General features: G+C 33.6%; 1 protein-coding gene and 1 long non-coding RNA gene across 6 annotated transcripts; one reads left to right on the forward strand and one right to left on the reverse strand.

The window, feature by feature from the left end:
* Positions 1-28,568: 28,568 nt before the first annotated feature.
* On the forward strand, positions 28,569-90,992 carry LOC143238829 (homeobox protein abdominal-B-like). 5 transcript variants are annotated; one of them, XM_076479406.1, is made up of 5 exons: positions 28,569-28,777; positions 30,951-31,269; positions 85,517-85,761; positions 87,036-87,718; positions 89,206-90,992. In XM_076479406.1, the coding sequence occupies exons 4-5, from the start codon at positions 87,082-87,084 to the stop codon at positions 89,532-89,534; spliced, it is 966 nt and encodes a 321-aa protein (XP_076335521.1). In that variant the 5' UTR covers positions 28,569-28,777; positions 30,951-31,269; positions 85,517-85,761; positions 87,036-87,081; the 3' UTR covers positions 89,535-90,992. The 5 variants fall into 5 exon arrangements, with proteins under 5 accessions (XP_076335521.1, XP_076335529.1, XP_076335535.1 ...); XM_076479414.1 differs by lacking the exons at positions 28,569-28,777; positions 30,951-31,269 and adding an exon at positions 53,583-53,666; XM_076479420.1 differs by lacking the exons at positions 28,569-28,777; positions 30,951-31,269; positions 85,517-85,761 and adding an exon at positions 86,283-86,802.
* Positions 90,993-110,258: 19,266 nt separating this feature from the next.
* On the reverse strand, positions 110,259-120,477 carry LOC143244368 (uncharacterized). The gene is made up of 3 exons (XR_013025043.1): positions 120,471-120,477; positions 117,019-117,070; positions 110,259-111,445 (listed from the first exon to the last, which is right to left on the reverse strand). It is a non-coding gene; the product is annotated as an uncharacterized LOC143244368 (long non-coding RNA).
* Positions 120,478-121,896: the final 1,419 nt, after the last annotated feature.

The following is a 121,896-nucleotide window of genomic DNA, read 5'->3' on the forward strand; positions in this document are numbered from 1 at the left end:
CTTTATTTCCATGGCAACGCCTATATCTCACACCAATTTCAGTCAGCTCAAAAATATCAGTGCCTCCTGATAGAGTGTAGAAGTTCACCGTATCTTATTTAAGGAGGAGCCACTTATCTTATTCCATGCTAACAATACGTACCAAACGAAGGCTTTTGAAGTATGTTTAATCCAATGAAGACTTGTGCGAGGAGGAGCCACTTGTAAGCTGGACGTAAACAGCTCGCGTTCATTCAAGTACTAATTAATTTGCCAAAGTGTGTCTTTTCAAAACGAGAAAAACAACAACGAAACACACTAATGCAAAACTGTAAAAAGTAGGGACTACATTTCAATGTACAGTTTATGAGCTCCTATTCCAATAGGCATCAGTGGCTTCAGTGTTTACCTACAATGCATGTCAGAGAAACAAGTTAACAGACGCAGTACAGAAACTCGACGGTTCTCTTTGTGTGATTCTGCTCTGAATACAGATCGAAGATAAAGCTGATGGGTGGTGTAAAGTGATACACCTTGCTGCTTATATATCAGCGATACTCTAACTCAATACGTCGAGCCTTTTGATTACATCAAGCAATACATTAATTAGATTTTAGAATGATCGTTAGCGATCCAAAATAAGAAAATATTTCAAGCGTCTTTACCTTTTTCCAGAACTCTCTTTGAGTACTGTTTGTTGTCCGTCCGTCACATTTCGAAATGATTTTGTTCTTTTCACGAATAAATAAGGTTATGCAAGAACGTGATTAACAAGGATAAAAATGGTTCAAGTTTTGATTTTTACCGGTTTACTTTTTTGGTATTGTTGTTTTTGTTCATTGTTAAGCACGATGGACTACTACCTGTGCTTTGCCTACCATGCCTGTCGAAACCCGATTTTAGCGTCGTAAGCTGGCAGAGTTACTTTTGACCCACTGGAGACACTTTTTTGCTGGAGAAAATTTAAACACACTTTATTTGTAGTACACAGGTATATGTGTGTATTGAAATTATAATAGTCTCGTGTATGTACACTCATAGGTTTGTGTAGATGCTGAAAATATAATAAATGTTCTTATATGCGTTCATAACTTCACACGTGTGTGTATATTGATACTATAACTTGCTATCTTATTTGCATCCATAGGCACACGTGTCTTGAATCTAACATTTTTTAAGCATTAGTGAAACTGTATTGCTATTTATAAGTACCGATAAAATATCCAGGTCAGTGTTTTTCATCTAATCACCATATATACTCGAATTAAACGTTATCTAGCGAAACTCTCACTTTAGTCCTGAAGAAGAAAGGTCCACCTTTTGAAGGTGCTGGATTATAGGGTTTCGTTTTCATTTCTAGCTACAAATAACATTTATCTTCTATAGTTAGCCTAAGTGTACTACAAACCAAACTGTCAGAGCATCCACACATAGCATCTGAGCACATGTACCAAGTTTCATACATTTAGTTGAAATATAACCAACTTCAAACAGGAACACAACATTCGGTGCCAGATTAGGGTTTAGCTATCCTGAGAAACTGCTCCTGAGCCCCATCACATTGGAGTGACCTTGGCACTCACTCCCTCGGTAGATGGAATTATTCAATACAACTAAGGACATCCCTGCTGGACCACTCTGAGTTCATTGTGAAGTTTGGGTCCAAATTATGAGTGGAGCTTAGATATAAACAAGTTCACAATCAGTGTAAGTTAACATAGAACAAAACTAGTGATAAATAGTTAATCGTATAAATACAGGAAAGCAAGGCTCATGTATATTCATCACTATTACGTACATATACAAAATATATAAAGATACATTCTACTATTATATACACCAGACGAAGTGAATATCTGAAAATAACTTTGCTGTAAAAATCATTCTAAGCTGTGGGACGAAACTTCTACCTGTTCACACCCGTACAACTTCGTTGACACTTGTTCAAAACGGTAATACCTTTACCTGTACTTGTTCACTCCAGTAAAATTTCTCCTTTCATAACAATCTAACTTCACTATTTTTTATGTTATGATGTTAACCCTAACTAGTGCGAGAGAAGGTGTCGGTTAATATTTTTGAAACCCAAGAAACATTTAACATGTTGGTGGCTGGACCAGTTGGTAACGATAAAGATAAGAGTATATTCGGCGACGGAGATACGAACTCTCAACCCCAAAGCTGGTAATTATAATTCGCGTGTCCTACCCACCAAGTCATGTTAGGCCTAGCAATACTTGTTTTTGGTGGTACAGCCTCACTGATGCTTAAATATATTGATGTTGTTTACTTCATCTTTACATTTTAAATTAACTATTATTACTTTTTAAAATGTTATAATATCGTACATGGCTTTCTAGTCGATGGAATTAAAATAATTTGAGATTAGGTAATGTATAACAAGACAAAACTGTATTACATACTTTGATTTTCAATATTGCCCAACACTTACGATAAGTTTTTACAGAGGTCATAACATCTAACGACATCTAGTGTCCGAATGTTTTCTTTCAATATTACAATTTATTATGGTTGTTTGCACGAGTACATCAGATCCTTCTTTCTGTATGTTCCCTTTGCAGTCTTTAGATAGGTAGAGTTAAAAAAGTTGAAGTAGGTGACTGTAGATTTCAATTAGGTTGTACTTACTGAAAGAAAAATATTTATTTTTTTCTTTTATTTGATTTTGTAACACAAAACATAATTCAAAACTTTCGTTCTTAATCTAGAATAAACAGTAAGTAAATAGCTGATACGTTTTTACAAAATGGTAGCTATATAAACTGCTATAAATATGTATTTATTGAGCATTTTATGCTTTACATTATATGCAATTAGTACTTTCTATAGAAGTGATTCATGTTAGCTTATGTACAAAACTAATTAGAACTGGTGCTTCGTTTTGGGTACAAAAATAAAAGAAGTATTTTTAACATGATGAAAATAACAAAATGAAATACAGACTTTATTTATAGAAACAATATTTCGATCATTATTCTGGGGCTGTCTTACATTTCTTTTTTAATATAAAGATCTGTTATAGTTAGTGCTTACATCTGCGGTAGATTAGCGTCACTTGACACACGAATTCTTCCAATACCAATTGTAGCTTTCTAACCCTAACATTCACATGACATTGAAATCAGTTGTCTCTCTATTATTTCTGGGAAAAATATAATAAGCGTATTAAACTTTCTTCTATTTCAGTTGTCAAATAGAATGAACAAAAATACTGAAACAGACTTCCTTAGATTAAAAAAACAAACAAACTACAAACCATGACGATAAGATATAATAATAAAACGTGTACATCAGTTACAGAAATGTTCCGATTTACGTTTTGTTTTCTTAATAGGGAAAGATTGCTCCCCTTCATAAACATTCATATCAGTATATATATGCTTCTAGATTTGTGAAGGTATAAAACATAAGTTCAAGCTATACTAAACAGGCTTTTAACATGAGGATATACTCCTTACAGGAGATCTCGTACCAACACACCTACCATCTAGTGTAGTTTTCGTATTGTAAATAAATATATATTTTTTAAAAAAACTCATTAATTGTTTGATCAGAGACATCATACTATAATTGATCTCTTGCTTACATGATACTAGAAAAACGTTTTTATTACGCGTTGTGCAACCTCAACTTCGCGAAATTTTTATTCTGTGTGCATGTAGATTTGCAATAGGGGGCACAAATTTCCCGATTCTCTTTTGTTTTCCGTCAAGGAGAGTTTTATTTTTCCTCATTATCAAGGTGCAGATATGACATCATGAATAAATCACACGCGGATCTAATGCACTGGCGCCACGGGTAATTAAAAATAATATTTCTACTTACAAAATAGTAGATCTGATTTTCCAAAAAAAGTAACTTTTATTAGACTAAATAGATAAACCTAGAAACATAATTACGATTACTTTAAACTCGACGTAACAAAGAATATGAAGGTTTTGAGCCCGAAACAAACGTTAGTAACTTTCACTACGTAAGTAGAAACACGTGACCTTTCATGTGTTGCATAAAATCTGAGAGGTATGAGTTAAGTTACATTACCTGATGTCTTAGCAACGTGAAATTCGCAAGGTATCATGTACCCTGAAGATATAAAGTGCAAGTAAAACAAAACGAAATTAAAACCGCTTTAACCGCAGTACTAATATTACATCCTTTCCAGATGTCGACGAGTGAATCGGCGGTATGACTGGGGCTTATTACACGACTAAACATAGGCTCTCAATACCCGTGCTGGGCACAGTGCAGATGGCGTATTCTGAAACTTAAACACAAACAAACATATTCCGGATGTTAAGAATCTCAAAACGTTAACTTCTGAAACGAATTATCATTAAACTTACAATAAGTGAAAAAAGTACACTTGGAATATATATATTATGTGTTAGTGTTACTAACAATAACTACGTGAAAGGAGGAACAAAGCACTTAAGCATTCCTGGATATTTTTGTAAAAACGAGCGGAGACCATATTCACTGGCTCTCTGAAACCCTTCTGGACATGAGGCATCTTCATGTCTTCCGTGTCAATACAATCTTCTTTAAAAATTTCAAGTACAGTCAACAGCACCATCATGAGATGGACTCAGGGAAGCTAAAACTTCTGAGTGCCCCCTGTAATCGAAATTTCTGGCAATCTCACACCGATACTACTGCCATCTATCGTAGCTTTTGTAGTATAAATAAATATTAAAACAAAAACTTATTTCATTATTTTGTTTATTTCTTTTTTTTTTTAATTTCCCCTAAAGCTGCACGAGGACTATCTGCGCTAGCTGTCCCTAATTTTGCAGTGTAAGACTAGATGGAAGGCAGCTACTCAACATCACCCACCGCCAACTCTTGGGCTATTCTTTTATCAACGAATAGTGAGATTGACCGTCACGTTGTAACGCCCCCATGGCTGAAAGGGCGAGTATGTTTGGTGTGACGGAGATTTGAACCCGCGAATTACGAATCGAGTGCCTATCCACCTGGCCATACCCGGCCTATCTATAAAGAAGATGGCCCAGCATGGCCAAGCGCGTTAAGGCGTGCGACTCGTAATCCGAGGTTCGCGGGTTCGCATCTCCGTCGCGCCAAACATGCTCGCCCTTTCAGCAGTGGGGGCATTATAATGTGACGGTCAATCCCACTATTCGTTGGTAAAAGAGCAGCCCAAGAGTTGGCGGTGGGTGGTGATGACTAGCTGCCTTCCCTCTAGTCTTACACTGCAAAATTAGGGACGGCAAGCACAGATAGCCCTCGAGTAGCTTTGTGCGAAATTCCAAAACAAACAAACAAACTCTAAAGAACTAGCTCTACTGAATACATTTCCGCAAGATTTGAGAATAAAAAATAGTTCTTGTATTTGTAAAGGTATTCCTCCCTACTTAAGAAGCCAGGGTTAACCATCAGATTCCGACTAAAGTCAAACATTACTGTACTGCTTATCAATCATGTGTAAAGGTCACTCGCAAAAACATAAGGTTAACAATTTTACGAAAATAAAGCTGATATATAACGACAATAATAATTTTCCTCAGGCTGAGTATTAGTACTGTAATGAAAATTATAATAATGTAATTTCATTTACACCAACCATTACGAAACAAAGAATAATTTTATTTTCTTAGATATAACTAGGTTAGCATGCAATATACCACCCATTTGAATTGTTTCATTTTTGTTTCCTCTGTTGGTCACAAGATAGCAGCATTGTATAGTTTAAATGTATTCTCAAGATGATCTAAAAAGGTAGAAACGTTGTCTGGACTTTATTTCACGTCGGGTATGGCCAGGGGAGTTAAAGCGTTCGACGACTCGTCATCTCAGAGTCGCGGGTTCGAATCCCCGTCGCACCAAACATGTTCGCCCTTTCAGCCGTGGGGGCGTTATAATGTGAAGTCAATCCCACTATTCGTTGGTAAAAGAGTAGCCCAAGAGTTAACGGTGGGTGGTGATGACTAGCTGCCTTCCCTCTAATCTTACACTGCTAAATTAGGGACGGCTAGCGCAGATAGCCCTCGTGTAGCTTTGAGCGAAATTAAAAACACTTTATTTTAATAGAATTTTCAATACCCATACAGACTGTCTTGAGAATACATTTTTATTTTAGGTGAGTATCTCGTCATAACGAAACGTAAAGTTTATCGTCAGCTCAAATGTAAAACTGACCACTAAACAAAACACATCGCGATTCAGAAATGCTTTACACCTTATGTAGCTGTTTGAAAAAAAATAAATAAAGAAAGCAGTTACTTCAGTCCTAACTTCACGTTTGATATAATATATTACATCATTTGCATTTAACATTTTATTCAAAATCATTGTAATAAACATGAATTAAAGTACAAAGAAGTCTTATCAAGGATATGAAGGTTTCTTTCATCAAAATAGAACATATTACAAAGCGATTTCCCAAATTATTTTGTCTCGCTGTTAATTTTTCTAGTGTCAAGAAACATAAACAATATTAATTTATACCACTTTACTTTACTGTGGGTCATGAGTATGCTTACTGATTAACAATGGATTTCAGCCCAGGTGAAAACACAGCACAAAACGTCCGTTGTGTAGCTCTACGTTGAAAAACAACAATAATAAAAACATTCATGTCTCTAAACAATGAGAGTGTCAAATTCGAATCCCATTCGCACCAAACATGCTCGCTATTTCAGCCGAGGGGTCTTTATAAAGGGTACGATCAATCCCACTATTCGTCGTAGCCCTTGTGTAGCTTTGTGTGAAATTCAAACCAATATTTGTAGATTATTTATTCCTTAAAAGTGGAGAAAAACAAAACTTAAACAATTATAAATCTTGTGTAAGAACAACAACTATAGGAAGAAGAAAAGAAAGTTTATGATGGTTTTGTATTCTGGCCTGTATAGAAAGAAGAGAAGAAGGTCTATGGTGGTTTTGTATTCAGGCCTGAACAGGGAGAAGAGAAGAAGGTCCATGATGGTTTTGTATTCTGGCCTGTATAGGGAGAAGAAAAGAAGTTCCATGATGATTTTGTATTCTGGCCTGTACAGGTAGAAGAGAAGATCTAAGATGGTTTATTATTCTGGCCTGTATAGGTTCAAGAGAAGAAAGTCTATAATGGTTTTGTATTTTCGTCTGAAGAGGGAGAAGAGAAGAAGGTCCATGATAGTTGTTTTTATTTTGGCCTGTATAGATAGAAGAAAAGAAAGTCTATAATGGTTTTGTATTCTTGTCTCCAGAGGGAAAAGACAAGAACATCTATGATAGTTTATAATTCTGACCTGTATAGGTAGAAGGGAAGAATGTCTCTAATGGTTTTGTATTCTGGTCTCTAGAGAGAGAAAAGAAGAAGGTATACGATGGTTTTGTATTCCGGCCTGTATAGATAGCAGAGAAGAAGGTCTATAATGGTTTTGTATTCTGGCCTGTATAGATAGAAGAGAAAAAGGTCTATAATGGTTTTGTATTCTGGTCTCTAGAGGGAAAAGAAAAGAAGATCTATGATAGTTTATTATTCTGGCCTGTATAGGTAGAAGAGAAGAAGGTCCAAAATGGTTTTGTATCTTGGCCGGTATAGGGAGAAGAAAACAAGATTTTTGATTGGTTTGTATTCTGGTCTGTATAAAGAAAAGAGAAGAAGATCTATGATGGTTCTTTATTTTGGTTTGTAAAGGTAGAAGAATAGAAGGTCTATAATGATTTTGTATTCTTGTCTGTAGAGGGAGAAGAGAAAAAGGTCCAGGATGGTTTTCTACTCTGGCCTGTATTGGGATAAGAGAAGTAGGTTCATGATGGTTTTGTATTCCGGTCTGAAAAGTGAGAAGAGAAGAATACTGATGATGGTTTTTTATTCTGGTTTATATAGGAAGAAGAGAAGTAAGAAAATCTATGATAGTTTCGTATTCTGGCGTGTGTAGGAAGAAGAGAAGAAGGTCTATGATGGTTTTATATTCTGGCGTGTGTAGGAAGAAGAGAAGAAGGTCTATGATGGTTTTATATTCTGGCCTGTATACGGAGAAGAGAAAAAGGTCTATGATGATTTTGTTTTCTGGCGTGCATAGGGAGAAGAGAAGAAGGTCCATGATGGTTTTGTGTTCTGGCCTGTACAAGGAGAAGAAAACAAGGTCTATGATGGTTTTGTTTTGTGGCTTGTATAAGGACAAGAAAAGATGGTCTATGATGTTTTTGCATTCTGGCCTGTATAGGTAGAAGAGAAGAAGGTCCAAAATGGTTTTGTATTTGGCCTGTACAAAGAGAAGAAAAAAGTTCTATGATGCTTTTTATTCTCGCCTGTACAGGAAAAGTAAAAGAAGGTTTATGATGGTTTTGAATTTGGCCTGTATGGGAAGAAGAGAAGAAAACTTATAATGGTTTTGTATTGTGGCCTGTATAGGGAAAAGAGAAGAAGGTCTATGATGGTTTTGTATTCTGGCCTGTATAGGGAGAAGAGAAGAAGGTCTATGACGGTTTTATACTCTGGTCTGTATCGGGAGAAGTGAAGAAGGTCTATAATAGTTTTGTATTCTGGACTATAGAGAAAGATGAGAAAAAGATCCATGATGGTTTTATATTCTGGTCTGTATAGGTAGAAGAGAGGAAGGTCTATGATGGTTTTGTATTGTGGCTTGTATAGGGAGAAGAGAAAAAAGCCTATTATGGTTTTGTGTTCTGGCCTGTATACGGACAAGAGAAAAAGGTCCAAAATGGTTTTCTATTCTGGCCTGTATAGGGAGAAGAGAAGAAGATCCATGATGGTTTTTTATTCTGACATGTATGAGAAGAAGAAAAGAAGGTCCTTGATAGTTTCTTATTTTGGCCTGTATAGGTAGAAGAGAAGAAGATTTATGATGGATTTGTATTCTGGCTTGTATAGGGAGATGATAAGAAGGTCCATGATGGATTTTTTTTGGCCTGTGTAGGGAGAAAAGAAGAAGGTCCATCATGATTTTGTATTCCGGCCTGAAAAGAGAGAAGAGAAGAATATCCATGATTGTTTTGTATTCTGGCATGTATAGGAAGAAGAGAAGAAGGTCTATGATGGTTTTGTATTTCTGTTTTGTATAGGAAAAAGAGAAGAAGGTCTATAATGGTTTTATATCCTGGTCTGTATCGGGAGAAGAGAAGAAGGTCCAAAACGATTTTCTATTCTGGCCTGTATAGGGAGAAGAGAAGAAGATCCATAATGGTTTTTTATTCTGACCTGTATAGGAAGAAGAGAGGAAAGTCCCTGATAGTTTCTTATTTTGGCCTGTATAGGTAGAAGAGAAGAAGTTCTATGATGGTTTTGTATTCCGGCTTGTATAGGGAGATGAGAAGAAAGTCTATGATGGTTTTGTATTCTGTTCCATATAGGGAGAAGAAAAGAAAATTCATAATGGTTTTTTGTTCCGACCTGTATAGGAAGAAGAGAAAAAACCATGATGGTTTTGTATTTTGGCCTATATAGGGAGAAGAGAAGAAAACCTATAATGGTTTTTTATTCTGGCCTGTACAGGGAGAAGAGAAGAAGGTGCAAAATGGTTTTGTTTCTTGGCCGGTATAGGGAGAAGAAAACAAGATTATTGTTTGGTTTGTATTCTGGTCTGTATAAAGAGAAGAGAAGAAGATCTATGTTGGTTTTTTATTTTGGCCTGTAAAGTGAAAAGAGAAGAAGGACTATGATGGTTTTCTATTCTTGTCTGTAGAGTGAGAAGAGAAGAAGATCTATGATGGTTTAGTATTTTGGCTTGTAAAGTGAAAAGAGAAGAAGGACTATGATGGTTTTCTATTCTGGCCGGTATTGTGGGAAATGAAAAAGGTCCAGGATTGTTTTCTATTCTGGCATGTATAGGGAGAAGAGAAGAAGGTTCATGATGGTTTGTATACCGACTTGTATAGGAAGAAAAGAAAACGGTCCATGAGGGTTTTGTATTTTGGCCTGTACAAAGAGAAGAAAACAAGTTCTATGATGGTTTTATTCTGGCCTGTATAGGGAAAAGATCAAAAGGTCTATAATGGTTTTGTATTCTAGTCTGTAGAGGGAGAAGAGAAGAAAGCCAATGATGGTTTTGTATTCTGTATTGGAAAAAGAGAAGGAGGTCTGTAATAGTTTTGAATTCTGTTCTATAGTGAGAGAAGAGAAGAAAATTTATGATAGTTTTTTATTTAGGCTTGTATAAGTAGAAGAGAAGAAGATCTATGATGGATTTGTGTTCTGGTCTGTATAGGTAGAACAGAAGAAATTCTATGATGGTTTTGTATTCTGGCCTATACAGGGAGAAGAGAAGAAGTTCCAAAATGGTTACTATTCTGCCCTGTATAAAGAGAAGAGAAGAAGGTCTATGATGGTTTTCTATTCTGACCTGTATAGAGAGAAGAGAAGAAGGTCCATGATGGGTTTTTCATTTTCGCCTGTGTAGGGAGAAGAGAAGAAGGTTCATGATGGTTTTGTATTCGGGCTTGAAAAGAGACAAGAGAAGAATATCCATGATGGTTTTCTATTCTGGCCTATAAAGGAAGAAGAGAAGAAAGAAAGTTTATGATAGTTTCATATTCTGCACTGTATAGGAAGAAGAGAAAGAGGTTTATGATGGTTTTGTATTCTGGTCTGAATAGGGAGAAGAAAAAAATGTCTATGATGGTTTTGTATTCTAGCCTGTATACGGAGAACAGAACAAGGTCTACGATGATTTTCTTTTCTGGTTTGTACAGGGAGAAGAGAAAAAAATCCATGATGGTTTTCTATTCTGGCCTGTATAGGATGAAGAGAAGAAGGTCTTTGATAGTTTTGTATTCTGGCCTGTATAGGGAGAAGAAATGAAGGTCTATGATGGTCTTGTATTCTGGCCTGTACAGGGAGAAGAGAAGAAAGTCCATGATGGTGTTTTTTTGGCCTGTGTAGGGAATAGAGAAAGAGGTTCATGATGGTTTTGTATTTCGGCCTGAAAAGAGAAAAGAAAAGGAGGTCCATGATGGGTTTCCATTCTGGCCTGTATCGTTAGAAGAAAAGATGGTCTATAATGGTTTTGTATTCTGGTTTGTAGAGGGAGAAGAAAATAAGGTATACGATTGTTTAGTATTCTGGCCTGTATAGGAAGAAGAGAAGAAGGTCTCTAATGGTTTTGTATTCTCGTGTGTAGTGAAAAAAGATAAGAAGATCTGTGATGGTTTTTCATTCTGGATTGTATAGGTAGAAGAGAAGAAAATCTATTGTGGTTTTGGGTTCTGGCCTGTTTAGGAAGAAGAGAACAAGGTTCATAATGGTTTGATATTCCGGTTTCTAAAGGGAGAAGAGAAGAAGGTCTATGATGGTTTTGTACTCTAGCCTCTATAGGGAGAAGAGAAGAAGGTCCATTATGGTTTATTTATTTTGGCCTGTGTAGGGAGAACAGAAGAAGGTTCATGATGGTTTTGTATTCCGGCCTGAAAAGAAAGAAGAGAAGAATATCCATGATGGTTTTGTATTCTGGCCTGTATCGGAAGAAGAGATGAAATAAAGTCTATTATTGTTTCGTATTCTTCACTGCATGAAAGAAGGAGGTTTATGATGGTTTTTATTCTGGCCTGAATAGGGAAAAGACAAGAAGGTCTATGATTGTTTTGTATTCTGGTTTGTATCGGGAGAAGGGAAGAAGGTCTATGATTGTTTTGTATTCTGGTTTGTATCGGGAGAAGGCAAGAAGGTCTATGATTGTTTTATATTCTGGTTTGTATCGGGAGAAGGGAAGAAAGTCTATTATGGTTTTGTATTCTGGTCTATAGAAGGAGAAGAGCAAAAGATCTATGATAATTTTGTATTCTGGTCTGTATAGGTAGAAGAAAAGAATGTCTATGATGGTTTTGTATTCAGGCCTGTATAGGGAGAAGAGAATGAGGTTTTCGATAGTTTTCTGTTCTGGCATGTATAAAGAGAAAAGAATAAGGTCCATGATGGTTTTGTATACTGGCCTGTATAGGTATTAGAGAAAAAGGTCTATAATGATTTTTGTATTCTGGTCTTTAGAGAAAGACGAGAGGAAGATTTATGATGGTTTTATATTCTGGTTTCTATAAGGAGAAGAGAAGAAGGTCTATGAATGTGTTGTATTCTGGCCTGTATATGGAGAAGAGAAAAAGGTCCACGATGGTTTTTTATACTTGCCTGTATAGGTTGAAGATAAAAGGTCTATAATGATTTTGTGTTCTGGTCTGTAGATTGAGAAGAAAAGAAGGTGTATTATAGTTTTTTATTTTGGCCTGTATAAAAAGAACTGAAGGTTCATGATGGTTTTGTATTCTGGACTGTACTGGGAAATTAGAAGAAAGTCTATAATCGTTTTATATTCTGGTCTGTATCGAGAGAAGAAAAGGTGTATAATGGTTTTGTACTCGGATCTGTAGAGGGAGAAGAGAAAAAGGTCTTTGATAGTTTTTATATTTCCCTGTAATATTAGAAGAGAAGAAAACCTATTGTGATTTTATATTCTAGCCTGCATAGGGAGAGTAGAAGAAAGTTCATGATGGTTTTGTATTTCGGTTTCTATAGGGAGAAGAGAAAAAGATCCATGATCGTTTTGTATTCTGACCTGTATGGGAAGAGGAGAATAAGGTCCTTTATAGTTTTGTATTCTAGCCTGTATAGGATGAAAAGAAGAAGGTCCATGATGGGTTTTTTTATTTTGGCCTGTGTAGGGAAAAAGAGAAGAAGGTTTATGATAATTTTGTATTCCGGCCTGAAATGAGAGAATAGAAGAATATCCATGATGGTTTTGTATTATGGCCTATATAGGAAGAAGAGAAGAAAGAAAGTCTATGATAGATTCGTATTCTGGCCTGTATAGTGAGAAGAAAAGGAGGTTTATGATAGTTTTGTATTCTGTATTATATAGGGAGAAGAGAATTAGGTTCATGATGGTTTTGTGTTCCGACGTGTATAGGAAGAAGAAAAGAAGGTCCATGATGGTTTTGTATTTTGGCCTGTATAGGGAAAAGAGAATATGGTCTATGATTGTTTTTTATTCTGGCTTCTATAGTAGAAGAGAAGAAGGTCAATAATGGTCTTTTATTCTGGTCTATAGATAAAGAAGAAAAGAAGGTTTATGATGGTTTTGAATTCTGGCCCATACAGAAAGAAGAGAAGAAGGTCCAAAATGGTTTTCTATTCTGTTTTGTGTATGGAGAAAAGAAGAAGGTTCATGATAGTTTTGTATTCCGGCCTGAAAAAGAAGAAGAAAAAAATGTTTTTGAAGGTTTTGTATTCTTACCTGTTTAACAAGAGGTAAACAAGGTCTAATATGGTTTTGTGTTCTGGCCTGTATATGAAGAAGAGAAGAAAGAAAGTCTATGATAGTTTCTTATTCTGGCCTGTATAGGGAGAAGAGAAGGAGTTTTATCATGGTTTTGTATTCTGGCGTGTATTGGGAGAAGAGAAGGAAGCCTATGATGGTTTTGTATTCTGGCCTGTATAGGGAAAGTGAAGAAGGTCTAAGTTGTTTTGTATTCTGGACTGTATAGGGAAAGATAAGAAGGTCTATGATGGTTTTATATTCTGGTGTGTATCGGGAGCAAAGAAGAAGGTATATAATGGTTTTGTATTCTGGTCTATAGAGAAAGAAGAGAAGAAAGTTTATGATGGTTTTGAATTCTGGCGTGTATAGGTAGAAAAAAGGTCTATGATGGTTTTTTTATACTTGACTGTATAGGTTGAAGAGGAGAAGGTCTATAATGATTTTTTGTTCTGGTCTGTAGACTGAGAAGAAAAGAAGTTCTATGATACTTTTTTATTTTGGCCTGTATAGGGAGAAGAGAAGAAACTCTATTATGGTTTTGTATTCTGGCCTGTGCAGGGAGATGAGAAGAAGGTTCATGATTATTTTCTTTTCTGACCTGTATGGGAAGAGGCAAAGAAGGTCCTTGATAGTTTTGTATTCTGGCCTGTATAGGGAGAAGAGAAGAAGGTAAATGATGGTTTTGTATTTTGGCCTGTACAGGAAGAAGAGAAAAAGGTCCATGATGGTTTTTTTTTATTTTGGTCTGTGTAGAGAGAAGTGAAGAAGGTTGATGATGGTTTTGTATTCCGGCCTGAAAAAAGAGAAGAGAAGAATATCTATGAGGGTTTTTTATACTTGCCTGTATAGGTAGAAGAGAAGAAGGTCTATAATTATTTTGTGTTCTGCTGTAGATTGAGAAGAAAAGAAGGTATATGATAGTTTTTTATTTTGGCCTGTATAGGGAGAAGAGAAGAAGGTTTATAATGGTTTTATATTCTGGCCTGTGTCGAGAGAAGAAAAGGTGTATAATGGTTTTGTATTCTGGGCTGTAGAGGGAAAAGAGAAAAAGGTATATCGTAGTTTTTATATTTGCCTGTATAGGTAGAAGAGAAGAAGGCCTATGATGGTTTTTTATTGTGGCCTATAGAGAAAGAAGAGAAGAAGGTAATATATGGTAGTTTTTTATTTGGCTTGTATAAGTAGAAGAGAAAAAGTTCCATGATGGTTTTGTATTTTGGCCTGTAGAAAGAGAAGAAAACAAGTTCTATTTTGGTTTTTATTCTGGCATGTATAGAGAAAAGAGAAGAAGGTCTATGATGGTTTTGTATTCTGGACTGTATGGGGAGAAGAGAAGAAAGCGTATAAAGGTTTTGTATTTCGACCTGTAGAAAGAGAAGAAAACAAGTTCTATGTTGGTTTTTATTCTGGCATGTATAGAGAAAAGAGAAGAAAGTCTATGATGGTTTTGTATTCTGGACTGTATGGGTAGAAGAGAAGAAAGCGTATAATGGTTTTCTATTTTGTCCTATATAGGGTGAAGAGAAGAAAATCTATAATGATTTGTTTTCTGGTCTGTGGATTGAGAAGAAAAAGTGTATAATGATTTTGTATTCTGGTCTCTAGAGGGAGAAGAGAAAAAGGTCTATCATAGTTTTTATATATGCTTGTATATGTAGAAGAGAAGAAGGTCTATGATGGATTTGTATTCTGGCCTGTACAGGTAGAAGAGAAGAAGATCTATAATGGTTTTGTATTCTGATCTGTAGAGGGACAAAAGAAGAAGGTCTACGATGGTTTTGTATTCTGGCCTCTATCGAGAGAAGAAAAGTTCTATAATGGTTTTGTGTTCCAGTCTGTAGATGGAGAAGAGAAGAAGGTGTATTATAGTTTTTTTTGGACTGTACAGGTAGAAGCGAAGAAGGTCTATAATGGGTTTGTATTCTTGTCTGTAGAAAAAGAAGAGAAAAAGGTCTATGATGATCTTGTATTCTGACCTGTATATGGAGAAGAGAAGAAAGTCTATAATAGTTTTGTATTCTGGCCTGTATAAAGAGAATAGAAGAAGGTCATTAATGGTTTTTTTTTTTTGGCTTGTATAGGGAAAAGAGAAGAAGGACTATGATGGTTTTGTATTTTTGCCAGTATACGGAGAACAGAAGCGGTCTATGATGGTTTTGTTTTCTGGCTTGTATAGGGAGAAGAAAAGATTGTCTACGATGCTTTTGCCTGCTGGCTTGTATAGTAGAAGAGAAGAAGGTCCATGATACTTTTTTATTTGGCCTGTATAGGTAGAAGAAAAGGTCTATAATTGTTTTGTATGCTGGTCTGTAGAGGGAGAAATAAAGAAGATCTATGGTAGTTTAATATACTGGTCTGTATAAATTGAAGATAAGAAGGTTTATTATGTTTTTTATTCCGGCCTGTTTAGGTAGAAGAGTTGGCGTATGATGAATTTCTTTTATTCTGGTCTGTATAGGTAAAAGAGAGGAAGGTCTGTGATGGCTTTGTATTTTGTTCTATACAGGGAGAAGAGAAGAAGGTCCATAATGGTTTTGTATTATACTCTGTATAGAGAGAAGAGAAGAAGGTTTGTGATGGTTTTGTATTCTGGCCTGTATAGGGAGAAGAGAAGAATGTCGATGATGGTTTTGTATTCTGGCCTGTACAGGTAGAAGAAAAGAAAGTTTATAAAGGTTTTGTATTCTGGTCTATACAGGAAGAAGAGTAGAAGATCTATGACGGTTTAGGATTCTGGCCTGTATAGAGAAAAAAGAAGAAGTTCTATGATGGTTTTGTATTCTGGGGTGTATAAGGGAGAAGAGAAGATGTTCCGTGATGGTCTTGCATTCTGGCCTGTATAGCGAGAAGAGAAGAAGGTCTCTAATGGCTTTGTATTCTGATCTGTACAGAGAGAAGAGAAGTAGGTATACGATTGTTTTGTATTCTGGCCTATATAGGTAGAAGAGAAGAAAGTCTATGATGGTTTTGTATTTTGGCCTGTACAAAGAAAAGAAAACAAGTTCTATGATGGTTTTTATTCTGGCCTGTATAAGGAAAAGAGAAGAAGGTCTATGATGGTTTTGTATTCTGTTTTGTATGGGGAGAAGAGAAGAAGCCTATTATTTTTTTGTATTCTGGCCTGTATAGGGAAAAGAGAAGAAGTTCTATAATAGTTTTGTATTCTGGCCTGTATAGGGAGAAGAGAAGAAGGTCAATGATGGTTTTATATTCTGTTCTGTATCGGGGGAAGAGAAAAAGGTATATAATGGTTTTGTATTCTGGCTTGTATAGGAAGATGAGAAGATGGTCCAGGATGGTTTTGCATTCTGTCGTGTATAGGGAGAAGAAAAGGAGGTTTGTAATGGTTTTGTATTCTGGCCTGTATAGGGAAAGAAAAGGAGGTCTCTAATGGTTTTGTATTCTGGCCTGTATAGGGAGAAGAAAAGGAGGTCTTTAATGGTTTTGTATTCTATTCCGTAGAGGGAATAGAGAAGAATATTTATCATGGTTTTGTATTCTGGTCTGTATAGGGAGAAGAAAAGGAGGTCTCTAATGGTTTTGTATTCTGGCCTGTATAGGGAAAGAAAAGGAGGTCTCTAATGGTTTTGTATTCTGGCCTGTATAGGGAAAGAAAAGGAGGTCTCTAATGGTTTTGTATTCTATTCCGTAGAGGGAATAGAGAAGAATATTTATCATGGTTTTGTATTCTGGTCTGTATAGGTAAAAGAGAAGAAGGTCTATGATGTTTTTTTTTATCCTGTCCTGTATAAGGAAGAAAGTAAAATAAGTGTTCTGAATAGTGTCCAAGCTGAAATTATTCAGTTCTGCTATTTGACCTTTAAATTGCAGTTCAGGTTTGAATTCCATATTACATCAAAAGACAACTACATCTAACAACACCAAAATATCCTCATTCTTTACTAAGGCACCCGAAAAATGAAAATAACCTCATTTATCTTTTAGTGTAGATCAAAATGTTCATACATCTAATAACTTGTCAAGAAATATCGTCCACTACATGAATTATGATTCCTATTACAGCTTAACTTATTAAATATAAAAAGGGTTAAAACATGCTGCTTAGAAATTACAATTTTCCACCAAGACTAACTTAAAGTTTACTGATCCCATGTTTTAGTAAGTTTCGTAATAAATATTAACCCTGAAGATTAACAGTATAATAATGAATATTTTCAACCCGTTCATATTAAGCGACATATCTCGTTATTTAGAGATATAATATAAAACCCACTGGAATGCTCTAGGGTAGAGTAACACAGCGTTACTATCAAATTTCTTGTTTTTCTTTAGCTTTGTTGCGACTTGTAGACCACACAATGAATAGCCTCACGAATCACGCTGAGTTTTCAACCTACCTTCATAATGGACGTTAATGACTTGATTTTAAGCAGCTAATAATCTATTACTTTAGAGTTAGTCGTTGTAGCAAGAATAGATTGTGAACATAAATAACCGTATGATTAAAACTTAAACCAACTTGTAAGTATTAGTAACTGATAGCTTTATATAAATTATCACATTCTGTAATTAAAACATGTTATATTCATCTTATTTCCTCTATTATTACTAAATGTAGTGTGCAAAATTGTATTAAATCGTCTGGGGTCGGCTAACACTTATCTAGTTAATTTTAACTACTATAAGTTTTAGTGTTCAGAATATGTTTATATTCTATTCCTGAATCTCAGAAATTGTATTTATACTCTACACCTCAATCTGGCTTACTGTATTTATATTGTATACCTCAATCTGAGTAACTGTATGTTTATTGTATGCCTCACTCTGAGCACTGTATTTATATTTATGCCTTAATCTAAGCACTATGTTTATATTGTATATTTCAATTTGAGTAATTGTAATTATATTGCATGCCTCACTCTGAGTTATTGCATCTATAATGTATGCCTTAATCTGAGTACTGTATCATCAAAATATATACTACTAAAATTTATTTATTACTCATATGTCTAATAAAAAGATGTACGTTAGTTATATTCACACTAGCTTGTTTACGTAATTCGTACCTATTATTAAAGTTCTCAGAAAGTATAACAGATGGCGCATGAAGCAATAGATAATTTATTCATTGTTTTTATTTTGTTTTTAAAGTAAACCAACAAAATGGGATATTTTCGATATGTTCTTCACCGGGAATCGAACCTTGCATTTAATCGTTGTAAGCCCGTGAGATTACTGCTGACTCACCTTGGGAAAATTTATTTCTATAATATATATAATATTGAAGAGTGATTGATGTGTTTTATTCATTTGTGTTTATTGCAAAGCATGTATATATGTATATGTTTTCATATAGCAAAGCCACATTGGGCTATCTGCTGAGTCCACCGAGGGAAATCGAACACCTGATTTTAGCGTTGTAAGTCGGTAGACTTATCGCTGTACCAACGGGAGACTTACCGCAAAGCATAAGGATGGGTTATCTGCGCTATGTCCACTGCGGGTATCAAACCTAGTTTTTAGCGTCATAATCCGTTGAGCTTGAAATATAGACTTAAGATTATTTGAAATGTAGACTTAAGATTATTTCCATGTAATCTTGATCACCGTTTTAATACTTTTAAGAAAACGCTAAATGATATATATAACTAACGTGTGATGTATTAGCCGTTTAATTCTTGACAAAGACTGAAATATAATTTACAAGTTTCTTTCCAAATAAGTTGTTGGCTTTATTCGTCAGTTAAAGAGTAGCCCAAGAGTTGGTGTTGGGTGGTGATGACTAGCTGCCTTTCCTCTAGTCTTACACTGTTAAATTCAGGATGGATAGTGCAGATAGCCCTCGTGTAGCAAACAAACAAATTAATAGAAAATGAATTCTGATTTGCAGGTCAACACCGCTATAATTTTGATTTTAAAAGACCAAAAAGTATCGAAAAACAACAACAACAAACTAATTACATGTAAAACAAAACCATTCAACCAAACACGACTTTCAAACTTTTATTTGCATCGTTATCATAAAGTTCACTTTTTATGGTAAAAGCATTTACACGTTTAATTACCCTATGAAAATTCTGAAATTATCCATGTGAGCAAACACCATGTGAACTTGTGAGCGAAAGCCATTATGTTAATACGCTTTGAGAATGTCCTATAGTTTCTAGCTGTCTGAATTACCACCTATAAACAGAATGTTCAAACAGACCATGAGAGTTAAAGTATAGATAGAGTAGTCCATGTCCAATTTGTTGCATGATTTTTCTTCCATTGTTATCACGGATGAAACTTATTTCTCGTGCATTCCGTGGAGAAGCAAGCAGCTGCCTTGTTACAACCTGGTTATTGGGTTTCAGTTTTTTTTTCTAGTTTATTACTTTGTTATTTCTTATCTGCTACATCAGCTTTGTGACAACTTAATGAGTAAAGAAACATGATGTTTATTAGATAGTAAAGGCCCGGCATGGCCAGGTGGTTAAGATGCTCGACTCGTAATCTCAGGGTCACGGGTTCGATTCCCTTGTCACAACAGACATGCTCGTCTTTCAGCCATGGGGCATTATGTTACGGCCAATCGCATTATTCTTTAGTAAAAAAAGTAGTCAATGAGCTGGCGGAGGCTTATGATGACTAGTTGCCTACCCTCTTGTTTTACACTGCTACATTATGGACGGTTAGCGCATATAGCCCTCATGCAACCTTGCGCGAAATTCAAAACAAACGAAACCAATACACTGCTAAATTAGGGACGGCTAGCGTAAATAGCCTTCGTGCAGCTTTGTGCAAAATTAAAAAAAAACAACAACAAATAAATGGTTCATAAATTGCTTTTAATATGTAACGTTTCAAAGAACACATCACGGACAGAGGTTAATTATAAACAAAAGTCTGACTCGTAAATCAGAGGACCTACAACACTAAAATCCAAGATTCGATTCTCTGTAATAGACAGATAACCCATTCTGTCAATTTGCACTAAAAAACATGAAGGAATTTTCAATAGCCGCGGCACTTGAAATTCCTTAAGCAGAAGTAGAGACCCCTTTCTTTTTCGCTTTTATCAACTATATTTTTGTGCTCCAGCAAAAACAAGGAGCGCGCGTATACCCGATTCAATTTTATTACTCATCAGAATCTCTACCTACCTACCCTCAAACTAAAAAATATTTTAGGCAGGATTAAAGTAAATTAATCTATCAGACCTTGGGCGTGGTCAAATAAATCAATCAGAAAGATTTAACCACCGGAGTCGAAAACTGTAAATGTATCTCGAATCGGTCGAGAAATGACGGAGCTATGAGCTAAAAGTTTGTATTTGAAAAGCTCAGAGCCATTTTTTGAGCCGTTATGCCGCGGCTGAGAAACAAGAAGAGCGTAAAAGGACTGCGGACATTCGGTAATCTTGCATATACAACATGAAAATAGCTGATATTTAAAGTCATACAAAATTATTTTTAAATTAAACTCTTGCAAAGCGGCATTTGTGACATTTAGATCACGTGAAATGTACAAAAGCAAAAGCATCTGATACTGTTTCGCGTTATGGCCCATGAGCAGAAATATAATAATTCTGGAAGAGAAGAAATGGCCAGGCTGGTGCTTTAAGTTATGTATATCTGAATGTCTTTTATATAGAAGACAGTGGTAATTTGAGTATCAGTAATTAGTAGTAAAACGGGCTTAAGTCTCTTCAACGACAGTTAGCGAGAAAAATATGATTAATGCTGAATCATTTATAAAATATAAAAGGAAACTGTTTCATCAAAAGAATCCGTTTTGAAGGAATAAATTTATTTTGTTTTAATTATTTTTCTCTATAAGCAGACCTTAGATACACAATTATGTACCTTAGTGCTCAATAGTAATACACACAAAAACAAATAAGACTTTTTTTTTGTAACTAAATCTCAAATTGAAATGATTTCAGGCAGGAAATAAATGAATCGATTGATTTTTACTCAACACAAAGCTGCACAATGAGCTCTGTTCACCACGGGTATCGAAACCCGGTTTTTAGCATGCAGACTTATAGCTGATCCAGTGGAGAGGCATTTGAGTTATATCATATAAGGCATTACAAACAGCAAACTAATGCCCGTATAACAAATTCTAACTTTATAACATCTAATAGAAATTATATAGATTTCATTATATTAGGCCTAACTGTATTTCTTTCATTTTCTGAAACTGCAGTCCAAAGAAGAAGGTACGACCAATCAAAGAACGCATTAGATCTCTACGTCACAGATTCTCTTTTCAGTTTCACTTCTGGTATTTTTAAAAAAATGTATACAATACCTATATTTTGCTTTACATCCTTTAATGCACTTCGATATTGAATGATAACTTATTTTTATATAGAATGTTAAAAGAAACGTGTTTTCCATCATATTATTGAACGAACAGTAAACCCACATGAAATAAAAAGGTATCTCAAAACGACTGGTATGGGTATTAACACTTTTACTAATAAAGCAGATAACAACGTTTCGACCCTCCTGAAGATAACCTAGGAAGGTCGAAACGTTGTTATCTGCTTTATTAGTGAAAGTGTCATTTTTGTTTCTAATATTGACGTAAGGCTACACAAGAGCCATCTATCTGCGCTATTCGTTCCTAGTACTGAACTGATAAACCAAATAGAAGGTAACTAGTCAACAGCATTCAAAGCCAACATTAACAGTTGAGCAACTCTAATCGAACAGTGGGACTGACGATAGAAAGTTAATTTTTAATTTGTATATGATTAAAACAGTTTTCGTAGAGAAATCTTGTCTATTATAACCGTATTTTTTTTTTTTATGGGTACACGTCTTTGGTTCCACGTAAAGAGATATATTTTATGTAAAGATATATTTATCCGAAGGTTGATAAAGTTTTGTTATTTTGAGAAGATAAATACAAATACTGTGTATCACTATTACCATGTGAGGACAAGAACTTAGCGTGACAAGAAAGAGAAAACATAGCCATTGTTGCCTGCATTATTTCTAACAAAGGGGTAGTCAGGAACGACCGTTCCCCTTTAACCTCGCACGTGAAGCTTTTTATCAACTATGGTTGTTTTTCCTTTCGTGGATTTATTTCTTACAGTCGTGTTAGTTAGTGATAAACTGTGCAGAAGGCCAGAGAGATTGAGAATAGCTTGGAGTAGAAGGACTCCATCATCACGGCTGGTAGTTTCATTTTGCTTGAAGATGTAGTGCTACTCGTGACAGAAAACCTCAGTTCATCACTTGTTAAAACATGTTTAAAATTTAAAGATGTTCGAGTTATGTTTGTAAAGTTTAAACCATCGAGAGATTGAAGCCCTATCTACACTTATATACATGTACTTGTTTATTTGTTTGCTTTGAATTTCGCATAAAGCTACACGAGGGTTATCTGCGCTAGCCGTCCCTAATTCAATAGTGTAAGACTAGAGGGAAGGCAGCTAGTCATCACCACCCACAACCAACTCTTGGGTTACTCCCAACGAATAGTGGGACTGACCGTCACCTTATAACACCCCCACGACTGAAAGGACGAACATGTTTAGTGTGACGGGGATTCGAACCTGCCTTAACCACCTGGCCATGCTGGGCCATTTATGACTAATAAGTGGGAATAAATGTTGTTGTATTTTTTATGACACACAACCAGTCATCACTCTGAGGAGAAATGACCGACTATTTAATGATTTGCTGGTTCAGCTTTATAAGTAACTTTTATAATTTCCAATAATTTAATTTTGATTAATTAATTATAGTATATGTTATTTTGTTTCAAATTTATACACCTTTATTAATCTTTGTTTAATAAAAATTTTCAAGATGTGTGACAAAGAATTATTAGGAAAATCTGCAGTAACTTTTGTTTGAACATATAAATTAGTTCTACTGACTGAGACCCGGCATGGCCAGGTGTTTAAGAAACTCGAATCGTAATCCGAGGGTCACGGGCTCAAATCCCCCCGTCGCACCACACATGCTCGCTCTTTCACCCGTGGGGGCGTTATAATGTACGGTCAATCCCACTATTCGTTTGTAAAAAGGGTAGCCCAATAGTTGGCGGTGGGTGGTGATGGATAACTGCTATCCTTTTAGTTTTACTCTGCTTAATTAGGGATGGCTAACGCAGGTAGCCCTCGTGTAGCTTTGCGCGAAATTCGAAAACAAACAAAAAAGCCACCATCAGAGAAAATAACTCAACCTAGAAAACACTTCCGTCGCTAACCGATGGGATCAATTGAATGCAACGGCCTGATAAGTGTAATAATTATCACATCAAGTAATGGTACTTCAACCATTTTCAAACGTTCCAATTATCATAAAAATAGTGTGGCAGTCGACAACTGGTCTGAGTCACTGCTCGTCTCTGATGTAAATTAGGAAATATGTCTTCATTACTTCTTAAACTGTCGGTAATGAATAAGTGGATGGGTGGAGGTAAATACTAGAATAAATCGCACGAGTCGTTGCAAGGCGATAGATGCAGAGGATGTTAGTGTGTGACACAGAAACTGTTTGTTAATATCCTTGCAAGGGTGAATAACGTCCAGGAAGTGTCTGACTGTTGTTTCTGATTAAGTCTAGTCGATAAAACTGAATTTCAACACTGATGAATAATTAATAGTTTTCTTTTTATTAAAGTAATACTGAAGCAATCCAAAGTGCTCAAAGTGTCCAATATCCTCTGAAAGGCATAGGGCAGCACTGATGAGTAAAATGTTTTGTTGTTTCTTTCCAGGATGACATTGAGACAATTCAAATGGTCAGTATGATCAAAATATGTTGAACTTGACAGTGGAATAATTCGTCATCTTTATCCAGTATGACTGACAGATAATCATTAAACGTTCTTCACACATCAATAAATAAAGTCCAGTTGATAGACGTAACTCACGTATTTACAAAATGCAACAAAACAACAATACTTGGTACATAAATAGAATAGAAATCAAACATATGTGCGAGTCGTTGTCGAAAATAACATTATTTAAGATAATGAGGCTACATGCAATAATTTTCTATCTAACATGCAATAGTTTTCTATCTAACATTCATTAAGAGTAAATTCTTTTATTTTTTCACCCATATAATAAATATATAGATAATTATATAGAGAATGTTGTATAGCAGTCTTTGTTCAGATAATTTCGAGACATACAGCTGTGATATGTATCCTTTTGAAAAACTTTCCTGGTGCAGAAACAGTAAGGCTTAAGATTTACAATGCCAAAGTCAAGGGATCAGTTCCTCTCTATGGACATAGCAGATAACCCCATATGGTTTTGCTATAAGAAAACATTAACCTTTTATAAAAATTGCACGTGAGGATAAACTAGGGCTATTTCTTAAAGGTTATAAAAAAAAAACATCGTGGTAGAGAATTTTTCTCTTGGTGGACCTCATATTTGGTTTATTTACAAATTGTATGGTACTGAAATGGTTAATACAAACCGTAATTTCCTGTCTAAAAATGGCGGTACTTTGAAGAAACAAGTATTATTTCTCAAAGAAAACAAAAAAAGTAGGCGTTCCTCACTAGTCGACTCAATTTAGTGTCTTTCCATATAAGATCGGCAGCGATTGGACAGCATTGGCCCTCGTGCCGTAAGGGACACTTTATTTGGTTTTATGACTGCCTGTCTGGTCTCTAGATTGATGGCACAAAGAGCGTATAAACAAGGAGATAAAATTAGCTATTTCAGAAATATTTACGTCTGTTAACAGACACCAAAAACCTTTTAATCACAGAAAATGGGGCTGTATTTAAAATGAGGGTCTTGGACCCAGTTCAAGTATCATGGTCATCAGACACTTTCCGAATTGAAAGAAACTATGAGAAAGGTTTAAAGATCTCACGTTCCATCCGTGATTTTCGTGATTTTTTGCGACTTTACAATGAGCACATCAACCAACAAACTGTGAAGTTAATTCGTAAACATCGCTTATAAATTATTAGATGAACTTAGAAAAGCGCTCGAAACTGTTTGAGAGCAAAACAACTGTACGAAGATAAAGGTCCGGCATGGCCAAGCGCATTAAGACGTGCGACTCGTAATCCGAGGGTCGCGGGTTCGCATCCCCGTCGCGCCAAACATGCTCGCCCTTTCAGCCGTGAGGGCGTTACAATGTGACGGTCAATCCTACTATTCGTTGGTAAAAGAGTAGCCCAAGAGTTGGCGGTGGGTGGTGATGACTAGCTGCCTTCCCTCTATCTAGTCTTACACTGCAAAATTATGGACGGCGAGCGCAGATAGCCCTCGAGTAGCTTTGTGCGAAATTCAAAAACAAACAAACAAACGAAGATAAAGTGATTCACGTGCGACTCATAAAACTTTTTAAATACTTTGACAGAAAGTTACCACGAGATATTTTAAATTATCAATATCTGAATGCCAAATCTGTTGTTAAATGTACATTTAAAAAGTCACTGTGTTTGGTAAAAGCTAAAAGTTGAATGAACCGAGTGAGCCAACGACCCTGTTTTACATATGTTTGATGCTTTGAGAAACGTTTTCTGTATCACTGCATCTGAAACCGAATATTTCAAGGATACAAACACTAAGAGAAAATTAAAAATGATCAAAAGAAGTTAAACAACAGGATGCCTACAGCTCAAGCTAACGACTGGCCTGGACGCGACTTTATTACAAATGTTCAAGTAAAACAACGCAGTAGAAAATAGTGCATCAGTTTAGAAAGATGCAGTGTATTCATGTGATGTTTATCTACAAAGGCTCCCTTTTCAGGTATTGATTGCAACAGTATAAAGGTATAATAAAGAAATCATACTGCCACATAAAAATTGAAGTTTAGAAATATTTATAAGTATTTACACACACAAAAAAAACCAAACCCCTAAAAAATGGATTTTCTTATGACTTACAAAGCAGTTGTTTAAAACAAATCACCGTTCGGCATATAAAAACATAGAAGTACGTTATTATAATAACTACTTCATTACATTATTGATAACTTTATGAATTAAACGTAAATATATCTTATTAAACATTTGAGTATAATGCAACGCTTACGGGTTTTCACTACAATTAATCTCAGGTTACTGCATTTTTTTCTCAGGCTTATCCTGATGCTTTATCGTTGCCATAGAAACAGTGACTCTTAGGCTTAGCTTGATGCTTTATCGTTGCTATAGAAACAGTGACTCTTAGGCTTAGCTTGATGCTTTATCGTTGCTATAGAAACAGTGACTCTTAGGCTTAGCTTGATGCTTTATCGTTGCTATAGAAACAGTGACTCTTAGGCTTAGCTTGATGCTTTATCGTTGTTAAAAAGACAGTAACTTTTGTTCTGACAAGAAATCTGCGCAGTAGACGGAAATCTAAATGTAAGAAAAAGTTTACAAAGTTAAGTCATGTAAATATTCAACTTGTACTATAATTTAAAGACTAATTATAAAACCAAAAGACACGAAAAATATTATAAGTAAATCTTACAAATTCTAAAACCAATATATTTTGTTTGCAATAGTCTTAGACTTTGATGTTTCAGTTAAATATATCGATAAGTTATACTTGATGACGAGAAACCCACTTGTAAAACCCTTTCTCTCTCTCTTTCTTTGTTAACCTGAAGATGACCTGGGAAGGTCGAAACGTTGTCCTCTGTTTATCAATAAAAATGTTAATACTCGTACCAGCTGTTCTGATGTGCATACTGAGAAGTTACTTTGAAAGTTCAAAGAACAGTCAACCTCTTATCGACCCATCCACATTTGTTCCAATGAAATAACTGGCTGTAACGCCCCAAGCATGTTTGGTGTGACGAGGATTGGAACCCTTAACTACATGACCATTCCGCCCTCGCATCCTTTTCCGGTAGGACAAAGTATACAGATTTACAACGTATTGAGCCAGTAAGATAACAACGCAAAATTATAATTGATGTATTATTAGTATTACTGTGAAGCAATATTACACACACGCGTTACTTCATGTTTTCATTTAGTTCAAAACTTTATTTCAACTTTGGTCACGTCCGTTTGAGTTTTACACGTGCGTGTTATTACAATAAATAATAAGAATTTGCCATTATATTTCCACTTTCCAATAGTTTAAATATTTGAATATAAGAATAGCGCCCTCTATTTGTTTTCACACTGCACTCTGCATTTACAAGATCTTGGATTTATAAGTTGCTAATGGTCGATAATCCTAAAGTCATTCCATGACCTGTAATAAAGTTTTATGTGCCTAGTTTTGTCTATTAAGTATGAAAACAGTAAAATATTAATTCAGTAGACTTTTCGTGATAATTCTTGCAGTGTCCGAAACAGGACGATCAAATGAACAAAACCATAAACATTTTTGTGCCAGCATTTTTCCATATTAACTTCGTAATTTGTCCGTGTGTGTGTGCCTGAACGATCGTATACTTTCTTTCTATAGTTGAAACGACCATAACCATAAGACGACCAGAACGTTATCTGAGACTATTGTTACTATCTTACTTTAAAAAGAGCGGATATATCTTATGCTAGAAGTTTAGAACTGCTTCTAATTGAGCATGTAAGACTAGACAGATGACAGCTAGTCAACATCATTCACCATCAGCTCTTGGGCTACTCTTTTGTAAAGCGATACATTATAACGCCCCCACGGCTGAAAACTGGGATTCGAGACGAGAGCCCTAACCATGCCACGAGGTCTACCTGGTCTTGGACAGCACACTAAACAAACAGAAAACGGCACAAATAATTCTCTGTATATATGCTTTCCTTAGTACATCCGAACAAGTTAATGAAGAGCTTATACGGGTAACACAACATACATTTTGCTTTTCGTAATGTTCCCTTAACCTAAACTCCACCTATTGGCAATATGTGTAAAATGTTTTGATTACTGTGACCAACTTCGCAGAACGCGTTTGTGATGTAATACAAATACTAAAAGTCATAAAATAAATATAATTACCTCTCTCTGTTTTCTTTTTAAGATGCGATAAACTATCTTTGCAGGGTTTTTCTTTTTTTTTTCGTAGGTCGTTGTGGTTTATTTCGTAGGTTTGTTAGTTTTATCTATTTGTCGACTAAACGGAAAGAGGTGTATAATGTCTCCAGCATTGCTGGTGCCCCAGTACTTCACAACATAAGTTCTACATGCTATAAGTGCATAAATGCTTTCTTAGCCCATTATTAAAGTTTATGGAGGTTTATAGTTGAACGATAAGTCATCATCGCGTATGAGATGAGAGACATTTTCCTAGAACAAAGACACTTTACGACCTCTTTTCATCCGTCTGTACAAAAATTACATCTACCTTATGATTGGCCAGAAAGCTAGAAAATGAAGCGTAGACAAAATAAATTTATCATAAAAGACAAAAAGTAATGTTATGACCGTGTAGTTTTCCTTGGTCCATAAATGTGCAGATATACCTAAGGAAGATACCTGTAACGTTACAATTACTGTTACGTTTTGTATTACAAAACACGTTACGAGTCGACGGTAGTGTTATGGAAAGCAAGAAAAGAACGAATATTTCTCTTCTAGAAAATCCATTGGATGCAAATGTGTAAGTCAGATGTGCTCAGAAGTAATAATGAGGACGTTTTAACACTCTTTGCAAAATAATTCACTGGTGGAGATATGCAACTGTGTAAGTGCGTGTTTTCCATTCTTTACATAATTATTCCAAGAAAGGAATGTGTAAATGCCTAAGTGTCATCGTAGTGTTGGTAGTGGGAGGCTAAAGTACCCACCAGCCTATTTTATTTTACGTGATGAAGGTATAAAATATCTGGTTGAAGGTTATACTTTTAATGTAACAAGTTTTGACGTCAGATTGTCACTGAAGCTTTAGTTTGTGTTAAGCCTACTTTGTGTTAAGCCTACAATATATATTTTAACATAACTTATATATATATTACCGTTCGTTTGTATGCAAATATCTAATGAAACGTACTTTAAATAGTGAAAATAGTTTTGCAATAAGTATTGTGGTGCTTTTACTTGTATTTTTTCTCAACACGCTAAACCTATGCCGCCCAGTTGCACGCGCTAAAATCCGGGTTTCGATACCAGGGTAACACAGCACAGATAGCCCCTTTTGTAGGTTTGTGCTTAATTCAAAACAAAACAAACTAAACCTATATTTGTGTAAGATTTGGAGAATATTCAGAAGACGTGGGGTTATTTTAAACTGAGATAACTTAGTAAAAAGTGGTTAATCGAATGATAAACCACGCTTCATGAATAATCGAGAAAAATAAACAGTATTCAAATCCTAAATATAGTTTCTGTACGCCAGTGACAAAGCCATACGACGGCAGATGGATAATCGCCCATTTTAAAAAGTTACATTAAAATAAATTCGGAGACTAAAGATCTTAATCAAAACCAAAACTCGTTTACTTAGATCAGATGGAACCGTGCACAACTGTTGCTTAAAGAAGTTTAATTACACGGAGTTCATGTTACTTTTATTTGGAAATACTTCAAATGTTTCGCTTTCCGGAACTGTGATTAATTCAAACATAATGCATATAATATACAGTTCATCACCATAAGTTTGGTATTCATTCCGTCCTTGTCCAGTATTGTAAATAGCCAGTAGAATTACTGAAACTGTTGTAACTCAGCGATAATTGGTAAATCAGGTGATATGTTAGAATTTATAGTCTTTTCAAGTATTGTTCTGTGTTATGATGTCAACTGTGTTCTGAACGAACCTAATATTTTATGCGTAAATGTATGGATGTGTTCTCTGCTTACTCGTGCGCAGGTAAAAGGTCTGTTATAATTACAGAAAGAACGTTAATAGAAGTACATGTAAGACACTACAGTTACATTGGGAGTTCAGTAGAAGATATACGTAGCTTAATATCCCCAGTTCTGCTTTAGTTAATCAACAATCTTAAAGAATGTGCTACATAATATGTATTGTTTAGTATCCATAGTTCTGCTATAGTTAATCAACAATCTTAAAGAATGTGGTACATAATATGTATTGTTTAGTATCCATAGTTCTGCTTTAGTTAATCAACAATCTTGAAGCATGTGTTACATAATATGTATTGTTTAGTATCCATAGTTCTGCTTTAGTTAATCAACAATCTTAAAGAATGTGCTACACAATATGTATTGTTCAGTATCCATAGTTCTGCTTTAGTTAATCAACAATCTTAAAGAATGTACTACATAATATGTATTGTTCAGTATCCATAGTTCTGCTTTAGTTAATCAACAATCTTAAAGAATGTGCTACATAATATGTATTGTTTAGTATCCATAGTTCTGTTTTAGGTACACTACAGTTACAGCAAGAATCTCTAATGCAAGCACTAATTTAATTTAGAGCCATTCTGTATTAGTACTGATTATTTGTAGCTATTATATTAAAGTAACAATAATAAAAAATATTTATTATTTTATATCTTGAGCTGTTTCATAAAATTAGACGTGTATCGTTCAGTTATACCTGAAAGTTGTCTTGTTTTATTTAAAGCGTTTATACATTGCTTAACATTTGAAATGATTTAGTTTGTTTTGTTTTTTTCCAGAAAGGTTCAACACTTATAGATAGAACAGTCTGCAAATGCATCAGTTTCTTGCTGAAACTGAGCAGTGCATTAGTATACGAGAGCTGGACCGTTCTATAGCTTGCACTATATTATACCCCAATACTTAATATGCTACGTAAGAATCTCGTCGTGTTAGTTTCAAACAATACAACTAAAAACTAAAGTGATATACCTATCACTTCATTCACAGAAATGTCTTATAGCAATGATAAAATGGGTCTAAACACGAGGATTTTGTTTCCTGAACAGCTGCAAGATAAAGTGAAGAGCACGAACCGAGCAGTGTGTAAGATAAAGTGAAGAGCACGAACCGAGCAGTGTGTAAGATAAAGTGAAGAGCACGAACCGAGCAGTGTGTAAGATAAAGTGAAGAGCACGAACCGAGCAGTGTCACAGCTACAAAATTAGCTGCAGATAAGCAATATATTCGTTCTTTATATCATGAACTGCACTACAAATGGAGTTACTCATCCGTATTATGTCTTTTTATGTGTGGAATTTTGTGTGAGGTAGAAAACTATAAGTGTGCAACATGTGCATCGTTGTTAAAGCCACAAACTCACAGAAGGTTCGTATCGTTTCATATTTTATAGTGTTACTTGCTTGTAAGCTTTGAATAAAGGTATACATAACTTAGAATAGCAGGCAGTGAATGAATGTTCTCACGTTGTGATATAAACGTGTAACACACTTTGTGTAATAATTAGTTGACATGATTTTCGTCAATACTCGCTTTATATACAATGTACTTAAAGTCATAAACAGCCTTACATCTAATAATGTTATTCTTGATCTATTCATACTAATATAACTATCACTCTTAACGTTCACAGAAATATAACCACCACTTTTAACAGCATTCGCACGAGTGTAACCACTTCTCTTAAAAACATTTACACCAGTGTAACCACCACTCTTAACAACATTCACAGCAATGTAACCACCACTCTTAAGATTATTTACACTGGTGTAACCACGACTCTTAACAACATTCACACTAGTGTCACCACCACTCTTAACAACATTCACAGCAATGTAACCACCACTCTTAAGAATATTTACACTAGTGTCACCACGACTCTTAACAATATTTACACTAGTGTCACCACGACTCTTAACAACATTTACACTAGTGTCACCACGACTCTTAACAACATTCACACTAGTGTCACCACTACTCTTAGCAACATTCACACTAGTGTAACCACCACTCTTAACAACATTCACAGCAATGTAACCACCACTCTTAAGAATATTTACACTGGTGTAACCACGACTCTTAACAACATTCACACTAGTGTCACCACCACTCTTAACAACATTCACAGCAATGTAACCACCACTCTTAAGAATATTTACACTTGTGTCACCACCACTCTTAACAACATTCACACTAGTGTCACCACCACTCTTAACAACATTCACACTAGTGTCACCACCACTCTTAACAACATTCACAGCGATGTAACCACCACTCTTAGCAACATTCACACTAGTGTAACCACCACTCTTAACAACATTCACACTAGTGTCACCACCACTCTTAACAACATTCACAGCAATGTAACCACCACTCTTAAGAATATTTACACTAGTGTCACCACTACTCTTAGCAACATTCACACTAGTGTAACCACCACTCTTAACAACATTCACACTAGTGTCACCACTACTCTTAGCAACATTCACACTAGTGTAACCACCACTCTTAACAACATTCACAGCAATGTAACCACCACTCTTAAGAATATTTACACTAGTGTCACCACTACTCTTAGCAACATTCACACTAGTGTAACCACCACTCTTAACAACATTCACACTAGTGTCACCACTACTCTTAGCAACATTCACACTAGTGTAACCACCACTCTTAACAACATTCACAGCAATGTAACCACCACTCTTAAGAATATTTACACTAGTGTAACCACTACTCTTAACAACATTCACAGCGATGTAACCACCACTCTTAGCAACATTCACACTAGTGTAGCCACAACTCTTAACAACATTCACACTAGTGTCACCACAACTCTTAACAACATTCACAGCGATGTAACCACCATTCTTAGCAACATTCACACTAGTGTCACCACCACTCTTAACAACATTCACAGCGATGTAACCACCACTCTTAGCAACATTCACACTAGTGTAACCACCACTCTTAACAACATTCAACTAGTATAACCACCACTCTTAACAACATTCACAGTAATGTAACCACCACTCTTAAGAATATTTACACTAGTGTCACCACTACTCTTAGCAACATTCACACTAGTGTAACCACTACTCTTAACAACATTCACACTAGTGTCACCACTACTCTTAGCAACATTCACACTAGTGTAACCACAACTCTTAACAACATTCACAGCGATGTAACCACCACTCTTAACAACATTCACAGCGATGTAACCACCACTCTTAGCAACATTCACACTAGTGTAACCACCACTCTTAACAACATTCAACTAGTATAACCACCACTCTTAACAACATTCACAGTAATGTAACCACCACTCTTAAGAATATTTACACTAGTGTCACCACTACTCTTAGCAACATTCACACTAGTGTAACCACAACTCTTAACAACATTCACACTAGTGTCACCACTACTCTTAGCAACATTCACACTAGTGTAACCACAACTCTTAACAACATTCACAGCGATGTAACCACCACTATTAACAACATTCACACTAGTGTCACCACTCTTAAGAATATTTACACTAGTGTAACCACTACTCTTAACAACATTCACAGCGATGTAACCACCACTCTTAGCAACATTCACATTAGTGTAGTCACCACTCTTAACAACATTTACACTAGTGTAACCACTACTCTTAACAACATTCACAGCGATGTAACCACCACTCTTAAGAATATTTACACTAGTGTAACCACTACTCTTAACAACATTCACAGCGATGTAACCACCACTCTTAGCAACATTCACACTAGTGTAGCCACCACTCTTAACAACATTCACACTAGTGTCACCACAACTCTTAACAACATTCACAGCAATGTAACCACCACTCTTAGCAACATTCACACTAGTGTAACCACCATTCTTAGCAACATTCACACTAGTGTCACCACCACTCTTAACAACATTCACAGCGATGTAACCACCACTCTTAGCAACATTCACACTAGTGTAACCACCACTCTTAACAACATTCACATTAATGTAACCATCACTGTTAACAACATACATATAAACACCTTTAGAGTTTCAACGGATACACACACACACACACATATATATATAAGTACTGAACGAATAGAATGAATCCATGGAAGAATGAGACGGTTAGAGTAGCGTGATATTTAAATACAGGATGAAACCCTAATGAATTAACAAACGGAAGAATTTATCAGAATGTTTGTGAATATTATTTAAAATATATATGTAGCTTAAAACAATCTTCACAACTTACTATGTATGTGAAATCTCTCTCTCATAATGTTTAGTTCGTTTCTGCAATAAAGGTCAGAAGAAACCGTGACAACCACATTCAAACTACATTCAGCTTAATTTATATATGTTACCATAAGTTTCGACCTAAAGGTCATTGAAGAACTCTAGTGTTAATTTAAGTGTATAGAAGAAACTTGTATTTGTGTATTTTTAAAGTGTTTTTTTTTCCTCGTGGAGCTGTTAAGTGACCGCGTGCGAGCAATACAAGCCTTATGTAAGCAGCAGGGCGAAAGAAAACAGTTATGTTCGTTACAATTCTTTACTGGTGATATTCGTAGTACTTATAACAATAAAACAAACTCGAGCTGGCCAATCAACTCTTTGGCTAACGAACAGTAGGATTAACTGTCACTTAAAATGCCACCACTGCCGAAAGGATGAATATTTTCGGTGATGGAGATTCGAACGTACGACCCGTAGGCTGCGAGTCGAGTGCCTTAACCAACCAAACCACGAAGAATGTGTGTATTTTGGTATAGCAAAGCCACATTGGGCTATCTGCTGAATCTACCGAGGGGAATTGAATCCCGGATTTTAGCGTTGTGAATCCATAGACTTATCTCTGTACCAGCGGGGAACGTAAGAAGAAAGAGTTTAACTTAACACGTTAACGGTTTTAGTTAAGACGACGTAAAGAATGGACATAAATAACCATGGTTAATAATTTACAACAGAAGGAATATGTTTGCTTGTTTGTTGAATTTCACGCAAAGCTACACCAAGGGTATCTGCGCTACCCGTCTCTTATTCAACAGTGTAAGAATAGAGTGAAGGTAGCTGGTCATCACCGCCCACCGCCAACTCTTGGGCTACTCTTTTACCAACGAATATTGGAATTGACCATCATATTATAAAACCCTCACGGCTGAAAGGGCGAGCATCTTTGGTATGACGGGGATTCGAACCCGCTACACTCAGATTACAAGTGGAGTGTCATAACCACCTGGACATGTCGAGCTGACACGAAAATATAATCGGGCAACAAACAAGTGGCGAGTGCTAGACGATGCCCACAACGTCAGATGTTCTGTCAGTCGTGTACTGTTTGAAGGCGAGCATGTTTGATAGGACGGAGATTCGAGCCTGCGACTCGCCTATTGCGAGTCAAGCACGTCTGACGACGTGACCAAGCACACCCGAAGGGAAGATACTTTATATATAACATTAGAATACGTAAGCTATTCATCTAAATGTTAGATTCACGTAATGTTATGAGTACAGCACAATTCAAGTGTTTGATCTCGGATATCTTTCCAAACAATACGGGGGTGAATCTGGGTAAAACACGCCTTCGTGTGTATGTATTCATATAGTGTTCACCTGGAACGTTATGATTACTTATTACACATGCCAATTAATATTTTCTACTTATGGTAACGTATACTTTCAAGGTCTTATATTATTCAGAGTTCAACTTGGCTACAAATTTTATAATCGTGTAGTTGTGTAATATTTAAAAACTTTCCCTGATACAATGTATTATTTATCTATTGTTGTTCAACAATATCTAGACTTTCTATAATACAACACAATATCATCTAAATAGTATAGTTTAACAATATCCAGATTTTTTTTGATGCTATGTATTATTTAAATATCGTAGTTCGACAATATCTAAAATTTTCTCTGATAAAAATGTATTATTTTTATCATCGAAAACATTTCTCTGGATATTTATAATTTTTTATAGTTTCCGTTGTAAGTTTCAGTCACGCTACGTTTACTTATCTTTACAGATCGAAACGTTGTTCTGTATTTTAATAAAAGTTTTAATACCCATACCAGCTGTCTTGAGAATACAGATGTACCTATAGGTTCCATGTTCTACAAGACTAAGAAATTACACTATGTAACACATTTTGTTCCTGGATAGTATGTGCTATTTCTTAATTGCTTATGTTGTAAAGTACAGAAAATGACCATTATTCTCTTCAAACTTTGCTTTTGTAACCTGGATAAAGAAATTTAGAAATTATCCTATTTTATATGTAAAAACGGGCAAATTTGCTCATTTTCATTTGCATATGGTCTGAATAAAACAACATATAAATCATGATGTACATGTATTTATACTAAAGTTATACACAAATGTTTAGAAGTGAGTAGTTTTTCGAGATTAGCGACTGTAATGTAAATCACTTTCACGTATCAGCCCCCAAATATAGTCTCCTTTCATGTTTTCGTTATATGCTCCCAGGTCACAAAAGCAAAGTTTGAAAAGAAAAATAGGTCTTTTTTTCATTTACTTTAGGCATAAACAATTGGGAAATAACACTTTCTGTCCAGGAACAAGAAAAAGTAAAAAAATTTGTTACGTAGTGAAATCTGAGGTTACTGTTCTACGTGCTTTGATTGAATAGTCGTGTACAAAATAGTAGTATATATGTATGTATACATATAGGGATAGTAGACAGATGTTGGGATGGTAGACAGATGTTGATGTCACGGTGTTTGGTTGTTCTAGCTGTTGTTAATCTCTCTTTGCTTACAAGGACAACATATATTAACAGCAGCTTTATGAATACAAAACATGGTTCATTGCTTGAAATTTTTGTATCTTTACAAACATATTTACCTTTTACTACAAATCATAAATTATTAGTTTCTATAAAGTGAAGTTATACACTCTATAATGAGGAAGGTGCTTGATTCGCTATTTAGTGTCGTGAGTTCGAATCCTCGTCACACCAAACATGCTCGCCTTTTCAGCCGTGGGGGCGTTATAATGTGGGATCAATCTTCCTATTCGTTGGCAAAAGAGTAGCCCAAAAGTTGGCGGTGGGTAATAACGACTAGCTGCCTTCTCTCTAGTCTTACACCGCTAAATTAGAGGCGACTAGAGCAGATAGTCCTCGTGTAGTTTTGCGTAAAATTCAAAACAAACTATAACGTGGGGAAAAAATTATGAATCCAAACATGAAAATAATGTTACTTTTTGATATACACTTTCCTCGAAACATTCCAGAACGATTTGGTTTTCTTTAATTAATTAAATATTCTATAACTATTGTAACGAATTAAGATCATAAATGTAGCTTTTATGTGGCATTTAATACACAACGAAACGGTTGAAAACTAAGTAATTTCTTAATAATGTCATTGCTTAAACTAATCTCACTCCTCTCGCCCAAGGTTTAACATTTCTACACGAATTTTGTTAAAACACAATTTGTATTAACGGCGTAAAGGATACGTTTAATGGTGTATAATGCCTTAAATGGCGAAACATGATACTTAATAGCGACACGTCTGATGTAATGTATTTTATATTTTACCCACACATACGGTATAGAATTCTTCCCATTGTATTTCTTTTAAGATTCGTACGTTGTTTAAAACTGTATTCTATCAGTTCCACTAACTGTCTGGCATAGCTAAGAGGTTAGGAAGCGCTCATCTGAGGGTGGCGGGTTCGAATCCCCGTCACACCAAACATGCTCAGCCATAGAGGTATTATAATGGTATGGTTAATCACACTATTCATTGATAAATTGTTAGCCCAAGAGTTGTTGGTGTGTGGTGACGATTAGCTGCCTTTCCTCTAGTCTCACACTGCTAAATTAGGGACGGGCTAGCGCAGATAGCCCTCGTGTAGCTTTGGGGAAAAATTAAAAAGCAAACTGCTCCTTTACCTTGAACATCAAAATTTTCGTAAATGTGTTTTTGTTCTCTACTTACCTGGGACTTACCAACTACTTTTCATGAAATATTTTGTCTATTTTATTTCACTGTGTTAATTTGTCTCGTTTTTCTTTATAAATTTGTATTTAGTTTCTAGACACTAACAGCACAAAAGTTAGATTAATTACAAAATGTATTTTAAAGGTCTGACTTGGTTTTTTGTTTATAATAACAAGAAATGCATTTTTAAAAATCGATCCCATGTTAGCAATTACGGGATCAACAAATGTATTTGTTATTTGTTATTTTGAATTTTCGCGTAAAGCTACGCGAGAGTTATCTGCGCTAGCCGTCCCTAATTTAGTAGTGTAAGACTAGAGGAAAGGCAGCTAGTCATCACCACCCACCGCCAACTCTTGGGTTACTCTTTTACCAAGGAATAGTGGGATTGACCGTCACATTATAACGCCGTCACAGCTGAAAGGGAGAGCATATTTGGTGCGACCGGGATTCGAACCCGCGACCCTCGGATTACGAGTCGAACGCCTTAACCCACCTGGACATGCCGGGCCCGACAAATGTAACCAGCAGCACCCACCTACAACAAATCAGATGTAGTCGGCATGCTATGACACAATGTCTTTAGTAGATTCTTGTAATTAGTTAATAAAGAATGTTTGTTGTTAGTTTTAATTTCGTGTAAAACTACTTGCTGACTCTGCTTCAGCCGTCTCCATTACTTAAGCAATAGAGTAGAGGTAAGGCAGCCAGTCATTACCTCTCATTAGCTACTCTTGAGTTAATCTTGATTGGGATTGAACGTAACTTTATAACGCGCCCACAGCTGAAAGGGCAAGAATGTTTGTAGACAGGATTCGAATTTGAAACCCTCGAGTTGCAAGTTCTTAAAAACTCGGCCATGCTAGGCCCCAGTAAAGTTTGACTACCATTCGCTTGTTTGTAATCTTACTGTGATGTAATACCACGCATGATGTAATTCTTGATTTATTTGTTCTTTATTATTTAACTGGACACTCAAACTATCGCTTTACCGCTTCTTCTGGGGCGTTCTGCTAAAACAAACACCGTGAATGACAGTACAAAATTACGGTTATTAAGACATGAGGATCCCAGTGAATTGATAAATTTGAAGATGGGTGTCTCTGTGCATGGTTAAAGTTGATGTCGTTATTAGCTAGAAATGTGCATCTTTCAGCAATCTACACTGAGACGTTTCAGCTCATAGAAGCGTGTCACCTTGAGGCAATCTACACTGAGACGTTTCAGCTCATAGAAGCGTGTCACCTTGAGGCAATCTACACTGAGACGTTTCAGCTCATAGAAGCGTGTCACCTTGAGGCAATCTACACTGAGACGTTTCAGCTCATAGAAGCGTGTCACCTTGAGGCAATCTACACTGAGACGTTTCAGCTCATAGAAGCGTGTCACCTTGAAACAATCTACACTGAGACGTTTCAGCTCATAGAAGCGTGTCACCTTGAGGCAATCTACACTGAGACGTTTCAGCTCATAGAAGCGTGTCACCTTGAAACAATCTACACTGAGACGTTTCAGCTCATAGAAGCGTGTCACCTTGAGGCAATCTACACTGAGACGTTTCAGCTCATAGAAGCGTGTCACCTTGAGGCAATCTACACTGAGACGTTTCAGCTCATAGAAGCGTGTCACATTGAAACAATCTACACTGAGACGTTTCAGCTCATAGAAGCGTGTCACCTTGAAACAATCTACACTGAGACGTTTCAGCTCATAGAAGCGTGTCACCTTGAAACAATCTACACTGAGACGTTTCAGCTCATAGAAGCGTGTCACCTTGAGGCAATCTGCACTGAGACGTTTCAGCTCATAGAAGCGTGTCACCTTGAGGCAATCTACACTGAGACGTTTCAGCTCATAGAAGCGTGTCACCTTGAGGCAATCTACACTGAGACGTTTCAGCTCATAGAAGCGTGTCACATTGAAACAATCTACACTGAGACGTTTCAGCTCATAGAAGCGTGTCACCTTGAAACAATCTACACTGAGACGTTTCAGCTCATAGAAGCGTGTCACCTTGAAACAATCTACACTGAGACGTTTCAGCTCATAGAAGCGTGTCACCTTGAGGCAATCTACACTGAGACGTTTCAGCTCATAGAAGCGTGTCACCTTGAGGCAATCTACACTGAGACGTTTCAGCTCATAGAAGCGTGTCACATTGAAACAATCTACACTGAGACGTTTCAGCTCATAGAAGCGTGTCACCTTGAGGCAATCTACACTGAGACGTTTCAGCTCATAGAAGCGTGTCACCTTGAGGCAATCTACACTGAGATGTTTCAGCTCATAGAAGCGTGTCACCTTGAGGCAATCTACAAAACATCATAGTTTTAGTTGCTTAAAAATCACAGTATTAAACGCTTCAATAAATTGATATAATACATTATAATCGATTGTATAGTGTGCTTTTGATATTGGTAGAATGGGAGGAATTTCAGTATATATTCTGTCATTGTCCTTGGTGGTTTTGGTAAAGAATTGTACATAGATTGAAAGATTAATGACTACTTCGCTTAGTCATAAACCAATCTGCAACAGCCTTTCTCTCATGTTGTAGTTTATAAAGACAGGCGAGATGTTGTTCTATCCTTGTATGTGGAATGTTTCCAGCTTCACAAATGTAGATATGTAGATATCAATGTTAGATGTTAGTTGATAAACAACACTGGAGGTAAATTTCCTATCTTCCGAATGTGAACAAATTTTTGCGAGACAACTGTCTTTGAAATTTGGAACATTCACTTCTGAGAGCTAGTTCCGTTCCTTATAAGACAGTCTGACATGATCTGGTTATTAAAGAGGCTCCACACTCGCAATATGAGGGGCGCAGTTTCCAATTTTCGTCACCCAGCACACTCGCCATTTCAGAAGATAAAGAGTGACCCAAGAATTGGCGTTGGGTGGTGTTGACCAATTTCCTTTTCTCTAGTCTATCACTGCTAAATTATGGGCAGCAAACGCAATACGCGCTCGAGGAGCTTTGCGCGAAATTCAAAACAAACCAGATCTTTGTAGAGTAATTTTTAAGTGATGATTTTGGGAAACTGTCTTCTTTCTTATTAGTTTCTTGGTGATTTTTATTTTTCGTGTTGAAAGTGTTGCAATAAGATGTTTCGTCATAATTCTTAAAAACTGATTCGATGTGAAAAGGTGGATATCCGTGTTTAATTTCAATTATTTTTTACCTGTCAACAGAACGCAGGGTATATGTTGGTAAATTCGTGAAATATCTTACCATCAGACTCTTGTTAACGTTTGTTTGACGAGGCGAAATACAATTATCTCATTATTTACAAAGACGTCAAGTCCATTTCGCGTTTGCTGGACTATAGCATATTTCCTTGTATAATGATAAATATACAGTACTTTTTGTTTTGAATTTTCAACACTTGGTTTAATTAATTTAGCGTACCAAAATTTAAAAAAGTAACATCATTCACCAGGAATTCGAATGTTCAAACCTTTTCCTCCTGGTTTCTACGTTTCAATAGAATATCACGTTGTATTTTACATCTCCGTGTTTTCCAGTTTGTTCAGAGGACATGTTAACCTAACCGGATTTGTCATTCACTTCGGACCGGTTTGCATTCCGACTACTGGCATGTGGTTCCTAGAGGGTACATTCCTGTTGAACCCTACCTAACTCTAGAACTAATTGAAAGAGAAAAAAACAACAAAAAGCTTTGCCATAAAAAAATCATGAAACGTCAGTTTTGTTTCTAGACACAGAAGATGTAGAGAAAAATATGCATTTTCTACTATCTATATTGTTAGTGTGTATTTTTACTGTATATTGTCAGTGTGCATTTTTACTGTTTATATTGTTAGTATGCATTTTTTACTTCTATATTGTTTGTGTGCATTTTCTACTGTCTATATTGTTAGTGTGCATTTTCTACTGTTTATATTGTTAGGGTGCTTTCTTACTGTCTATATTATTAGTGTGCATTTTGTACTGTCTATATTATTAGTGTGCATATTTTGCTGTCTATATTATTAATGAGCGTGTTGTACTGTCTATATTGTTAGTGTGCATTTTCTACTGTTTATATTGTTAGGGTGCTTTCTTACTGTCTATATTATTAGTGTGCATTTTGTACTGTCTATATTATTAGTGTGCATATTTTGCTGTCTATATTATTAATGAGCGTGTTGTACTGTCTATATTATTAGTGTGCATTCTGTACTGTCTATATTGTTAGTGTGCATTTTGTACTTCTATATTGTTAGGGTGCGTTGTTCACAGTCTATATAGTTAGTGTGCATTTTTTTACGGTCTGTATTGTTAGTGTGCATATTTTACTGTCTATATTATTAATGTGCGTTTTGTACTGTCTATATTGATAGTGTGCATTCTGTACTGTCTATATTGTTAGTGTGCATTTTTTACAGTCTATATTATTAGTGTGTATATTTTACTGTCTATATTATTAATGTGCATTTTGTACTGTCTATATTGTTAGTGTGCATTCTGTACTGTCTATATTGTTAGTGTGCATTTTGTACTGTCTGTATTGTTAGGGTGCGTTTTTTAGAGTCTGTATTGTTAGTCCGCATTTTTTAGAGTCTATATTGTTAGTGTGCATTTTGTACTGTTTATGTTGTTAGTGTGCATTTTGTACTGTCTGTATTGTTAGGGTGCGTTTTTTACAGTCTGTATTGATAGTGTGCATTTTTTACAGTCTATAATGTTAGTGTGCATTTTGTACTGTGTATATTGTTAGTGTACATATTGTACTGTCTGTATTGTTAGTGTGCATATAGTACTCTCTGTATTGTTAGGGTGCGTTTTTTACAGTCTGTATTGTTAGTGTGCATTTTTACAGTCTATATTATTAGTGTGCATTTTTTACTGTCTGTATTGTTAGGGTGCGTTTTTTACAGTCTGTATTGATAGTGTTCATTTTATACTGGCTATATTGTTAGTGTGCATTTTTACAATATATTTTGTTAATGTATATTTTGTACTGTTTATATTGTTAGTGTGCATTTTCTCTATCTGTATTGTTGGTGTGCATTTTTTACAGTCTATATTATTAGTGTGCATATTTTACTGTCTATATTATTAATGTGCATTTTGTACTGTCTATATTATTAATGTGCATTTTGTACTGTCTATATTGTTAATGTGCATTCTGTACTGTCTATATTGTTAGTGTGCATTTTGTACTGTCTGTATTGTTAGGGTCCGTTTTTTACAGTCTGTATTGTTAGTGTGCATTTTATAATCTATTTTGTTAATGTGTATTTTGTACTGTTTATATTGTTAGTGTTCCTTTTTGTACTATCTATATTGTTAGTGTGCATATTTTACTGTCTATATTATTAATGTGCATTTGTACTGTCTATATTGTTAGTGTGCATTTTGTACTATCTCTATTGATAATGTGCATTTTTTACTGACTATACTGTTAGTGTGCATAACACGAAATGATTTAAAGGAAAACGAAAATGGATAATAATATAATAATAATGATAATAACCATAATAATAATAATAATAACCATAATAATAATGATAATAACCATAATAATAATAATAATAACCATAATAATAATGATAATAACCATAATAATAATAATAACCATAATAATAATGATAATAACCATAATAATAATGATAATAACCATAATAATAATAATAACCATAATAATAATGATAATAATCATAATAATAATAATAACCATAATAATAATGATAATAACCATAATAATAATAATAACCATAATCACACACTTTAGGCATCTACAATTTTCAGAACACTCTTTTGCGTCTATTTTATTCTATTTATTGTTATTATTATCTCTTCATTTGAAGTCATGCATGTTAGGCAGTTAATGTTTACGTGAAGTTGTGTATTTAATAACGTGTATTTTTTAATTGCGATAACCCTAAATACACCAAATAAAGTTATTCGTACTCGCCTTACATTACTCACTACTGCTGTTTATTTCATCTTGACAAATTACACTTAATATGTATATAAATGTGTGTGGGAGAGTATAAAATATAGATTTACTGATGAAATCTGTCTTTAGCATTTTGAATTTTAACAGAAATCATAGTTTTCGTGGCTACGTTAATTAAGCATTGGAACATATCTATTTGCTTATTGTCGAAAAACAATAATTTTATAAAGGGAGGGAATACATTTGGTGTGTTTTTTGAAATCCACGCTAGTCGTCCCTAATTTAGCAGTGTAATGCTAGAAGGAAGGCAGCTAGTCATTATCACCAACCTCAAACTCTTGAACTAATTTTTTACCAACAAATAGTAACACTGACCGACACATTGAAATACCGCCACGACTGAAAGAGCGATCAAATTTGGAGTGACGGGGATTTGATCTTGCGAACCTCAAATTAAGAATGAGCGTTTTAAACACCTGGCCATGCTTGCCTCAAGGAGAGCGTCTTAACCACCTGGCCATGTCTGCCTCAAGGAGAGCGTCTTAACCACCTGGCCATGCCTGCCTCAAGAAGAGGGTCTTAACCACCTCACCATGACTGCCTGAAGGAGAGGGTCTTAACCACCTCACCATGACTGCCTCAAGGAGAGGGTCTTAACCACCTGACCATGACTGCCTCAAGGAGAGGGTCTTAACCACCTGAACATGACTGTTCTCATTGTAATCGCTGTCAGTAAATACAACCTAAATATATATTATTTTGTGCTTATTTTCTGCAAGTTTTACTTTCTTATCTTTGTTAACGCTTTTTTATTTCCAATTTGTTGTTTGTTTGTTTGTTTTGAAATTTCACACAAAGCTACTCGAGGGCTATCTGTGCTAGCCGTCCCTAATTTAGCAGTGTAAGACTAGAGGGAAGGCAGCTAGTCATCACCACCCACCGCCAACTCTTGGGCTACTCTTTTACCAACGAATAGTGGGATTGACCGTCACATTATACGCCCCCACGGTTGAGAGGGCGAGCATGTTTAACGCGACGTGGGCGCGAACCCGCGACCCTCGGATTACGAGTCGCACGCCTTACGCGCTTAGCCATGCCGGGCCCATTGTTGTTTGTTCTACTTATAAATGTGAAATAAATTAAATGGTTAAAATCATTATAAAGGTTTCTGGTTAGTTCGGATAAACATCTTCCAGTTTTTAGTTAAAGAAGCGAACTTAAACAAATAGACAAACAATTTGTTTGTGTTTATGTTTCGTGTTCTAACAGCGAGTACTTGCTATATCCGGCGTGACGTAATTTTCTTTACTAGAAGTATTTTTATTATTACACCACGAACTTTAGGTATGATAACAAATCCGGTTAGTTTAATGTCATTTTCTTTGCCGACTATTTTTACATGTATCTGTTTAGGTTTGTTATTACACCACGAACTTTAGGTACGATAACAAATCCGGTCAGTTTATTATTATTTTATTTACCGCCTGTTTTTACTTGTTTCGGTCCACTGTAATTTCCTAAACTAGCTGTCTTTACTTGTTGCCTTTCCTTAAGCTCAGTTCTGTTGCTATGTAAAAACGTTGGGCGGACGCAGGAACTGATTGGTGTTACATTGCAATGGCTTTTGTTTTGTATTTACTTTTCTACTTATTAACCCCATTCAGTCCTTGGTGTTCTTTTTTCGTTAAGGCTTTTGTTTTCTACGGAACGTTTTCTTTTTGGAATGTACTTTTCTTGAACATCTTTCTAAGCAGCTCAATTAGCCCTCGTGTAGCTTTGCGCGAAATTAAAAATAATAACACCTTTCTTAAATTAAAAACAATAACACTTTTCTTAAATTAAAAACAATAACACCTTTCTTAAATTAAAAACAATAACACTTTTCTTAAATTAAAAACAATAACACTTTTCTTAAATTAAAAACAATAACACTTTTCTTAAATTAAAAACAATAACACCTTTCTTAAATTAAAAACAATAACACCTTTATTAAATTAAAAACAATAACACTTTTCTTAAATTAAAAACAATAACACCTTTCTTAAATTAAAAACAATAACACCTTTCTTAAATTAAAAAACAATAACGTTTTATTCTACTTTTTCTTCAGGCTAAATATTTTTTTTTTAGACCCAGACTTGATGAGAATAGACAAAGCTCAACTCCAAGGTACCTGTCACACCAAGTGTCAAGATTTTCTGGTTTTAACAATCCGGCAATGTTACACTTCTCTTTAATACTGATTACGCGCCAAACATGTCTTGAGTTCCAGATCCTACCAGAATTTTAATGTGAATTTTACAGCATATTTTAACAGTATAATTAGTCTGTTTTTTGTTGTTGTTTTGTAATGAGTAAAGAAGTTTATCATACTATAAGATATTGTCAAATACGCCATTGTGTGTATTTCTTAAGTTCGCGCTTGGTCGTCGTATGGGACTAACCAGCACTAAAACAATGAAAAGGCTTAGGTAATTCTTCATCGCAGTGTTACTATATCCTGATAGTGTGGATAACTGTATTAGCTAGAGATGTCATCTGAAAAACAGGTGGTAATCGCATACGATTCTTTCTACTCCACGTAACCAGAATGAGCGTGTGTGTTTTTCTTTTAGCAAAGCCACAACGGGCTATCTGCTGGGCCCACCGAGGGGAATCGAACCAGAATGGGACAATGTGAGAATAAACAGATGTTGTTGAATTTTTTCTATTTCTTTTCAAAATTTAAACCTGTAACTCAGACACGAAATACAAAAGGAACGATCCCACTGGTGAAACTCCACCAGGAAATATCCAAGATACGGTTGTGTTGGTAAAACTCAGCCATGAAACATGGGTGAAACGACCATATCGGAGAAACTCATGTGTGGAACAAATGTATTACTACCATGACATTGTCGTATTTCTTTAGTTTTCTTCTCACATTGTTTCATTTTACTTATATCTTTGATATAACGAGAGTATTTCGTAACGAAACCATGAAAACGTGTTGAATATCATGGAAGGAAGACATGTTGTTTAAAGACATTTCTCTTGTTGCAAAGTCCTGTAGTTTATGTCGAATCTCACATTAAACTGAAGTCACGGAGAGACGTTCTGGTTGATTTGTTTGTTTTGCAGAGCGAAGCCACAGTTGGTTATCTACTGTGTCCACAATGTGGAATCGAAGCCCTGATTATAGTGCTTAAGTCCGCAGACTTATCGCTATATGGTGAGATAGCGATAATTTTGGTTCCCAGTTGTGAGTACAATAGTTCACATGCAGAACAGCAGAGGTCGTGTTTAGAAAAACCCACTATAAAACATGAATTTATTTGGGGTTTATATTTGCGCTATCCTGCCTTGTGACTTAAGCATAAGTGTAAATAACCCACAAATAAAGAGTTGTTTACAGTATTTAAACTTAAAGATTTGTGCTTTTACTTCTAGTTTAACTGGTATTACTACAAAACAAGATATATTTTTACTCTTAGTTTAACTAGAGATACAACAAAGCAAACCGTAATTTCACTCCTAGTTTAACTAGATATACCACAAAGCAAAACGTAATTTCACTCCTAGTTTAACTAGATATACCACAAAGCAAAACGTAATTTCACTCCTAGTTTAACTAGATATACCACAAAGCAAATTAAGGCTGTTAAAATTTTATGAATGAAATTTTAATTTCCAAAATATAAAGACATTGATTTAATAAACAAAACATTATTCATCATATGTTGCGTACATACATTAATAAAAGACACATGTACCGGATAATCATAAAAAAAGAATAATATTTAGTAAGATAATATCTAAACACAAATTCTCTCCTGGGTGACACTACTTTATCAGAAACACGCTAAATGTATTACATTTGTGTTTACGTATTCTTACGTAGTTAATATATTACGAACAGCAGTGAACTACATCCAGAAGAGATTAGTTTGCAGTTGTTTCGTTCAATAATACGCTTCTTATATTCAGACTTTCATAAATAAAACATATGATTCTTTACTATGTTGTTGGTGATATCTAGTTCCCCAACAACAAATATGCTTTTGAAGATATAATAGATATATATGCGTTTGTTTAAAAATATAATCGCTTTATTTTTTGTTGTTTCCTTCGTTTCGAATTACGCACAAAAATACGCATTGGGCTATCTGTGCTTTGTCCATCACACCTACCGAAACTCGTGTAAGGTGTCTTTTAGGTTGAACATCAAGTAATGACTAAAATATCAATCATTATATGACATAATCTAAATAACTAAACAATTTTCCGCGAGAGGTTTTGTGTGTGTGTTTTTTTTAATTAAGCACAACGCTACACAATGTGCTATCTATGCTCTTCCCAGTAGGAGTATTGAACCATGATTGCGGGTGCTGTGAGTCGGCAGACATATTACTGTGCCACAAAGGAGAGGACGATAACCACTTTCTATTGTTATTATATGGGCTAAAAACTTTATAAGTCTTCAAATGTAATAATTATAACTCTTATGTTTGTTTAACACAAACTGGAGTTTATATTGAAACATTTATATAAAAGTAAATAAAACCACGACCTCTATCTCCAGACTTTGACCTTATTAGCTCAATATTTCACTATTAAAGCTTTGTCAGGAGCTATCGATATCCTACAAGTTCACTAATCCAGGTAAAACAATGTTGTGTATAATCTCTCTCTTTTGTTCAATAAGCCAGTTAAAACAATGTTATATATATAATCTCTCTCTTTTGCTCACTAATACAGGTAAAACAACGTTATATATAATCTCTCTCTTTTGTTCACTAATCCAGGTAAAACAATGTTATATATAATCTCTCTCTTTTGTTCTCTAATCCAGGTAAAACAATGTTATATATAATCTCTCTCTTTTGCTCACTAATACAGGTAAAACAACGTTATATATAATCTCTCTCTTTTGCTCACTAATACAGGTAAAACAACGTTATATATAATCTCTCTCTTTTGTTCACTAATCCAGGTAAAACAATGTTGTGTATAATCTCTCTCTTTTGTTCTCTAATCCAGGTAAAACAATGTTATATATAATCTCTCTCTTTTGCTCACTAATACAGGTAAAACAACGTTATATATAATCTCTCTCTTTTGTTCACTAATCCAGGTAAAACAATGTTGTGTATAATCTCTCTCTTTTGTTCTCTAATCCAGGTAAAACAATGTTATATATAATCTCTCTCTTTTGCTCACTAATACAGGTAAAACAATGTTATATATAATCTCTCTCTTTTGCTCACTAATACAGGTAAAACAACGTTATATATAATCTCTCTCTTTTGTTCACTAATCCAGGTAAAACAATGTTGTGTATAATCTCTCTCTTTTGTTCTCTAATCCCTCTTTTGTTCTCTAATCCAGGTAAAACAATGTTATATATAATCTCTCTCTTTTGTTCTCTAATCCAGGTAAAACAATGTTATATATAATCTCTCTCTTTTGCTCACTAATACAGGTAAAACAACGTTATATATAATCTCTCTCTTTTGTTCACAGGTAAAACAATGTGATATATAATCTCTCTCTTTTGTTCACTGATACAGGTAAAACAACGTTATATATAATCTCTCTCTTTTGTTCACAGGTAAAACAATATTATATATAATCTCTCTCTTTTGTTCACAGGTAAAACAATGTTATATAGAATATCTCTCTTTTGTTCACTAATCCAGGTGAAACAATGTTATATATAATCTCTCTCTTTTGTTCTCTAATCCAGGTAAAACAACGTTATATATAATCTCTCTCTTTTGTTCACAGGTAAAACAATGTTATATATAATCTCTCTCTTTTGTTCACTAATACAGGTAAAAACAACGTTATATATAATCTCTCTCTTTTGTTCACAGGTAAAACAATGTTATATATAATCTCTCTCTTTTGTTCTCTAATCCAGGTAAAACAATGTTATATAGAATATCTCTCTTTTGTTCTCTAATCCAGGTAAAACAATGTTATATAGAATATCTCTCTTTTGTTCACTAATCCAGGTAAAACAACGTTATATATGATCTCTCTCTTTTGTTCTCTAATCCAGGTAAAACAACGTTATATATAATCTCTCTCTTTTGTTCACTAATCCAGGTAAAACAATATTATATATAATCTCTCTTTTGTTCACTAATCCAGGTAAAACAATATTATATATAATCTCTCTTTTTTTACATTACATTTGATTATAATTTATTTTAATATATTTTCATAGAGAATTACGTTTCACTTTTGAAACCTTTCAAATCTGATTGGGTTCTATCCGTATCTCACCGATAGCGCATAAAATGTATCCTAGTTAATACAGACACCGTCTTTAGGTTGTGAACGGTTTACATGATCGATGTATTATACGGCGGATATGGAAAAATTATACGCGTGCAGATACGTAAATCGTTACGTGTTGCTTCCCGCCAGACTGTCTGTTTGATGTACAATAAAGGGTTAACCTGCTTTGTGGTACTGTAATTTGCTGGACGTTGTTTTTTATTGGTTTATGTCGTCCCTTCACTTTCGTCAGACTTTCGTCAGTAGTTTGTTTCTGATCGCATACTTCGTGCTTCAATAATTCAAGATAATAAATAGCGAACTTAATAATGTTAAGTTATAATGTCTTGTTATAATATTATATACAGATAATATAAAGAGCATAACGCATCTTATAAGTTCATCAATGTGCAAGAGAACAGGAAATAATATACTTAAACAATAAAAGTCTTGCAACAACCAAAACAAAATAAAACGACATGAGCCTCAAACTGGTCTCGCGTGTTTGTTTGTGTATTTTAATTTGTATGTTTTGAAATACCTACAGGTAACGTTTAAATTAGGGTAAATCGAGGGATGAATTTTAAAAGTGTAAAATTCTTGCACAAAGTTTCTGTAAAAGAATGAACGAACAGAGTCAAACGGAAAACAAAATTAGATTAAAACAAAACTAACTGTATTATATTATGCACTAAGTATATATAGACTGACCTTTCCAACGAACATGTTGCGTATTTCCTTAGTTATGTTCTCTTCAAGTTGCTTCTACCATTTTCTCTTGACTGAAAATAACCCAGTTAAAAACATTAAAAAAATGCTTGTAATAATTATGTATTTATCTACAATATTGTAACTATTATTTTTCGAAAAAACAAACATTTTTATCTGTAAAATTGGTATGCGATTAGAATAAGTGATATGTTTCAATTGTAAACGCGATTAATATTATGTCTGTAAATTTGGTGTAATTTACAAACAAAGAAACCTTTAATTTTCACACGAAGAAGCGACTTACCGAATTTCCTAAGTCTATCTTTAATCCGATTTTAAGCCCGGCATGGCCAAGCGTGTTAAGGCGTTCGACTCGTAATCCGAGGGTTGCGGGTTCGAATCCCGGTCGCACCAAACATGCCCGCCATTTCAGCCGTGGGGGTGTTATAATGTGATTGTCAATCCTAGTATTCGTTGGTAAAAGAGTAGCCCAAAAGTTGGCGGTGGGTGGTGATGACTAGCTGCCTTCCCTCTAGTCTTACACTGCTAAATTAGGGACGGCTAGCGCAGATAGCCCTCGAGTAGCTTTGCGTGAAATTCAAAACAAACAAACAAACAAAAAACCAAAAACAAAACTAATCCGATTTCGGTTTACCGTGCGACGTAATAACAATTAAGCCTTCAAAGGCATGACTTCCATCCAATGCTGAAGGTAAAATTGTATTACACTGTAATACTGTTATTATTAACATATCCAGTCTGTATTTTTTCTTTTGATCTGTCTTCATGGAAATCTATTAAAAACTTTAATCAAGAGTATATCCGTACTTATAGATTTCAAAGGCTACCAATTAACTTTCAAACCAACGGCTGCTAAGTACATCATATCGATTCTTCGAACTTTTGAAATACGTTACAGTAGCAAACCCATGGAATTCAAACTAGGCTATCATTATTAATGCGTATATTACCACGCGGGAGGCGTGTCAGATTTTACGTACCAGAGACGTCTATCAATTTCCTTTGGCCAATAAGGTATCCGTTTTCTGTACTGTAATGGCTGTTGTTAATATTCTGACCAATTGTTTCCTTGACTGGTTTGTATTCCAACGCCTCTTTTTTGTCATACAGGTTGAAAAAATAAATAGAGGGAGTTGCTTAGATACTAAAAGAATGGAGAAAGAAAACGTATATAAGAACAACAGGAATTCAAATTCTTAAATTTCAAGGTATAAAAAAGTTTATATCATCGAATCATTAGTCATACTTTTGTTGTTAACGACATTTTCGGCCGTAATTCCAGAAATATTTGATGTCTTTATTGCGCTATGAATGTGTAAGACATGACAGTATTATATTAGAGTAAAATGTTCAAATCTTTATTAGAAAAGGTCATTCAGCTAAAGACTCATTAAGAGTGAAAAATTGTACGCAAGTTATAAAAACCAAATAAAACATTGAATCCAAGTCAATACGTTGGTCAATGAAGAATTCGAAGTATTTTTAAAAAGAAGAGAAAAAATACAAGAACAACAAAGACGTATTATCTACGACGTTAACTTTTAAAACTGAAAATTATAATTAATTTAATAAAAAAGGCCATTGTTGTAAAGTTTGCATTTAACGGAATACACGAATATTCAAAAGCAACAATCAAGCCACTTCGTAGCTAATTGTATGAAACTTGATTTGAGTCATTAGAAATTCCTTTGAATAGATTTATTTTCTTGAAATAAATATATACTTAATTAACTGAAATACAGCTTTATGGATCATGAGTCATTTTAACGGTATATTTATTTCCGAAACAGTATTTGAAGTACTTTTTTGGACATGATAAAGTTAGGATAAACGAATTTATTTAGCTATATCTTACACAAACTACAAGATCCTTGGTTATTTTAAGCGTAAACCCGTCTCCATTACTGGAATCGAAACTCGAATTTTAGTTTACAAGACCCCAAACTTGCCTCTGATGCTATCGGTGGGAGGGCATAACTAGAAGAGTTAAACACCTTGTGTCTATTTCCCGACACGTGGCTGCACGAAAGAAAATAAATTGTTTTTGATCAGGTAATACACCTTCTCATAATAAAAGTTTAAAGGACAAACAAAGATATGACACTAATGAACAACTAGCACCGTTTTAAGTAATTATTACCATTTATAAGTAAAGTGTTTTACTTGAGATAAAAACAGCATTATACAATATTTTGTTACTATGGTGTAACCATCTTTAACAACGTAAATTAAATAATTTCTATCATGTTTATATCATTACGTGCTATCAGCCTATAATCAGATAAGGCACATTTTTTTCTCTCTCTGAATCGTACTTTTTTACCGTTTTACTTTTATCTTAGTCAGTGTAAAATTTAATACGATTCTATTGCATTCTTAAAGGCACACTTTAACGCCATGCTAAGTTTGTACCGACTCGTGCGATTGGTTGAACAACAATTGACCGTCCTTAGTTAGTCGTGAAATTCACTAATCTGAGGCATGATAATATGTCTTAAACCTTCCTTTACACGTGATAATCTCAGTGTTTTAAACCCTTAAACAAGAAGAAAACAGAGTTTGCAAAAACTTAAGTGAACAAACACAGTTCCCGATCGTCAAGGGAAAGAATGCATATGTAATAAATCAGTGTTCAGAATGTCATACAAGAACGACATAGCTCTGTTTTTCTTTGTCTAGCTGGTGGCAGACAGTTTTGTAGCGGCCAATAGGCTAGCAAGAGGTCGGGGCTTAGCAACGTTGATTTATTCTCTCCTAGCTAACAATACGGGACTCACTATCCCTGAAATTCGTACCTTAAAATTCTGTTGGAAACGGATGCTATCCTCAAACTGAGAAAACTGACGGACTGAAGTGAACGAACAATTTATCTTGCGTGGGGTGAGTTTATGCTATATTAACTATTAACTCGATATGACCCCCTTTTCTCCTTCTATTTCACCAATTTTTATTTCTAACCACATTATAAGTAATATATACATATGTATGTATGTATGCAGTATAGTGATCTATTATAATTTACGTATCTCTATTGTTTCGTCGAATAATTGAAAATATAACTCTTTTATGGGTCGCAAGAAAACAGATATTTAACATATGGAGGAGTTTTATTATCTTAACTGACGATCACATATTTGTGGGTAAGTTTCTGTAAGAACTCGGTAATACAGTAATTCAGTTCAATAACTCAGGAAGATTAGATTTGATACAAAGATAAACAAAGATCTTAGCATTTTAACACCTACAAGCTTTTCATGTAAAATAGCTAGGCATTTTAACACCTACAAGTTTTTCATGTAAAATAGCTAGGCATTTTAACACCTACAAGTTTTTCATCTAAAAAGCTGGGCATTTTAACAGTTACCACTGTTTCATTTAGAATAGTTTGGCATTTTAACAGTTGCAGCTGTTTTATTTTAAACAGTTTAACATTTTAACACTTACAAGTTTTTTCATCTAGAATAGCTTAGCATTTTAATAGTTACAACTGTTTCACTTAGAACAGTTTGACATTTTAAGAGTTAGATTTTTTTTATTAAGACTTCTTTTTCCAATAGCACTTTTTTGACGAAATTTCAAGCTTTAGGATAACTTTGCTATTGTTGTTTGTACAGCTTATAAACAAGTTTGTAAAGTTTCATTTAAATTTTGTCATATATCTGGTTCTTATCTATGTCAATGAAAGCGTTATTGATTTCAGCCTTAAGAATGATTTTTACATTCACTAAACTTAGAGTTGTTGTTTTTTTGCTTTCTGTAATCTGACAAACCAAACCCGTAAAGTATTTTAGGTTGCTAGTAGAAAGTAACATAACAAACACGTAAAGTATTTTAGGTTGCTAGTGGAAAGTAACATAACAAACACGTAAAGTGTTTTAGGTTACTAGTGGAAAGTAACATAACAAACACGTAAAGTGTTTTAGGTTACTAGTGGAAAGTAACATATCAAACACGTAAAGTGTTTAAGGTTACTAGTGGAAAATAACATAACAAACACGTAAAGTATTTTAGGTTGCTAGTAGAAAGTAACATATGAAACACGTAAAGTGTTTTAGGTTACTAGTGGAAAGTAACATATCAAACACGTAAAGTGTTTAAGGTTACTAGTGGAAAATAACATCACAAACACGTAAATTATTTTAGGTTGCTAGTAGAAAGTAACATATCAAACACGTAAAGTGTTTAAGGTTACTAGTGGAAAGTAGCATAACAAACACGTAAAGTGTTTTAGGTTGCTAGTAGAAAGTAACATATCAAACACGTAAAGTGTTTAAGGTTACTAGTGGAAAGTAACATAACAAACACGTAAAGTGTTTTAGGTTACTAGTAGAACGTAACATATCAAACACGTAAAGTGTTTTAGGTTACTAGTGGAAAGTAACATATCAAACACGTAAAGTGTTTTAGGTTGCTAGTAGAAAGTAACATATCAAACTCCGTAAAGTGTTTAAGGTTACTAGTGGAAAGTAACATATCAAACACGTAAAGTGTTTTAGGTTACTAGTGGAAAGTAACATATCAAACACGTAAAGTGTTTTAGGTTGCTAGTAGAAAGTAGCATATGAAACACGTAAAGTGTTTTAGGTTGCTAGTAGAAAGTAACATATCAAACCCGTAAAGTGTTTAAGGTTACTAGTGGAAAGTAACACATCAAACACGTAAAGTGTTTTAGGTTACTAGTGGAAAGTAACATATCAAACACGCAAAGTGTTTTAGGTTACTAGTGGAGTAGCATATCAAACACGTAAAGTGTTTTAGGTTACTAGTGGAGTAGCATATGAAACACGTAAAGTGTTTTAGGTTACTAGTGGAAAGTAACATATCAAACACGCAAAGTGTTTTAGGTTGCTAGTAGAAAGTAGCATATCAAACACGCAAAGTGTTTTAGGTTGCTAGTGGAAAGTAGCATATGAAACACGCAAAGTGTTTAAGGTCACTAGTGGAAAGTAACATATCAAACACGTAAAGTGTTTTAGGTTGCTAGCAGAAAGTAGCATATCAAACACGTAAAGTGTTTAAGGTCACTAGTAGAAAGTAACATATGAAACACGTAAAGTGTTTAGGTCACTAGCAGAAAGTAACATATGAAACACGTAAAGTGTTTTAGGTTACTAGTGGAAAGTAGCATATGAAACACGTAAAGTGTTTAGGTCACTAGTGGAGTAACATATGAAACACGTAAAGTGTTTTAGGTTGCTAGTAGAAAGTAACATATGAAACACGCAAAGTGTTTAAGGTTACTTGTAGAAAGTAACATATCAAACCCGCAAAGTGTTTAAGGTTACTAGTGGAAAGTAACATATCAAACACGTAAAGTGTTTTAGGTTACTAGGAAAGTAACATATCAAACACGCAAAGTGTTTTAGGTTACTAGTGGAAAGTAGCATATCAAACACGCAAAGTGTTTTAGGTTACTAGTGGAAAGTAGCATATGAAACACGTAAAGTGTTTAGGTCACTAGTGGAAAGTAACATATCAAACACGCAAAGTGTTTTAGGTTGCTAGTAGAAAGTAGCATATCAAACACGCAAAGTGTTTTAGGTTGCTAGTGGAAAGTAGCATACGAAACACGCAAAGTGTTTAAGGTCACTAGTGGAAAGTAACATATCAAACACGCAAAGTGTTTTAGGTCAGTTAGCAGAAAGTAGCATATCAAACACGCAAAGTGTTTAAGGTCATTAGTAGAAAGTAACATATGAAACACGTAAAGTGTTTAAGGTTGCTAGTAGAAAGTAACATATGAAACACGTAAAGTGTTTAAGGTTACTAGTGGAAAGTAGCATATGAAACACGTAAAGTGTTTAAGGTTACTAGTGGAAAGTAACATATGAAACACGTAAAGTGTTTTAGGTTGCTAGTAGAAAGTAACATATGAAACACGTAAAGTGTTTAAGGTTACTAGTAGAAAGTAACATATCAAACTCCGTAAAGTGTTTAAGGTTACTAGTGGAAAGTAACATATCAAACACGTAAAGTGTTTTAGGTTACTAGTGGAAAGTAACATATCAAACACGTAAAGTGTTTTAGGTTACTAGTGGAAAGTAACATATCAAACACGTAAAGTGTTTTAGGTTACTAGTGGAAAGTAGCATATCAAACACGTAAAGTGTTTTAGGTTACTAGTGGAAAGTAGCATATGAAACACGTAAAGTGTTTAAGGTTACTAGTGGAAAGTAACATATCAAACACGTAAAGTGTTTTAGGTTGCTAGTAGAAAGTAGCATATCAAACACGTAAAGTGTTTTAGGTTGCTAGTGGAAAGTAGCATATGAAACACGTAAAGTGTTTAAGGTTACTAGTGGAAAGTAACATATCAAACACGTAAAGTGTTTTAGGTTGCTAGTAGAAAGTAGCATATCAAACACGTAAAGTGTTTAAGGTTGCTAGTAGAAAGTAACATATGAAACACGTAAAGTGTTTAAGGTTGCTAGTAGAAAGTAACATATGAAACACGTAAAGTGTTTAAGGTTACTAGTGGAAAGTAGCATATGAAACACGTAAAGTGTTTAAGGTTACTAGTGGAAAGTAACATATGAAACACGTAAAGTGTTTAAGGTTGCTAGTAGAAAGTAACATATGAAACACGTAAAGTGTTTAAGGTTACTAGTGGAAAGTAACATATCAAACACGTAAAGTGTTTTAGGTTGCTAGTAGAAAGTAGCATATCAAACACGTAAAGTGTTTAAGGTTGCTAGTAGAAAGTAACATATGAGACACGTAAAGTGTTTAAGGTTACTAGTGGAAAGTAACATATGAAACACGTAAAGTGTTTAAGGTTACTAGTAGAAAGTAACATATCAAACACGTAAAGTGTTTAAGGTTACTAGTGGAAAGTAACATATCAAACACGTAAAGTGTTTTAGGATGTTAGCGGACAGTTATGACAATAAATAAAAATCAAACACATATGGTTCTGGTGGTTAAACACTAAAACAATTTAATTTTGTTTCCATGTTATACTTATAACCAGACCATTGTAAACTGTTGCGAGATCTAAATTACGTAACACAGATTTCTAAATCAGAGTCTTGGTAACTACCTTTTCCTTTACCAGTTTACTAGTTGTGTTACTTTTTAAAAGTTATATACACTAACTGATGTGAAAGATTACTTTTCAGTTAAAAACGTTGTAATGATACAGAATAATAAAGTGGAATACAAACGTATTGTTAAATAACCACTTTATACGTGATAGTATAACACAATAATTATTGTATAACTAATGAACTTCAAACAACAATAGGTGTTATATGCCTGTAGATGAATCAACAATTATGTTTATAATACTTCGATTTTTTCGTAAAGTAAGCTAGGGATATAAAGACATTTATAACGATTTGTTTTTGAGTGCAAAAGACCATTTAGGCCTTTTTATTCACTGATTGCCACATTTAAGTGATCATGGATTTGTTGCAGGATGAACCACGTTTATTATTAGTTAGATATACGTCTTATACTAAGGACATACCTAAACAATCTCGCAACTAGTGAGGAAAAACAATCGTGCCAGAAGGAGCTAACATTTCATTTTCACTTATAATTTTTAAAATTGAGATTATTTATTAACCCTCGACTGTTAAAAAAACTTAAATGACGCAAAAGAACACAAACCGTACAAGAGTGATAGTTTACGCAATGTATTGGATTTGACGCAAACGAAATGAACCGATGTTAATTGGATGAGATCTGAAATCGTGTACATGTTAGTGGCTGTTTGGTTAAGAACAAATACTATAAGCTAAACCATAATGTTATAAAACAGGAAACATCATATACGTATTATTTATGCACCAATCTACGAACATAAGATGTGTTATATACAAGCAAAGATCTGAATTAGCGTAACATACATGCTCCAGATGTGTCAAAAATATATAACAATTTCTTGAACTTTTGAGAGATTGTTTTACTAGAATATATTATGTTGTTACTTTGTAAGTTAAAACAAAAGCGTCACTGAATTTTGACTTGCTGTAATGGGTTTGAAAGACGTAGCAACACGTCAGAAGTAGTGGTACAAATAAATGAAGATTTTCCACCTGCTTAGTAAAGCCTTAAGCAAATTTTGTTTCAAGTCCAACATAATATTCTTATGAGATAATTAGCAGATGATTAAAAATTCAGTTCGGTTTTAAACTGAAACCGCTTTTCCTTCCCGGAACCATGCCACGTGTTTCGTGACGTAGAGTTCTCAGTTATAGAAAATAAACGTGAAGATGTATCCACGTGAGATCATAAACCTTTAACAGTAAAAACAAATTTTCCTTATGACACAGAAAATATGAATAAAACGCCCTTTATGCACGCTTTAATATGCGGGAAATTCGAACAAAATTAATAGATTTTTTAAACAGTCAGTAATTTGCTTTGAAGACATCTATTTAACTTTAGATGTGTTATTTTAACCCCAAATTTACTATTCTTAATCTCCATATAGTGTACCACAAAACCACTATAATACACCTGATATAACAAAGTATATTTTAGCTCTAGGAGGTTTGTAATATCTGTATAGTGTAAAAATGTTAAATGTTAATAGAATAATTCAATAACATAAGTTAATTACGAACTCAGGTCAAAGCAAGCGTACTAACATAGTTAAACCTTCAAAACATGAACACAAGTATCAAATAATTCAGTGAAGGAAAAATAAAAACAAAAGAAATAGAGAATGTAACATAACTTGAGGATAACGATCACAAAGATGGTGTACAAAAGTAGAGTAGATAATAACTTAAAGATCATACTACAAAGATGGTGTACAAAAGTAGAGTAGATAATAACTTAAAGATCATACTACAAAGATGGTGTACAAAAGTAGAGTAGATAATAACTTGAAGATCATATTACAAAGATGGTGTACAAAAGTAGAGTAGATAATAACTTGAAGATCATACTACAAAGATGGTGTACAAAAGTAGATAATAACTTGAAGATCATACCACAAAGATGGTGTACAAAAGTAGAGTAGATAATAACTTGAAGATCATACCACAAAGATGGTGTACAAATGTAGAGTAGATAATAACTTGAAGATCATACTACAAAGATGGTGTACAAAAGTAGAGTAGATAATAACTTGAAGATCATACCACAAAGATGGTGTACAAAAGTAGAGTAGATAATAAATTGAAGATCATACTACAAAGATGGTGTACAAAAGTAGAGTAGATAATAACTTGAAAGGCAAGGTCTTGTAGCAGTAAGAAACCACAAACCCCCACTTGTCTTGACGTGTACTCGTGAGACGTTTTTGTTATATTGCTGACGACAATTTGTATGAATTGATGTAAAAATAACGTTTGTGATGGTGTTATAGATTATGGATAACTCATTTTTCATCATTGAGGCTTGTACTAGGACAGGTGCTATCTGATGATGAAAACAGCGTTACCAAAACAAAGGAGCTGAAACAACTCATAAAGACTTTATCTTTCAATGTATCATAAAATGTCGTTTTCTGTTTACACTTAGTATACATTATTACAACGAATCTGCATGATATATATTTTGATATTTCTATATCGATTTTCAAGCAAATGGCCAGCTTAAATTCGCCCTTATAAAGATTAACTTTAATTTTGTAATAACTATAAATAGCTGTAACCGGCAGCTTAGTTTCCTCTTAGTTTAAATACGTATATACTAGGAATACATAATAAATGAAATAATTCGAGAGGAATAGCTTCTAGCTGTCGGCTGCATACCGATAACTCCAAGGCTTGAGCACGCTTTACACTTTCAGATGTGGTGATGTTATAACCTTGGTAGTCAGCTCCACTGTTTGATTAAAATCTCTATAGATATAGAATGTTGCTGACTAGCTACCTTCTCTACAATAGGGATAACCATGTGTCAACTCTGGAGTCGCAGGGCTTTTTGTTTAACCACGTGTCGCATAAGAGCTGTTCAGATTGAAAGTACCAAAATAATTAGGCTTATCTCTATCACACACATCTAACAGCTGATGCAGCTTTTCATTTTTTTTGTTAACGTCCGAGATGTCTGTTTTCAGTGAACACATTGACATATATCGTTATGAAAGATCACACATAAAGATGCATGTATATGGAACATCATGCCCATCAAGGCTACGCTCACTACTTATATTGCTTTAGCGTGACTTGAATTTGTTTTCATAATTTTTGTTCCTTTCAACCGAGACATGTTTTCCCCACGAAATGCTAGCCACGTACCGTGTGCAGTGAAGGTTTAACGTGCTCTATGTCTTGCATGACTTTAATGTTTAGATATAGGCAAAACCAGACAGGATAAAGTGTATTATACCTGACTAGTTTTTCAATAACAGTTCTCAGACTTTACGAATACATTTGCTTCGAAATAAAGGACGACAGAGAAAAAAATAGCTTCCATTCCTTTTCCATATATTTATGAATATGTAGCCGATGACAGTAATGTTTACGATGCTACCATCTATCTACCCACAGATAGATTGACTGATATAACGTGTAAAACATTGTGATAAGTTCTAGAATTGCTTAATATGTGAATTCTATTCTCAAACCATACGTTCTCTTCGCTTATAATTTGATTAATAATACACATGATAGACACGAGTGATTGTAAGATAAAAACACAATTCATAGATTTATTCGCCACGAAATTAAGAAGTGATTTCTCGCTCGATTTTTCAGTTGGAGTAATGTGTCATTTTGTTGTTTAATACATGATGTTTCTACAATTTGGTTGTTTAATACATAATGTTTCTACAATTTGGTTGTTTAATATATGATGTTTCTACTATTTTGTTGTTTAATATGTGATGTTTCTACTATTTTGTTGTTTAATATGTGATGTTTCTACTATTTTGTTGTTTAATATATGATGTTTCTACTATTTTGCTGTTTAATACATAATGTTTCTACAATTTGGTTGTTTAATATATGATGTTTCTACTATTTTGTTGTTTAATATGTGATGTTTCTACTATTTTGTTGTTTAATATGTGATGTTTCTACTATTTTGTTGTTTAATATGTGATGTTTCTACTATTTTGTTGTTTAGTATATGATGTTTCTACTATTTTGTTGTTTAATACATGATGTTTCTACTATTTTGTTGTTTAATATATGATGTTTCTACTATTTTGCTGTTTAATACATGATGTTTCTACTGTTTTGCTGTTTAATACATGATGTTTCTACAATTTGGTTGTTTAATATATGATGTTTCTACTATTTTGTTGTTTAATACATGATGTTTCTACTATTTGGTTGTTTAATATATGATGTTTCTACTGTTTTGTTGTTTAATACATGATGTTTCTACTATTTTGTTGTTTAATATATGATGTTTCTACTATTTTGTTGTTTAATATATGATGTTCCTACTATTTTGTTGTTTAATACATGATGTTTCTACTATTTTGTTGTTTAATATATGATGTTTCTACTATTTTGCTGTTTAATACATAACGTTTCTACTATTTTGCTCAAAAATGTAAAAAAAAGATATATACACTTTCAAGATTAAATATTTTCTGAAACTATATATGTAAAAACAGCTGGTTTGGGTTGAGAAAATATTTTATGTAGAGAAGCGAACAACGTTTCGACCTTCATCGTCAGGTATTTTCTCAACCCAAACCAGCTGTTTTTACATATATAGTTTTCTCTACAAGTGGGTTTTCTCGACATCACTGATTTTCTGAAACTGTTTCCTTAAGATTAATTTTTATTCATCACTATTTTAAACTGTTGAATTTATTAAAATGTTTATTATTTACTCCAAATTGTTTCACGTACCACTTAGTAAGATATTAATCACTGACTCCAAATTGTTTCACGTGCCATTTAGTAAGATATTAATCACTGACTCCAGATTGTTTCACGTATCATTTTGTAAGATATTAATCACTGACTCCAAATTGTTTCACGTACCATTTAGTAAGATATTAATCACTGACTCCAAATTGTTTCACGTACCATTTAGTAAGATATTAATCACTGACTCCAAATTGTTTCACGTACCACTTAGTAAGATATTAATCACTGACTCCAAATTGTTTCACGTACCACTTAGTAAGATATTAATCACTGACTCCAAATTGTTTCACGTACCACTTAGTAAGATATTAATCACTGACTCCAAATTGTTTCACGTACCATTTAGTAAGATATTAATCACTGACTCCAAATTGTTTCACGTACCACTTAGTAAGATATTAATCACTGACTCCAAATTGTTTCACGTACCATTTAGTAAGATATTAATCACTGACTCCAAATTGTTTCACGTACCACTTAGTAATATATTAATCACTGACTCCAGATTGTTTCACGTAAGATATATTCTGTGGAGAAACTGATCACCTACCCTCTAATTATAAAGTTCAATATGATAATACCCGTTTCATAACTATTTTTAATTCATTACTTACTTACTGGTATCGTTCGTTTCAGTCAATAAGGAAAACAGTTTGTAATTTGTAATTCTCCTGCGGCGAGTTCATGATTTTGTCTCACCAGTGATATTGATTATTTGCAAAGAAACATAAATAATAACACAAAATAAATATTTTGGTAGAAGAAACAGTATTTGTTTGGTAAATTATACAAAATATAATCCACCTAACTGTTTATTTTAACACGTTATGCTGTACTTAACGACGACTAAAACGGTTAACGTTTCTCATTACATATACAACTGTACATTGTTATATAAACATTAGAATAATGCTGTTTATTTTAATACTGGCTTATTATGTTGCGTATGAACACATAAAATAAACGAATCTCACGTGTGAGTGCCAGGAACTACTTTTTTGACTAAATGACATTACTACTTATTCGTAAATGAAATTATACGCGTATAACAATGAATAGAGTTGCAACAGTAACTCTTTCAAGCAATTTAAAAACTGTATATATATTTATATATATCAACTGCATAATTTTAGTGGGATTTTAAAACTATTATATGCTATTGTACCATTCATTAATAACACAAAATTCCAGTTATGTATGCTTACAATGATTATTTAAATACATAGTTTATATTATGCATATATTTTTATATGAAAGAGGTGTTGGAAATCATGTCCAAAAGGACTGTGTTGGTTGACAACAGAGATATTATTGTTGTAAGTATTGTTCCATGACGCTTAACATAAATATAACACAAAAGAATTATAAAACATAAAGATAACACAAGTATAAAACATAAACATAACACAAAAGAATTATAAAACATAAAGATAACACAAGTATAAAACATAAACATAACACAAGTAAAAACATCAACATAATAAAAGTGTAAAACATAAACGTAACACAAGTATAAAACATAAAAACAAAACAAATATAAAACAAAAACACAAAACAAGTATAAAACATAAACATAACACAAGTATAAAACATAAACACAAAACAAGTATAAAACATAAAACAAAACATATATAAAACGTAAACATAAGACAAGTATAAAACAAAAACACAAAAAGTATAAACAATAAACATAACACAAGTATAAAACAAAAACACAAAAAGTATAAACAATAAACATAACACAAGTATAAAACATAAACATAATACAAGTATAAAACATAAACAGAAAACAAGTATAAAACATAAACATAATACAAGAAAAAACATAAACACAAAACAAGTATAAAATATAAACATAACACAAGTATAAAACATGAACATAACACAAGTATAAAACATAAACATAATACAAGTATAAAACATAAACACAAAATAAATATAAAACATAAACATAATACAAGTATAAAACATAAACATAACATGAGTATGGAACATAAACTTCAGATACTTATTTTTAGGCTCAGAGTGGCCACTGAATATTAATTTTGAAGGAACCAGTTCTTACCTTCACCATTTTATTAAACCAGATCTATAGTTATGTGGAAAAGAACTTATTCTTCCATGTGTCATTAACCTCTAAAAACTTTGGTTGCCAATAGGACCAACATTTAAATATTTAGTTATTCAGTTAAGACTGTCTCTTATGTCTCCCGTTCCGTTAACTGTTAAGTATTCAGTAAAATAGGACCAATATTTAAATATTTAGTTATTCAGTTAAGACTGTCTCCGTTAACTGTTAAGTAGTCAGTAAAATAGGACCAATATTTAAATATTTAGTTATTCAGTTAAGACTGTCTCCGTTAACTGTTAAGTATTCAGTAAAATAGGACCAATATTTAAATATTTAGTTATTCAGTTAAAACTGTCTCCGTTAACTGTTAAGTAGTCAGTAAAATAGGACCAACATATGAGCGTTGCATGTTAACTTTGATACAATGAACAAATGAAATAAGAAACCTTCAACATTCACTTTGAAAGTTCAACGTATTATAGTCAGGATATGTAAAAAACAAACAAAACACTATAACTTTGTTCAATACACATAATATGAACACAAATAAGTTTCCTTCAAGTTTAATGCGGTTATAATCAATATTACATTGAAATACCTCTCATGGTGGTATTCCACGTATATACAAAATTAAATTACCAGTTTTGTCTGTTTGTTTGTTTTTGTTTGATTGGAATTTCGCTCAAAGCTACACGAGAGCCATCAGCGCTAGTCGTCCCTAAGTAAGAAGTGTAAAACTAGAGGAAAGGCAGCTAGTCATCACCACCAACTGCCAACTCTTTAGCTACTCTTTTACCAACGAATAAGGGGGTTCACCGTCACATTATTACTCCCTCACGGTTGAAAGAGCGAGCATGTTTAGTGTGACAGGGATTCGAATTCGTTACCCACAGATTACGAGTCGAGTGCCTTAACCACTTGGTGTTTTATCTGAGCTTAATAAAATAACAAAATTTTCGGACACCCTGCGCCTGGTGTGAAATATTCGTAGTTATCTGTTTATTACATATTATCTGTTTATTACATAGTTTCTATTTATTACATATTACCTGTTTCTTACATATTATCTGTTTATTACATAGTATCTGTTTATTACATAGTATCTGTTTATTACATATTACCTGTTTCTTACATATTATCTGTTTATTATATAGTATCTGTTTATTACATAGTATCTGTTTATTACATAGTATCTGTTTATTACATATTACCTGTTTCTTACATAATATCTGTTTATTATATAGTATCTGTTTATTACATATTACCTGTTTCTTACATATTATCTGTTTATTACATAGTATCTGTTTATTACATATTATCTGTTTATTACATAGTATCTGTTTATTACATATTACCTGTTTCTTACATATTATCTGTTTATTACATAGTATCTGTTTATTACATAGTATCTGTTTATTACATAGTATCTGTTTATTGCATAGCATCTGTTTATTACATAGTATCTGTTTATTGCATAGTATCTGTTTATTACATAGTATCTGTTTATTGCATAGTATCTGTTTATTACATAGTATCTGTTTATTACATATTACCTGTTTCTTACATATTATCTGTTTATTACATAGTATCTGTTTATTACATATTACCTGTTTCTTACATATTATCTGTTTATTACATAGTATCTGTTTATTACACATTACCTGTTTCTTACATATTATCTGTTTATTACATATTATCTGTTTATTACATAATACCTGTTTCTTACATATTATCTGTTTATTATATAGTATCTGTTTATTACATATTACCTGTTTCTTACATATTATCTGTTTATTACATAGTATCTGTTTATTACATATTACCTGTTTCTTACATATTATCTGTTTATTACATAGTATCTGTTTATTACATATTACCTGTTTCTTACATATTATCTGTTTATTACATAGTATCTGTTTATTACATAGTATCTGTTTATTGCATAGTATCTGTTTATTACATAGTATCTGTTTATTACATAGTATCTGTTTATTGCATAGTATCTGTTTATTACATAGTATCTGTTTATTGCATAGCATCTGTTTATTACATAGTATCTGTTTATTACATATTATCTGTTTATTACATAGTATCTGTTTATTGCATAGTATCTGTTTATTACATAGTATCTGTTTATTGCATAGTATCTGTTTATTACATAGTATCTGTTTATTGCATAGTGTCTGTTTATTACATAGTATCTGTTTATTGCATAGTATCTGTTTATTACATAGTATCTGTTTATTACATATTATCTGTTTATTGCATAGTATCTGTTTATTACATATTATCAGTTTATTACATATTATCTGTTTATTACATAGTATCTGTTTATTACATAGTATCTGTTTATTACATATTATCTGTTTCTTACATATTATCTGTTTATTACATATTATCTGTTTATTACATAGTATCTGTTTATTACATAGTATCTGTTTATTACATATTATCTGTTTATTACATAGTATCTGTTTATTACATAGTATCTGTTTATTACATATTATCTGTTTATTACATATTATCTGTTTATTACATAGTATCTGTTTATTACATATTATCTGTTTATTACATATTACCTGTTTCTTACATATTATCTGTTTATTACATAGTATCTGTTTATTACATAGTATCTGTTTATTACATATTATCTGTTTATTACATATTACCTGTTTCTTACATATTATCTGTTTATTACATAGTATCTGTTTATTACATAGTATCTGTTTATTACATATTACCTGTTTCTTACATATTATCTGTTTATTACATAGTATCTGTTTATTACATATTATCTGTTTATTACATAGTATCTGTTTATTACATATTACCTGTTTATTACATAGTATCTGTTTATTACATATTACCTGTTTCTTACATATTATCTGTTTATTACATAGTATCTGTTTATTACATAGTATCTGTTTCTTACATATTATCTGTTTATTACATATTATCTGTTTATTGCATAGTATCTGTTTATTACATAGTATCTGTTTATTACATAGTATCTGTTTATTGCATAGTATCTGTTTATTACATAGTATCTGTTTATTACATATTATCTGTTTATTGCATAGTATCTGTTTATTACATATTATCTGTTTATTACATATTATCTGTTTATTACATAGTATCTGTTTATTACATATTATCTGTTTCTTACATATTATCTGTTTATTACATAGTATCTGTTTATTACATAGTATCTGTTTATTACATATTACCTGTTTCTTACATATTATCTGTTTATTACATAGTATCTGTTTATTACATATTATCTGTTTATTACATAGTATCTGTTTATTACATAGTATCTGTTTATTACATATTATCTGTTTATTACATAGTATCTGTTTATTGCATAGTATCTGTTTATTACATAGTATCTGTTTATTGCATAGTATCTGTTTATTACATATTATCTGTTTATTGCATAGTATCTGTTTATTACATATTATCTGTTTGTTACATATTATCTGTTTATTACATAGTATCTGTTTATTGCATAGTATCTGTTTATTACATAGTATCTGTTTATTACATAGTATCTGTTTATTACATATTTCCTGTTTCTTACATATTATCTGTTTATTACATAGTATCTGTTTATTACATAGTATCTGTTTATTACATATTATCTGTTTATTACATAGTATCTCTTTATTACATATTATCTGTTTATTACATAGTATCTGTTTATTACATAGTATCTGTTTATTACATATTATCTGTTTATTTATTACATAGTATCTGTTTATTACATAGTATCTGTTTATTACATATTATCTGTTTATTACATATTACCTGTTTCTTACATATTATCTGTTTATTACATAGTATCTGTTTATTACATAGTATCTGTTTATTACATATTATCTGTTTATTACATATTACCTGTTTCTTACATATTATCTGTTTATTACATAGTATCTGTTTATTACATAGTATCTGTTTATTACATATTACCTGTTTCTTACATATTATCTGTTTATTACATAGTATCTGTTTATTACATATTATCTGTTTATTACATAGTATCTGTTTATTACATATTACCTGTTTATTACATAGTATCTGTTTATTACATATTACCTGTTTCTTACATATTATCTGTTTATTACATAGTATCTGTTTATTACATAGTATCTGTTTCTTACATATTATCTGTTTATTACATATTATCTGTTTATTGCATAGTATCTGTTTATTACATAGTATCTGTTTATTACATAGTATCTGTTTATTGCATAGTATCTGTTTATTACATAGTATCTGTTTATTACATATTATCTGTTTATTGCATAGTATCTGTTTATTACATATTATCTGTTTATTACATATTATCTGTTTTTATTACATAGTATCTGTTTATTACATATTATCTGTTTCTTACATATTATCTGTTTATTACATAGTATCTGTTTATTACATAGTATCTGTTTATTACATATTACCTGTTTCTTACATATTATCTGTTTATTACATAGTATCTGTTTATTACATATTATCTGTTTATTACATAGTATCTGTTTATTACATATTATCTGTTTATTACATAGTATCTGTTTATTGCATAGTATCTGTTTATTACATAGTATCTGTTTATTGCATAGTATCTGTTTATTACATATTATCTGTTTATTGCATAGTATCTGTTTATTACATATTATCTGTTTATTACATATTATCTGTTTATTACATAGTATCTGTTTATTGCATAGTATCTGTTTATTACATAGTATCTGTTTATTACATATTTCCTGTTTCTTACATATTATCTGTTTATTACATAGTATCTGTTTATTACATAGTATCTGTTTATTACATATTATCTGTTTATTACATAGTATCTGTTTATTACATATTATCTGTTTATTACATAGTATCTGTTTATTACATAGTATCTGTTTATTACATAGTATCTGTTTATTTATTACATAGTATCTGTTTATTACATAGTATCTGTTTATTACATATTACCTGTTTATTACATATTATCTGTTTATTACATAGTATCTGTTTATTACATAGTATCTGTTTATTACATATTACCTGTTTATTACATATTATCTGTTTATTACGTAGTATCTGTTTATTACATAGTATCTGTTTATTACATAGTATCTGTTTATTACATATTATCTGTTTATTGCATAGTATCTGTTTATTACATAGTATCTGTTTATTACTTATTATCTGTTTATTACATAGTATCTGTTTATTACATATTATCTGTTTATTACATAGTATCTGTTTATTACATATTATCTGTTTATTACATAGTATCTGTTTATTACATATTATCTGTTTATTACATAGTATCTGTTTATTACATATTATCTGTTTATTACATAGTATCTGTTTATTACATATTACCTGTTTATTACATATTATCTGTTTATTACATAGTATCTGTTTATTACATAGTATCTGTTTATTACATATTATCTGTTTATTGCATAGTATCTGTTTATTACATAGTATCTGTTTATTACATATTATCTGTTTATTACATAGTATCTGTTTATTACATATTATCTGTTTATTACATAGTATCTGTTTATTGCATAGTATCTGTTTATTACATAGTATCTGTTTATTACATATTATCTGTTTATTACATAGTATCTGTTTATTACATATTATCTGTTTATTGCATAGTATCTGTTTATTACATAGTATCTGTTTATTACATAGTATCTGTTTATTACATAGTATCTGTTTATTACATATTATCTGTTTATTACATAGTATCTGTTTATTGCATAGTATCTGTTTATTACATAGTATCTGTTTATTGCATAGTATCTGTTTATTACATATTATCTGTTTATTACATAGTATCTGTTTCTTACATATTATCTGTTTATTACATAGTATCTGTTTATTGCATAGTATCTGTTTATTACATATTATCTGTTTATTACATATTATCTGTTTATTACATAGTATCTGTTTATTGCATAGTATCTGTTTATTACATATTATCTGTTTATTACATAGTATCTGTTTATTACATATTATCTGTTTATTACATAGTATCTGTTTATTACATATTATCTGTTTATTACATAGTATCTGTTTATTACATATTATCTGTTTATTACATAGTATCTGTTTATTACATATTATCTGTTTATTACATAGTATCTGTTTATTACATATTATCTGTTTATTACATATTATCTGTTTATTACATAGTATCTGTTTATTGCATAGTATCTGTTTATTACATAGTATCTGTTTATTGCATAGTATCTGTTTATTACATATTATCTGTTTATTACATAGTATCTGTTTATTACATAGTATCTGTTTATTACATATTATCTGTTTATTACATAGTATCTGTTTATTACATATTATCTGTTTATTGCATAGTATCTGTTTATTACATATTATCTGTTTATTACATAGTATCTGTTTATTACATATTATCTGTTTATTACATAGTATCTGTTTATTGCATAGTATCTGTTTATTACATATTATCTGTTTATTACATAGTATCTGTTTATTACATATTATCTGTTTATTACATAGTATCTGTTTATTACATATTATCTGTTTATTACATAGTATCTGTTTATTACATATTATCTGTTTATTACATAGTATCTGTTTATTACATATTATCTGTTTATTACATAGTATCTGTTTATTACATATTATCTGTTTATTACATAGTATCTGTTTATTACATATTCGAGCTCATCATTATTTCTCTTGCTGGTTAAGTAATATTTAGCCGTTTCTCGCAGTTTTCAGTTGTTATCATGTATCACTTTACAAAAGATTAGTCCAATAGTTGACGGTGGAATGTGTTGACTAGCTGCCATCCGTCTAGTCTTACATGCTAAATTATGAGCAGTTCTAACCTTCTAGCATAAGATTTATCCGCACTTTTTAAAGTAAGATAATAACACTAGTCTCAGATAACGTTCTGGTCGTCTTATGGTTATGGTCGTTCCAACTATAGAAGGAAAGTATACGATCGTTCAGGCACACACACACGGACAAATTACGAAGTTAATATGGAAAAATGCCGGCACAAAAATGTTTATGGTTTTGTTTATTTGATTGCCCTTTTCCGAACACTGCAAGAATTATCACGACAAAGTAACTTAATCAAGATATTTAACTGAAACATCAAAGTCTAAGACTATTAGAAACAAAATATATTGGCTTTAGAATTTGTAAGATTTACTTATAATACTTCCCGTGTCTTTTGGTTTTATAATTATAGTAGAAGTTAAATGTTTACACGAATTTGCATGTATTTTTTTTTAACATTTAGATTTCCATCTACTGTGCAGGTTAAGGCAAACTAAACTGCTCGTCAGAACGAAAGCCACTGTCTCTATAGCAACGATAAAGCATCAAGCTAAGCCTAAGAGTCACTGTTTCTATAGCAACGATAAAGCATCAAGCTAAGCCTAAGAGAAACTGTTTCTATAGCAACGATAAAGCATCAAGCTAGGCCTGAGAAAAAAAAAAAGAAACCCGTAAGCGTTGCATTACACTCAAATGTTAATAAGATATATTTACGTTTAATTCATAAAGCTATCAATTATGTAATAACGTAAGTCGTTGTTCTGTGTTTTTATATGCCGAACAATGGTTTGTTTTAAACAACTGTTTTGCAACTCATAAGAAAATCCGTGTTTGTGTCTGTGTGTGTGTGTGTGTTTTTTTAGGGGAGGGTTTGTATGTATGTATCCTTATGGATATTTTTAAACTTCAGTTTTCTTAGGATCACGTATTAACATTGGCCATATTTGACTACGAAATCCAGGATTACAAATTAGTTTTGTTGTTTTAAGTACACTGTAATATGTAGATATATGCTGGCAATAACATTATATCAGAGGAAGTTGTTATATAGAGAAAGTAAAAAGAGTTTTTCTTACTTTTTAATGAATTTTATTGGCCTTATATATATATATATATATACATACACCCTTTATCAGTTTTCCCAGTATTACAGTTTAACGAACGTCCTCAACGCGCAACATATCTTATTTCAAACACAGCCAGATAATTACTTGAGCCTTGTATAAGATTATATCACGAACCCTATTGTTTGATGGCTTAGTTTTATTTTATATAAGAAGAAAAACAACGGTTAAAAATCTAACTTTAATTACCAGTTACTTTAGTCTTAGCTTCGGGTGATTGTCAACAGGTTCTCGCCAATTTTGTTCGATGAAAGTTTTCTCATGGCTAAGACTGCGTATCCTTTATTGGAAGTGTAAAACGTTTTGGTTTTGGTTTGTTTTTTTTCACGAAATTGACCATTTCAATTGCTAGTTTGAAACTAAAGGTTATAAACAAGGTTATATATTTGAAAACCGAATATGAAAGATTAACGTAATATGATTGGCTAATAATGCTGTTACATTGTTGTGTAACAATATTTCAGTCGGATACTGTTTTATCATATAACAATACGTGGACACCTTTTTACCTTATGTTTGTTGTGAGGACTACTTTTCACAACGGTCTTTGCTTCCAAGGTAAACTTTTATACACTAGAACAGGTGTTGTTTATGCTTATGAAAATAATGCAACATTAGATTTGTCGTTTCTAAAGTTCTAGGACACGGCTATAAAGTTTAGATGGATAAATAGACATACGAATAATCAGAGATTGATACAGATAGACAGAGAGGAAGAAAGATAGAGATTGAGAGAGAGAAAACGAGAAACAGATATCGAAATATTCGCTGTTAAATAATAAAGTAGAACAGTATTAGCAATTTATGTTCAATAGTTTATCTAGAGCGTCTTAGTTTATATGTACAACGCATCTGCCAAGAAATGTGCACTACACAGAGAATAATTCAGTAAAGTTTCATGTATATAGTATCCTTCTTCGATGGTTTATTTTTTGTGTTTCGATTGCTTTCTTCGTAGTTTGCCCCCCGCTAGTACAGCGGTATGTCTTTGGATTTACAACGCAAAATCAGGGGTTCGATTCCCCTCGGTGGGCCCAGCAGATAGCCCGATGTGGCTTTGCTAAAAGAAAAACACACACTCTTCGTAGTTCGTTTAGATAGAACCACACATTCTTTAAAGAACGTAGTAATATTACGCTCGAACTTAGAGAGAGGTGGTAATGAATGCACCAAACTTACAATATCAGGATGGCGAGTTCGAGTGCTGTCACGGAAGATGCTCACCCTTTTAGCCGTGGGGGGCGTTATAACGTGACGGTTAATTCACTATTCAATAGTAAAAAAAGTATAGCCCGATATTTAGCGATGGGTGGTTTTGACTAGCTGCCTTCCCTCTAGTCTATCACTTCTAAATTAGGGACAGTTAGCGCAGATAGTCACAGAATGGTTTAGTGCAAAACCCAGCAAAGAAATAATTACACTTGGATAAAATAACCATTAGATGTTTCTCATCCAAATTAAGCTAGTTATATTTGTCATGACTAAAACGTTACTTATAATTTATTGAAGTCAATTCTATATAAAAAAACAGATACAAATAAATCAACGCATAAGTAAACTAAACATTGCTGATGATTAGAACTTATTAATTTGTCATTTCATTATCTCGTAGGCCCGGCATGGCCAAGCGTGTTAAGGCGTGCGACTCATAATTTGAGGGTCGCAGTTCGCATCCCCGTCGCGCCAAACATGCTCTCCCGTTCAGCCGTTTGGGCGTTATAATGTGACGGTCAATCCCACTTTTCGTTGGTAAAAGAGTAACTCAAGAGTTGGCGGTGGGTGGTGATGACTAGCTGCCTTCCCTCTAGTCTTACACTACTAAATTAGGAACGGGTAGCACAGATAGCCCTCGAGTAGCTTTGTGTGAAATTCAACTAACAAACAAACAATCATTATGTCGTTGTATTTTCGGCTGTAATCTGTGATGTCATACTACGTCATGAGGTTTGGCCACCTTAAGGGATTATTCTTAGTCAGGAATTTGAATCTTGGCACGCAAACCATTGTACTAATATTTTGTATGCATTGTACTAATATTTTGCTCATTTAGTGATATGTTTGCATGCTTGTTGTATTTAAAATACTGTGGATATACGTAACGCACTCTCACCGTTCCCCTAATATTTAAGTCAATCGCATAGAAATATAATAGGTTTTACAGGATGAAAATATCGCTACTGACCTATTTTGTAGTTTAATAAACGGTGTTTTTTTTTTCTTAGCAATATATTACTTTTTTCAAGATAGTTTGTCTATCTAAGTCCTCAATAAATCTCGAGTGAATTTCACGTGTATTCATTTTCAATGTTACATGTGTTTTAACGTGTTACAGAAGTATCGTTTTTACAAGAGTAGTATTACAGATATTTACATTATGATGAAGTAATTTAATAATAGTTTTAGTATATCGCAGTAGTTATGTGCCAGAATATCAAATACGTACGACAACTTACATCCGCACGTGTGCCGGAGAACCCGAATTTAAAACGCCGACCAAAGGAAAGACAGCCGGCCTGCCACACACACAGCGACTGACCGTCTTTTCGAAACAAATAACGAAACTGTCACATTTATGTAAACACCATGCGTAGCTCAAAATGCAAAACATTAGCTAATCGCTAATTTATCTAACTACGAACAAATCTTTGCTACCGTTAATTATAGTGACAAGTCGTCCGTTGTTGTTGTTGTTTTTTCAAGATAGGGTAGATATAAAGCCCCATTTGATAAACTGACCAAAACTTACTACTTGCTAGTCTAAAAAAAGAAAAAAAAAGACATGTCCCCGAGTAAATAAAGGTATCAAAAGTTTATTTATTAATTTAGTGATTTTTAGGCCTAATATTATAGCAATTGACACGTGAGTCTTTATTTCTCTTATTTGGGATTCAGGTAGACAAGCGACACCATGCGACTGTCATATTTATGGTAGTCATTTGGACAGGAGATTAATTCCCTCTGAAATAAATAACAAATTACGGTAAAAACAAAGTAAAGTTTGGCTTGTTTTGAATTTCGCGCAAAACTACATGAGGGCTATCTGCGCTAGCCGTCTCTAATTTAGCAGTGTAAGACTAGATGGAAGGCAGCTAGTCATCACCACCTACCGCCAACTCTTGTGCTACTCTTTTTATCAACGAATAGTGGGATTGACCGTCACATTATAACACTCCCATGGCTGAAAGGGCGAGCATGTTTGGCGCGAAGGGGATTCGAACCTGCGACCCTCGGATTACGAGTCGAGTATCTTAACCACCTGGCCATGTTCTGGGCCAATAAATCAAGGAATAGTAAGTAAAGGCAGATGTGCTATGTAACAAAACGTTTCTGTTAAATATTATTTTCTGTCCTAAGGTTTTATGCAAAAAACTGACCAGCAATTTTAAATAAAATTAATCAAACGAGACATCAACGTTTTTTACTTAAAGAATAATTTACTTGTAAGGCTTTAAAAAATAAGTTGAATAAACTTTTAACATTCTTTTTTTTTTTTTGGCGGAATTAATTATACCATCTTCAGGAGAATAAACCACGAAGTTTCATGTAAACTTATGTATATAATTAGCTATCATCGTGGCTTTATTTATAACAGCGATTTCCACAAATTTAGTTTCATTGCTCCTGGGCCTAAATCATATTTGTATGCGTTGTGTATTTTGGGAAATTCTAAAGACTTTCTTTTTCTGTTGCCTGTTTAAGTATTTTAATATTATCCCAGCCAATAACGTGCAGAATTCTCCTCATGTTGCGTCAAGGCCGATTCACCCATTTGTAATTCATTCACAGCATTTTAATGTTTTCTTATTTTAAATTTTAACTTCATATTTCTCTGTCTAAAATATTTTCGGCCACGAGTACATAAACTTTGATATATACCACATTTATCCCATAATTTAGTTTTGTCTTTCAGCCCATTAATTACATGACTTAATTTTGATTCAGAAATAAATGTTATTTGACAGCTCACGTTTATTTCACTAAGCACATCACCTATCTTTATCGTAGTGAAACATAGGGCAAACCTATTCTTTCTCTACCTTCCTTTTGTTTTGGAATTTAGCTGTTGTTTTGAATTTTGCGTAAAACTGCAAGAGAGTTATCTGTGCTAGCCGTCCCTAATTTCGCAGTGTAAAAGTAGAAGGAAGGCAACTAGTCATCACCACTCACTAGTAACTCTCGGATTACTCTTTTATCAACGAATAGCTGGATTTACAGTCACGTTATAGCGTACCTACGACTTAAAGGGCAAGCATGTTTGGTGTGACGAGGATTCGAACCCGAGGCCCTCAGATTACAAGTCGAGCGCCTTAACTACCTGCCCATGTAGGACCTATAATTTTGTACATGGAGAAATTTCTGCATTATCTACTAGACGTCCTATCTATCAATTTATCAATCACTAACTGTTTGAAATACATTAATGAAATCACTGACTTTTCACACCACGAGATCTGATAATGAAAGAAATATACGATGTTTTGACTTAATAACTTCAGTTCTTAATGTAATTAGATTAGAATATAGATTTTTATATCAGATGTCCATCACCGTTTGAATAACCATAAAATAGGCTTAACTTTAGACCCATATCCATTCGTTAATAACGACTTATCTACTTATACGTTAGCGTTATGTCAGCATAAAATAGTGTGGTTTTAGAAATATAGGACCTTAGTATGCTTTACGAGAATATATGGGTCTTCAAACAGTGCCCTTTCAACAATGCTTTGTATGGGACTTTCGGCAATGTCCCTGTGTGGAATTTTAGAAACGTCCCAATGTGAAACTCCAGCATTATCAATGTGTATATCTTTCAGCAATGTTCTGATGTGTGACATCCAGCAATGTCCTTGTAGAAAACTTTCAGCAAAGCACTTGTGTGGCACTCTTGACAATGTCCTTACATGAGCTTGTAAGTTTACATATAATAATATTTCTTTGAATATGAATTGATTTAACGGTAATGTGTACGGCATATCATAAAATATTTTATCTTAGAAATATGAAGACACTTCCTGTAGAACAATGTGACTTCATCGATGGCTTGGCATGACCAGGTGGTTAAGGCACTTGACTCGTAATCCGAGGGTCGCAGATTCGAATCCCCATCATACCAAATATTCTCGCCCTTTCAGCCGTGGGAGCTTTATAATGTGACGGTCAATCCCAATATTCTTTGGTAAAGGAGTAGCCCGAGAGATGGCGGTAGGTGGTGATAACTAGCTGCCTTTTCTCTAGTCTTACATTACCATTTTAGGGACGACTAGCGTAGATATTGCGCGAAATTCAAAAACAAACAAACATTATCGATGAATGTATGCCCAATAGTTCTGTACAAGAAACACACTTAGTGTGCTGAGATGTGATCTATGAGATTTAAGGTTCGAGTCAACGATGTTTTAACAATTCCCGTGTCTTAAGTTATGGTTGCGTCATCAGTGTGTCAGTTAATACCTCAATAAGGTTAACAGTAGCTTATAGGCAGTCGTTTCTGAACATTGTGATCTTTCACCTGGCTGTTTCGTTTAAGGTGTCTTTTGGGTTGAACACTGCTGACCAAAATATTAATTACTGTATGACGTAGTCTAAATAACTAAACATTTTGTCCACAAGAGTTTTTGTTTGTTTGAAATTAAACACAAAGCTACACAATGGGCTACCTGTGTTCTGTCCACCACGAGTATCGAAACCCAATTTCTAACGTTGTAAGTCCGTTAAGTAATAACAGTTATCTAATAGTAAAGATAACTATTTTATGATTAGATGACCGTATGAACAACTAAACACGTTATTTGTCAATTTCCCATTCGTGACAATCTTACCAGAAGTAATTATGTATAATTTGTACGATATCAAGCGATACTCGAACACTTGATTCGTAAGAGATCAGAAACATACCACATTTTCCCAGTGCTAATGTACACAATTAAAGACAATGAGTTGTCTCTTAAAACGTGACTTTGAAGCTCGTGAGTGTAAAACACTGTTTAATATTATGTACTTACTGAGAAAGTGAAAACTGTATGCAATGTTTGCTTTCCTTCATTCTCTCTTCTAATCAAATTCCTAGTGATTGAAATAGATGCTAATTGCACACCCTGCTTTGTGGAAGGTGTTCGTGAAGTCACTTAACTAACTGATTAAAAATGTGTCTTTGTTTTAAAATTCGAAGCCAAAAGTCTATAAAAATATGTAAATATTAATTTTCTTCCTTGAGAAAAAATATTAATACAAAACACACCGTTCCCATTTACCGTACAAAACGTACAATTCTCGATGAGTATCTGATACACACATATACATCTTTATAGTACGATTATTAGTCTTAGTGAAGCAACTATGCAGCTAACTTGGAACATTTTCATTTATTTTTAAATAGAGCATGCGTGGGATGTTTGCAATTTCAAAATTAGAAGGTTTTAGAAAGTATTTATTCAAGTGGAACAGATGGTAGAAAAATAGGGATTTTTTTATGAGCGACCCCTGTTGGCGATATACAGAAACATCGTGGGAATCTTTTTGTCATTTAACTGAGTAGTCCCCTTGTGGCTCAGTGTTAAATCTGAAGGCTTATAGCTCTAAAATCTGGACTCAGACCCTTGGTGAGTAGAGCACAGATAGCCCATTGTGTAACTTTGTGCTTGTAAAAAATCAAACAAAACCATAACTTAGTATTTTATTTCATACCTTAAGGGCTAAATTTAGACTGGTAGTTAGTTTTCGAAGCGTGTTTATATACGACACAACAACTTTCTACGTTGATTGATTTAACTGTAGCATTGTAACACTTCAACAAATTGCATAGCCCTAAAATAAGTAATAAACATTCTATTTGAAATTATCACGTGGGATAGTGTCTCTGTTCGAGACTCTTCTAAAACACATAAAAATCGAACATTTTGCACCATAAAAACATCTTACACATTTTATAGCGTGTGTGTTTTTTCTTATAGCAAAGCCACATCGAGCTATCTGCTCGTCCACCGATGGGAATCGAATCCCTAATTTTAACGTTGTAAATCCGTAGACTTACAGCTATACCAACGGGGGGGACCGTTTTATACCCTTTTTTATTTCCTCTTATAATGGAGATCTCTTTGTCTTGTTTTTATTTTGTTGTTGTTTTTTAATTTCGCACAAAGCTACTCGAGGGCTATCTGCACTAGCCGTCCCTAATTTAGTAGTGTAAGACAAGAGGGAAGGCAGCTAGTCATCACCACTCACCGCCAACTCTTGGGCTACTCTTTTACCAACGAATAGTGGGATTGACTGTCACATTATAACACTCCCATGGCTGAAAGGGCGAGCATGTTTGGCGCGAAGGGGATGCGAACCCGCGACCCTCAGATTACGAGTCGCACGCCTTAACTTGCTTGGCCATGCCGGGCCTATTTCTTTGTCATGCAACAGCTTTCAATTACAAGTGGTTGGTGTGACGGGCTGTGTATCGGAAGAGCTAAAGTTCTAGCTCACGATACACTACTAAACACACTCCCTGAATTTTAGCTATGGGCGCTTTATGACCATGCTCTTCAGTTTTGACCTGGCCATTCAACCTGTGTTGAATAAATTGCAGCTCTGACTGAAATAACACGTAATCTTATTATTTTGATATTTTCTTCGTTCCTCACTAATATTTCTATAATTATTAGTTTTAAAGTAATGGATCAAAAGAGCAAACACATAAAGTTAGCAAACAAAACGAATTTTCATACCATCCAATCATATTGTACTAACAAATGTTTTTAGTAGATAGCGCACACAGACTTTGAATCTCAGAGCTCGTGCAGTCCAAACATTGCCGATTGATACTGTCGACTAGTTGCCTTCTTTTTGGTCTATCAGTTCAAAATAAAGGAAAGTTATAATCTAATGACTTTTGTGCAAAGTTGCACGAAAATTCTAAAACAAATCAATTTAGTTAAGAGACGTCACTATTTCTGTAAGAGTTTACAGAAAGTCTATTTTATTAAAATGCAAAAAATATATGATAAAAACCAAAGTTAAACAACACAAAGCGAAGCAAAACCAGCCTGCCTGTCTTGTTGTACTACTCTACTTGCAGACAATCTACCTGTCTTGTTGTTCTACGATACTTGTAGACAATCTACCTGTCTTGTTGTACTACACGGCTTGTAAACAATCTATCTGTCTTGTTGTACTACTCTACTTGTAAACAATCTATCTGTCTTGTTGTACTACGATACTTGTAGACAATCCACCTGTCTTGTTGTACTACGATACTTGTAGACAATCCACCTGTCTTGTTGTACTGCACGGCTTGTAAACAATCTATCTGTTTTGTTGTACTACTCTACTTGTAGACAATCTATCTGTCTTGTTGTACTACGATACTTGTAGACAATCCACCTGTCTTGTTGTACTACACGGCTTGTAAACAATCTATCTGTCTTGTTGTACTACTCTACTTGCAGACAATCTACCTGTCTTGTTGTACTACTCTACTTGTAGACAATCTATCTGTTTTGTTGTACTACTCTACTTGTAGACAATCTATCTGTCTTGTTGTACTACGATACTTGTAGACAATCCACCTGTCTTGTTGTACTACACGGCTTGTAAACAATCTATCTGTCTTGTTGTACTACTCTACTTGCAGACAATCTACCTGTCTTGTTGTACTACTCTACTTGTAGACAATCTATCTGTTTTGTTGTACTACTCTACTTGTAAACAATCTATCTGTTTTGTTGTACTACTCTACTTGTAGACAATCTATCTGTCTTGTTGTACTACTCTACTTGTAGACAATCTACCTGTCTTGTTTTACTACACGGCTTGTAGACAATCTATCTGTCTTGTTGTACTACTCTACTTGTAGACAATTTACCTGTCTTGTTGTACTACTATACTTGTAGACAATCTATCTGTCTTGTTTTACTACAACATCGTAGAAAACGATGTTGCACTACACGGCTTGTAGACAATCTGTGTGTCAACTTGTGCTAGAGAGTGTGAAAACAATCTTTCTTTATATATATAAAGTTGCACGAAACGAGAAGAAATTATTCCGTCTACTTAATACACTGTGAGCGCGATCCTGTGGGAGAGCTCTGAGTTCCAGAGTTGGCTCACCGAGCTGAAATCTGCGTGATACCACAAAATATCTTCCGTGTGTTAGGTATGCTGTACAAGCAACAGCCAGATGGCATGTTATAGAATGCCACTGACCGCATGGTTGTCTCATTTCTCGTCAGTTGTTCAACTGAAAATTAAATACAGAATCAGGTGTTTTTAGCGGTTTTGTATTCCTGGCAAAATAAATCTGTCTCATGGTAATGTAATGACGACTAAATATCAGTTGTTCTCATTGGTTCGCAGCTTATATTATTATCCATTTGTTAATTTGCTACTAATTATTGTTTATTTATTTTCTACTACGTCGTACCAATTAAAAATAAATAAAAAAATTTATATACTAATTAAATATATCTGTCTAATTGTTGTATACAATATTTGTGCAATACAACGATAAAACAATTATTTTAATTGTAGTACACAACACGAAAACAGGTATCCTTGCTATAGTACTCTACGATCATGATATCCAAATCTACAGCACGAATACAGTCCATCTGTCCAACTGTTCTACGTGACAATGAAGAAAAGCATTCTTATCTAGTTATATCACATGTCGTGAAAACCATCCATCCGTCTAGCTGCGTTACACGACTCGAGAATAGTCCGCATCTTTCGTAGTGCAGTGAGAAAACAATACATTTAACTAGTTGTACTACACAGCCTGAAAATAACCCATCTGTTTGTTGTTTAAGCAAAAAGTTACACAATGGACTATTTGTGCTCTGTCCATCACTGGTGTCGAGACTCGGTTTCTAGCGTAATGAGTCCACACACGTACCGCTGAGCCACAAGAGGGGGGAACCCATCTGACTAGTTGTACTGAATGATATGAAACCTTCCACTGACTATTTGTACTACACGACTGAAAAACAATCCATTTTCTCATTGCTCTACACAACTGTGAAACAGTCCAGCAGTGCGACTGTTTGGATGATGGGAAAACAATCCATAAGTTATTTGTACCGTATACGACAAAAAAATCGCGTATCTTGCTACTAGGTAGAAATACCATCCAGTTAAGTGTACAAATCGACTCTTTAGATTTATGTAATATAAATTACAGATGGATTGCTCTAGTTTTATGTAATGTAATTTACAAATGAGTTAGTTTCTCATAGAATAGCTTCGCCAGAGATATTTATTTTGTTGGTGAGATGTTTCTCAAGAATAAATTATTATTTTTTCCGTAATATTATATAATTAGACAAATAATTCTATAAGACACAAAATCAATCTACATAGTTGTACTACCATAGACACAAAACAACGTGTCAAGTTATATTGGAACGACGTAAACAACATTTTCAGTTGTGGCAGAAGGAGTGCACAAAAACAACTCGTCTGTCTAGTTGCGTTGCACTACGCTGAATAAAATCACCAAACCAGTTATACCACACGACGAAATAAATAATCCATTTATCTAGTTGCTCTACACGATACGAACACATTGAGCCATAGTAGTTGTAATTCAATACGTAAACGACACCCATATTTTTCAGTTACTGGTCACACACACACAAATAGAATTAAACATTTTTCTGTCCAGTTGCTTTTACACGACATTATAATATTCGTCCTGTCCAGTTGTTTATACGATGAGAAAGCAGTTCATGTGTAGGACAACACAAAATCATTTTGTCTGTCTAGTTGCTGTACACAACCAACAATGATCTGTTATTTTATATTTTTGTTTTCACTTAACCAGCACGTGTTTCATTTCTTGTTCTATCTCGTACTGTAATACTTTGCTTTGATTTATAACATGTTTGTTTGTTGCTAAACATAAAACTGCACAATGAACCACACCAGCGTCGAGGACCAAATTGTTACAACGCCTCAAACTCATCGCTCAGCCATCTCATACTTCTTGTTTTTCTTTGGCTAGTAAGGGGTATTGAAAGTGCTCAGTAGAGAGTATTGAAAGTTCTCAGTAGGAGGCATTGAAAGTGCTCAGTAGAGGATATTGAAAGTTCTCAGTAAGGGGTATTGAAAGTGCTCAGTAGAGGGTATTGAAAGTGCTCAGTACAGGGTATTGAAAGTTCTCAGTAGAAGGCATTGAAAGTGCTCAGTAGAGGGTATTGAAAGTTCTCAGTAAGGGGTATTGAAAGTGTTCAGTAGAGGGTATTGAAAGTTCTCAGTAGGAGGCATTGAAAGTGCTCAGTAGAGGGTATTGAAAGTTCTCAGTAAGGGGTATTGAAAGTGCTCAGTGGAGGGTATTGAAAGATCTCAGTAGAAGGCATTGAAAGTTCTCAGTAAGGGGTATTGAAAGTGTTCAGTAGAGGGTATTGAAAGTTCTCAGTAGGAGGCATTGAAAGTGCTCAGTAGAGGTATTGAAAGTTCTCAGTAAGGGTATTGAAAGTGTTCAGTAGAGGGTATTGAAAGTTCTCAGTAGGAGGCATTGAAAGTGCTCAGTAGAGGGTATTGAAAGTTCTCAGTAAGGGGTATTGAAGTGCTCAGTAGAGGGTATTGAAAGTTCTCAGTAAGGGGTATTGAAAGTGCTCAGTACAGGGTATTGAAAGTTCTCAGTAGGAGGCATTGAAAGTGCTCAGTAGAGGGTATTGAAAGTGCTCAGTAGGGGTATTGAAAGTGCTCAATAGAAGGTATTGAAAGTGCTCAGTAGAGGTTTTCTGAAAGTGCTCAGTATAGGGTATTGAAAGTGCTCAGTGGAGGGTATTGAAAGTGCTCAGTGAGGTTTTCTGAAAGTGCTCAGTAGGGAGTATTGAAAGTGTTCAGTAGAGGGTATTGAAAGTGCTCAGTAGGAGGTACTGAAAAGTGCTCAGTATGGGGTATTGAAAGTACTCGAACCCATAACTGTTTCACGGCAGGTCGAAATAGTGAAAGAACGCATTTCTTGATAAACATTATATATAATATTGTTTATAAATATTCAGTTTGGTGCTTTCGCTATTTCCACAAATAAAATGAAAGTGAACAAAGATTATCGAGCTTAATCAACATAATCTAGCTCCACATATCAAAATTTCGTCTTTTCTTTTCCTTAAAAGATTAAGAATGTTTTAATTTTACATAATTAAAACTTGTATTTTCTGGCTTTTCCTTTACAGTTTATTATGCACCATTATCTTCCACTCAGAATAGTGTTTCATCTACTGCGCATGAGCATTTGTTTAAGCCGATAGAGGAAGCTTTTGGCGAAGCAAATCAAATAATATATCACAGTTGATTTATTAATGCTAAGTATATGTGGTTGTTTGCAATATTGATCCCTGGATAGTAGAATATTGAAACATTTCTATTTTAATATTCTGAATATATGTGTCGATAATGTAATAGCGTTATGCAATGTACTTATTATTTTTATTGGAAAATAATTTATCAAGACAGACACAAGAATAATTTCCTGCGCCTCTTCGACCTGGATCTCTTTGTATCGGAGAAGCTGTAACATTCGCACAAAGAAACACTCGTATGATGTCACTGCATTAAATTACCATATTTACAACCTCAATTAGCGTTTTGTATTTATCCAACGCTCGATACCACGGTAAGATTGAGAGCTCATAACGCTAGCTATCGAAGTCCGATCCTTGCAGTTGGCACAGCGCGGACAACTCGCTGCGCAGCTTCGCGCTGAGCCATAAAAACAAACCTATCGACCCTTGTAACAATGAAGAAATATCTGGAAACGTTAGCGTCTAGTTTATAGATAAAATTATATTAGTAAAATAAAATATAAAATGTTTAAAAAAAGTATACGTTTGTATTAATAGCAGGCAACAAATTTAATAGATTCTCTGAGCCTCAGAAGAAAAAAAATATTTGTTGTATTTTTTTGTCATACGTTTACAGTGCCAGGAAGACATCAGAACATCAGAGCCTTTTTTATGCTGTCCTCTGAAATTTCTCGTCCGGTCATCTATCTTGTGGACTAAGCCTCCAGTAGCGGCTGTGGACCCGCCTTCTTTACTGCTTCTCGCGCCCTATTGCCCAGAGCAACTGGGCAAGTAACTTGACTTGAAACATCAAACAGTATCTTCCAAACACTGTGAGAAATACCAGATACTCTCGGACAGAAAGCAAGTTGTTCAGAGAAGGTAAGTTGTAAGTTATGTAGGACTCACAAATTATCTCCTCTTCTGAACTGCACATAATTACATCGATATTTCTTTTAGACTTTTGCTTTTTTTTATTTTATTAGCGTTTATTACCTCATTTGCAGAGTAGGTGCTGAAAGCTACGGTGTCTCGTCAAACAGGTTTTGATGTGTGAGTAGTAGGAAAAACAGTTACAAATTTGAATTTATTATTATTATTATTATTAATGCTGTTGTTGTGACAAAAATAAATTCTAACCCTCCCATTTTAATCTTGGTAATAAAAAAAAACTTTCAGAAACAAGAGGAATTTTTAATACAAAATATGATAAACGTCTCTTTCCTCTATCATCAAAATTGCTATACACTGTATTCGTATTACCATATAATTCTGCAAACGTCAGGCTTCCCATACGCACTTCGTCAAACTGCTTGAAGTGAAGCAGTTTCTTATCACCAGATGGCGCGGTGAAAGCATTAAGAGTGTCCTCGAAACCCTGTGTTGTAGTGTCAGAGGGAGATCAGTGTTTACAATTTCAGTAGGACGAGTACGAGGTTGCTGTGATCCGCTGCCGATACTTGACGCCGAGAGAGGGAGTGCCACGTACATGTGGAAAGCCTGCAACCAGGGGTTCTGTATATTTACCGGCTGGTATTCACGAAGCTCCTGTAGGATTTGGCTAACATAAGCTGAGCAGAGACGCGTATTTCATCACATAGGGAAAGGAATCGCTCCAAAGATAAACCAGGAGATGTGAACACGCGCTTGCTTCTTGTATATTTTAACGTATGGTTAACTGGAAACAGATCTGAATATCTTGAGATTCAACTCTTGTTTTCTTATTTGTATAAAAATGTGGATAGAAGACTAGTTAAAACCACTTACGTCATAGTGAGTCTTTGCTACGTTTGGAGAGTCTCTGTACTTTCTCACCAATGAAGGCCGACCAAAAAAGTTAACAGAACACAGCATCTCGGATATATGTATATATATATATATATTGGATAGAATTGAATATAACATTGTGTACAAGAAAGGAAGGTTTCTAGTTTTTATGTTATATTGCTCTGTCATTGAGTTAGCTATGTTTATCAGAGAGACATCAACAGAAAGTGTGGTACTCGTGTGGTCTTGACATCAGTTTCGTTTGTTTATGTCATTACTCTTAACTCGACAGTATATATATATATATATGTATGTGTACTTTAGAAGTTGTGTGGTTATTTATTTGGTGACGTGTGACGTAATACTCACGTGACTTTACTATCTACTAGGTTGAGGTCCTAGTGTTGAGAGAACAACGTGCCGACACGGCCGAGAATGATGAACGGAGCCCTCTATGAGGACAGCACGAGCAGTCGGCCAACCCTGGATCCCGTGCCGCCAAGTCAACCTGCGCCTCTTCATATTCCTGCCAAGAGAGTCGCCAGTGGTTTACCAGTATCTTACACACATCACGAGCATAACGTGGAAAACACTGCCGCCGTCATCCGACATGGGCATGGTGGGCAACCCTGGACTTACACCGCCGAAAACCACACAGCTTTCGACCCCTACCCTCAGTACAACCAAGCTTTCTGTAATGTCCGAGAGGCCGGAATGGCCCCGACTTACTATTACAATGAACACGCCGTCAGAGCGGTGGGCACGCCAGATAGAAAACCCTCACTCAAGTTCTGGTCGAACACGTACGAATTGGCGTCCCCGGGACCTAGCAGTATGGCCCCTGCAGACTCGTGCCAAACCTTCGCTCCACAAACCTGGTGCAACAGTTCTCCGTATCCCACCCGAGTGCCGAGCCACATGGAGCCCCATGCACCCCAGCATATGCCATATCTCGCCAGCGAAGACCGAAGTCGAGCGCCCATGGACTTCTCTCATCCCGATAGTTACGGATTCCGAACTTTTGGCGGAACCGAAGCACATTGTCCTACACATTATATTCCGGCAGGTACAGGTAAGTGTACTGGTTCGTGGATTTTTATCTGTTTTGTTGGGGAAGAGAGAGAAAAATAACCACTTTAACAAGCACTTAGCTATTGTTATTCTTAACTTTACAGGCAGCTGAATCCGTACTCACAGGTGGAATGCTCTAATGTTATAGCTTTTTAAGATCTAACAGTTTTTTTAAAACCCAGAACATTGTGTGGCTGTTTAACTTTAGAATCCCCACAAGTCGTAACAGGCGCCTGACCTAGAAGTAAGGCACTTATTGGCGGGCTCCAAACTTAGCAGTTTTAACTACTGATTCACGGTCTGATAACAGATTTTATTTCTTACTTCCAATGTTAGTGGATGGATGAGAAAAAACTCACCACATTTCCCAAAAAAAAAGTATAATATTTCTATTATTTAACCTTTAAAGCCAAACGATTTAGGGCAAATATTGATTTTCTGTTTACTGGGAGTTTGTTCTCGTTGCGACTTTTCATGACGTCTCTTGTGCAAACTGGGGACTTCGTAGACACCATCAGCCAAATCTGAGAAAGTGCACGTACTTCTCTCAGGCGCGAGAGAAGACTGAACTGCGGACTTAAACTCACAATTAACGAGGTACAGCTGAGATTTCTTCATTCGTTAACTGGAGCCGAAAAAATCAGTTATTATTTTTGAAACTTATTTCAATGAGCTAAAAGCAGTAGTCTTGTAGGCCTTTATTTTCTCTTTTTATTTGTCTGAAATAAACATGCGCTACAAAAGAATAGAATTATTTGAAACATTCGCCAGGTACATTAGGAAATTATTTCAACTTGATTATCTCACAAGTCGTAGCGAATGAGATTATCACTCGTAAGAAATAGTTCGTAGCTTATTATTTATCTTTTCTTGCGTCAAGCGTGGTCTAATGAGTCACGTCCCGAACCGTGGATCTGAGGGTTCATGGTCCGTAACCCTTGGCAACAAGCTAATAAAATCGTACTTCGTATTTTGGGGTTTTATGTGCGTAATAAGAGTGAAATCAGAGTCTGCGATAGATGCTGTTGACTCGCTACCTTCCATCTGCTTTTCAGTGGCACAGCAGTATGTGTGTGGACTTACAACGCCAGAAAACGGGTTTTGATACCCGTGGTGGGCAGAGCACATATATCCCATAGTGTAACGTTGTACTTATTAGAAACAAAGAAATATCTTCCACCAAGTCTATGAGCCCAAAATTAGAGACAGATAGTAAACATGGTACTCGTATAGCTTTGCGAGAAAATCCGAAACTTTTCTTGTTATACGGAACGTAAAACTTTGACAGACAACGATACGAACGTTTCACTTAAACATAACATTGCATTTAGAAGGCAAGCTACGTATATTAGTTAATGTACATGCAGTTAAACTCCTAAACCTATTTTATTAGGCCAAACAATTTCGAAGTTCTTTCAACTCAATTATTTAAATAAATTATGTTTCTAGTATCTACACAGGTATTTATTTAAGTTTGTTTTTTTTCAGTTCCTTTCCCGGGAGAATCTTTGATATCGAATCATTTGGACTGCACAGGGACAGTCACAGTCAGGAAAAAAAGGAAACCTTATTCGAAATTTCAGACACTTGAATTGGAAAAAGAGTTTTTATTTAACTCGTACGTGTCAAAGCAAAAACGATGGGAGCTTGCACGTAACTTGAACCTGACGGAACGACAAGTGAAAATATGGTTCCAGAACAGAAGGATGAAGAGCAAAAAGTGCGCCCAAAGAAATGGAGACAATCAAAACAACCAGAATAGCACCAACACAACAGTCAACACCAACACGTATACCAATCAAAACTCTGCCAAATAAAAAGACAAAAACGAATAGTTATTCGATTAATTGGGCTAGAAATGTGACGACGAAGATCTCTTCAAAAGACCAGCACTACGTGAAATCTTCAAAGAAAGATCGAAATAGAAGATGACAAAAGAACGAAAATCTCTACTTGATGCTAGGTGATTACGAAAAATTCCGAGAGACCCAAGGATAGTTGTTATCTGCAGGAGACCAAAATATTTTCCAAACAAAGGAGTTTTTCCAAATAAAACAAAGTTTACTTTTTACTTCATTTTGTTTTGAGCAATTGATACGTCTTAAATATAAAAAAAATATAGTAAAATGAAAACAAATAAACATATAGGTAAGTTGTAGTTCAAAGATTTGTTAGTTAGCAGACTTCCTTTAACACGCAGATCTTACAGAAAGGCATAAGAATCGTTGAAAAATGTTTACAAGATATAAATATAGTTGGATTCTAGTGCTATGTTGTTCTCTCACATAGACTAACAAATCTGTGTTTAGGTTGTGATACATATATGTGTTCAAGTAAAAGTTAAGCCTACCTCATGATTTATAATTAAACCAACAAAAGTCTTTACTTATTCAAGCTTTTTAAACTTTGGATTTGTCATTGTGTTTAACTTATGTTTAACTTCAAATATACAAACACGTCAAACGTGGTTTTGTATTCAGTTAAGAGCACGAAAACAGCACATTTTAAATTAATCAAATTGGTCAGAGTTGCCGTTTAGTTGAAGGAACAACCGTGAGGTCTTAAGGATTCACCCTTGTGTGTGTTTGGTAACATCTGTTAAGGAGACGCAGTGACCTGTCTTAGTCATGGCGTCTCAAGAAGAACAAGAAAAAAACATGCACATGAATGAATTACCATGTTATTAGTCTGTACAAAATAATCGCGTTGTTGTTTTCATCCTGTCAAAAAGTAGCGTAAAAAACAACAACAACAACAACAACATCGATTCTTAGCCTGAATGTCAAAAAAAAAAATGGTGTAGTTTATTTAAAAAAATATTTCATCCGTATTACACATTTGGATAAGAACGGACTGTGTGTTGCCTGACCAGATTCAGTAAAGATGGTTCCTAATGGCATAAATCGACTTACAGGTTGTGGCATTGACCATTATCATTAATGTGTTGTTGTTATCATACTTTAGTTTATGTAAATGAGTGTTCATAGTGTCTTTATTACTCAGTACAAAGGCTGCTTGTACATTTATCTTCAGCAGTTGTTGGGTAGTGTCAAGTGCGTTGTTGTAACAGAAGTGACATTAAGATCACTGTTTAACAACCTTATCGTAGGCCTGTACAGAGCAGGTGCAATTATATAATTAAGACCTTATATCTGGATTTTGTTTATTAGTGCAGTTTTATTAGGTAAGACACTGGCTGTAAAAAGTGAATGTGCCCATTGCCGCTTAATTTGTATTGTGAGAAAAAAAATTTAATAAACGTTGTTCAATGTATTATTACGTTGTGTTTGCTTGTATACTTCATGAGAAAGCTGTGAGAAGCTTAACCTAAAAGGAATGGATTCAGAACCTTAAATTAACTGAAATGAATTTAGAACATGAAAATCCCAAATCACCACCAAGCGTACACAGCTAACCGCCAAATGTTGTGCGTACAGCATATTACACGGAATTTTAAAATTTATGAAATATGCACACGAATTATTTTGCCACGCAGAACAACAGCTTGCTTTCCAATATTTCTTCTCAGCAGATGGCGTACCTATCGCAGTTTTTACATCAATTATTCTTCAGCACCCTGAAGTGCTCAGTTCTATTAGCAGGACACCAGGAAACTACTACTATTTGCCTTCGCGCATGCGCAGCTGGTAAGAGAAGCGTGAAATAACTCCTAGATCGATTAGCTTTGTGCATGCCCTTGCAGTGTCGGTAAAGTGAATTAGAAAAAACTAGAAAAAAACGAGACGTTGAACCTAGAAGCGAAAAAAAGGCTGACATGATCCCAGAGTCACGACTCCAAACCTGAAGTCTTCTTAAACTTTAGGTTTTTTCTCCCCCAAAACACTCCGGGAATTATAAAGCAAAAGCTGTAGATGAGAAAAAAGGCACCTGAACATACTAAACATAGAGCTACCCTAGTGACCAGTCATTGTGACTTGATAAAAAGGATATGATCAAAATCGATTTTTTTTTATATAAAATCAAGATAATTAGGATAATTATTACTTAGGATAAATAAATAAAGAACTGGAAAAAATAAATACAAAAACATACGAATATTGAATATAAGGATTAGGCGTTAGTTAGTTTGAATTTCGCGCAAAGCTAGTCGAGAGCTATCTGCTCTAGCTGTCCCTAATTTGTGCTTCTCGAGATTGATCGTCACGTTATGACGCCCCCACGGCTGAAAGGGCAAACATGTTTGGTGTGAGGAGGATTCGAACCCGCGACCCTCAGATTGCGAGTCCAGGACCTTAACCACCTGGCCATGTCAGGCCACTTAAGCGTTAGTGGTTTTCAATGTACTTCCTAATTATCATGCATCAATTACCTATGTGTACATAAAAATGTCTGTATGCTAAAACGTACTGATGATGTTCAACTTGATTCTGAATATCTTCCTAAATAAACTGCATTCGTGCCACCTACTTAGAATATCTCACAACACAAATTGAATTTGCGAAATTTATTTCGAATATCTCATTACTAAAAATGTGCCCGGTAGGAAATATAGTTCTTTAGTGTTGTGTTCTTACTTATAATAACCAGAATGAACTGTTTAATCGGTCGTAATCCCACAATCTATTGTCAGTTTAATCTTGTTATTTCTATATAAGACACTGCAGAACTTAAACCTAACAAAGGTGGACTTAAGCTAACTTTCAGACCAGCAGAATTAATGTCATTTTGATATATATATATGCTTTCAATAAGTTTGACTTTATTAAACCAGATGATTTTTCGACAAGTTAATTAATTTTATAGTATTATTTTTGTAGCTCCAATACAAATAAACCACTATTAAACTTGGTCCCGATGGGCGTGTATGGATCTATCTTTTCTACAGTTCATAGAATCTTTCCAAATGTTTCAAATGTACTTTTTTACAGTCTCGGCTAATTATTTATCACAAAAACACAAATTAAAACAAGAAAGACACAAAACACATAACGAAAATAATTAATAATAAGATGAAGAAGATATTTAAGAAAGTGTTTTTGAAACACTTTATTGTATACACAACTAACAATAAAACAGTATCAATGAGACTAAACCTGAACACAACAGTCGCTAAATAACACTGCACAACACAACAATGTTTTTGAAAAGTTTTTGCTGATTGTGACAGGTACCTGGTGGGTATGCACAAATATAGTTTTGGTTTTGCTTCATCACGTTGGAACTCTGAGAAATAGACAGTTAACTGTTTACCGGCAATAACGTATTTAATTGCGTTTATGTTTTTAATACGCTATTAAGTTCAACATAATTAAAAGTGTTTTGCTCCTTATTTTCGTTTGTATTCAATGTCCGGTGCATCACGTTCCAGTTGCCCTGATATCGTTTTTCCATTGCATCAATGTCCTGGTGAAACTGAAGATTTCGATGAAACGATACGTGATGGGCAAATTTGGATGTGATTTTCGTGATCAGCAGCCAAAATCTATAAGGAACACCTAACAGTGTTCAAGAAGCAAAAACTTTGTTGTGCAGTGTAACAGGTGAGGTTAACTACCAAGCATGATTTGTTGTCTCTATATAAATAATGCAAGAAGGTTGCATTCTTTATGCATGTGAAATAAGGACAGGAATACATGTAGGTCAGGCTGTTAAGGTTCGAAACCCCCTTCCAGTGGCATGTCTGCGGACTCATACCACTGAAAACTAGATTTCGATACTCGCCGTGAGCAGAGCACAGATAGCCCTTTGAGTAGTTTGTGCTTAATTCCAAACAAACAAGTGTTCGAAAATTCTTGTAGTAGTTTAGAAAGGAGAACAGAAAACTTCCAAAACTCATAATAATAAACTGTAGTTGTCTGCAAAACTCATAATAATAAACTGTAGTTGTCTGGAAAACTCATAATAATAAACTGTAGTTGTCTGGAAAACTCATAATAATAAACTGTAGTTGTCTGCAAAACTCATAATAATAAACTGTAGTTGTCTGGAAAACTCATAATAATAAACTGTAGTTGTCTGGAAAACTCATAATAATAAACTGTAGTTGTCTGCAAAACTCATAATAATAAACTGTAGTTGTCTGCAAAACTCATAATAATAAACTGTAGTTGTCTGCAAAACTCATAATAATAAACTGTCTGGAAGCGTTAAGGTTAGAATATTCTTGAAATAGTCCAATACAAAAAGAAGTAAACTATCTAAACTCCCAATAATAAATTTTAGTTTTCCAAGAACACGTTAGGCCTTTAAGATTAGATTTAACAGGCCTGCTATAGTTTTATTTACTGTGTTGAAACTTTTACATGTTCTACAGTAATTTCTGTGCGCTGAATTTGGAAACCGTATCCATTTTTTTACGCCATGTACAGATTTGTCATATGTACTTTTGCATAAGTGAATCATTTCTTTTGAAATTGGGTCATATTTTGTTATGCTTAAAATGTTGACAACCACTGGCTATAGATTTCTCTAGGCCAATCGCGACGTGAAAGGTCTATCGATCGTTCTACAAGAGAAATACACCGATGGTATGTAATCATTCAACAGGCTGAATGACGTGTCATTTCTGAATATTATTTGTTTGTGTGTGCACTTTGTTACGTATTACAATTTCAAATAAACTGAAACTGAGTTTAAAGATTATTGAAATATTTAAAAGTTAAATAAATGTCAATATGTATCCAGTTTATAATATTTGCCAATAAATTTAATACACACAGTTTTTCTAATATATAAATATATTTTAATATACAAACAATTACACAATTTACCATAACGGCGATTACAAACAACAACTTATGTAAAAGAGTTTTACAAACTTACTAAAACTATTGAGTCATCTATCTGGTCCGGAACGTCCTTGGTAAACTATCGAGGGTTTACAATGAGCGAATTAATTTTGAGTTGATGTATTTACAATTCACCTAGCTGGGAGCTAGCTAGCTCTTCGTTTATCGTCGATCGCACGTAGAGTTTTTCACCGCTAAAGTTTCGTAATGCCTTCGTGAAAATACTGATGCTCAATGTTCACTGAAGTTTAATGGTATGTAATGTACGAAATTTATAAACGTTTCTGTTCAAATACTTGAAGTTCTCGAATAATAAGCGTTAATCATAATTAGCGTTTCCGAGGTTTATAGTAGACCAGCTGTAGCAAACAATAATATATACTGTCTCTTGGCGCGTCTCGTTGGTTACATTTATAGGCGTGAGGTGAGTTTATAGAAATTTCAGCCTGCACAACAATACTGACGATACACTAATGTTTACGCACACACATACATTGTTGATTCTTATACTCGAGGATCTTCTACAATTTTAGTGAATAGGCTGGAATTGCGCAATAACGTCTTCACAGTGTAACTAATGTATACCTATACATATAAGTTTAACTTAAACAAACGTCGATATTAAAATAATCCGTCACAACTTTCACATTATTATTATTACTATTTCAATATTATTTATTTGTCGCTATACTAACAACAAGTTATGAAAATGGCCCAAACATATTTGTTATATTTATGGTAATTCTTTGGTGAAATTGATAAAAGTAAGAGATCTTTTTCTTCCCGATTTGTAAAAACAAATTCTTAGGTGATAGAAAAAAAAAAATTTTTTGAACATTAGCCCATTGAGTCTTAGGGCCATTGGGCCAGGCTTAGCGAGGTGGTTAGGATGTTCGACTCGTAATCTGTGGATCGCGGATTCGAATCCCTGTCGCACCAAACATTCTCGTCTTTCAGCCGTGGGAGTGTTATTATGTGATGGTCAATCTCATTTTTACTTGTTGGTAAAATAATAACGCGGTAGATGGTGATGACTAGCTGCCTTCCTTCCCTCTAGTCTTATTCTGCTAAATTAGGGACGTCTAGCGCAGACAGCCCTTGTGTAGCTTTACGCGAAATTCAAAAACCAAAACTTAGAATCCCAGAATGGACCACAAAATGTAATCCTATGCAAGTCTTAGTGCTTAGTTTCAGATTAATAGAATATTAATAAATTATCAAACATGTCAGTCGTTATCTTTAATTTAAGTTTAAATTCCTTACAGTATAGCTTTCAACATAAATCATGGCAAGCGATTTGGAATGCTAAGTCGCATCACAACAAACAAAAATAAAAATAATAATATAGAATATAGATTTTTAAAAGTTTTTACCTGGCTTTTAAATGTGATTTTATTTCGTTTTTTTTATTTTGTATTTTAATAATAAATCTAAATTATCAAACTATATTGGAACTTACACTTTAGATATCGTGTAGAGGATATAATTTAAGATATTTAAATTTTTAAATAAATATTTTTTTTTACAAATTTCGCGCAGAGCTATTCGAGGGCTATCTTCGCTAGTCTTCCCTAAGTTAGCAGTGTAAGACTAAAGGGAAAGCAGCTAGTCATAACCACTCACCGCCAACTCTTGGGCTACTCTTTTACCAACGAGTAGTGAGACTGATCGTCACGTTATAACGCCCCCAGGGTTGAAAGGGCAAGCATTTTGGTGTGACGTGAATTCGAACCCGCGATCCTTAGATTACGAGTTGAGCGCCCCTAATTTTGTTTGCTTGGTTTTTGTATTTCGCACAAAATTACACGAGGGTATCTGTCCATAATTCAGCAGTGTAAGATTAGAGGGAAGGCAGCTAGTTATCAACCACCACCAACTCTTCGGTTACTCTTTTAACAATGAATAGTGGGATTGACAGTCACATTATAGCGTCCCCACGACCCCTTAGCAACCTGGCCTGTCTGTGGGAATGATAAGATGAAGAAATATCCTGAATTTAATTTATTAAGCCTCGTACTGGAGTGATAAAACTGGATTTCAAAGCATGGTGATTCTTCTAGATATCATGATTCTGATAGTAAAATATCTTCACCAAAAGTATTTCCTTAAGGAATTTCTACATTTTATATTATTCTATTAATATGTTAGTGATAGGCCCGGCATGGCCAGGTGGTTATGGTACTCCACTGATAATTTGAGGGTCGTTGGTTCAAATTCCCGCCACACCAAACATGCTCACCCTTCAGCCGTGGAGGCGTTATAATGTGACGGTCAGTCTCACTATTCGTTGATAAAAGAGTAGCCCAAATGTTGGCAGTGGGTGGTGCTGATCAGCTGCCTTCCTTGCATTGCTAAATTAGGGATGGCTAGCGCGGATAGCTCTCGTGCAGCTTTGCGCGAAATTCAAAACAAACCAACCATTTTGTTTGTGTGTCTTCTTATAACAAAGTCACGTCGGGCTATCTAATGAGCCTACCGAGGTGAATCGAACCCCTCATTTTAGCGTTGTAAATCCGTATACTGTACTAGAGTGAGGCCCCATTTTGTTAGTAGACTAACAAATTTAATTTCTCTGAAGGACTGAATTTCTCAACATTAAAACCACCGTGGTCACACAGTGAGGTTAGTGACTACTGCCTTTATTCAAATATAGCTGCTCCAGTTTATCAACTGCTGGCCAGTTAGTCACAGCACCCCCGCCTCTAGAGCTGTGTTTGGTTCTTGGAAACAACTAACGGAATTGACTGTTACTTTTATAACGTTATCAAGCTAAAATTGCAAACGTGTTAAGATAATATCATCTTTAAGCATTGAAATTTTTAATAACCAGTTCGATGTAATAGCTACTAGATTGCGCCAGGCCCGAATTTCTCAGTAAACAATAAGTCCAACCATTTAACTGATACACTGTTAAAATATTGTATTGTAACATTAATGCAAAGATCGCGTTAATTCACGACGGTATGAAACGTGTTCTCTAAACATGGATCTGTGTGGACTGTAAAACAACTGATACTTGTAACGATATAAACAAAAAAATGGCATGCAGTTTTCATTTTAAATGGGCTTTATTTGAATATATTGTGGTGAGGTGATGAGTCATGATTTGAACCAATCGGGAGTGACCTTTGATGGGAAAAAAATTTTTTTTTTTTTCATGTTAGATCATTTACAAACTATAAGCTTGTGTCAAGGGAAGACGTAGGAGACCCAGGGAAAGAAGTAGCACTTTTGACACTTCCCGCGGGACCCTAAAGATGAATGTTAGGTTTGGTGACAATCAGTCCAGACGTTTGGCAGTTATAAGCGTGTAGATGCATAGACTTTTATCAAATAATGCTTTATATAGATTCTATGCAGTATTCTAAGTTACGAAATCCATTCATTTGCTTGTAGTGTATGTGTAACTATAATCCATATAATCCGACATGAAGATTGTGCCAACACAATTGTGATCTGTTTCATTTCATCCTCGAACCAGATACCAACCAGACTAACTGTACTTTGATACACAGGTATCGAGCCCCGAATTTTAGCTTATTGCTAAGTCACTGACTGGAGCTTGGTTAGTTCATAATGATCGCGTTGTTTTAACTCAAACGTTTATTGTAAGAATTCATAACGCAACATTCTGAGTCAAAATTATTATATTAAACAAACGCGTTCCAGGATAGCAATAAATGTATAAGTTTTAGTGTTTTTGTCTTACTCGGTGACCGACTTAAACCAAGAAAATATTGTTGTCTAACTTATCACCGTTTTTTATTCTGCCATTTGTTTTTACGACCTGCTAAGTGTTTGTTTAGTGGTGGTGGTTTTATGATTTATATTGTAATAGTAATGGTTTTATGATATTTAACCCACTTGTTTTAGAGTGTATGTTTTGTAATCGTTTTATTATTTCAAAAAAAAATGTTTGTTTAATTTTTTATATATATTTTCGTATTGCCTGCTTTACGATTTTTAAATTACTCGTTGAATTTTTTATGAGTTTTAAGTTTGTTTTTCAAATTATTTAACTTAGTTTTATTACTTTTGAATTTTTATTTATATAGAAACTGCTGTTTCAGACACGTAATTAATCTCTAGCCATTTTGTACATTGCAAAGTTGCCTACATATATCCTTGATATTGTAAGTACATATAAACCAACATATAGCCAATTAACAGTTATAGATGACTTTACAGTGGAAAATAACTTACTGACTCGCTTCTAAGCATACAATAACCTAAATACTGACTTGAAGCTCAGTTACTCACTTACTTGTAATCGTTTATTACTACGTATACCCATAGTCTATAACTATTTAATATGTTTCACAATAATTTGTACTCTTCATAAACTATTGAGCATTCAGCTAATATTATATATAGAGCAGCTCGACAAACGTAAACATAACAATGAAAATCAGCGGGCATTTCTTTGGGTTATAAGAAACTGGAACCCAACCATCTATTAAACAGTTTATTTGTTGTGACAACCGAAAAGATCGTAAATTTTACCTAATGAGACACACATAAAACACACACAAACAAATGGTGTTTTGTCGTATCTTTCAAATATAAGACAATAAAAGAAAGTTAAATACTCACGGCGCTGATTTGATCTCCAAAACGAAGCTCAGATTGGAACTATATTAAACGTTTTTCTTTACTTACTAATGAGTTTTACTCCATTGCATAAATCTAAGTGAAAAATTGGAAAAATGGAATTACCATGAATTACCATAAATAGAATAAGTTAAGAGAAAAGAGAAATTTATATTTAAAAGGAAGCGCGTTGAACTTTTTAGAATGTCAACTATTTTGTTTTATTACCATAATAATTATTGTCGATTTACGAGGAATTTTTACTCTTTTACATTCATGTTCATGTAATAGTTTAAAGTGCGAGCATGTAACTGAACAAAGTTCTGGTAAATTTTATTTTAAAACTCCATAAATAATTATGAACATTTTTAACTTTAAACTTGAGGCCCAAATGTTATAAGTGTATGAATAAAGGTGTTAAATCATACTTTAAAATTGAGCTCCAAAAGTAACAAGTCTGTGAATAAGGTTTTGAAATTGTATTCTAAGCTTTAGGCCCTAAAGTAACAATTCTGTAAAGAAAGTTGTGCCCTAAAGTAACAAGTCTGTGAAGAAAGCTGTGCCCAAAAGTAACAATTCTGTGAATAAAGCTGTGCCCTAAAGTAACAAGTCTGTGAAGAAAGCTGTGCCCTAAAGTAACAATTCTGTGAATAAAACTGTGCTCTAAAGTAACAATTCTGTGAAGAAAGCTGTGCCCTAAAGTAACAATTCTGTGAAGAAAGCTGTGCGCTAAAGTAACAATTCTGTGAAGAAAGCTGTGCCCTAAAGTAACAATTCTGTGAAAAAACTGTGCTTTAAAGTAACAATTCTGTGAAGAAAACTGTGCCCTAAAGTAACAAGTTTGTGAACAAAGCTGTGAAATCGTGTTCTAAACTTAAGGACCTAAAATAGCGCCTGCATTGAACTAAACTATAAAATCACGTTCCAAGCTTGAGCTGGATTGAAAGCTACAACGTAAATCTAAACTATAAAAAAAATAAAATTTCTTTATATAAAAGTTGTTCTATATTACGTATGTTTGTGGTGATAGAATTTTATATAAAGTTCCTTGTGTTAATTTATGCATTGGATAAGTTTCCGGTTTGTGACATGAATATACATTCAGATTTTGCTAAGCCTAAAGTGCGTTCTATTCTTCAGGTACAAGCACAGGGACAGACAATATAGGATTAAGTTCTACAACGTTGCACGATGCTACAACAGTTTTGGAACTGTCGTTAGAAATAGGATTCAACATTCAGATCAGTTTTTGATACAGTTTGAGTAAGGTATCTGGAAATCAACGTATAATCCAAATGAAGTTAAACTTCAAAAGAAATCAGTGATACAGTTTGAGTAAGGTATCTGGAAATCAACGTATCAAATGAAGTTAAACTTCAAAAGAAATCAGTTTTCTGATACAGGGACAGGTATCAATATCCAAATGAAGTTAAAAAGAAATCAGTTCTACAACGTATCTGAAATCACGTATAATCAAATAGTTAAACTTCAACAGTTACAGTTTGAGTAAGGTATCTGGAAATCAACGTATAATCCAAATGAAGTTAAACTGTCGTTAGAAATAGGATTCAACGTATAATCCAAATGAAGTTAAACTTCAAAAAGAAATCAGTTTTCTGATACAGTTTGAGTAAGGTATCTGGAAATCAACGTATAATCCAAATGAAGTTAAACTTCAAAAAGAAATCAGTTTTCTGATACAGTTTGAGTAAGGTATCTGGAAATGTAGCCATGTTTAAAAAGTACCGGATTTTGTATTTGTATTTCTCTCTAGAGGACCGTTATATTGGTTTTGTTCTTGTAATATATACGTAATGCATTACGTAGTCATAAATATTTCATTTTGGAATTAAAAAACAACAGTATACAATGTATTATTATATATATAGGACGTTCTCGTTCATTTAACCTTTGCTACATGAGAAACACACCTGATTAATGAAATAAGTTACCATATATATTAACTGCTTGGTTCATTTTTTAATTTTGAGGGCTCTCTGCGCTAGCTGTTCAGCGTACAAACCTTTGTGAAAGCATTGTTATCACAATATTAGTATCTATGCGTTTTTCATATGACCAAAATATGCTGACATCATTTTCATGGATAATCCCAAACAATTCTTATAAATACAGACACCACCTGTGATTTAAATACCGCACTCCCATACACGTGGGGTACAAGTATCTTTATTTATGACTAATAACATACTTAGTTTCGAAGTAATGGCGTTTGTAATTATTCTGTAACGTTCTAAAACAGTGTGTTCATTCCATTGTTACGCTCATTATTAAATTAATAACATAAATGTTGCGAGATTTGTCAGAGTCAACATTTCTCACACAGAAGCTTCTATTTTTTTTGTGAAGTAAATGTTTTATCAGAGCGAGATCTGTGCATATATGTAATAGGTTAAGCTTGGTCCAATAGCCAGCGTGAATCCGAAGACTCATGGTTCGTGACCCGTTGCTGCAAAGTCGCACTCTGTACTTTACAATCCCATTTTACAATATATGCTGAGGCAAGAATTGCTCAAAAGAGTTTGGTGGATGCTGTTGGCTAGTCGTTTATTATATATTTTCAAATTAATAACGGCTATACGCATTTGACCATTTGGGCTTCTTTGCGCGAAAATTCTGAAACTTAACAAAGTAGAACTAACTGATATTCACGTATACATCCAATATAGCATATTCACGAGTTGATCTGGATCGTACAAAGAAGCTTCACAAAGAATTGAGGTTCACTTTTGTTTCGTTGTTAATGTTTGTTTTGTTCTTTTGACGTAAACTGTAACCGTATAGTCTAATATAGCACGTGAACTTTATAGACTTGTAGATAAATTAACATTCCAAACACTTATATTTTTTACGTTCATTTCCGTAGACACTATAGTATTCATAATGATTTACTGATTGGTTCTGAAAGTTATTACTTTTGGTTATAATGATGGTAAATATCTGAAGTCAGTTAATTACTTTGTGTTCGCGAACAAGGTTCGTGTCATCACATCTCCGTATTAAAAACTAACAGACTTTTAATTTTTTTAACAAATGTTGACTTTTCTCTAGGATGGATCTAAACATGCTTTTTGAATATATATAAAGTAGGCATATAAAGAAAGTAATTTCCGTAAATAGACTTATTATATTGTGTGTATTACTCATCGGAATGTTCAAGAACGTTTCTAAACATCACTGGTTTATCGGTGTCTTTATTCTACGTTGTAATAGAACATTCTGTTATACTGATAAAAACATTATACATTTGTATTTACCAGCTGCACGTCTAACACCAGTGATTAATGTTGTTACACTTTGATACAGTTGCACTCTCTAACCCCAGTGATTAATATTGTTACACTTTGATTCAGCTGTACTCTCTAACACCTGCAATTAATATTGTTACACTTTGATTCAGCTGTACACTCTAACACCTGTAATTAATATTATTACACTTTAGTTCAGTTATACTCTCTAACACTGTGACTCACAATGTTACACTTTAGTTCAGCTATACTCTCTAACACTGTGACTAACAATGTTACACTTTAGTTCAGCTATACTCTCTAACACTGTGACTAACAATGTTACACTTTAGTTCAGCTATACTCTCTAACACTGTGACTAACAAAGTTACACTTTAGTTCAGCTATACTCTCTAACACTGTGACTAACAATGTTACACTTTAGTTCAGCTATACTCTCTAACACTGTGACTAACAATGTTACACTTTAGTTCAGCTATACTCTCTAACACTGCGACTAACAATGTTATACTTTAGTTCAGCTATACTCTCTAACACCTGTAATTAATATTATTACACTTTAGTTCAGCTATACTCTCTAACACCTGTAATTAATATTATTACACTTCAGTTCAGCTATACTCTCTAACACTGTGACTAACAATGTTACACTTTAGTTCAGCTATACTCTCTAACACTGTGACTAACAATGTTTTACTTTAGTTCAGCTATACTCTCTAACACCTGTAATTAATATTATTACACTTTAGTTCAGCTATACTCTCTAACACCTGTAATTAATATTATTACACTTTAGTTCAGCTATACTCTCTAACACTGTGACTAACAATGTTACACTTTAGTTCAGCTATACTCTCTAACGCTGTGACTAACAATGTTACACTTTAGTTCAGCTATACTCTCTAACACTGTGACTAACAAAGTTACACCTTGACTCCTTTAAACTAATTCCAAGATATCACGTTTACCGTGTTCTGTGAAATTTGTTGAATTATCTTTAATATAGTATTTAATGTTTTAAGCTTTTAGAAAAACAGATTAAATTTGCTATAAGTTATTACCAATATTTCACAACAAAGGTAAGAAACACGATTATTACTACCGAACTTTATAGAATTTTTCGAAATTAAATTTCATAATAAACATTCTTCATAAAAATTACTTTTACATGACAAGGGGACGTGAAACTTTGGTTTTTGAAGTGAAAAAGACATAACAATACAGCGTGTCTTGCAATTTAAAAATACTAATAACACTTTATGTTTTACCCATATTTATATCTAACAGACATAACAATACAGTGTGTCTTGCTGTTTAAAAATACTAATAACGCTTTGTGATTTACCCATATTTGTATCTAACAGATATAACAATACAGCGTGTCTTGCAATTTAAAAATACTAATAACACTTTATGTTTTACCCATATTTATATCTAACAGACATAACAATACAGCGTGTCTTGCTGTTTAAAAATACTAATAACGCTTTGTGATTTACCCATATTTATATCTAACAGATATAACAATACAGCGTGTCTTGCTGTTTAAAAATACTAATAACGCTTTGTGATTTACCCATATTTATATCTAACAGATATAACAACACAGCGTGTTTTGCTGTTTAAATATACTAATAACGCTTTGTGATTTACCCATATTTGTATCTAACAGATATAACAACACAGCGTGTCTTGCTGTTTAAAAATACTAATAACACTTTATGTTTTATACATATTTATATCTAACAGACATAACAACACAGCGTGTCTTGCTGTTTAAAAATACTAATAACGCTTTGTGATTTACCCATATTTGTATCTAACAGATATAACAATACAGCGTGTCTAGCTATTTAAAAATACTAATAACGCTTTGTGATTTACCCATATTTATATCTAACAGAGATACCAACACAGCGTGTCTTGCTATTAAAAAATACTAATAATGCTTTGTGTTTTATACATAGTTATATCTAACAGACATAACAATACAGCGTGTCTAGCTATTTAAAAATACTAATAACGCTTTGTGATTTACCCATATTTATATCTAACAGATATAACAACACAGCGTGTCTTGCTATTAAAAAATACTAATAATGCTTTGTGTTTTATACATAGTTATATCTAACAGACATAACAATACAGCGTGTCTAGCTATTTAAAAATACTAATAACGTTTTGTGATTTACCCATATTTATATCTAACAGATATAACAATACAGCGTGTCTCGCTATTTAAAAATACTAATAATGCTTTGTGATTTATACATATTTATATCTAACAGATATAACAATACAGCGTGTCTCTCTATTTAAAAATACTAATAAAGGTTTGTGTTTTATCCATGTTTATATCTGACAGATATTATGTTGGTTTTATGTGTTGTAGTTATAAAACTAGTATCGTATTGTACTTAATATTTATAATTCACAAGAACAAGTGATAACCATTGTTCAGATGGTTGAGCCTATCAACCATTTTCACAATAAGAAAATCAACAGTTTTTCTTTACAAAGGATTTCAACCTGACATTAAATAATGAAAGCTGTGAATGATAATTCAAGTTTGTAGTTTTCACCAATAACGCTTTTCATCTGCCTGTAACTGTCAAGGAAGGCTTTTATCTGGTCCAGCTTTATATACATTGATTTGGTAGATTTAAATCTTATATCGACTGATATCAGTTCACATATACGTTCTGTTGTCTTCGCTTCACTAAAAAATGGAAATCATGTTTTTCGTTATTATTGGTGTTTAGTTACTGTTGGATCCTTACTTAAGCATGGCTTATGTATATATATTAAACGGTTTACAATTCGAATTACGTCACACCACGAGAGTGTTCAGTTTCAAAAGATACTGAAAATTAGTTTTCTTTGTGATGTAATAGGTAGTTTTTTTAGCACGTGTAATCATAGCTGATAGCACGTTTTCTGTGATATTTTTATGTGTAACGTGTATCCATGTATTTTCAGCTATTTCCTGTAAGCGTTTTTACATATCTGATTTGAAATTAAAAGTGAATATCAGCTGAAAATATCGGTTCACTTTACAAAGAAAGATATAAACATTTTTTATCCTAGTTATTTTTAATATCATGCCAGGGTATCGAGTATATCTGTCTTAACGGTCACAGTTCTAACATGTCCTTTTAACACATAGGTGTCAGACTTAAGGAATACAAACAGTTATGATAAACTGGTTTCCTTTATTCATGTTTGTGGTATATTTAAATTGTCGGTTTTATTACATTACATCATCTTACGAAATTGTGTTCATTAAAATCTGTTTCAATTTATAGATTTGACGAAAAATAAAATATTATTTCGATTTTCAAAAATATTTCAGTCAGATGTGACACTTACAAATAACTACGTTTTAAAAATGGTCACTATGGGATATCGAACCCCGGATTTTATTGATGTAATTCCGTAGATTTAACTTTTAACTCGTGAGCATTTAAGAGACAGACTTATATTATTTAATTTCGTACATATAAACTATATTATAATTAAAATAATCTCCGTATCTTTATAACCTGTTTATATAATTGTCATTTTCTTAGATAAAGCGACCTCTATAAAATTAAATATCCCCTTGTTGTCGTTTTTAGTACATACATATAAATCGAGATTAAAACCAGTTTAACGTCAAGTGTAATACAGAAATACTTTATACCTTTCAGTAGTATTAAGAGTTTCATATTTTTCTTGTTCTTAGGTGAGATAAGCAGTCGTTAAAGTGAAGTCGTTCCATTTACAGCTAAAACATTTCACATCTTTACTCAATATACACATACATTTACTATTACAACTGTTAGTTCCACTTACAGCTAAAACATTTCACATCTTTACTCAATATACACATACATTTACTATTAGAAGTGTAAGTTCCATTTACAGCTAAAACATTTCACACCTTTAGTCAATATACACATACATTTACTATTAGAAGTGTAAGTTCCATTTACAGCTAAAACATTTCACACCTTTACTCAATATACACATACATTTACTATTAGAAGTGTAAGTTCCATTTACAGCTAAAACATTTCACACCTTTACTCAATATACACATACATTTACTATTAGAAGTGTAAGTTCCATTTACAGCTAAAACATTTCACACCTTTACTGAATATACACATACATTTACTATTAGAAGTGTAAGTTCCATTTACAGCTAAAACATTTCACACCTTTACTCAATATACACATACATTTACTATTACAACTGTTAGTTCCACTTACAGCTAAAACATTTCACACCTTTACTGAATATACACATACATTTACTATTACAACTGTTAGTTCCACTTACAGCTAAAACATTTCACATCTTTACTCAATATACACATACATTTACTATTAGAAGTGTAAGTTCCATTTACAGCTAAAACATTTCACATCTTTACTCAATATACACATACATTTACTATTAGAAGTGTAAGTTCCATTTACAGCTAAAACATTTCACACCTTTACTCAATATACACATACATTTACTATTACAACTGTTAGTTCCACTTACAGCTAAAACATTTCACGTCTTTACTCAACATACACATACATTTACTATTACAACTGTCAGTTCCACTTACAGCTAAAACATATCACACCTTTACTCAATATACACATACATTTACTATTAGAAGTGTAAGTTCCATTTACAGCTAAAACATTTCACACCTTTACTCAATATACACATACATTTACTATTAGAAGTGTAAGTTCCACTTACAGTTAAAACATTTCACACCTTTACTCAATATACACAAACATTTACTATTCCAACAGTTAGTTCCACTTACAGCTAAAAAATTTCACACCTTTACTCAATATACACATACATTTACTATTAGAAGTGTAAGTTCCATTTACAGCTAAAACATTTCACACCTTTACTCAATATACACATACATTTACTATTAGAAGTGTAAGTTCCATTTACAGCTAAAACATTTCACATCTTTACTCAATATACACATACATTTACTATTAGAAGTGTAAGTTCCACTTACAGCTAAAGCATTTCACATCTTTACTCAATATACACATACATTTTCACAGATACATGAAATAAGATTTTACTAGTATTTTTCATTTATCAGCAGTTTAATGAAACATTTTTTTAAAAATATTATTACATTTTGTATTTACGATTATTAAAAAACTATTTTTATCATAAATGAGAGTTAGGCTTACTTCAATTTGAGAGTGAAGTAGAGAGTTATTAGTGAAATCTATTCGTTTGAGCGTCATAAAAAAATTTATAGTTAGCGTATATATTAAAAGCGAAACTAACTTGAACTTACGTCTGGAAACAACTTCATGGCAGGTGTACATGCCAACTTTTACAGTTCTTCTTTTGACTGGCTTCTGCTCTAACTTACTTGTTAAAAAAAACAATTATCATAAAGTATAAAAATCAATATAAAAAAAACGAGCTCATGAAGTGATGACGTTTGGTACAAACATGTTCCAAGTTTTAGATATTGTTCTTATCAAGTGATTCTATGTTTTTAAAACTTTTCAAAATAACAGAAACAAACGCAGTTAAACTGTTGAAAATGTGTTTAAAATCGAAAATACCCAACTGATTGGTAAAACTATCCTTAATGTTTATAAGTAAGAACAAAATGAAAGCATATTTAAATAACTAAACTTGTTGTTTTCAGTTTTTCTTAAAGTATGTTGCTTGCTCCAATTGAAAATGAGTATTAATACAATCTATGTATGAGAGCAAATAAATCAGAGACTAAAATAATGAAACACAGCACAAACTCCAATGAATACTGTGCTTAAAAAGCCTCGCTATTTCAGCATAAACCACTGTTTTAAATGCTAAATCTAACTCCAAGCTACCTATACTAAATTGCATTATCTAAGTTAATTTGTTTTTATTTGACACTATGATTTGTCTACATACGGTCGCTCATATTTCTTTACAATATTGTTCTTATAGTGCATATTTACAGGGTTTTTAACATATGGTTGATGCACATATAATTAACAGATATCAAAGTGAAAAATGCCATCACATCAAAAAACTTTATCTGAACTTTAGTAACTGATTTTAATATCTCATAGAATGGCACTTGGACAACGAATTAGTGAAGTTTTCTGATCAGAACAAACGTAATTTCTGATGCATTTATTTTTTAAATGATTGTACAATGTAAATGTGTGTATATATATATATATAAAGAAGAGCTCGTTTTTATAAGCTGACATCTTCGTTTTAAAATAAAACCTTATATTTATGGTTACAGTCAATCAATTCTGTACTCACTGCCCATTTCTTTCCTAAGTTTCTTCTTTTGTTTTCGGGTTAGGAATTGAGATCACGAGGTTTACCGATTTCACGAGAGATTTTTTTTTCCGAGTGCTTCTGCAGATTAACGCCAAGGTTTGTAAGTGAGGTGGCGAAATAGATACCTCTGCTAGAGAATCGTCATGGATACGGTGTAATAAACACACCCTTCTTTTATCACCGTACACCGTATTAAGCGTCAGAGTAAACACGACAATACTTGTGAACTAAGTTTCAAAATCAAACTGATGCGTAAAACTATCAATATCTAAGGTACTGTTTATTCAAAACCACTGAGATAAATAGAAAATTGTTTGTTTGTTTTGAATTTCGAGAGCTATCTCCGCTAGCCGTGCCTAATTTAGCTGTGTAAGACAAGACGGGAGGCAGCTAGTCATCACCACCCAACTCAAACTCTTAGACTACTATTTTACCAACGAATAGTGGGATTGACCGTCACATTATAACGCCCCCAGGCTGAAAAGGCGACTGGGATTCGAACTCGTAACCCTCGGATTACGAGTCGAACGCCTTAACACGCTTGGCCATGCAGGGCCAAATATAAAATAAATACAATTCCCTCTTTAGCCAAAGACATCTGTTTTGTTTTCTGCCTTTATTAACATAAACTTCCATTGATTCTCAGAAACTAACAGCTGACATCAGTGACGGTTCTCGTTGTTTAATGAGCAAAGTTACATCTAATGTCGCTGAAGTGAAGTAATGTTACAAATTACGTCCACTGATTGTTTAAAATAGTAATATATACCCTTCTTTTCAAAAGACTCCTAAACAACTAATGATTAATGTGGTGTTTAAAAACACAGTAAACTTAATACTGTTGCCTCTTAAAATATAATTAAGTAAGTTTACGCTTTATCAGAAAAAAACATTTTACAGAGTAAGTTGTTAGGATGATTGAACCTTAATACAAGTGTAAAATAAAACAAGACATATTCAGGTCAATTTTATATTATTTTGGTGATTATGAGCTTAATGAATACAATTTCATCTCATCAAAACTAAGATAATTGTTTGTTTGGAATTAAACACAAAAAATACACAATCGGTTATCTGTGCTTTGCCAACCACACGTATCGAAAGTGCGTTTTCAGTGATGTGAATCCGCAGACATACCGCCGTGCTACTGAGCCTACTTGAAGAAAAAAATAAAAGCGGATACCGTCTAACTTTGTGGATTGTGATCTTTACGTTATTTGAAATAATTGCTAATTAATTCCAAAAAGAAAAAAAAAAATTACGTAGAAATACCTTTTGTTACTTTATCGAAAAATTATTAATAAAATTACGACGCAAAATGAAACTGTGACAACGACTGTAATTGTTCGGTTTAGCATGACTAGAAAACGGAAAACATTCACAGACCAAAACTTAAACTATGCAGTAAATGATGTACACAAGTTAGAATTTTTCGTTGTCTCTCAAAATTGGCCCGGCATGCATGGCCAAACGTGTTAAGGCGTGTGACTCGTAATCTGAGGGTCGCGGGTTCGCACCCCCTTCGCGCCAAACATGCTCGCCCTTTCAACCGTGGGGGGGGTTATAATGTTACGGTCAATCCCACTATTCGTTAGTAAAAGAGTAGCCCAAGAGTTGGCGGTGGGTGGTGATGACTAGCTGTCTTCCCTGTAGTCTTACACTGCTAAATTAGGGACGGCTAGCACAGATAGCCCTCGAGTAGCTTTGTGCGAGATTCAAAAAACAAACAAACAAACTCTCAAAATTTGTAGTCCAGATATAGCGGAGGGATTTACACATTTTGATAAATGTTAAAAACAAACGCAAAGATGAAACGTTGGTTTTAAATAAAAATATAATATTTTGTATTTATCTGGAGTGTAAGGGTCGTTTTTTCGTAACTTTTATCGGCTTTAAGAACACATACGAAAGTTACATATTTTTATAACTAAATGAATTGTTGGCAGACTTTTAGCTCAGTTATCTTATTTTACTGGCTTTATTACACTTTGTTTACTTGGAACACAGGGTATTTTACACACATATATATAAAACAATACTTATTAAATATCTAGTTTCGTATTGTTAACACATAATACCCGTTTGTATTTTCAACGTTAAATAACACTAATATTAAAGCTAGTGTTTTAAACTGCTCTATGCCAACAGAAATTCAAACGTTATTTCATTGGAATATTTGCATATAATTCTATATTTTTAATTTAATCACAGAATTATAAAATGCTAGATAACTTTGCCATTAATTTGTTATGAATTATACAGTTTTCTCTCTCACATACAACGAGGTCAGCGACCACAATGGTACGTTCTTTGTTTCATACTGGTTGGTATTCGAACAATGTCTGGAAAGAGCACTTCAATCAGATGCGTAATAATAAATTATGTTTTTTTGTTCATTTCTGCTCAAAACATGGCTGTCTCACAGATGTACCTGATAAAGTAAAATCGTATTTGCCTCACTAAAGTGATATCTATATTTTGGTCTTGAAAGAAATAAAATGAAAGAACAGAGGTCACTTGACTGTAGCTTTTACACTCACGATAAAAAGGGGTCGTTTCACAGTTATACATGGTACTACCAAGTCAGTAATTTTGTTTATGAATTTTACGTTTTCTCGAGTCACTTATTAAATGTTATATGTATATATTTTTATCAGACTTTGGTGAATGCTCCTAGCGGTGGTCTAACAACAACAGCCATCTTGTTTTGTCCAGATCCAAAAGTCACGTGTTCTTCAATTTTGTTCATTTCCGCCAAGATGACGCCAACTGGACAGCTGCGGTCCTTGGAAACGTGTCTTGAACAACTATAAAACGACAACAGAATAAAGATACGGTCAATATCAAAAGCACAGTCTGATCTGAAAAACGACCAGAGAGGTCAAATAGTCAACTAATGTCATGTCAACAAATGTTATAAAATCAAACGCCATTTATCTTATCATCCAAGTCTGCTATTGGCTAAGAGGATCCACTCAAGCTTTTGAAACGATAGGACGTTTCTACCATCCAAGTCCGCTATTGGACAGGCCAATCTTCTCAAGCTATTGAAACGATAGCGTGTTTGTAGGATTTGTTTTAGAAAATAAATATTGTACGTTTGGAGTTTTATGGTACAATTTTATTGTTTTATCGTAAAGTTGAAGGAACAAAGTTAAAGAATTTTAAGTGATATAAAAAGCGACCTATTTCTACCAATATTAGTGGTCTTTACTGAACAACGAATTTCTTCCTTTAAACTCGCAACCGTCTCGTGAGGTCATTTCAGCAATAACTTACGAAAGTGAAATTAAATTACAAAACAATGCTTATAATTCACACTTCTTTTTCCGTATTGAATATATTAAGCATTGTTCACTGTGGCAACAGTAGAAGTTCAAATGGTAGTACGAAAATTCTATATTTCTGTAAACTGGAAACATGGCGTCAAATCTAATTTCGGTTTTCTACCTTCATTTCACGATGTAACATCGTATCGCCTTTGACCATACTGTGTGGTATGCTTTTACTTTGAATAGTATAACGGAAATTTGACTTTATAAATCCAATAAATATGAGCATAATTCTTTTATTTATTTTTTCATATAAATACCTCTAAGATATATCTAACCATCCGTAAAACACAAACACACACTTTTGATCTAAGATATAAGTATATACATGTTTCTTTTAATACGAGGTAACCCAAAAAAAAGCTATTTACGCTGTGTAGGCCGTGAAGATCAAAGACTGAACTTTAGTGTTGTAAGACCTTTAACTTATCGTTGAACCATCAGTAAAGAATCGTTAACAAGTTTCTGTTTAATGTCTCCATATCAGCGAATTACATAAAGTACCTAATCCAATTAAATAAAAGGAGTGGAGCTTTTCTAACTGACATTTGTTGTTATTTAGGTATATACTACTTTGTGAGATTTTGGTTTCAAAACGAAAAAAAAAAATTGTTTTACCTCACGTAGAATGTTTGAAACATAGAAAGTGTTTTAAAAGAGACGAGCAGGAAACAGTTAATTCATTTAACAATAAGGTTTAAAGTAACTGAGCTGCTTCGTCTCAGTTGATTTGTTTGTTTTGAATTTCGCGCAAAGCTATTCGAGGGCTATCTGCGCTAGTCGTCCCTAATTTAGCAAAGACTAGAGGGAAGGCAGCTAGTCATTACCACCCACCGCCAACTACTCTTTTTACAACGAATAGTGGGATTGACCGTCATAACGCCCCCACGCCTGAAAGGGCGAGCATGTTTGGTGCGACCGGGATTCGAACCCGCGACCCTCTGATTACCAGTCGAACCCCTTAACACGCTTGGCCATGCTGGGCCATCCCAGTTGATATACCAGGTCTTTCACCTCTCACAACAAACATAGAGCGTAGTGCAATTTCTCGAAATGTTGTAATGAAATATAATGCTTGTTATTTGTTGTTTTTTTACGCTATTTTGTACATTTGTTTTTCAAATCGTATAATCAACACTAAAATAATATTTTCGTCTCTATTTGTATAGTGACTGCAATAAGAAAAAAATCGAAGTTTCTTAAAATAATAAAATAATATTATTTGTGTTCATTGTGAAAGAACTAAACGTACTTTAATTAATTGGAAGTTTTGAATAGACAAAGTTGGATTTTTGCCAAGTAAGTATTTACTCTTTAATATCACTGAAAGTATATCTTTCACAGATACGATTATAGCTTTTTAACAGAATTCAATGTTTTGATAAATAAATATTTAGTAGTCTATATCACTACCAGTGTATCTTTCACAGATACGATTATAGCTTTTTAAACAGAATGCAATGTTTTGATAAATAAATATTTAGTAGTCTATATCACTACCAGTGTATCTTTCACAGATACGATTATAGCTTTTTAAACAGAATTCAATGTTTTGATAAATAAATATTTAGTAGTCTATATCACTACCAGTGTATCTTTCACAGATACGATTATAGCTTTTTAAACAGAGTTCAATGTTTTGATAAATAAATATTTAGTAGTCTATATCACTACCAGTGTATCTTTCACAGATACGATTATAGCTTTTTAAAGAGAATTCAATGTTTTGATAAATAAATATTTAGTAGTCTATATCACTACCAGTGTATCTTTCACAGATACGATTATAGCTTTTTAAACAGAATTCAATGTTTTGATAAATAAATATTTAGTAGTCTATATCACTACCAGTGTATCTTTCACAGATACGATTATAGCTTTTTAAACAGAGTTCAATGTTTTGATAAATAAATATTTAGTAGTCTATATCACTACCAGTGTATCTTTCACAGATATGATTATAGCTTTTTTAAAACAGAACTTGATGTCTTAGTAGATTAATATTTACACTTTAATACCACTGAAAGTATATGCTTCACAGATACGATTATAGTTTGTTTGTTTTTTTATGCTCTAAGGAATAACGTTTTGGTGAATACTTTATCAGACCAGTATTTTAATATCCTTTGTTCAGTTACATTCATCTTCGAAATATGGGTTGTGTTTACCGTACAACCATTCATTTGATTGGGTGAAAAGCACTTTTAATGAGTAAACGAGTCTTAAAAATCAGTGAAGTAGAAAAAAAATGGTTACATTTATTTTATGAACAACATAAACCATACAACTATTTAGTTTCAAAGACGGGAATTTAGCAACTGTAATTGAGCTATTCTTTGAAGTGGAAAATTCTTTGTTGGTGGCTCCACCTGAAAATTCAAAACCTGCCATTCAGGTTACTAAATGAACTCATATAATGGTTTATGGCACTCTGATATCATAAGAGTTAAGAGTAAGCAGGATAGTGGCACCAGGAATTTTCACAAGTAAAAACACATTTCAGAATAGCCAAAGAGCGTTATTCTAAACGTGAGGCTAGTGTGTGAAGACGACAGACAATGTACATCTTCCCGTTGTAGTTATGAACCTCCCCGAAGGTAAGGTATTTGTCCTGGTATGTTTTTGACTGTTTCATTGCACTGTACCAGTGTTTAACATTGTTTAAGCGAATGCTGACGTCATTACGATTTCACTTTTACAAATGCACAGATGTTTATGTTTTCGTTGAAACTTTAAATTAATAGTCAATTATAATTATAAACCTTATTATAAACCTAAGGAGTACTTCTGGTCATCAGTTGAGGGGATGCAAGAAATATGACCAAAAGATATTGATTTATTAGGGTTAGTTAAATTTAACTTTGTCACCCAGTCTCTATGGATATAAGGCTTAAAACCAATTTTTTCCAATTTAATATTTGTTTTTCTAGCTTAAGATAGGCCTGGCATGGGCTAGTGGTTAGGGCACTCGATTCGCATTTTGCTTGGTCGCGGGTTCAAATTCCCTCCCGAATAGCTATCTTTTGTCCCCCAGTGGCTCAGCGGTATGTCTGCGGACTTACCACGCTAAAAACCGAGTTTCGATACCAGTGGTGGGCAGAGTACAGATAGCCCATTGTGTAGCTTTGTGCTTAATTCAAAACAACAACAACTAGCTTAAGAAAAGTTGCAGAAAAGGCCTAAATTAGTTTATACTCTACCATTACTAAATAACTGAGATATATTTATTTTATCTTTCTGATATTCAGTGAATATTTTTCTTCTAACAAGTATGGTGATACTGAGCAACTGAATAATAATACATAGGGTACACCAATTCCCTCTTTAAGAAAACCCTTTCTAATAATAGATAAATTGTGTTAATTAGCCATCGTTTAGGATTATTCACCGTACTTTAATCACGTCTTTATAATACTTCGTATCATAAATACTCAATTTTATTTATTTTTATTAAAGAATTTCGTATTGTAAAAACATAAATCAGATCAAAGAAAATTATGAAAGAAAAACTCAGTTTTAGATTTAAAATCCGTATTTTTAACTAATGATAGAATCTACACAATTAACAGTGTTTAACCAGTCTTTATTCACAACAAACTCGGTCCGTACACAACAATTTTGTCAGTTAAACAATCACAATATTCTGGAATCATACACAACAAAACCTAATCTATTAAACTTTCACAGCAACCTGAATTCGTACATAAGAGTGATTAACCAATCAGACGTTCCTAACTACCTAGATTCACACACAACAAAACCTAATCTATTAAACTTTCACAGCAACCTGAATTCGTACATAAGAGTGATTAACCAATCAGACGTTCCTAACTACCTAGATTCATACACAACAAAACCTAATCTATTAAACTTTCACAACAACCTGAATTCGTACACTGGAGTGATTAACCAATCAGACGTTCCTAACTACCTAGATTCATACACAATAAAACCTAATCTATTAAACTTTCACAACAACCTGAATTCGTACACAGGAGTGATTAACCAATCAGACGTTCCTAACTACCTAGATTCATACACAACAAAATTTAATCAATTTAAAATTCACACCGAACCAAATTTGTAGAAATTCTTATCTTACCGTTTAGAAAACAGGTTATGCCAAGCATCAGTTTGTAAACTAACATGTTAATATCTCGATATCTGTTGTTTTATTTTCTTATGGACTTAACATGTAGTTTAGAGTGTTCTAAAACAACGGCAAATAAAAGTAAATAACTTGATTCATGGCTGTTTATATCAAACTTTAACTGCAGGCTTAACATTCTCGTTGAGTACCCGTAGCCTTAAGTAGCCTTCATAACAGTAAATTATAAAATATGAAGGTTTGCGTAAGAACGTCACGCAAACATGATTTCCGTTGCTTTTGTACCGTAATATGATATAAACGTATTCACGCAAGCAGACGACGAGTAATCATTATTTAAACTAAGCCTATGTTTTGCAATCACGAATTACTTCGGAATATTTGAAGTATTATTTTATAATGAAGAATAATACTTAAGCTTTAGTTTAAATATATCTTTAATTATAAGAAACGTTAACCTATTTTTCGTTTATTAATATTTTAAACTTTCTTTTGCATGCATGACAATATTTGATTGCAGAATATAGTTTTAGAATCAGACAAATTCGAAATGCTACAACGTAATAGTTAAGCCTAAAAAGGAAATAACTTAGAACTGGAAAAGATTTCAATATATTTCTAGAAAGAAAAGAAACAACTCATATTCTAAATTCAGATTTTTTTATATAAAGAAACACTTTAAAATTAAATTTTAAATAAAAAGTGACACTTGACCTATCCTACAAATACAAAATAAGAATAAATTACTTTTGAGAAATGTATTTTAAATGATGTCGATAAGTTTTAGGGGAGACATTATTAATAAATTTTTGATACCTCTAAGATGTGACTGAAAAAAAAATTATAGGTTCGTAAAACATACTAGTAGATGTCTGTATAGCACACTCTGTAATTATAATTAATTATGACTGGTCTTATAATTAATTATGACTAGGCTTACCTTATATGGCCACAAGCTTTCTTTGCTCCACTTTTTTCTCTTACTTTTGTAACTGAAATATAATATAAATTAAAATAACTCGATAATGTGAGTTTAGCTTTTATTTTTCAGTGTTAGTTTAAAGCGCCCCCCGTGGATCAGGAGTGCAGTTGAAGGCTTATAGGGCTAAAACTGAATTTTTACATCTGTGATAAGCACACTGTAGATAAGTCATTGTTTACCTTTGCGTTTAACAACGAACAAACAAAGTAATTTTCACCAGACTTTTTCAAGCTACTAAACGAAATAATAGTGTAAATTAGAAGTGATTATGAAGGAATTTCAAAGGACATTAAGGAACATCTTATAAGCTTGCATAACTTTAACATGTTCATTTTTAATTTATGATAAACTGAACTTAGCAATGACAGTTATAAGATGCGTTATATTTTATATTAAAGACTTAAATATAAGCCTTCGAATGCGTAGCAGCTGATATCAAAGAATGAGGAAAATTTGGAAAAACAGGATTATAAACTTCTTGTTCCAGTTGACATGATGTCTGGGCTTTCTTCTATCAAATGCTTTTGTCAAAGGATTTTCACGTACTAAGAACTGTTTGTTTTTGAATTTCGCGCAAAACTACACGAGGGCTATCTGCGCTAGCCGTCCCTAATTTAGCGGTGTAAGACTAGAGGGAAGGCAGTTAGTCATCAACCACCCACCGCCAACTCTTGGGCTACTCTTTACCAACGAAAATTAGGATTGACCGTCATATTATAACGCCCCCACGGCTGGGAGGGCGAGCATGTTTAGCGCGACTCGGATGCGAACCCGCGACCCTAAGATTACAAGCGCATGCCTTAACGCGCTCGGCCATGCCGGGCACATGTTTTAAATACATTTTCATAAGTTTATAACACAAGTTCAATGTGAAATGTGTCTGGTAAAGTAAAAAGAAAATAAATCTAAACTTTCAACTCGAGGATACTTAAGTGATGTTTCAACTCCATACATATAAGATATATTTTCATTTAAAATATCAAAGTGTTATATCAACTACATCATATTTTATTTAAAATATATGACATATTTTTATTTAAAATATTTAAGTGTTATATCAACTCCCTATATATATAAAAGACATATTTTTACTAAAAACATTTAAGCGTTGTATCAACTCTATATATTGTTGCAGTTTTTTGTAGTTTCGAGTGTTCTTTCCTTGTCTGTATAACGAATACAGAAGGATTTATATTTGTATTCGACACCAAACAGTTTAACAGTTAGGATATTCCTCGTATTAAGTAAATGTTATAGGCCCGGCATGGCCAAGCGTGTTAAGGCGTTCGACTCGTAATCCGAGGGTCAAGGGTTCAAATCCCGGTCGCACCAAACATGCTCGTCCTTTCAGCCGTGGGGACGTTATAATGTGACGGTCAATTCCACTATTCGTTGGTAAAAGAGTAGCTCAAGAGTTGGCGGTGGGTGGTGATGACTAGCTGCCTTCCCTCTAGTCTTTGCTAAATTAGGGACGACTAGCGCAGATAGCCCTCGAGTAGCTTTGCGCGAAATTCAAAACAAACAAACAAATAAATGTTAAAGGTATTTTGTTATATATACTGTTATTTATTTATTTCGTTTGTTCTTAAGCACAAAACTACATAATGTGCTCTTCTTACCGGTTATCAATGTTATAAGCCTTCAGACTAGCCGCAGAGAGGCTGGAGCCATTAATTATTGAATTGGCCGTAGTTCGTCTTCATTTATCTTAATAACTCCTTGAGGGACTTTTTAGCTAAAAGTAGGGAAAAAATGATTATTTTACACAACGTTGAATAAACTATACTAGCTAGAATAAAACAGGCAAGAAACCAACTCGTTGTATGTTATCAAACTTACGTCAATGGAACACCAGAAAACGTAGAATAACGCTTTAACACTTTGATATACAGTGTGAACATTAACATAAATACAGTGTGATCATTAATATAAATACAGTGTGAACATTAACATAAATACAGTGTGAGCATTAATATAAATACAGTGTGAACATTAATATAAATACAGTGTGAACATTAACATAAATACAGTGTGAACATTAACATAAATACAGTGTGAACATTAATATAAATAAAGTGTGAACATTAACATAAATACAGTGTGAGCATTAACATAAATACAGTGTGAACATTAACATAAATACAGTGTGAACATTAATATCTATATTGATATAAATAACTTCATAAAAACTCACAGATAACATAAGAAAAATTAAAAAGCGTAAGAGAAATAACACTGTATAAGACTTATGACCCTATTTGGTCAAAAAAAAAGAAAACAAATTTCTGATCAACTACCTTCAATTATTTAAGTTTCATAATACAGGATAGTAAAGAACGGTGCACCTGTACATTTGTGAAATTCCAGTTTCGATCTCAACAATTAGTGTATCCATTGCACTGATATTCGTGAATTATGTTTAACCCGCAATTCCAAGAGTTTGCATTGATTCAATCGTAAGGTTCACAAAATCAACACGATCTTGCAAAAATGTCAAAGGTAAACTTGATCGTCTCTGGTTCTGCTATTCAAACATTATTCAAAAGTTAACTTTCAAACTCCTATACCGAAACGGCAAAAATTAGTATTCAAAATACGATAGCAAAACGACAAGAGTTAGCCTTCAAAATCCTGTGGCGAAACAGAAAAAATTAGTTTTCAAAATACCACAGCGAAACTGCAAGAGTTAGCCTTCAAAATACTATCGCGAAACGGAAAGCTTCATGATCATAGGAATAAATGTAAGTTCAAGAATTAAACTTCAAACAAAATACGATACACTATAACCTATAACTCAAGCGCTTTCGAAACGTGGACGTTTCTTCTTCGGGAACACACTTGGAAGTTAAAACATATATTTTAATACGGCATCTAGCTGTTTTTCAGTTATGAACATAATATGTGCAAGTAATATTACAGTGTGTGAACAATTCTCAGAGATATAAGAGGACGGATTTGTTTACCCTGAATCAATGTAAACACAGCAACGTATTTGGCTGTATATCTATCTATTGTCATAGATTTTAGTTTATAAGTAGAAAACTCTCACGGATGTTATAAATTTAATTTTTAAAGTCATGTTTGGACAACACGTATATTTAAAGTAGAAATTCCGGTGCTTATCTCCACTCTATGTTTTCTGGATTTATCTTCAATGATTATGTTTAATTTTTAATGTTTAGAATTTCTCACGATGTTCATTTGTTTACTTTTTTAATCTCTCCATGTATGTATCCGAATATTTCACTAGTTTTAGCTTTAACATTCTTATCACTATGCTAACCAAAGGCAGTTATTAACATGTTTTTATTGATAAACAGAGAACAACGTTAATTAAGTTAACCTGAAGATGACCTCGGAAGGTCGAAACGTTGTTCTCTGCTTATCAATAAAAGTGTTAATACCCATACCAGCCATTCTGAGATGCAAAGTTCTGAACTATTTATTTTACAGTAGATTCACAGTAGAGGATAGTAAATAGCAGATACAATATGCAAGGTTACTGAAAACAAAACCTATGCATTTTGGAGTTCCAGAAGTTATTAAGGATGGAAATAATATTCTGATTCGTCATGTGTACGACACCTTGTGGTTCCATCTGTCATAATCTGAGTCTTAGACTGACGTCATCAGTCAACACATATCTTGAATACAAATAACACTTTGTTACTCAAATGATTTTTTTAACACTTGTACGAATTACTAAAAGCTTGTCACATTTCGTTTAGTTACTTTGTTTGTTTGTGTTGAATTTTGCGCAAAGCTACAGGAGAGCTGATCTGCGCTGCCGTCCCTAATTTAGCAGTATTAGACTAGAGGGAAAGCAGCTAGAAATCTCCACCTACCGCCGACTCTTGGGCTATTCTTTTACCAACAAATAGTGGGATCGACCGTCACTTTAAATAAGGCCCCACGGTTGAAAGGGTGAGCATGTTTGGTGTGACGGAGATTCGAACCCAGGACCCTCAGATTATGAGTCGAGTGCCTTAACCACCTGGCCATGCAGGGCCCTTCGCTTAGTTACACTTGTTAAGTTTAGAGTTATAGTGAATATTCTTTGTAAGACATTTGGTCGGTCCAATGGACATTCAGATAACAGAGGCATTCAAAAGACATCTGGCTGTACGTATCTAGCTCGTGAAGGAATCTACAGAGAAAAAAAAAAAGACTTATTTCTCTGTTTTCACCCCAAATAAGAACTAATAAGCTAATTAATTTTTTTGAATAGTTGCCGTTTGAAAAGCAAATGCGATTCCTGTGTATCATGTTTCTGTCTTCTAAGTTATATGGAATATTATCTTAATATCCGTAGGTTATTATTTTATTTAGTTTGGCATGTTTGATACCCAAAAGATAAACTTCTATCCTTCGTCAACATTTCAACGTTTCGAGATTATTTCAGGAACCGAATTCCGTTTTATCTGGATGAAGTGTTTGTGAGAATTTAAACTAATAGGACGATCTTTGTTTGTTATACACCATAAATTTTAATGGGTAGTTTTAGAACCCATAAAATAACCCTAAAACAATAAGGCATATTTGTGTTTAATTCTGTCCAAACGCTTATAACACGAAGGTTTAAAACGTAGTCGCGTAGGACGATTTCTCAACAGAAAGAGTAACTGAATAGCCATGACGAATATACGTTTTATTGTAATTCTACATGACGTAGCTATTAACACTTTATTCTTTAGAGCAATAGAACAAGTGCTGTAAAAACACACGTAACACAGAGCATATTTTGGTAACTTTTCCTTGATAAGAAGACACTTCATCATGTTGTAAATAGACAATTTATTGGCGAATGAAGAATATACGTTAAAAGACAAAATGAAT

The sequence above is a fragment of the Tachypleus tridentatus genome, chromosome 2, assembly GCF_004210375.1.
Source record: "Tachypleus tridentatus isolate NWPU-2018 chromosome 2, ASM421037v1, whole genome shotgun sequence".
Lineage (NCBI taxonomy): Eukaryota > Metazoa > Arthropoda > Merostomata > Xiphosura > Limulidae > Tachypleus > Tachypleus tridentatus.

Bases quoted from the DNA above. Each gene is read 5' to 3' on its own strand.
- LOC143238829 (XM_076479406.1), top strand. From the start codon at position 87,082: ATGATGAACGGAGCCCTCTATGAGGACAGCACGAGCAGTCGGCCAACC. The intron at 87,719-89,205 runs GTAAGTGTACTG...GTTTTTTTTCAG, and splicing joins TTATATTCCGGCAGGTACAG to TTCCTTTCCCGGGAGAATCT.